The following is a 144,179-nucleotide window of genomic DNA, read 5'->3' as shown; positions in this document are numbered from 1 at the left end:
TTGTTGGTTTACCTTAAAACAGATTAGCAGAAATACACAAATTACAGATAATTTGAGGGGCCTGCGTGAAAATTAAACAGAAAAATCTAGCTCACCTTGCATTTTTGTGTTTAATTTAAAAGGCATACTGCTGCTATTAACTTCCTGTGCAACCTCAAATAGAGACTGAAGAGGAACCAGCTCAACAATTAGATGCTAATGAGCACAAGTGAATAGCACATCTGTCTTTCTTTTTATATCCTTCATGTTCATGGCCAGAGGTTTGATGCTGTTTGTGCAGTCATTCATGCAAATAACAAATCAAATTTCTATGCTAAGGAACCTTTTGCTTTGTTTACAGCTTTACAAATCATGCAGGAACTTTTATTTTGATAAAATAATCATCAGATGCTGATGTTTACCAAATATTCTGTCTTCAGATTATTTTGCTGAAAATAGCAAAGAGAGAGAAAATCTGTCACTGGTAGTGATTAGTCTGACAGCCCCCCCCCCCCCCAGTTTGGCTATAGCAGATGATGCTGCCTCAGAAAGCCCAGGTGTTCCTTTTAGAACCTGCAGACCTCTCTGCAGCACCACTGTTATTACTAACTGTACCTGCGACCGAGGTGCTACTGAATTAGGTGTTATACTTAGACAGCTAATGATGGTCATGCTGCCCTTTGATTGATTTGTGAAGGAGGGTTTTGCCCTCCTGGCACCACTGGGGGGAAACCAACCAACATTTTCAACTTGTTCAATCTGCTTTGCAGTAACGACCTCAAAATGCTTAAGTTATACTGAAGTGCTAAATATACCCATGACCTGAAAATTAATCAAAAATGTCACTGGAATCCCTGTGCCCTAATCTAATTTTTTAGCAGTTTGTTTACATTTTTTCTGAGAAGTACTATGAAGCCAGAAAGAAAAGGCATTAATTCACTGTCTCGTGCCTGAAGGAAGAGCCACCTATGACTTTAGGGACTTGCAAACTGCTTATCTACAATTCACGGATGTTCCTTCAGTCTGACTCGGGTAAACAACTCACACCCGAGCTTCCATTAGTTAGTGAATAAATTACCGGCTGGGCTCTTCTGCACTGGAGGCATTGCTGCTTCCCTTGTTGCTCACTACCCAGTAATGTGGCCAATAAACATCACTGAGCAAAAGCACTGAAACGGCAGGGACTGCCACAACACCATAGTACAACCCTTCTTTTTTCCCCACTTCTCTCTCAAAAAGAGAGCAGGGGTGACATGCAAGGGTATTCCTTGATATATGGATATATGCATCTACAAAATTAAGAACTCCAAGTGTCTGCTCTAACAGTTGGTTTCTATTTATTCCCAGTAAAAAAAAACCAGAACCAACAATAATCAAAACCTCACAAAACATTCAATGCTGTTTCAGTAGCCTATTCTGCTCTTTCAGAGTTCTTGATATTCCCATCCAAAATAATATACACAATGTTGTTATTGGCTGCAGGTAAATAGCTGTAAAGAGAAGTCTAGTTAAAACACTGCTCAGTTTTCTGCAGATGCATTTTTGCCTTTCAGATGAAACATATTTCTCAAGGCTCTTACTGTAAAAGTCACAATCCTTTTAAGACGCACTTAACCAAAAACCCACCCACCACATGCAAAACATATAACCCAGACAATCTAATTAAGGATGTGTACCTGGCATGCCTTTAAGAGTTTCTGCTATTGTCGAACACAGTTTTCTCAGGCAACAGCAGAAGAAATCCCTGGATACAATCTTGGCTAACTGGCTGTTTGTGGATCTGATGGAGGGTAGGGAGGCTCTGCAAAGGGATCTGAACAGGCTGGACTGCTGGCATGAGGTTTAACAAGGCTGAATGCCAGGTCATGCACTTAGGGCACAACAACCCTATGCAGTGCTACAGACTGGGGGAAGTCTGGCTAGAAAGCTACCTGGAGGAGAAGGACCTGGGGGTAATGGTTGACAGCCGACTGAATATGAGCCAGAAGTGTGCCCAGGTGGCCAAGAAGGCCAATGGCATCTTGGCTTGTATCAGAAATGACGTGACCAGCAGGTCCAGGGAGGTTACTCTCCCTCTGTACTTGGCACTGGTGAGACCGCACCTTGAATACTGGGCCCCTCACCACAAGAAGGATGTTGAGGCTCTGGAGTGTGTCCAGAGAAGAGCAACAAAGCTGGTGAGAGTGCTGGAGAACAAGTCTTACGAGGAGCGGCTGAGGGAACTGGGGTTGTTTAGCCTGGAGAAGAGGAGGCTGAGGGGAGACCTTATTGCTCTCTACAACTACCTGAAAGGAGGTTGTGAAGAGGAGGGAGCTGGCCTCTTCTCCCAAGTGACAGGGAGCAGGACAAGGGGGAATGGCCTGAAGCTCCACCAGGGGAGGTTCAGGCTGGACATTGGGAAAAAATTTTTCACGGAAGGGGTCATTGGGCACTGGCAGAGGCTGCCCAGGGAGGTGGTTGAGTCATCTTCCCTGGAGGTGTTTAAAGGACGGGTGGATGAGGTGCTGAGGGGCATGGTTTAGGGATTGTTAGGAATGGTTGGACTCAATGATCCAGTGGGTCCTTTCCAACCTAGTGATTCTATGATTCTAAGACTGTTACTCCACCAGAAAGGAAAAGAAACAGCAAGTGAGAGTGTGTGTGTGTGTGTATTTCTCAACAGATCCAAGGAGTCGGCACTTCAGCTTTTTTACTCTCTCATTTTTTCTTATCTTCCAAATCTGTTTTCTTTAACAAACAGACTCGTAGTGGACCTTCTTTTGAAAAACTCTGCAGGTAGCCTCATCCAGGTTACTGCAAGTGAGTCATTAGTCTGTCACAACTACACAAAAATTGATGATGCAGGATATTCCTTTGGAATCCATGAACTATTTGTCTCTGGGTGCTCTGTGGCTTCTATCACATTCCTATCTTAGTGCCTACAACATGACATGATCTGGCAGAAGCAAGTCAGCTTCTGGATTTTCTCAGCTAACACGGAATACATCATCATTCTCTGTAGATTCCTCAGCTTCGCATAACTAACAAGCTTTCACTCTGAAACTTACTCCTATCACGTGTGTAATGTCTTCCACCTCACAGAGAATGGAGGTGGAAAATATTGCATCTGTCAAGGGATAAAGACTGATGAGAATTCCTGAAAGAAAGAAGAAGAAAAAAAATAAGAGAAATTAGTAACACAGATCTACTCCCACTGTTCTGTTCCTGCCTGAAGAATTTGCTGCCCAAAGTAGAATGTTTAAACAGTGGCAAGAGGATCGTCCTGCCCTGACTTGTTAATGATGCAAAGAGCAACTCTCACATTAACTTTCTGAAGCGTGCAGTAAACCATAAAATACATATGCATCCTAGAGGAACTGTTTTTCAAGAGCCATTTGCTTACTGAGGCTAACATTATGGTAATAAACTATCATCTATTTACTCCTTAAATCTTAAAAAAAATAACTTTTTTTTCTAAAATGCTGAAGCAAAGCATATGATAAACATTTTCAAGTCACATCATAGAAATAAAAGCATGCATAATATTACTTATATGCAGATACAGCACCATGGTGATCTATGATTGTAAGAAAGGCTTGTTGAGAGAGGCCATATCTTTTACTGGAACAATAACTGGAAAAAACCCTGAAGCTCTGCTTCAGGTTTGAAATGTATAAAAACCTTTACAGTCCTGACTAGAGCTGGCAAGCTTCTACCAGCAAATAATTTATTTGTCGAGAAATATAGTTTTAGGGCAGAAAAAACTGCCAAATCTGAAGCATTCAATGAGAGTTACAGCCAAGAAGAGAAAGAGCTGGAATGTCAAAAGGATTTATCTTGTTTCTTCTGAAATGGAAATAGTGATCAAGCTCATAAACAAAAGTCCTGACACAGACACAGAGACAAATGCACACAGTTCATGTTCCATTCGCAACGTAGCAGGCAATCCACCATAACCTAAAGCAGAACAGTGGGGAAGTTTGGGCTCAAATGTCCTCACATTTAGTACATCTGAGTTTTCCATATTCTAGAGAGCACCTGTCTGTCTTATGACTGTTCTGAGGTACAGCTTTCTTACTTGCACAGGTAATCTGTGTTATATTTTAACCTCACTAGATTGGTGAAGGGAACTAAGACAAAGTCAGATTTTGTGTGTGCACACGCAAGAGTGGAGGGGAATAAAAGGAAGAGGAAAAAAATCGAGGTCCCTTGCATTTCCATGCCGCAGCTTTTAAAAAGAAAATTTGGCTTTAAAAGTAATAATTAAAAAAGGCGAAAGATTTTTTAGACTTCAACTCTTAACTCATGTTCAAAATATCTGTTTCATCATAGGTGTGTGACCAAACACCCATACACAGCAGTACTTCTTGTTAGACTCAGCAATCAAGATTTCTTTTTGAAAAACATCCCTGTTTCAACCCACTATATGATTTTGAGTGTTTTCATATGATTGGAATCAAAAGGGACCCAAGGTGAGTAAAGAAACAGCATAAACGAAGTAGATACTTATATGACAGATTTATTAAGTCAGACTAAGTGGTTTGAATTTTGCAATTTATGAAAAGGAAAACAATCACAACAGCATTACAAATCTTAATTTCTGTTGTATTTTTAATCTGAAGAGATAAATGCTGTACAAAATGCATTGAAATAAAAGCACACAGCTCATTCAGTAGTGAAATACAGCTGCCCTTACGATGGGAAGCAGTAAATGCTGGTCAAGACAGTAAGAACAAACGTCAGAGAACAATAGCAGTGGGGGAAAAGCAACTGCTGTTATGGGGCAACATCTGTTTCCATGGTACAGAGGATGACTGTTAATCCTAACGCTAACCTGAATCACTGGCACTGCAGAGGCAGAGGCAAACTTCATTCTTCTTGAATTGCTAACTCTTCTTCCTCATCTAAGCGCTGACATTGGTGAGGTCTAGAAGGGATTAAATGCTCAGGAACACCAATACAAAACTGCCTCATATTTTTCCCTGGGAAAACAGCAGAAGAAACCACCAGGCATTATTTCCCCACAGCTCAGAGGGTGAAACTGTGAGCACCTTTCATGATAATAAGAGTGCCAGACCCTCTAAGCACAAATCTTACGACCTGAAAAGTGTTTCTGAGACACACGCTAGCTGCATCTGAGCCTCTATCACTTTCCTGTCATCCCAGCCCCCACCTGGGCCTATTTAACGCTCCTATATGTTGGTGGATATCCCTTTGGATACATGAATTTGTGATGTGTGTTCTCTTCCTTCAGGTTAAACACATGACAGCAGGAGCATAGGAAAATACCAGTTGTTAATATGAGTTTCTTGCCTGCCCAGCAGTTTTCTTTTTGGCCTTCATACAGCTCATTATCAGAAGGGAGAACAACGACTGAGCAGCTGTGCAGCAGCGTCTTGCTCTCAACACCTCCAGTATACATCAGATGGGGAATTCAGCTTGCAATAAGCAGAGATATTTCCTGACCCAGATTCAGGCATTTTATAAACTTCAAACCTCTTTCCAGCTGTAGAGGTAAAACACTGCACTGAAGCAAGAAGCAGTGATAGCTGTCAGAAAGAGACGTCTTTGTCCTTCACTGTGTGTGGGACAACTGTTAAGGGAATTTACATGGCATTTCACAACAGAAATTAATGTGTGTTTCAGTTCTGAAAGCCTCTCTACTTGATTTATTTCATTGTTTCTGGCGAGCAAGGCAGTGGTGACTGCAAAGCAATGCAAAACGTTGCACAAGTTATTTGCTCCGACAAAAAGACACCTAGAATAGAGAAATGGCATCCTCCCAACTTACATGTCCTTCTGCAAGAACTGACTGGCACTTCCATGCTTACTGAAAGACTCCCACACTAGCTCAGCCTGTACAGCACCCGTTTTCTCCCTGCATAGATAGGAGCTCTCAGGGAGCTAGGCAGGGACCTCACACCTGGCGGCACGATGCACCTCAGCAACGTCCCCTGTGGCTGCCCAAAGCACTGAAATAGGGAAGACTGAGAAGTCTTTGGAAGATGAATTTAAGAGTTTCATTTAAAAAATGCTTTTTAAATAATCCCCATTTAAACCCAGATAACAGCATTCTGCAGGTAGCAAAAATTCAGATTGCACAGGTCTATATTATACTTTATTTTGAAGCTGGGGAGCACACTTAATTCTACTGCATTTGAAAAAATTCCTAATGTCTTTGAAGAACAGATGTCCACTTTTCTGAAAAAGGCAACATGGCTCATTATTGTCCTCGTTCACTACACATAACAAGAGGATCTTTATACATGGCTACAACACAAACACTAATTGGCACTTGAGAGTAACATTGCTAGAGGGGGAAATTGTATGCAAGTGCTTGACAGTTGGGTTTTTTTTTTTAATTACTAAAGTCTTGTATTTTTATTCCCTTTCAACTAAAATGATTCCTTATGAAATTCTGATGACAGTTATAAAGGTATGATCTCCTAGATAGCAAGGGAGCAGACTTGCCAGCATGGAGTCGCTGCTTGCAGGACTTGTTTCATGGAATCTGTGATGCTGAGGTTTCTGCACTGACACTGTGCCCTCAACTGAAAAATGATGCAAAGGTGATCAAAGTTGTCAACATCAACTCCAAATTGCTTTTGCTGATTTAAAGTTTTAGATGTTGGGGTAGTAGCTATGTTACTGGGGCATCCAGCATGCCTGATTTTTCCTCCTGTTGCTAACCTAAAACGTATCCCATTATCTAAAGTAACAAGACTTATAAAGTTGAAGTGTTTCCCCACTTCTATATCCTCCATCCTTTTTCTTTGTCCTGTTGCAATTCCTCCCGCATCTGTTCGGTCAGGTCTTTCCAGCTGTTATTGCTATGCAGAGCACGGTCTGGGCTCAGGTGCAGCCAGAGTCGTGGGCAGTGAAGCTAGTAATTCAGGGTCATCCCTGCCTCTCTGCAGCCCTGAAAGCAGCCCAGTGGGTTGTGCAGCCAAGTGCCATGAACCCAGCTTGGGGTGAGGGATTTCCTGGGCAGTACCTCTCCCCTCCATTCCTGGGTGGCCGAGGTTTGCACAGCTCATTCTTCATCATGCATGGGCTGAGCCAGACGGGCCTTGGCTGGCTGAGTGGAGCTGGCACCATGTCGCGGCCCCTGCGGGGCTGCCTCTGTCTCTGCTGCCAGTGATTTCCAAGGGGAACCCACTGGTGTTCCCAAGCCACAAGGGTCGCTGGAGCAGAGCTGTGAGCTAGTGCAGTGAAACCAGCCCCCGCTTTCCCCATGGTAGGACCACATTTTTTAATAAATTCAGTAAAAAACCCAAAAATGCGGCAGGGGCTGAAAATGACCCAGCTGAAATAGTATAATTGGATTTGGAGAGGGGAAGACTGTTTCAAAAGAAAATTCCTGGGATGCTTGTTTTTAAAGTGGTAGCAGCAACCTCAAGAAAACAATAAAGCGTCTGCTAGAAAATGAAGGGTAATGTAAGGTCTGACCTCAGGACCTACCCTAGTGGGGCTCTGTTGCCTTGCAAATATCTCTCATCCTCGACAGTAAAATCATCTTCAGCACAACAAAATCAGGTAAATCACTCCAGACATTTCTGAATGCAATTCGTCCCAGAGTGCATTTCCCACTGAGATAAAAAGGACATATGTAAAACTTGACAGGAAGATAGCTTTCAGCCAACTAAAGCGAGCAATATTTTTGTGCAACCTTTCAATATGATTTTTGAGATGCTATTAACTTAAACCAAATTCCAATGCTGCTTAAAGCAGACTGGTTGTAATTGAACTGTGCAGATGAAGGGGCAGGACTCCGTTTATACAACAGTGCTGTATGATGGCTACAACTGAGCCTGGAGATCTACTGTGCTAAACACACAACAAAATTAAACCTAGAATAAATTGTAAATCTGAACGAACCAGACAGGCAAAAGAAGTATTACTAATAATGCTTCATCTTCAGAGAAGGAGACTGCAACAGAGCCTGTCTTGCATGTAAATCAAAAAGCTTCCAGGAGACTGCATAGCTTTGTTCACAGAAATAGGCTGAGCCAAAATTAGAGACAAATTAAGAGATGGCAAAAAGTGCTGAATATCTCTATTACCCAAGTGATTTCTTCAGAAAGCCAAATTATTTCTATCCTCTGGGGGGATTTGGTCTGCTATACAGTATCCATGCTCTATATGAGAAAGCCACAGCTAAAAGCTGCCTCACTGAGGGATTCAATGAATGCTTCTGCAGATCAGTGACTTTTCTTTTTTTCAGTTGAAATAGTTGTTTTTGTATCAGTTGATTTGCTTTCAAATCCTCAGATCACACATGTTAATTTTAGAGCTTTTTTTACTCTAGGAATGTATATGAAACGTATGTGGAGAAAACATTTTGTTGTTACTTCCCTGAATAAATGTAGAGAAAGACTGAGTTTTCCTAATGATATTTATTCTCCTGAATGCATCCCTTGCAAGTCAACTGTGTCTGACACAAACTGTTCAGACTCATAAAGCACATGCAAATGAAAATATTGCTGCATAACAATTTTCGGTCTGGACATGGAGATAACCTGTGTTATACAATATTTACTAGAGCCAAGAGACAGCCACGAAAGGAAAAACAATAGATAGGTATATTGCAAATACAGACTTAATATAAAAGAAAAGGCTGGTAATATCTGTGGATGCCAGCAGTTCCAGTGTATGGTTTATGTTCACGTTTCACTACACCCTCTTCCCGTCTGCCTGAGAGCTTCTCTTTGATGAAAAACACAAGCATTGTCTAAGATCTGACTAATACCCTCAAAAACAAGGATAGCCAGAGAAGGACACAAGAACTTCCATTGCTGTACATTCTCTAATGTCCTATGGATTGGGCAACATTGCTGGATGAAGTGTTACACTTACATGTGAATAAGTAATGATCTGCAATTGCTCAAGTTACACTTTTTGCCTAGAATAGGATCACTTTATACATATATAGGTAAAATTTATCACCAATTATACACACGCAAACAATTCTTAGTAGGTTACTTGCAATGACTGATCATGAGTGTTTGGTATCCCTAGCCCTCTTTGGTCTGTATTTAGACTGACGTATATATAAAGCAGGCTTTTTCTTTCCTTTTAAGAGCTGAGTGACATTTAAAACCAAGCATCTCAGCAAGCTCTTGTACTGAGGATTTCAATATTTATTTTCCCTAAATGACCTCTTTACAATTTTCTGTTTCCTTGCAGTTCTCTGCAGGAAAAACAATTTGCTGATATCAAGCCTTAAGGAAAACTTTCACAGGGGCAGGCAAAGCAGATTTCTGTTTTGTTTAAACAAGGCACTCCCTTCCTCAGTATTTCACCTCTTCTCTGTGAAGACCTGTAAACTATTGAATTTGCTTTACATCTTTCAAGTTGAATGAAACCTTCCTCACTTACCACCACCACCACCGTGTATCCAACTTCAGGAGTAACCACAGTTAAAAACTCAGTCTGGGTGTTTTGAGGTCTAAGTTGCCACTAAGTTCACAACAATATTTCTTTCCTTCTCTGAAATTCTTTCCTGGTACACTGAATGTGTCTGAGCAGGCATTTTTCTCCATCATCAAACACTGTACTGCAAAATAATACTGCAATGTGACTTTTCTTTTTGCAGTCCCTTTGACAGGTTTGTTATAGGACACATTGTGAAAGCACCAGGATACTTCACCAAGAGTGAAAAAGGGTTTTAAAGGAGTTCTGCAGTCTGGTTAATTGGATCATTCATCACTGAAATCTGTCTTCGGAGCATAGTTAGTATTCGCTTAGGAGGTGATCATTGGTTATTTCATGGGGATGAATACAATTATTAAAAAAGGTTATTGGTCTATAATTTTACAGGTTACTGCATGCAACCCATTATGTAACTGGCAAGTTACTATTAATAAAACTCCCTTCTATAAGTCAACCGGCTTGAAAAAATATTTCAGTCTAGCTTCTGCATTTTAACATTTCTAATTTTTTTTTTTTTTTACTTTGCATTTTTGCAACCTCTGTTTTTGATGAGGAAGGAAAAGCAGGACTCTCGCCATCTAAAACGCATTGCAAAGTTCTGATAACTAATCCCTTTAAAGAATAAGTTAGCTGGCCAAGGCACTCCTAGAGCAAAGCAAAGACTGAGTACGACAACTTTATGTTGCATCTAGCCCCATCAGTTCAAGGGGCAAGGGACCAGAGGTCATTGCTGAACCTTAACCTCTCTCACAATGGCATGCAGAACTGCCTGGCCAATTTCCTCTGGGTTTTATTTAGCAGGCATGTGGCCAGCATGGGAAGCAGCCTTTCCCACAGATGTTTAGTATAAAAGAAGCTATTTATCAGTGTGAGTTATACAGTCAGGCTGTGATCAGAATAGATCAGGTCTCTATGTAACACAGCAGTTCCCATGTTCTCTGAAACAATGGGTTACAACAGCTAAATTAAAACTAATTTGTGCCTGAAGCCTGTTTTATTGCGTTATTTTCTTTTAGAGGACACTGATTTACACCCATTTCTTACCAAGACTGTTGTTTCCTGGGAGAATGGGAAGGGTCAGAGATTTCAATAGTGGCACTAGCCAAGGTGACCAGCTGAACAGACCTCGGTCAAACACCAGGATTTTCTGACAGCCCAAGTCCTATCTCTGCTAACCATTCCAGCAGTTCCCTTTAACACAAGTATTTTTCTCCCCCAGAAGCCTTCTAACATGGTGGTCTTCTTGCTTTTCTTTTTTAAAATACCCAACAAAACAGATATTATGTCAGTCTAAATTCCTTTCCCCAAATAACTGGACTCTATCCTCTAACATATTTGCCATTTCTTTAGAGAAGTACCACTGCATTTGTTTCACATGCAAAAAATACTTGAGAAAAAAATCATTAGATTCTTCTGTGACCACAAGATCGATGGGTATTAATCTATGGTAAATTGTTGCATTGGACAAATTCTCCATCAGGCCTATGAATGTGGTCCCCTACAATATCCTTCTCTCTGAATTGGAGAGATATAGGTTTGATGAGTGGGCTTTTGGTGGATAAGGAATTGGTTGGATGGTCACACCCAGAGATCAGTGTTCAACTGCTCAATGTCCAGATGGAGATTCATGACAAGTGGTTACCCTCAGGGGTTCATACTGGGACCAGTGCTGTTTAATATGTTCATCAATGATATAGACAGTGTGATCTAGTGCACTCTCAGCAAATCTGCAGATGACACCAAGCTGAGTGGTGCAAGCTGAGTGGCGCAGTTATCATGCCAGAAGGATGGGGTGTCATCCAAAGGGACCTGGACAAGCTGGAGAGATGGCCCTGTGTGAACCTCATGAGGTTCAACGAGGTCAGTTACAAGGTCCTACACCTGGGTGGGGGCAATCCACGGTTTCAATACAGGCTGGGGGATGACATGATTGTGAGCAGCCATGGGGAAAAGGACTTGGGGGTGCTGATTGATGAGAAGCCTGACATGAGCCGGCAACATGCGTTCACAGCCCAGAAGGCCAACCATATCCCGGGATGCATCAAAAGAAGCATGGTCAGCAGGTTGAGAGGGGGAATTCTCCCTCTCTACTCCACTCTTGAGAGATCTCATCTGTAGTATTGTGTCCAGTTCTAGACTCCCCAACATAAGAAGGATATGGAAGTGTTGGAACAGATCCAGAAGAGATTGATTTTTACCTCAAACACAAAATTTTATCCCCTTGCATACCTGTGTGAGGGCAGTGGTCTTCAACAACTCTATGAAAACTTATTACTATCTTTGTAGATTTGAACCACTGCCTTGAGTATTCTTCTGTCCTTCATCCTAAAGTCTTGGAGTCAAAGAGCAAGGGAGTGTTTCTTGTAAAATTTGTCTCACAACCATGATAAATATACCCAAATTTACTGATTTACTGAACTCATTAAGCTGAAAACACCGTAAAACAATCCTTGCAGCACTTGCAATTAGAAAAAAAATATATAAAGTTTCTGGGGCAGGCGAAGGGGAAATGACCTAAGTTTAGGCAGCACATTTCATTCCTGGGACTTTAACTGAGCCATCCTAAACCTGGGCGTTTTCAGAGCCCAGGTATTAAATCTGCTTCTTTGCTGAATGGTTAGAGAAATTGATCTTTTAATCCCCATTTTCTTACATTCTAGAGCTTTTTTTCGAATTCCAGAGCTTTTCAAAAGCCTCCAGGGTTTTGAGTCAGGAAAAGTAGAATTGCCTGTATGACAGCTACAGAAAGCTCAGTCTCCACTCCCAGTCAAACCAGCTACATCCTTTTTCTTACCCAGGACTCCTTGACCCAGCTCATGCCTGGGTTCCCCATGCTGAGACTAGATGGTCCCAGGGCTGACAAAGGGATTGGGAGAACCAGGACAGCCACTGGCTGCTCCAGCTCTGGCTCTGTTGCTGCATCACCCCTGAAAACTGCTGGATGCAATGTTGCACTCAGCTCTAAACCTCTGAGCCCATGGAGATGGAGCATCAGAGCTTTTGCCAAGAAACCCCAGCGAGTTTCAAATTAGCATAGTAGAAGAGAGGTGCTTCAAAGGCTTATGCATTCAACCACATTTGGGCAAAATTTCATGAGCAAAGCAGTTTTTCCATGCACATGGCTCTCCCTGCCCAGAAATCAAGTTGCTACTACAAAGCGTGAAGATCTTGTCCTGTCCCAGTAGAACACTAGTAAGAACGCAGGGACATGGGAAAACACATCATGGCACAATTATCTTGACAACAGATGACTTTTTTTTTTTGGCAGAAATGTTAAAAAAATACATCAGTAACTGTAAAATAAAACTGTAGCTGTTCACCCTGAGGCAGAGGCCTGGCATAAGAAATTTCAGAGCACTGAAAAATAATTTACCCCAGCAGAAGCAGGATTTTACAAGGGAAATTGTTGGCCAAATGTAAGTATTGGCAGCATTGCCAGCTCTGCTTATAAGGAATAACGTGCCTATGCAAATCAGCCAGTTCTTGAAAATTTACAAACCCTAAATGCTTTACCTCCGTCATATAGCCAAAAGGAAAGTTTATTACTTCAGGAGATGTTAGCTATATTTTGAGTAATGTCTTTTCAGAAAAGGCTTATAAAAGATTAAGGAAAAAGAACTCAGCTGGCACGGTATTACTAGAAGACACTTGGCAATGCCTCCAGCTGCTCTGCTGCCACTCTTTTCTATTCCCCCAGACACAACTGGAGTTAGATCTTTCCTAGAGAGAATGAGGCGCTTTTGGGTCAGAACTGTTACCACATGTAGTCTGTCTCCTCAGTTCCGGCATAGCTCTTTCAGCAGACCTCTAACACAGTCATATGGGTTTCCATTGTGCTTGAGCCCCTCCTCGGCACATGCATACTGACGTCACTTCACAAGGGACTGTGGAGAATGAGGGTTAGGCTGTGCTTTGAGCCTCTTTGGCTGTGGTTTGAGCCTCTTTGCATGCAGACTCCTGTCGTGCTCATGTCCTTCATGGGTGAGGGCTGATGTTTCGCTCAGAGAGAACATGATGAATGTTTTAATGCAATCCCTTTGGCATTTTGAGAAGAGAGATATATATGCCTCTTCTTTGCTTTGACTGTCTTGTAATATGCATAATATACAGAAAAACACTGAATTTCTAGTTGTCTTTATCAAATATCAGAGGCTACACAGGAGCTAGCCTTCGAGACACAAATCTATATGAAAACAGACTTTGGGACTTTTACTATGCATTGCTATAACTTGCTTGTTAATTGGGAGATGTGATCAGTGGTGCTATAGGTGTTTACAGGACTGCAACCTAGCCTGGATGTGAAAAAAATTGCATCACAGACCAAAAACCAAGAACCACAAGAAGTAATTTACAGTGCAAGACGTAACGTTCCCACTTCTTTGGCAGCTTTCATTGTGGCCCCTATTTCTTTCATCTTGTAGTAATGACGAGTCACTAAAATCAAATTTATTGCATTGACCTAGCTTAAAATGCACTCTTGCTTCTAGTACACTCAGTGTAGCAGGCATCCTGTCTGTAATCTCCGCAGTCTGGACTCCTCTCCATTTGTGCATGCTGGAATAGTAGATCTCTGTCTTTTGACATTCATCCAAGTATTTACGTATGTGTCCACTTCTCTGTCCTGCTTAAAAGAGTAATCATAGAGAAAAAAAAGTGAAATAACAGGGGGGAAAATTTAATAAACAGAGAAAGTAAAAAGAAAAAGAGGAATTAGCTCATTTTTGACAGATAGAAAAATGTAGCAAACCTAAAAATCTACTCAGATCCTGAAAGCAAAGTGAATAATTTGACAAAGATATAGCTATACATTGTAAGGGTAAAATAGGATACATTTTAATATTTTTAAACTAGCTCATGTTTCACATTTAGTTTTCTTCCAATAGACAAGTATTCTAGTATTAAATACATTTTCCCCAATGTTTCTCTTTTATATTTTACACACAATTTGAAACATCTGGTGAACGACTTGTTTTCCTGCAGCACAGCAGAGAGCATGCTTGGATGATCCACTGCTGTTTGTAAAATGTTTCTCTCTGTGGAACGCTTCCCTTCTTCCATTTCCTTTCCACTTTTGCTATTTGCTTATTCTCAAATAATAACACTAATCTGAAAGCAACATAACTGATTAGAATATTGATTTTGTTGTAAGAATGAAACAAAAAAATACAACAGATGCCATGTTTTATTACTGGAAGATCACAACATGAATAAGATGGGGTCTTTAGAAATAAAACCAGTTCTCTTGAGAGTGATGAATCGAGATGCCACGCTATTGTAGTACAGACCATTTTGCCATAGCTTATTTGGAATTTGCCACTTATTTTAAGAGCGGTTATTTTTTGACAGGTATTTTTTTGGTATAGAGCTGTTCTCTGACTCTTATAATTTTGGAAATATAGTTAAATGCCATTTATCTTTTAATATATGCACTAGTCATCTTTCTCATTCACTTCCTAGGCAATACATGAGATTTTTCAGTTTTCAGCTATAGTTATATGTAGCCTCTGTAATTGGGTTGACTTTTGGTTGCCGTAGAACATTTAGCCTGTTATGGTACCGTATAGTCTTCTAATGGATACTGTTTTGAGGATGCCATTGCCAGCCTTGCAATAATTAAGAAAGAACATAATCAGAAACAATATAGGACTCTTTTTCTTGCTATCTCAGATGAAATACATTAGGCAGACATTACAGGAATTGCTATTTTCTGCTCTCTGACTAGAAACAGCATAAGAGATACTAGAATAAACATATCTCTGCAATACATTTATATATCTAGCAAAGTATTACGTTGAGTTCTCATTCAAATTCCTAAGCTTTACAAAACCCACGTCTGCTTTTTTTTTTAACTATTTTAGTCCTGAAATTGGTTACATTCTTTGCAACAGAAATATAGCGGTTAGCGTGCTCAAAGAAGTTGCATTCAAGTACACCAAAATAACACTGACCGTATAGAAGCCTGTATTCCATTGAGCTAAATGCATTTGGTCACTTTAGTGCCATCTGGATGCTAGCATACACATTTTTTTTGTCTACAAGAAATAATGAGTGAGATGAGCAGAAAGTATCTGCCCCTGCAATCGAAGTCGTGCACTCTGTCCAAGAATGGTGCTTTCGTGAGATGAATAATTTATAGAAGTGGGGGTTGCAAATATGAGTCCAGTGCATGCATAATTTGAGCATGTAGATTTCTGGATTGGAGATTGTTTCTTTTTCTTGTATGCATGTTAGATTATTTCCAGAGTTAACTAACATTGAAGGCTTTTACTCTTGCAGTCTTTTGAAAAGATATTTTAATTATTTATTTTGCGCACGACACCCTTAGCTGGCTCAGGAGCTAAACACAAAAATGTAGAAATATAATACTTTCCCCCTAAATCAGATGGCTACTACATCAAAAGCAAGGCATTTTTTTCATGTGATAATCATTTTAGGAAGTCTGGGGTGGGGGAGAGCTTATAAATAGAAATGGCCCTTATGCAACTTATCTTTTAAAACAAAAAACCCAAACATTAACTGCCATGAAATTCACCCAGGCTGAGTAATCACCATAACTATTCTCACATTATATCACAAAGTATAAACATATGTTCAGAAGCAGAACTGGACATAAAAAGTGATGAGGATATGGAAAGATAATGGGGAAAGGTTCAAGGAACCTCTCCCTCCAGGGATCACAAAAATCAAAGAAAAACGCAGTCATGGAACTGGAGTGTGTTTCCCTTAGTAAAAAAAGAAATGCAATCTGTGGAAACCCATTAGATTTTCTGACTCGCAATTATTATCTTCATAAACATAATGAAAATAGCATTTCAGACAATAGGCAATTACTATGAATTTTATTTTGTAAATGATAAGTTATTTTCTCACTGAAGTCTATAATAGGCCTATCTTCTAAATGGAAAGTTAAGAGTCTAGAGGAATTTAATTTACTCCAAATCTCTTCAGATGTTTTGCAAAAGCAAAGAAGTAATATAACAACTCTAGTTCATTGATGGAGGAATGGGCAAAGAGAGGAAAGGGAGTGATGACATCCACAAGGACATCCGACCTGCAGACTCCAGCTTCTGCCGTCCCTTTTTTTTATTAGTTGGCAGTCCGTGGGCAGCAAGAAATAAACAAACAGAAACTAAAAGAAGGAAGCCTAAAATAACATTTGCAAACTGTAAGAGATGTGAAGTGAGAATGCCATATTTGGCACATTTCTCATCAGTAACTGGAAATGACACTGTCTGTTGACTCTTGTGCCTCAGAGACTGCCCGTACTCTTTAGGAAAAAGCAGATTACAAATGAATAAACACCCTTACTTTATCTGACTTCAACCATTATTGAATTTCTCTGCTGTGATGACAGTTTTCCTCTTCTAAGAGGCCTTTATTAGTATTCTTATTCTAACAAGTCAAGATGACAGTTTATTACTTCATTTCTGTTAGAAATAATGTCTAGCAGTCTGTAGTCATCTAAAACTTATAAAACTTACTATAAGTTAGTAGCATGTGGACTACATGATAGATAGAAAACTATATGCTGGAATCTTCCACATACAAAAGACCCCATTCTGAAACATAAAACCCAAAATCACTTTGGTGAGGGGAGCAGATAAATTTAAAAATCAAACTCTAGATACTTCAAATGTCACAGTAATCTCCAAAACTATGAACCCTATTTATGCTAAACCAAGATGAGAATTTATCCTCTTACTGAACACTACCAAGCCATATCAATAAAATCTTCACTCAGTTGCAGTATAAATGAAAACTGTTTTCCCTGATGTTGAGGGCACCTGACATGAAGCTGACCAGTCATAGTTCCCTGAAATTGTTGGCATAAATAAAACATCTACCAGCTCATTATCTCATTTGTTTTATTTTGCTGTGGAGGATAGGATTGAAAGGAATTGCATTCCAATCTGTAGTTGAATGAGACCAACTCTATCTGTCTTCATGTCCAAAAGCATGCAAGTGCAAGACACAAGTGAATTTTCTGTAGGTGTGGTTAAATGAAATCCTAGATATGTATTTGTGAAGGATTGAAGTCCCTAGGTGGCAGCTGCATTCAGTGACTAAAACAAGGTTTGGTCATTGGAAACGTACTGTGATGACTTGTAAGCAGAAAACCTCGGTTCATATGTTCTTCCCTTCTTAACACACGGATGTGGAAACTCTGAAACAAATTTTCATTAAAATATCGGATAATACATTGAATTGGTTCATAACACTTAAGCCCTGTGGGAGGAGTCACTGGTCACTTATCTCCGAAGAATCCAGAAAGGAAAATGGAAATTGTTATCTGAAACACAGAGTAAAACCAAATGTCTGGAGTAATTGGTCAGTCACTCTGGAACCCAGAGAAGTACAAGAAAGAGAATGCTCAGAAACTGTCAATCAAATGGCAGGAAGGAAAATGTATGGGACTTCACAATATTCAGGACTTGCAGAGGGGCGCCACCATGGCCAGAGTTGACAAAACTTTGTTTACCTCCTCACAGACATCTGAGTGGGAGAAGGGATTTAGGCAAGGAATAAGTTATAGGCTCTCTCTGCTACATGTGTGTACAAGCCAAACACTCTGCCCCAAGAGCAAGAGGACTGTGAAATAAGTACTCAATTACCTAAAATTAGAACCAGTGACATGGTTAACTTATTATTCTGCAAGCTGCTGCCTTAGGACATGCTTGATATTGAGAAGATTCATTTCTATTCATGTATTTTAGCCTACCAAGCAAAATTTTAATAAATAAATGTTGTGGCCCTGAACTTTCTTGTGCTTTTATGCAGATTCAAAAAAATCAGTTTGCATACTGCATGGATAGAAGCTTATTTAAAACTGAATGCACTTAAAAATTGTGCAAGTCCAAGTGATGAAGAAAATAACCAGAATTTCATATAAGCAGTAGTAAGGGGTGAATAATTACTTAACTAAATTTTCTGCATGCCCTTCACAAACCTTTGTAACTGGAAATACTGATGTGTTTTAAGGAAAAAAAACCACAACGACTGCAAGTTGAAAGATTTTATGAGAAACATTAAAGGGTCTTTCTTCTCTTCACATCTGGCTTGTTGTAGATTTCATGCTGTTTAGCTAAACCTAAAAATATGGAGACAGAATTGCTTAAAATGAAGGAAATATATCCCTAAAGAAGTCTAGGACAATAACTGATGGATCTTTAAGATTAACTCAGAGGTTGCTTATTCATGCCTATATCTCTTTTGGGTTCTACTTCCTTTACTTGGCTAAAAAAGGTCAGATTTAAGAGTTTTTTTACTGTAAAAAAACTAGGCATTGTCTTACGACTACTTAGTAAGCTGATGTGACATAATGTTACATGGCACATCAAAATGTACAAAGTCTGAAGGATTATTTTCATTTCTCTTTCACAAGTCTCATTTATTTTGTAGACTCACATATAATTTAAAGGTTTCTTTTCACTACTATTATTAATTTGTAGTATTTACTGGACAAAGAAAACAATACTGAAAAAAACCCAAACTGTATCTAACCATACATGTGGTGTAATTCCCACTGCTTGCCCACAGTCTTTCCATGGGCTTGCATATTTTTAGACAACTCTTAACCAGAAAGAGAACTGGGGCTAATAATTGACGGAGTTGCAGTATTTTGCATGAAGTTTTGGGACGACAATTTTAAAAGCTGGCTTTCATATGTCGATGCAAAATAATTCTTTTTGCAGTTGTTTCCAAGGGGATACATTTTGCAAAACTTTTACCTCTTTGAAGGTAATCTGAAGGCATTCTGGCCTAATTCTGCTTTCAGACTTTAGTGTCATAGTTCTCTCTTCCTTGTTTCTGAGACCATACCTTTAATACCAGTATACAGGGAGATGGGGTCCAATGTCATGGAGACACTGGGATTTGGCCCTTCTTGGTGAAAGGAGGCAGAGATTTGCATGTCTGAACTTGACAGAAGGCATCTACCTGTCTCACAAAGCCTATGAGTTGTGATTCCAGGAAAAGGAAACATAAGTGAGGGAAGGCAGAAGTCTTGACGGTTTGGTTTACTACACCTCCTCAGCCACCTCCATCTTCTCCCCACATGCCCATCTTTATCCATTGAGCATACTGGGAACTGAAGATCTCCACGATGCACCTAAATGTGTTGCTGAGAAGGTGTTCATAGTGTCTTCTTAACAGGAAGGACTATCCAGAGGATGTTTGGAAATCTGTGTTTTCTAAGAAGCACTAGAGTATTCTTTTATACATACTTTAAAGTGTCCTGAAGTCCTCATCACCAGTCTGGGCACACAGCCTTGTCTTTCCAGAGTAATTAAACCCTTATATGTGACCTATCAAGTTTGATCTGCTCCTACAGCAATGAGCTTTGAGCTCAATTCATCTTAGCTGTACATGGCCTGGGGCAGCCACAACGGGTGCTCAGCACCAACAACCATTTTACTTTCATTTTTACCAAAATTTAAATTGTTTCTGGGTGCTCGCACTGTGCTAAGGTGTGAGCATCCCAGACATGGGCTCAGGCATCTCGGTGTTACATGCCATACCGTCACAGGAAGGGACTTGCCCTGTCCCCAAGACCTGTCCTTGTTGTTTTTTTCTAAGGGCAATGAGAATGCCAGCACTGCTTAGGCTGGGATTGATGAACTGGAGCATTGATTTTATGACGGTCATGTAAGTTGTCAGTGTGCTCAGCATGTTGCGCAGAGCCATGGTGAGTATGTCACTAATACAATACACAAGTTGGCAGAGGGAACCTGAGACATGGCAATATCATATAAGAAGTTCAAATGAACTTACTGTACATGCCGTATAGCAGATGACTGGAGTTATAAAGACATATCTGCAAAAGGTCTGAGATGTGACGATCACTAGCCATCTGGAAAGTGCAAAATGCAGACTGAAAAAGCAAAATATATTCATTATCAACAAAGCTTTTCTCCTCATAGAAAATTCTGTTAGTAGGAAACTAAAATAACATCAACAATAACGGACAGAAAAGCAGCACATTAAGGCCTGGTCTGTCCTGTAGTCCTGAATGTATAGATAAGATTCCCCAAAAGCATCTTCTATTCCACTCTTCCCAAGGAGCCATTTGATTAGATCTTCCCTTCTGTGTTTGTATAAGGAAAGTGAGCCTCCTCACCACAGTTGGTTTAACTCTTTGTTCACAGGCCTCATGCTCTGCTCTAAAGCATTTGTGGAAATTTCTGTCCACAGGTATGTTTAAATTTTTTAAATAGCCTTAACACTTTTCTCCAGAAAAAAAAAAGTCTTCCAGTCCTCTATGTCCATCCATCTGCCCCAAATCCTTCTCTTCCATGCCCCCAAAAGACAGATGTATATATGCTCTTGGTGTTTCTAAGTGGAGCTGTTTCCCTAGGAAATTTAGGGGTGGGTAGGTGGTAAGTTACCTACAGCTCTGAATTAAAACTTTCATCTGGAAAGCAAACTGACTGCTGGTTTTCATTAATTTGTGTTATGTAAATGTCTCTTCTGTTTAGGAACAGAAGTGTTAGATAACATCTGTGCATTCCCCCCTTTCTGAAGTACAATTTACCCGTTGCCTTGCTCTCCACCCAGAAACAGCAGGAATATGCTTGTTTCAGTGCTTCCTCTATCTGAACGGCTTGATCTCTGTGAATAAGGACTTGGATGTTGTGTTTACTGCTTCACATGAACCCTTTGCAGAAGATAAATACGGGGTGCAATAAATATGTCTCACAGGCCTGCAGCTGAGTCCCTCTGCTCTGTTTCTGCGGCCAAGAGCCCTCTCCCTGAGAAGACATAGCCTCCTGAGCCAGCCTTTGCCCTGCTGCCACAAGCTACCAAACACATCACCTGCAGCCAACAGCCCTCAAACATTTCTGCACAGGCTCTGTTTTATGCTCACTGCTTTCTCTGGGGCTGCTTAAATGTAAGATAAAGCGCATATACTTGTGGTTTCAAAAGGGGACACACTCTGGCTTGGCTGATGTAGAGAGTGTCCAGGAATGGGTTTTGCCTGCCTGGGTTCTCTTTGCGTCATCCACATCTCTCTTTACCTGGCTGGCGTTGACCTTCCTGACTCGACAGAGTTACAGCAAACCAGGTGGTCCACCCTCTTTGGTTAGAGAAAGCCAGAGAGACATGATGACAGGAGAGATAAATTACTCTGTAGCAGACGCAAAGGGAAAGCAGAAGGCACTCTTATGTGAGGAAGAGGTGACTGGACTGGCTCCAGGACTCTAGACAGGTTACTGTCTCCCAGCCTTCACCTTGGATCAAAGGGACTGCAAAGCACCAGAGGCCCTGGGCGGCAGGGAAAAGGAAATCAGTAGAGAGAAGGCACCAGCGCTGCATCAGCACAGTGTCTGTTCCTCCCTGGGCTGGAGGTGAAGGGGGCACAAAAACTAGCGGTGCCCTACCTGAGTGTCCTGCCAGCCACATCTCTGAGTCTCTGCATCATCCCATGAGCATGAGAGAGGGTTGGGAACCAAGGCAGTAAAGCCTGTCCAACAATTTATTGCAGATGGTAGAGGAGGAGGGCGGTTACAGAGAGCAGAACTATGTGATGAATATATATCTTCTCCTTTCAGGAATGGGAGAAAGTCAAGGGTATGAGGTGGTATTGGTTAGGATGCAATGAAAAAAAATGAAAGCTTAATTCTTCTAGACGCTGCAGGGATTAACGGTATCTCATTGATTTTGAAGTGAAACTCATCCTTGATTTCAACAGGGAATTTAGATTTTGATACAAAACAGGTATCACGTTGTCTCACCCTATAAATTAACGTGCTCTCTCTCCTTTTATGTTAACACTCTCCCTGCCCAGGAAAAGTGCAGATTTCGTGGGGCGTGGGGAGATAAAAAGAAAGCAAGCTTTTCAAAGCAGTGAGAGAATGGAGAAGAGAAGACCATATGGCCCAGATACTACAGCTGCTTTTTGTACAACATACAGAGACAGGATTTTATGCTCTGCTGTTGTGCTTGGATAACAAAGACATTTGTTAATGTAGAGCCCATCAGATTTGAAAGACCTACTCAGCCCTTGCAAATAAAAAAAAAAATCATCTTTGTAATTTTAAACTAGAAAATCACAATAAAAATAAAATGTTTGCTTATTTGTGCAACCACTGAGACAAAAATTTCATAGTTAAAGATAAAAAATAAGGGATAAATTATCTTTACTCTCTTCCAGCCAGTACAAATAGGCTACTCGGTATTTCTTCTAGGACCTGCTTACAGGTTTTCAGATTCCCTTTCTAACATTTGCAACACATACACCATCACCATTGCACAATATTTACACTTAAAAAAGGAAAGCTTCCTACTCTCAAAAAATAGTTGTTTCTGATAAAGTTACTAAAAATAATACTCTACCTCTCAATCTTAAACTTGCCAATAGCATCATTTCATCACTTATTACACACATAAAAGAACACACAGTCTGTAAAGATAAGTGCCCAAAAGGAAGGAAATTTAGTAATTAAAGACTGCATCACAATACATCTTAACCTCCATCACTCACAGAAAACATTGGCCTGTAATTAGCTTTATTATTGTAGCACTACAGTACAAAGCATTGAACAAGGAGAGGAAGAAAAAGTCGCTGCCTCAAATTCAACCAGCTGCAGCTAATTTAAGAGCTGCAGCCAATGTATCCCACTCAGTCTTTTCTTCCAAGGCATATTTCTCGCATCTGCTACCTGGGTCACATTAAAGTGATCAGCATGGGCAGAGTAGGGAAGGTGCAGGCAACCTCCTGGCCCGGCATGCCTGACCTTTGCTAGCATTCATGGCTTTCCTGGCACACTGCTGGCTGGGAAGGAGGACATAATCATTCCCCTAAAGTGGTGGAGTTATCTTGGGAACGGCCCTTGGATTTGTGAAACAGGAGAAAAAAGGCTCTGACCCATACATACTGCAAATAAAATGTCAGTGCTGAGAGCTGCTTCTTTGGAGAACAGCCCTCTCACCTGTGTGTCTCTCCTGTCATAGGTGCCCACAATAAGATTTTTTCCAAGTCAAAAGCCTTATCTGAATCTGCAGTCTTGCTCAGCAGGGATAGCCCATAATCAAATACTAGCAAACTATTTAAGTTAACAAATGGGCCAAACGCTGACCCTTGCTGCCATTGCTTCCCCTTCTTCAGCAGGATAAGGAGTCTGTGAAGCTGCTCCATCTTCTTCCCCCTCCAAGGACTGGCCCCCCTTTGGGAGACGTGGGACACTTTCCCAGCAAAGCTGCTCCATGTACCTAGCATGGAGGAAGCCCACCCAAACAGCCCTTGGGTCCCTTGTGATGTTCTTCGAGTGAAGGCTGCCTGGCCACTTCCTCCATTTGCCTGTGATGGAGGAAAGTGCTATAGCTAACATTTTCCTCATTTCCCCTCTCTCCTCCCTTCTGGTGGCTGTGCCATCCTTGCTCTGCATTTAAATTTGATAAACTGGAGAATGTGGATTATTTAAAATTCTACTTCATAAGTGTTTCCAGTCATAATTGTGACTTTAAAAGTTCTGGGCCCAAACCTTCCTGCTGTGACTTTTCTAAGAGCAATGGACTGATTTAACTCTCCTTATAAAGGGAATTGCATTGACCTCACGTGGCTTTACTGTTATAAGTATATCCATTGGGCTGTAGTCCTTAATCAGGACACTGAGGTTTGCATTTATCATTACTATGTAGTACTACCAAATGCATTTCATTCCCCAGTCTCTCTTCATCTGCCAATATGCTATAAGAGCAAAGTGGTGTGGAAAATCACTTCATCAGAAAGGAATCAAATGCCATTGCGAAATTTTCCTTAAAGTAATCCCATAATCTGGCAGTTCTTTGAAGAAGTCGTGCATCTGTAATGTGCAGACATCTTATTGCTAGGGAACAAAGCTCGCCTATGACTTGTAATGACTATTTGATGTTAAATTTAAGCTTAAACAAGACTGCTGTAACTGTTGCTTCTGCATGACACTGCCTTCACATTTGGATTTCAAAGGACTGTAATATTAAATTGTTTAAAAATAGCATTTATTGTTTCCAAAAATAATGCTGCCATTCTCAGATTTTAAAATGTGGCTGACTGTGCTTTGCCTACTGAGAGTTTGTCAGCTTTTCCACCACAGACCCTGCTGAGAAGCATATGGGGTGGGTTTTGTTATCTTCAGCCAGCTGACATGGCAAGTGAGGTGAAATTTTGACTCTCCTGGGCTTTGAATGCTTATTTATAAAGGTATGCCCATTAAGATGGTTTTGGTGGAGTTGTCAACAAACCTTGTATGTCATCGAGTTCCTGAAACATTCTGAAATCTGCACCATGTTTCTGATGGCCCAGATATTTAAAGGTAGTGGACAACAAGCAGGGACACAAGGACATGTAAGAGAAGATGTGTGACAGCCAAACTCCTTCACAGTCTCCTCATATTGTAGGTTGAAATGAGGGAGAAAAGCAGGAGCACTGGCCTTGTGATCTGCACCTCTGAGCAGCAAGGAGAAGCAGTAGAGAGAACAGAGTTATTGCCTCCTTTTTTCCTCCTACTCAACATGAAAACCAAGGGAGAGAGGGAGACTGATTTCCTGAATCATGCAAAAGAGAGAAAGCTATTTAATACTTGTCTGTATGTAACTGGGTTTGCTAACGTGGCTTTAACCAGTGGAGCTATTTCTGTACATGTGAAAGTGCAAACCTAATTTAGATCAGCAAATTAAATTTCCTTGTTGGTATAGCTTAGATCAGTTCTCAGAATAGAATAACGGGCTTAGGCCAGTATAAATGCATCTTCATTGGGTTTTTTTGCTGTTACAGCTATAACAAACTGGGCTGTGTTTTTCTTTTCCGTGTTCTTCAATGACATTACTATGCCAGAAATGCTCTTAAGAGCCAGTCTTACTTAGGCAGGTCTTGTGTGAGTTTGTCAAACAGCCCCTAGCAAAAGCAAACAAGCTCTCACTAGTCAGATGCGTAGGCAGACCCAAAGCAGGGAGAGAACTGGCTGGCTACAATATACATCAGGCTCCACTGCAGGATAACATGAAGTAGATTTAGACTACTTGACATTCAGGATGTCAGATACTCAGGTAGATGGAAAAACCCATGGCTATGTGAATTGTGGTGAAAAGCAGCTAAGCAGCATGCCTGTAAATAAAAAAATTCTCCTCTAGAGTCACAAAAATGTATGTGCCAAACACTCACCTTTTAGCAGTTCAGGTCTTAAGTAGGAAATTATTTCCATTCTTTGAAGTATTTTCCTAGTACTCAATTGAAATCAAATGCCAATTGTAGAATACATGGGGTTTTGTGCTGAAAAAACCCACCATGTGTTTGGTTTTTGCTACATAGCTCCCAGAACCACTACATGACAGAGCAGGTCTTTATGGGTGCAGAGCTGTCTGGATAACACCATGTCAAACATCACTCTTCCACCCAGTTCTGTCAAAGGACCCTCCATTGTCACTGACATTTAAAAAAAAAAAAAAAAAGTGATACTCTCCCAGAACTGGCAGCTGAAAACACCTGGACAGTAGGTGACTTTATGAAATTGTATTTTTTGTTCTCTGACACAGTGTTCCTCTTCAGGTCGAATCACTAGACCAAGTCTCTGCTGGAGACAATAAATTAGATTTCATGCCCTCCTGGTTTAACAAGGTCCTTTGTAGTGTTGCCACTGCAAAACTGTTTGAGCTGAATGACTGGGACCCACTATCTCTGTTCTTGGAAGTTATGCCCTATTCATCCTTACAGGCAGCTTTGTTGCTCCACATCATTAGATAGTCTGCAAACAGTCATCAGATCAACCATTTCCAATGGGAAGCTCTTTAAAGAATGTAATGTGCAAACTTTGGCTTTATTTTTCATTCTTAGAACAAATAATTTGCATGCTACCAGTGAGGACGTGTCTTGAAAGAAACCAGTGAGGAGTAGAACCAATGATGCCAAACATGCAAGTTATTTTGGTAGCTCTGAGCTCAGATTAGGTTCACCCTGGCTACGGACAGCGTACAGTTGTGTTTGGGCCCATTGTGGAGTGGGTTTTGATTGGTCTTCAGCTCAGCAGAGGCTGGGGAAGGGGAACCTGGTGAGAGAGGCTGCTTTGCAAAACCCCACAGCACCACTGGTACCAAGATGATGTAACTAACTTGCTTTAAACTAGCTGATGTTGCCAATATCTTCATCTTCACCTTCAAGTCTTTGCCTGTCCCTCTCAATACTAGAAAGTGAAATTTCCATACTGCTGTGAGCAACCCAGAGACTTTCAAGTGCTCACATACCTGTCAAATTCCCAACAAATATTCTGTCAGTGTTGTCAGTGAACTTCGACCCAGAAACTCTCAAGGACCCATCTGCCTGTAGGAGAATCCATCTGCAAAGCCCTCTCCTGCCCTCACAGCACTGGAGGTGTCTTTAGCAGGACGGTGTCAGTTTCTGCCTCCTCCTCCTCTGCACTACACCTCAAAGGCAGGAGCTCTCTCATTCATTCCTTGCAGTTAAAGCAATGCTGGGAACATCTGTGGCACAGACTTAAATAATAATAATCTACTGATTTTTAAAGTCAAACCAACAGGAATCTAATTTAAAACCTGGAATAAAGTTGTAAGTGTATGATTTAGCCTCACCAAAGTCAGTGCCCTTATGTGGGTAATATCCATTATTTCAGACTGAGCTTTGGAAACAGGCTTATACAATTTTTTTCCCCTGTGCAAATGGAAGCATTAGCTCTGAATTGCCTGGCTTTTACAAGCTTATATCAGATTCAAAATTATTTTATGCAGGATTTTTACATTTATATTCTTTAATGCCTCTGACCTTCTTGTCTGCCAGGCAGCTGTTTAGTGTCCCCTTGGATCCATTCCAGCTGGAGCTGAATTCAAATGTTACTCTGGGGGCTGTCCAATCTGACATCAACTATTATTCCTTTAAAAGTGAAATAAATAAAACTATAAATTAAAGGAATCAAGAGGAAACACGTGCAAAGGTATTTTTAATCTTTTTTTTTTTTTAATTCATCAAAGGCAGCTGAGTCCCTCTAGTGCTTCTGTGTTGTGCTCTGCACTTGTTCCAGCAGGAGGATAATGAGAAATGGAAAACATCAGTCTTCATTATTTTAGCATACTCCAAATGTTTGTGTTTGTATACTGTGAGAGAGAAAGGAGGTGGAGATTACATTGCATTTAATTCACATCTAAATCTGCCCAGACCTGATTCTGAAATCTAATTTCTGACATATGTTTCAAAAGTTTTCATAATTAACAATTCCACAGTCCTCTCCCTTCCCTTCCCTTCCCTTCCCTTCCCTTCCCTTCCCTTCCCTTCCCTTCCCTTCCCTTCCCTTCCCTTCCCTTCCCTTCCCTTCCCTTCCCTTCCCTTCCCTTCCCTTCCCTTCCCTTCCCTTCCCTTCCCTTCCCTTCCCTTCCCTTCCCTTCCCTTCCCTTCCCTTCCCTTCCCTTCCCTTCCCTTCCCTTCCCTTCCCTTCTCTTCTCCTCCCTTCTCTTCTCCTCCCTTCTCTTCTCCTCCCTTCCCTTCCTCCCACAGTTTTATCTCTACAAAAAGCTTCTTATCAAAGTTTGGCCTCTGGAGTTATTTCAACATGTAACTAAGACTCAGATTTGGCAAAAGAAGGTAAGCCTTCCTTTCGGTTCTCTCAGCTTTTACCAGTGCTTGTCCTAAACCATGATGGGTATGAGCATGTACTTAAGTGTCCTGTTGAATCAGAGCTGTACCCACAAGACATGTTTCTTTTATTAAAGTAGCTACAGACAAGGCCATTTTAACTTACAAGGCTATTTAAACTTAAATAGCAAAAAAAAGTTTAAAGAGTATTTCATGGTTTTGCTATTTAAGTTAATTATTCAAAGCTCTTGGTAGGCAAAAGTGGATCATAGGTGTGAGAAACATGAGAAGTACAGACTTTAGTAGGATGTGGTCGATATCTGTGCAGCTTTGAGGATATTTCTAGTATAAATGCCCTGGTGATTGGCCACTGCCCATCTGCCAGACATTGCAGAATGACCCACGTTTTTGTGTTTAACTGTGCCTTCAGTGTTCTCCCTTGAGCCTCCCTCTCTCTTGATATTGCACCATCCATTATTTTTGCCGGTCTGGCTGTCAGAAAATTGAATCAAACAGAATAAGAAAAGCAGAAGTGAATTGCTTTAGAGCTTCATAATTTTTTCACGGCATTCCTTTTCAGTTAGAATAAAAAATTAAAAAAGATTTCTCATTAACATGTGTTGCGTTAATCCAAATATTTGAATTTGTTTTCATATCCCTAATTTCATCTCCAGTGTTATACATAAAAATCTTACCAAGTAGCAGTATATATTTAAATTGCTTGGGAGAAGACAGGCATATTGTTTCAGTTACACTGAAAAATGTATTGGTGCACAATTAAAATGACCACTGCTTTCAGTTCCCTGATTATAATCTCTACCATATGACTTCCCTCTGTCCTTAGCTCCAATTATTCCCACTACATTGGAACAACCAGCTCCTTTCTGCGCTTGTAGGAAAATATATTATAGTTGAGTGCAACTCATATTGGAGAAATTCTTATTTTCTAACGGAATATCTGGGAAGAATCTTGGCCTGGTAGAAACTCAAATTAGTTTTGTAGCATTCTTACATAAAAGTACAGTATATTAAGGATGAGAGATTTTGCAGTGATTTGCCTGAGATTTGGGATGCTTAAATTTTAATATTGTCCAGGCATCTGGGAACTCATTAGGTTATGGTCACAGGCTGCAATAAAACAAAGGACTATACTTCATCTCACTGAAGCTATCAAGCACATGTAGCCAGCTTACAGGCAAGGATCTTGTATGAAACTGTACTTCTATTGTCCAACATTAAATCTCTTTTGCACAAGACCCTCTTACACTGTTGGGTACTGTAAAATAGATCTGCGAGTCCAAACAATGCTACTTTGATCTCTAGCAGTAATCAGTCTGCCCCAGGCTTCGGGAGCACAAACATTTATTAAAACACCATGTTCATATCACCACTTGTTGTGAACCCGATAACTGTGTTTTGACTTCCCCTCTCGCCGATGCAGGCTGGTTTGCATTTTGAAGTGGAATATCCAGCATGAATGCATGTTTGTGGCTGCTATTTTACTAGGACAGCATCATGATTTGGCGCTGCCATGGAAGAAATATCAAGTATGCACTGCTAGGAGAGGTGGCAATACCCTGATCTGTTCTCCTTCTACCTCCAGACATGATAACATCGTACTCTTTTTATGCAAAATGGGGCAAAATGAAAAAGTTTATGCAAAATAGGAGGTACTGCTGAATGTTAATTTACACTCCTGTTGTAGCCTAGACATGCCCTAGGGATTTGCCTCTGTTTTTGAAGGTTGTGGGTGATCAGTTCACAGTATTTAAGTGACCTTTGCTAGGAAAATTTTTCACCTAAACATACCCTCTTTGCCTTGAAGACTAAGCAGTCATGACCATATCACACGGGATTTGGTCTTTGCTCCCAGTGGTGGCTGGTAGGCCTGTTTGCAATCGCATGAGATGGAAAGCTTTCCCAGGTGTGTGAGACCCAGAATAATGTTGGGCTGTTGAAACAAAGCTGTGTGAGCGATTTCATAGACAGCTGATGAGCAGAAGCCAGACATTATGGAGGGAGTGTTTGCTGAAGAGTCTGGGCCATTCTTCTGAAGCTGCCTTTCTGAATTTCTTCAGGAGTATTGTCTTCTCCATTCCCTCACCTAGTTAGTGGCTTAAGATGTTTTGTGTAAAATTTTCTCCCTATCGAGACCGTATCACCAATTTGTTCTACAACATTGAACAAATCACCTTACTTCACATCTGCTCACTCCCTTGTGCTGTGGCAATGATAAAATAAAAGGTCTCAGTCATTTTTCTGTGTAAGTTGTGACAGACTTCTACCAAAACATTAACGGTGCTCGGAGACGTTGGTCTGCATGAAACCTGCTATGGAACTGCAAATGAAGGAATCCAGCTGTCACATTACATGCTATATGGAGCTGCATTTCAGAAGGTGAAACGCCAGCTTTCCTCCTATCTGACAATTCAGTGTTGTTCAAATACGTAACTCTGGGTCTTTTATTCTGTAAATCAATGCCCTGACACTAAAATTACAACTCCAAATATACTCAGGAAACTGATGGCTCTGAAATGTAGGTATCAGCTGCTAAAGTATATAGCAGCTGTAGACAATTTCAGGATTTTTCCATACCAGATATATAGAACTATTTCTTTACTCTGAACGCTCACACAGAACCAATTTCTCTAATAGCAACCAACCTTCCTCTGCTCTGAAACCACATATATTACAATCAGTGTCAAGGTGGTTATTTGGGCAACACCAACATCTCTTGTTTTTACAGCAATTGGACTAAAGAGAGGGGAACGCAGCAGCCTAAGAACTCTGTCACATGCTGTATTTTTTCCCTATTTATTGTTAATACAATTTCAAGCAGTAAATCATGTTCTTCATGATTTTAACAGTGCCACAGGAAAACATCTACTCCAAATTTTCTAGTAGCACCATTTACAGAGCTTATTCAGCACAGATACAACAATTTTGCATCTGACCAGGTAGTTCTCCAGTACAACTATTTTCCTCTTTGAACTCCCACTTATTTTCTACCTTAGTTGGTGAAGTGTGAAGACTGGGTTCTGGAGATCTAGCGCTCAGACTGGACCTCTGTCCCAATGTCAAGGTCTTTAATGCCACTGAAAGGCTGGAAAGAGTTTTTCCTCTCATGCTGCCTGAAATGGCAAAGAACTACTCATTACATTGCCTTAATTTTGTTCTACTCTGCCAACAGAGAGAATTTAGCCTTGCCAAGAACTGGAAGATCACTCAGCCTTGAAAGCAATGAAATCAAGGCCAATTAAGGAAGATGCATTTCATTTCTTTAGACATTGGGCTCTCCTCACACTTCTGAAAATACTTGAAGACACAAATTTCATCTACCGAGCCCACACTACTCTTCTAAACCTATTTATCTTACAACATCAAAATGTTAAAAAACAAAAGGCTATAGCGTCTGGATTTGAACACTGGAAACCTCCCAACCAACCTGTCAAGCTGGACAACTGAGGCAAACTGGTTGAAAACCAACAATTTTTGAGTAGAGTCTGAAACCCATTTGGGCGTCAGTGGAACCAGCAGCCCTGACCCAAGGGCTGGCAGAGAGCATGAGCTCTTATACTCACCCTCCCACAAGCTTCAGTGCCACTTCTGCTCCTGAGAGTGTCTCTTATGAGTCATTAATAAAGTGTTCCAATTCCTGCTCACAGTAACAAATGTGCACACGAAACAAACTTAACTATCCAGCACTTTGTAATAAAAGCTATAAATTGCCAGACTCTTGGTTCAGGGGATGTGTTTAATTGTGGCCTTGATTTCTACACTGCTAAACTGTGCTTCATTTTTTTTGTTTGTTTCCTCTTGTTGGATCACCCAGAGCAGTAGACTTTCTTGTAACTAAAGGGTACTTAGAGAGGTAGCAGTTCTTTGAGTGCATTGCGTAATTAATACGTTATTTGGAGCATGCTTTTTATCACTCAACCCTATTAAAAATAGGATATAATTTCATGAACCATATTCTGTATAATAGATGCAACTGCTGAGAAGACATGATCTAGTCAAAGAAGATTATGCAGCCAGTAAACTGTGACTTGAAAATTCAGTCTTGGTCAACTGTGCTACAACTATCGGTAATATGTTGACCTCCTGCTAATTATGCTCTAAAGAAATTAATGCTGCCATAGAAGATAGGCTGCCTTTGTATCATAACTTTTTATTAGCTCATTACTCATTTTATTATGCAGTCATCTACCAGAATCTAAAAAAAAAAAATAAATAACAAAATGTTGTTATTGCCATTTCTTATTGCCAAATATTGAATGTGTTTGATTTCCCTCACCGGCTCTGACTCCTCACTTAGCTCTAGTTCACCATAGGGCTGACTGATCTAATCTGGGTAATATGAGGTGAAGCATTTTGGAAATGCAGAACACCTCATCATCTTTTGTTAAAAAAGGGGGAATTTGCTGCATTTGATTGGAGCCAAATTCCCTTCAGTGTGAAAGGCGGTGCCTGTAAAACAGCAGTTTTCTCTCCCAAGAGTCTCCTTAAGCGCTACTGCAAAAAGCAAGAGCATATCAGCGCCTTGGGCTTGCTTTAATTGATACAGTTAGGTCTTGGAGAAGCTGTTTCCTTCACAAGGCTTTCTTAGCCCTGCCTTGAATGTTTCTTCCAGGTTGATGAGAGCAAATTTGTGCAATCAAAGTCATCCAGCAGTCACGGGACCTCACCAATTCTGTAGATATGGTAGTCATGCAGTTTCAGGACTGTAGGTCCTCTGGCTCTTAATGGAGAGTGTATCAGGCAACGTCAACCAACAGCTATGTGTTAGGATATGAAGTCTGCAAGGAATAAGACCACCACCAGAAAACAAAAATAAAAATGGGGGGGGGGTTGTCTTGAAAATGTGTATATTCCTAATTTTAATCCGTTGTAGTAAAATATACATGTGCATTTATACGTATGTACAATTAAATAAAGCATTATGTCGCATTTATAAATACTTTGATGTATTTATAAAACAGAAGGCAATTGGCTTCCTCTTAAATAATGTGAGAAGTAAAATGTTCCCCAGTATTTGTGCATGTCAAAGACAAAGCAATGTTCAATGAAGCGTGAAGTGATATTTTTTTCTGTGTGCTTATAGAGAGGCCAGGATTTTATCCGTGGAATAAAGTGGGAACTATTTCTGCAAGACAGAGTCCAAACATTGGCAAAGGAAGTCTTAGTAGATTTTTACATGACACAAAGCCAAAAGTATTCATAAATGACTGATGTCTCAAATTCCATGGCAAAAATCCTACTGAGTTGAACAGAAGATTTTCCCTCAACTGCAGTGGTCATGAGATCAGAAATGAGGGAGCAAAAACCAGTTTCTTCATGATTAGTATGTATTTTAACATTATAAAACGTGTTACCAACAGCATCAGAACAGCTCATTCATACTGTACTTCTAATCAGAAAAGCATGATCAGGAGGCCCTCCAGAAATTTGCGAGGGAAACCTCTGACTGCTAGTTAATGGTTTTGAATTTTCACTGCTTCTTTCCCAGTAGGGATAAGGTTAAGTGGAGCAGGTAAAACTGCTACTTTTCTACATACTTTGTTGGTTATGAACACCACTGACAGCAATATTCCCTCTGTAAGCAGTTATTAAAACCAGTGGCATCAGTCTAGTTACACTCCATTTTTTTCAAAAGATGAAATAACAGTGCTGAGCACCCTGGTAGTGGTTAAGTAATAAAACACAAAATTACCCCTTTTAACATGGTATATGGCATTATGGGCAGAGTTTTCCAACCCCCTTCACTAACACAGTCAATTAGTAGCCTAAGCTACCAGTCATTCTGAAAAATGTGGTTTAGATTTTTTTGTAACATTACTTTAGATTTCAGGCTCTTTCCACTTGATAGACTGGTTTTACTCCAGTGAAATAAAGACGCTCCATTTCCAAAATTTATAGGGTTCATTTATTACCTCTAGTAACATATTATACTGTATAAATACTCTATCCTTGTTATATGTCCTTTTAAAAAAGCGATAACTTAGAAGATCACATTAGACAAGAAGTATAAAAATAAATACGCTCATTATATGCATTTATTACAAATTATAACCCTTCCCAGAAGGCAAAGAAATATAAAATACTTATGAAGTATATAAAATCTATAGTAATATATTTTACTATATACATATGGAAAGCCATATTCTCTCATTGTCTATGGACTGGCACAAACTTTAATTATATGAATGTTGGCGTATTGCTGTGGATGGACCTGCTATCCTTCAGCTTTGTCTTCTGGCCTTATCAGTGACTTGAGCACTACAAACCCATGCGAGGCCACATAGGAGAAGTTCCTATTCATAGCTGGATTTCTTTGATCTTTTTTAACCCAAATGCAAATAATTTCCATTAGCTGGGGTAAGGTAAAAGACTTGAAGGTGAAAGCATGACTCAAATGCTCACAAATGCCATCAGTCTGTTTGAGAGGATGGTAGGACCAAACTCCAAACAGAAAAGCCAGTGGAAGCAGAAGGCATAAAGAGCCACTACTATTCACAGAGGCCACCTGCTCCATGAAGACTTCCACTTTTTCTAGCCTCTGGATTACATGTCACCACAATGGCATGGGAGTGGATGAGAGAACTAGACAGATACATTGGGATGACATAAAGATACTTAAAAAAAAAAAAAAAAAAGAAATTCTAGTTATTTGTGGAGTTGACTGACTGTTCTTGATATTTCTCACTCTTTACAGGTAGAGAATATGGCTTTATTTTTATATAAAACTATTCTCTGAAATAATAGCAGCCATGAATGATATAGTTAAAGCTCCTTTTCAATCCTGTTTTTTGCTCTTTGTGAGGTAGGTAAGCCCTGACCAATTATTTTAAGCTATCTTTTCCACTCCCCTTTCCTTCCCCTTCCTACACACGGGGACTTAATCGGTACCACAATATAAATCCAAAAGAAGGGAGAAATAACCGAATCCAAAAATGTTTGCTTAAACTGATTTTGGCCACTGCTCACATTTTGTTTAATTTGTATCAGACTTTAAAAAAAGGCAATTATAATGCCTCGGGCCTTATCTGCTGAAGACGAGTGAGTGACATGGGTCTGCTATCCTATCAAATTTTCAGTTGGCAGGGTATACTTTTATGCAACGCCAACTCAAGCTAGTTGCGCTTTCCCACCTCAATGGATCCTCACCATGAATTTTGTATGCAAAAACATATGCGCTGCCTCTAGCCCTCTTTTTTTCAGTGCATTGTTTGGAAGGAAAAAAATAAAATAATAAAAAAATTTAGCTTTCCCAACTTATACTATTTAACTGCAGTCCGTAACGTTGCAGAAGTCTATCAGGTGTTTTGGTTTCTTTGAAGGCTCACAGCTTTCTTGAGGCAGCACGCTGCCATCATAAGAAATACATTTCAACAATCTCTTCTTGAAACCTTTCCCGCATGTCTTTGAGCAAGGTGACCAGTCCCCCAGCTGCCATTGCGGGCAGGGCACATCAGCGCAGGGCCGGACGTCACTGGGCTTCAGCTCCCGGGCGCAGTCATCAGCTGGACGCCCTCGGGGGTCCCGGCATTCCACTGCCCGTCGCTGCCAGCCTGAGCCACATGACTTGGAGCACTCTCCCCACTCCTCAATGACCCACTCAGAGGAGATGATCTCCCTGATAGCATTGAAGGACTCTTTCTTTCTACTCGGCACTTTCTCTGACCCAGGCTGAGTGGGCTTCTTCACGAAATAGGTGAACTTGATCTTGGGTTGTGGGAGGTCCCCCACCGTTAGGACCTGGATGGTCAGAGGCTCCTTCAGAGGACTGAAGCTGCGTATCCTCTCCAGGGCAGCAGAGGAACCACTATACCTCAGCACACTGCCCTTGTAGGTGATGTCCTGCTCTAGCGTTGACAGGGTGTAATCGCCATTGAGGATGTAGGTGCCATCAACGGCTTTGATGGCAAGGAAGCTGCCATCGTGTCTCGCACCCCTGTGGTTTCGCTGCTTCACCTCGATATTCGTCGCCCCGGCTGGAATGGTGACAACATCATGGTAGCCAGGCCTGACCAAGAAAAAAATATAAAGACTTGAGTCCTCTGCTCTTTCCTGCAAAAAGGAAGAAGCTGCCTGGCACAAGACTGAATTTCATTTGAAGCCAAATCGTTAAGCTCGTGAGCTGCCAACCTAATTGAATTAATGGATTAAGAAATTTGCAAAGTCACATCCCACATTACTGCTACGGCAGAGGCGTGACCACGTGGAAGGAGCCTCATTTGCTGGGATCTCACTGTAAGTTATCTTCAGTCAGAGGGCTCTGACAGATGAAATCCCAGTTCCAACAATACACTGGGACAACACCGCACTGACCTGGAAACCCAAAGCTTACACCCACAAAACATTCACCAGAACAAATTAATAGTAGCAGTTATACACTCACTTTGCTCTAACAAGCGTGCCAGACACTTTCTTGCAAGTAGATCCATTGCCACCACAGATACCACATTTGTCAAATTTCTTATTGGAGCCTATCATACGGTCGCAGCCAGCCTTTACGCACTGTCCCTGGACGCAGACGGAGGTGGAATCAGGACTACATGGGGTACCGTCCACAACCTTTGCAGGAAGGAAGCAGTAGGGCATTTGATTAGAAGATGCACATTGCTTTGAAATTGCATAACATAGACACATAGAAAATAGGGACAGGTGGAAGACCTGCAAAACCTGTATTTTCAAGGCTTTTGAAACCAAAACCAAAAGCAGCTCATAGACAAAAGGAGGTATGTAGTGCTACTTCATCTTACTTGCAAAAATGATGCCATGGTGACAGGAGGAAACAATCAATTTAGTTTTCTATTAATCCCCTCCTCAACTTCCTCCACCCACAACTGTTTTATTCATTTCACATAAAGAAAGAATGTGATTTCTAATGTCAGTAGAAGGTATTCATGTCCTCAAAGCACGGGACCAAAATTGCTTTTAATGGTGTTCAGCGTATCTTTTATTTCTAGGAGTGCTGCTCCTCAAAAAACATCTGTGTCATTGCCCTGGTAGTTATTGGTTCCCAACATCTTCTGACAGTGAGTTCAAGTAGCTATTGAAGATGAACATTTTTCCTTCTGTTTATTTTAAGCTGTCAGCATATTAGTAACTGGGATGAGAAAGCACCGATGTTTTGGCAAAGAACCCTCACAGTTTTCCAAACATATCTCAGTGTAATGATATTGGTGGAAGGAGAGGAAACGGAACTAGGGTGGAGTGGGTAGAAGAGGCGGTATGTGTGAAGTAATGGGAAGAACTGTGCCAGAATATTCAAAGCATGCTTGTACTGATCACATGTAGGAAGAACTTAATATGATGAAGACGTAATTTCAGATTTCCACTCCTTGACTCTAAACTTCACAGAAAGAAGAAACAGAAATCTTATTCATGATTAGATGGAAGAGGTATAGTTTTGAAATACCTTTGGCTGTAAAACAAAGAAGTATCCTGTTCCTTTTGCTCGGCAGATGAGCTTGCATCTATCCTTTGGAGAGACACCGGCAAACTTGGGTGTCCACTCCACTGCGGGTCCACTTCCAAAGGGAGACTTGGAAAACTCATTGTGCTTTTCACATTGTTCCTCCCTAAAGGTTTTGCCTGCAGGCAGAGGAAAGACAGGAGGATATTAGATCATCTTCTGTGCATGGTCTTCCTCTCCAAGATACCCTTCCTCCACCTCAAGAATGGGAAAAAAGATTACCATCGTTGTCCGGACAGTCCTCGATGTTACATGATCTGTATTGCACCCGCTTTCCTTCACAGTACTTCCCCCCATTCCTTGGGATGGGGTTGTCACACTCCCTGAAGGAGTACTGCACTCCACCACCACAGGTTCGGGAGCACTCTCCCCACGCACCCCAGGATCCCCAGCTTCCATGCACTGGTGTCTGGAATGACAAAGAAAAGCAGAAAAAAATATCAATACCCTGGAAGCAAAACCAAACCGCAAAACCCACAACTATGCTCATTTTTACCTAAGCCACCTGTAAAAAAAAAACCTCTCCAAGCTTGTTTTATCAGCTATCTGCCTCCAGTTACTCAAGCACTTAACTGATTCACTCCCACTGATGCATTATCTGTGCTACTCTGCAAGCCAGAATATATTCTGCTTTCTTTTTTTAATACTTACATCATAATGCTTCTTTTCAGTTTTATTCACACACTTGCCATTCATGCACCACTTCCCTTCCCCACAACTGGTGCCGTCTGCCCAAGGGAAATGTTTGGTTTGGCACACAAGCAGTCCTCCAGAAGTGCCAGTACACCACAGCGTCGTACACGTACTGGCTGCATCGGGGCAGTGCTTGGACTCATCTCCAAATGTAAACTGGCACTGTCTGTTGGCATCGTACAACGTGCCAGGCAAGTCAGAAGGAAGTTGGATTGGTTTGTGCGGCTTGTCCAACAAACACTCACCTGAAAAGGAAGAAAAAGAAAAAAAAGGAGTCAGTGAATGTGGTTTCAAAAGGGAACTGCATTTGCTTTGTAACATGTCTTTGAGGAAATTTGCGCTACCATTTCTGTAAAACTAAGGGTCTTCTAAATTCATTGGGAGCATGTAAAAAGTTAACTATACGCTGTAGCAGAAAGCACTGCATTAAGAAAAAAGAACAAACAAACAAATAAATAAAAAAGAACAAAGCAGTAAAGCACAGGAGCTTAAATGCCACATGAATGGAAAGTTTAATAAACTTACCATGACCGTTATCCAAAAATGTTGTAATCATGTAGGCACTGCATGGAGACCAAGGCTGGCTGCGATCCAGATTGGAAAGCATAGATGCCATCATGTGGAAATCCCGGCTTATTCCATTAATACCAGCACATTGCTTTGCATCGTCATGAGGCATGTTAAACACGTGACCTTAAAAACGAAAAAAAAAAAGTCTGTGACTTTCAGAAATCTGTCATATGCATTACCAATAAATACTACTCTAGAGCTGCTCATAGCCCGATCTTTAAATAGTAACCTGAATCTGAATGCTGCCAAATTTTAAGCAGATGACACTGTATCTTCACCCCCTCACAGGCTTCTCACATGCTTTTTTTCTGTTGTCAGTCAAATACACAGCTCTTGCAGACAATGTAATGCAGACCGGATTTGCTTTCCACAGTTCAGCTCTGCTACTTGGCAAAGCTTTGCCTCCTCCCAACTGCACCCAGGCAGCACGGGGGGCTCCGTGCCCTGCAAGGCAAGCCCATGGTGTGGGCTGCGCAGGTCTTGGCTTTATGGCATCGAGGTAGCTTAAATTAATCATATGAAATCGCCTTTCAAAGTTTCAAGTACCTAGCTCGTGGGCTGTTGTAAAGGCAGCCTGTAAACCATCGTCTTCTATGATAGAGCAACTGCGGTTTAGGTCACAAACTGTTCCCACATCAGCCATCCCAAGAGTATCACATGTCTTGGCACCGCAAAGGTCCTGTAAAAAAAGGCAGTTTCATTATTAATCAGATCAGAGACTTAACCTTGGCAAGAAATATCCAGCCCTGGCAGTTTGCCTTTACTTATGGAAAGAGCATAAATATTCAGCACTTCAGTGGGTATGATGGCAAAAATCTGTCTTTGGAACATACACAAGGGTTACACGTAGAAATAAAATGCATAATTTCCAAACTAAATCTGCTAAAAATAAAAGAAGCAGAAATACGTTGCATATACTGTGAATTTCACCTGAGATGGCGCAAACAGCAGAATAAACGACTACCTAAAAGCAGTTAATTTCATTTTTAGCCTACTTTGCTGAAGCTGTGGTGGCACAAAACTGCCTCTCAACACTTTCTCAGAGGCAGAGGCGACCTTCAGAGGTAGGGAGCAATGGGCATGTGGATGGATTTGACCTCCGTGTCCCTCACCTGCCTGGTGAAGAGGATTGCTGTGTCGTAGTGCTCTGCGTGCCGGTCACTGGGCGGGTTGTGCTGCTTCTGCCAGCTGCAGAAGTTTCTTAAAGTCAGGGCTGCATTGGAAGAGATATCGGGTCCCTTCCGCTCTTCGTAAATGACCATGATTTTCACTACTACGAGGCTGATGGAGTTACGGATGCTGGGGTGCTTGTACAGCTTGGCTGCCACGGAAAGCAGTGTCAGTAGATAGTGCTTCAGCCCGCTGCCATGGAACTCAGCCATGGACTGGTCAGCTACCAGCATGGTCTCCACGTAGCGGGGGCTGGACACGAACCTTTTCTTCCTCCTGCTTCTTGTTTCTGCATTAAAGAACAGAGAAAGACAGGGAGGAAAGTGCAGGTGAGCGAAACAGAGAAACATCGGTGCAAAAGACCACTGTAAAGACTCCCCCAAACTTGCAGATACTCAAGATTTGCACCTAAGGCATATACCCCATCGCTCCACGCCCAGCTCCAGCCCCCCAAAACTTGGTCAGCCTCTGTTGAATAGAGCTGCCCACAGGCAGAGGGGTGATACCTGGACCCACATGCAGGTGAGCAAAAGAGAGAATCACTAGTGCAAGAGACACCGGCAAAGAATCCCAAACCCATTGATACTCGAGACCTACACCCAAGGGACGCACCCCATGGCCTCACATTTGGCTCCAGCCCCCTAAACTTGGTCACCCTCTGTTGAAGTCTATTGAATCGAGCCGCCCACAGGTGGAGCGGTGATACTTGGACCCACACGCAGGTGAGCAAAACAGAGAATCACTTGTGCAAGAGACCACTGTAAAGACCCCCAAACTTGTCAACACTCAAGATCTGCACCGAAGGGATGCATCCCACCGCTGCATGCCCGGCTCCAGCTCCCCAAAACTTGGGCATCCCCTGTTGAACTGAGCTGCCCACAGGCAGAGGGGCGATACCTGGACAGGCATGCAGGTGAGCAAAACAGAGAATCGCTGGTGCAAGAGACCACCACAACGAATCCCAAACTTGCCGAAACTCAAGAGTTGCAGCTAAGCGATGCACCCCACCGCCCCACGCCCCCAAACCGGGGCATCCTCTGTTGAATCAAGCCGCCCACGGGCGGAGGAGCGATACGTGGACCCGCACCCTCCCCACTCCGCCCCTCGGGATGGCGATGCCGGGGGTGCGCGGGCGAGCGCGGGGCGAGGCAAACTCTCCCCCCTCCCCATCGAGGGGTAACTCCCCCCTCATCTCTCCCCCTCCCTCCCCGCGGGGGGCAGCGCGGCGGTACCTGCGCGCCCGGCGGACTCCGGTCCCGCGGTCTCCCCCGGTTCGGCCACGGCGCAGCGGGCGGCGGGTCGGTCCCGGGGGGCCCCGCGGAGGCGGAGCAGGTGGGGGCCGTATCGGTGCGGGGTGCCGGAGGCCGGCTGGATGAGGTACCGCCGTCCCCGCAGGGAGAAGGCGCCGCGCATCCCCGCGCAGAGGCTGAGGGCGGCGGCCGAGCTCGGGTCCCCGTTGACGGTGCCGGAGTAGAAGCATGGGGAGAGGTCGCGCTGCGGCGGCGGCGGCGGCCCGCCCAGGTGCTGCAGGGTGAGACCCGGGGCCAGGAAGCTGCTGTCGGGCCGCAGCTCCAGCGTCAGCCGCTCCCCGAAGGCGTCCAGGCGGATCCGCTGGGCGCCCAAGCGGCGCGGCTGCACCAGCGCCCGCCGCTCCGCCAGGCACAGCCCCAGCAGCGCCGCCAGCAGCGCCAGCCGCGCCCCGCTCCGCATCGCTCAGCCCCGCGGGGGCGCCTGGGTTTGCTTAGGTCGAGAGAGAGACCGTGGAGCTTTTTTTGCTTTTTTTCAGGTTTTTTTTTTTTTTTGGGAGGGGGGTCTCTGCGGGCGGTCACTGCCGAGGCGGCGCCGGCTTCCCCATGGCCGGGGAGCGAGAGGGTCTGCGACGGCACCAGCAGTCTCTCCGTCTATCAGTCTGTCAGTCCTCTTTTAGTTGGGTTTTTTTTTTTTGTTTCTGTTCTTTTTTGTTTGGTTGTTTTGTTTTCTTTTCTTTTCTCGTTTCTCCTTCTTCGCTCCTCCTCAACTCTCTCCAGCAGCACCAGCAGCTCCGGGCGAGGGACGGTCTTCTGCGCTCCCACAGCGCCGCGGAGCCGCCCGAGCAGCCTCCCCCAGTCCTTTGCCGAGCCGAGACCCAGAGCGCCCCGCGCTGCCCTTTTTCGCTGCGCTCCGGGCGCCTCCTGCTCCTTCTCCTCCGCCGCCGCCGCGCGGGGCTGAATGCGGCGAGCGGAGCTGCTGCCGCCGCCCTTTATGTCCCCGGGCCGCCCCCCGCCGCGCCGCTGAGCTCACTGCGTGCGTAACGCGGCCGCGGGCGGCCCCCGCCTCCCCCCGCCGGGGCGGGATGCGGGGGGAGAGGGAGGGATGAGCCCTGCACACGCCTCCCCGCAGCCCCCGCCCCTCCGGGGGCCCCCGGGGAGAGCCGCGGGCCCCCCGCTCCATCCCGGGTGGGTCGGCAGGTGGGCGCCGCGGAGCTCCCGGGAAACCGGGATCCCTGGTCACGCTAGTGGCTTTCCCTTTCCTTTTTTTTTTTTTTTTTCCCTTAATAAATTCTTGCCCTTTGCTGTCCCGAATAGCTCCGGCCAGCGGTGCACCTGTACTTCTGGGAAATGGGGACTTTTAAATCACTTAAACATTGACGTAGGTGCAGCCGATGTTTTCCTTTGAAGCCATAACCAACCGGAGCGGTACAGCTAATCCGCTTAATTCTTCATGGGCGATGCGTTCAGCCCCAGAAAAGCTGCGCTCCCTCTTTTTGAGGCCTTTCTGGAGGATCAGGGCAAAGAAATGGTGTGCAAATGTGGGAACGCAAAGGGAAGCGGGGTATCTGTTGTCGGGGCTCCCCAGCCTCCAAATCACCCAAAGGTGTCTTGATGTCAGCCCAGGCTGTGTTTAACACAAGTGTAAAACTGGGGGAGTGATAACAGAGTAGCAAAATATATCCATCTTGTGAAGTTACCATTGTGACAAAGGAAACACTTCTGAAATTTTGTGTGTCCGCTGTTCTCTTCAGATGGAGCGTCTGTCCCATTTATGCCACTAAATCTAAACCAAAGGGGTTTCTTCCTAACTTAAACCAGGTCAGATAAACTTGGAGTCAGGCTGCTGTGTCAATTACACAGCTTGATTGCCTGCTAAATTCCAATAATACATTTATTTCCCACGGTCTCCTTTAAATCATACAAGTTTAGAACAGCACGTTTCTTTGAAGCGATGCAAAAGACCTATGAAAAGATGAACCTGAGTTTCTGGTTATTTATTCCACAAAAGTGCTGTTGTCTCACAGAGTGATGAACAAAACCAGAACTGGGCCTCAAATGAGGGATTTTCCTTGGTTTACAGCAGGAAATGCTGGGCCTTTTGAGCAGAATCTTGTCTTTGCAATTGCTGCCTGTCAGGAGTGAAACTATCCTTTCAAAAGAAGCCTAATTTTTTTGTTCAATAGTCAGAGGTGTGTGCCAATCTCTATCCTTACCTTAGTTTTTTGGTACCTAACTCTGTTGTGCTTTTCTTAGAATAAAAAACTTGCAGCAAAGGTACGGTTCATTCATGCTGTTAAGTTTTGTACAATACGGTACGTATCTAGCAGCTGTATGTGCTTTGAATATTGAGGGCATTAGAAATTTAAAAGTCTAGAAGTATGGTATATAAAACATAGAACCGAAAGGAAGGCTTTTATATAGTTTATTTTTGAACTTTAACATTAGAGTCAAAACTGCTTGCAAAGTCATTAATTAAAAATACAACCCCCTCTTAGTCCGTGTCTTGGTCTTAGTCTTAGAAATTGGTGTAACGCGTAGATCAGCAGGGGCTAAAGGTAGGTCACTTGGGTGTCCACCCAGGATGTGTCCACACAGCTGCTATAGTCACATTTTGCCGTGGCTTTTTGGGATAAAATGTGTATTTTGAAAAGGTCCTGACCACCTTAAAACGGCTGGTTTTGCTGTGACAAGTCTTCCCTATGTTCCACCAGGTGGCACTCGCCTACAAAAAATTTTCCTCGAAGACTTCCACGGATCATCTCCCACGTTTCAAACTGTGCTCTTGTGGAAAGGTTTAAGTTTTAGTTCTGTTCTCAACAGCTCTGTGATTAAGACAAAAATCTTCCTGGCCTTTATATAATATCCAAGGAAGTGTTTTAGTAAAGAACTCGGCAATTGCTTTGTTTCTCCCCCTATTGCTAGCTGTGCTGCTGTGAGCATGCAGGGAGGCACACAAATGTTTTGCAATATGTGAACGTGAAACCTGTTGTGAGGGGACATTTCCAAAAGGCTTGATTCCTAACAAATGTGTAGTGTTGTCACACACCACCCGTATAGTCCTGCAAGGGCATAAATCTGTTTCTGTGAATAACCCCAGGGAGTTTAGCTGGGTTGTTGGAGACTGGAAAGCGCATGTGTGCATATTTGCAATCCGTATCGTATCTAATCCATATCAACTCTAATCATATTTTGTGCAAATCAAGATTTTGAAAGCAAAACGTACTGATTTGTTGCAGAATTTCAGTTAGTGGGATAAAAACCTAGAAAATGCATAAACCTTGTCGCTTTAATGAATTTCTAGTACTACTTGAAAAAAAATCAAGGCTTTAAATAAAATTGTAATGCAATGTAAGCCACCAGATGGAGCTAATAGATCATCGTATTTTATTCTACAGTGCAAGAATAGTTTTTTTTAATGGATTAGACATAAATAGAGTTAGCATCTGAGCAGTATTAACAACGGTTAGGTTTTAATTTCTTTACTAGTGTTTGTATAAATTGCTGTTTCCCTCCCTGCCCTCGCTTTTACAGCTTTTTCATTGTTAAATGCTGCAGAATGATAGCTTCTTTCATAAACTGCTATAATTTAGAATTAAAACAGCAGGTGGCACATGAGGCCCACTGAATAACAGGTGAAAGTCCTGATGTTGTTAAAAAAAATCCTCAAAAGAGGACCAATAACCTTACTCCTTCTTTTCTTTTTTTTTTTTTTTTTTTGTTTTGTTTTGTTTTGTTTTGTTTTGGAAATTCATTTGATTTTGCAGAACTGTTTTCCCATCACTGTTTGTGACTACTGAAAGGTTTGCCCATAATTAACATTTCTATTCTATACACTCTTTTATTGGTTGCTGAGCAATGTGAGTGGTTTGGCTCTTGTGCAGGGCAAGGGAATGCACTGTCGTTCAGGGCAAACGACTGTACTGAACAAGAGTATTTATGGAAATTGTTTCTCTATATCTTTAGCTATGTTTCTCTAGGATTTCTATGTTATCTTTGTGATATGCATGATTACCTTTTTTTCTTCCCTGTTTCCTCATAATTTCTGCTTTTACATGAGCTAATTATCAAACTTGCAGAAAAAAAATAGGTGCAGGAATTTTAGGAGCCCCCAAATTTTATTCCTAAGTTTTATTCCTAAATAACCTATATAGGCCTGTATGCCCTCAAAATGAAGCATTACCAATTCTTCCTGCTTTCCATTAGTAAACTTTTATCAAATTTGGATTCAATGGGAACTGGTTGCATAAGTCAAAAGTTTTATTATTCAACAAATAAAATGCACTGGACTTTGGGGTTCAGGATTTGTTAGTTCAGTTTATAAAAATAAGGGCATTCAGGAATCTTGATTTAATTTAAATACAACAACATTTGTAGAAATAAGAATATACTTATTTCATACTGGTCCTTATTTAGGTTACAAACACATTTTCTGTAGGTATTTTGCACTGACTAATGTAATATCACTCCTATAATTGTAATACTATTACAGGCATCATTGTAATTGATGGCCAAATTTCTTCTTGAACAATTTTTTATTGGGCACAGCTAGGAGCATATGCAATCCAGGTCACCTTACGTATCTCCTAAAGACTGCCAAACTATGTTTCAGCTGAATATTTCTTGTGGCCTCTTCATACAACTTTTAATGTCTGGTTTATCTGTTTGCTCCTGAAATAAGCGTGGTGAAAGATTTATTCAGTTTTGCCCACAATAAAATGTTTTCAAACATTTTATCACTGGGCAGAGGTAGTGGGAAATGAAAAGCAGGGAGGGCAAAAGTCAGTTGCAGAGTGTAAAGACTGCAGCCATGGGTCTTAACATTTCCTTACTGTTTATCGGGTAGCTGTAGAATTTCTCTGTTCACTTGTGGCTCTCAGTGTCCTCCTCATGTTATAGTCATAAGTCACAGTCTTCTCCTGACGCTAAGAGTAGGTCAAATCCAGTGATAAACATGGTGATCTGGGTCATGCTGGAACTGATGTGGAGCGCCTTTCCTTCCTCAGCTGCCTGCACTCGAAAGAGATTGGCAGTGAATTGCTAATAGTCTACGGGTTGATGCACTTGAGCTGAGTTTGGTCTGTGGGGAAGGGCAGGTCTCAGTCTTGACCAGGACTTGGCCACATTCATAACCATGTGTGTAATTGTCTACTGTAGTATTCCTATCTGATTTGAGACATCAAAGGCTGTTAGCACCTCCCAGCTCTTTGTTCATTGATGTGCTTGTTAGAACCTGTGAGATAATGCATTTTAAGTGATATGTTTTAAGAGTATAAAGGCAAAGCTGTGCATATATTTAATACTAATTTTCTGGCTAGAGCAGCACATAAAGGATGGCCTAGCATTTATTTTCAAGCTAACCTCTCCCCTCAGCTATTCTTAGTCACATACTATAGCAAAAGTCTTTATCGCATCACGGTAAGTCTGAAGAGGGAGGTTTGCATAAGAATGTGAATTTGGACATGACTCTATCACACCTCAGTCTACAGGCAAGTGATTTAAAAGACTATTGAGGTCTGACGCATGTATCTCGCTTTCTGGTGGTAGGAGTATTCCTACTGAAGAATTGGCGTCACCATATAAATTGCTTGTGAACAGCTGACCTAAATCCAAATTTTCATGGTCAAAACAACTGCTAGTGTCAAATATACCAAAAATCTCCCTGGAAAGAAGGGATCAAATAAAAAGAATCAGGCGAAACAAAACGTTGCATTATAATATGTCTGCAAAACTGTTTCAGAAGTTAAATATAACTGAAGCGTTGGCTGCAAAGTCCCTTAGCAACTGGCAAGGAACACATCCGTGCATACCCTGAGCTACATGACATTTTGATATTTTTATCACAATGCGATTTCAACAGATACCACACTTTCTCCATGTACTTTGGACAGAGAATTTCACAAGTACTGCAAGAAGTGTAACAGTTTCCATGGAAGTCTTCATAATGAAAAGTCATCACTATACCTATTAATATTTTTTTACCTTTGAAGTGTCTGTGTGGTATAGGAGACAATTACAATCCCTTAGTGGATGTGGGCATTGGCCATGCTGATTGCAGGGCAATTTCCATCTTGCTAGATAGTGCTCTGCTTATTGCTGTTCTGGTCTACCCAGACATGTGCTGATCATTCTTTGGAACCAGAGCCTGTATAATGCTGTTACTCTGTATAAAAAGTATTGAGAAATTTGAACATAAACAACAAATATTTTTGGTAGCGTTACCTTTCAAGCTGAGCAGTTCCCTCACCCTAGTTCTAACACACCCATGTGAACAATGCTATTGGCTTCACAGGGGGTGTGATGCATTGCAGAAAGTGGTGGAAACAGTCAGTTCAGCCTGGCAGGCAGGGGAGGGCAGGAGACCCCATAAGCTAGTTTTCCTGTCCTGTCGTTACTGGGTCTATTAGCTCATTGTGATACTGCTTCCAGATCTGAACTGCCACACACATGTTATATTGTACTGAATTTAATGTGCAGGAGGATGCATTAATATGAGAATTTGTTTTACTATCCTTCCTTTTCTGCTTCACATTCTCACTGTATAATTTTAATAGCCTCATTTACATGTTTACCTTATTCATATTTTTGTTTCACCCCCTCCTATCCCACCTTTGCTCCCTGTTATGCTGGGTAATCAAAAATTGGCAGTAAGTATATTCAAGAAAGGGCAAAAAACATTAAGGAAAGTGATTAACCACTTTCCCTCCTCAAACAATTTGTACATGTGTTTAGACTCATCTAATCCATGCTTTGCTAAAAGCTGGATTAGATGGTGTTTCCTCCTGCTTCACAGGGATGGGGCTGGCACTCTCGAACTGCAGTTCTTGGGGCTCCTCTTAGTCTCAGATTGTTTAGCTGTTCTGAGAAGATTCCCTCTCTTCCTCCGTCTCTCTATCCAACGAACCTCACCTTTCCTATGGGTGTCTGAAGATGGCCATTGCTGGATAAACAGCCTTTGTAGCAGTCATGTGAGAACTTTCCTTTTGCTTGGCACAGCTTTTTTCCCCTTCTTGAATAACCATCTAGGGAAAAAAGTTAGACTGTTTCTAACTGTGGTTATAAATTCATGTGTGTGGGAACAGTGTATTGTCTGCTCTCTGTTACAGTCCAACGCGCTGCTTGAGATAATGTTAAACCACAGTTTAAAGTACAGACTTGTATTCATTATCAGATTCTCCATCACCTATGACAGAGATATTACATTAATCACAATAATCAAGGTAGTTCAAAGCATTAGATTGAGTTCCCCTCTCCCCTTTTTTTTTAGGCATGGGTCTTGCCTTTCTACACCTTGTGAAATGTTTTTCTGCATTTACTATAATGAAAGGGAATTCCCCAGACATCAGTACCGGAGGTATTTGGTATCCTTTATAAATAACTTGCATTTTAACATCCTAATATCTTAGATCACTCTGTTGTCTTTGCTAATACTAAATAATGCCCAACTTGCGCTATGTTGGTGTCTGACATGTAGTTAAAGCCATGCTCAGTACAGCCAAGGGTAGATTTTTCTACATGAGCAGTTCAGAAGCCTTCTGCCACCTTGTAGAAAAAGTAAATAGGAAGAATTTCAGTTGTTTCAAATAGGTGAGCCACTTCAGTATGCTGAGGACATGGTCCTTGAATGTATAGAGGCACTGACCTTTCTTCGTTTGTCTTTTGGTAAAATGCAATGTCTTCCTGTATTTGTGGTCTTACACCTATATCACTAAAACCAGAATATCTATGGACTGTATAGAACCCGAAGATGCTACTCTTTCTGTCAGTGCTGACACAGAGGTGGCCGTTACGAGCAGTCTCAACCTTTTTTTACATGTATTTTAGTACCTACTTTTACATATTAGGTCATGGTTGGTGTTTTCTTTCTAAAGTCCCTCTTTGGTTTTAATTGACTGAGAAGCCACTGACTTCCATGACACTTTCATCACAAATGGGAAACAGCATTTATAGTCTTCTCAGTTTACTGTTGGGGTTCTTTCTCTGAAGTCTGTGGCTTCAAACCAGCATGTGACAGTAGCCATTTTAGAAGTAAATGGGGAAAAGTCTTTTTTTACTCACAAAGCAGAGTGAAACTTTGGGAGAAAAAGGGTACAAAATTGAGAAATAGTTATATATTTCTGCATCCAGCAATTGAATAATAAGCCTCAATAGTTCTGATGGCTTCTATTCTAAAATGAGGGGTTTTGATACATCAGTGCGACTTCTTTAAGGCCAAAAGAGTTGCTAGCCCCAGTGCTTTCATGAATCTGGCCACTACCTGCAAGAAATTGTAATGGAGACTATCTTGCTGCCAAGCTGGACTTGTATAACCTGTGGAGAAAATGCTAGCCAGCCAAGCATGAAATACTCTTGCCTGCATCTCTTTTATTCAGAACTGACAGAAAAAACACGTGAGTGACTAAAGATCTCAGCAATACATACCTCAAGAGGGAGAACCTTAAAAGGCAGCTTCACTTAGCAGCAAATTTGAGGATTTGCATCAGGATCTTTATTTAGATGCTTTAATCGGGGCATTCGTCAATTTATCCTGTGAGCTATGCAAATATTTCAGAAATGCTACAAGAGATTATAATGCAAAGACGTGGTTTTAAGTACAGTTCTATGTGTCTGTCTTTAATATTTGCCATATACCAAAATAGGGTAAGATGTCTCTGTAGGTTTTGAGAGACCTGTAGCTGTGTGACAGGCTCACTTTGAGATGAGGGGCAAATCATCTAAGCTTAAGTCCAACAAAAGCCATAAATACATAAACATCAGTTACAGAATGCAGTAGCTGGGTCAACTCTATTTCTCAAAAGCGTTCAGGAGCTGTCATTACTTGCCTCCTTAGCACTAAATTTTTTACTCCCTCCTCATATCTATATGGCTCTCAAATGAGCAACTCACAATCACTAAGAAGTATCTCCTCAAAATCTCCTAGCAAGTGTTATCTTTATTTAACAGGTAGAAAACTGAGGTAAAAAGATATTCAGAAATTTGTTTGCAATGAGACAAAATACCTTTTTTTTCATCGGTGCAATTCATAGGCAGTTGCAAGAGCCATTAGCTCTGACATGTTTTGGGTTTTTTTCCCAGCTATTTTGGTACAGGGCTCATGATGTTGCTAAGCTGTTTTTTTTTTGACAATTTTATCCCCGTTTTGAACAGGTCATGGGATGACTACCTCTTAATCTTTTTCTGCTTTCAATCCTCTGTGTTTTCTTATGTTAGTCTGGAACTTCAGATTGCTTCTTTGTATTTATTTAATGTTAGGTAAAAAGTAAGTGAGAAGTCTTTGTTTGCTTTCAGATTCAAGGGCACGTAAGTCAGTAAGTCTTGTTTAGGTGTCTTGGGATAGAACAGGCGACTAAAAGGTCGCCCTCAGTTCTGAGTACACCTTTACATCAATGCCGATATGGGGTCAGCTGAGCTGGAGGCAAAGCTTCATCACAGACTTTTGCCTGACACACTGGGTTGCTTAATGTCTCAATTTTATTGATGAAATGAGTAAAATAAAAAGTTGCAACACTACTCTTGGGCAAAGGACTATAGGGTATTGTAGTGGGTTGATATTGACTGGCTGCCAGATGCCTACCGAGCTGCTCCTTCATTCCTCCTCAGCAGGATGGGGAAAATTATAAAAGCTCGTGGATCGAGATAAAGGCAGGGAGATTGCATACCAGACAGACATGAGCAAACCAGATGTGATGTGGGAACAATTAATTTAATTTATTGTCAATTAAAGTGAACTAGGATCATGAGAAACAAAGACAAACTCTAATCCCGTCTTCTCTCAACCTTTTTTCCTAGGCCAAACATCACTCTTTAATTCCTGATTCCTCTGCCTCCCTCAAAAGTGGTACAGGAGGATGGGAAATGGAGGGTTGTGGTAAGTCCTTTCCCCTTCTAGCCCAGGGCACCAGGTAAAGGGGAGGAGGGGCAGGGAGAAGGGCCACTGCAATGGTGTCATGTTTTTGTTAATGTCACAGAAACTAACATCCTTGGCTCTCCTCATCTGCCTATGCACACTGTAAGATTTCCCCAAGTGATTAAAAAATCTAATAGTAAGCTTTTTGTTCAGGAATTAAATGCTTAAGGAAATCAAATATTTTTTACTATATTTGGATTAATTATCCTATTTTTGGCTGTCCTTAGCTGATACTTTCTCTGCTCCTCTCTGAGGAGGGCAGGTAAGGCAAGGAGGCCTCTTGCTGTCCTCTGCTTCCCTCTGTGCTTATGCACCCTCTGCATTGCACCATCAAGGGTCCGGAGAGACTGGCAGCTGGCAGCAGGAAGAGTGTGAGCACAGGCACAGCCTGGGCCTCCCTTTGCTGCTCCCTCTAGTTTTTGGGACATTTTAAATCACTGTCATAGTTCACTGCAGAATCACGCTTGCTATCTCCCTGGCTGATCTGGAGCAGCTCATGTGAGCCACTCGTCTGGCATATGAACTCGCTTGCACAACTCCATATTAAGGCTATTAATACGCTTTCCCTATGTGAGCAACCCTTGTTGCAGCAATGTAACACGTAGCTCGATCACATAATGTTAACAAAGAGAATTTGAGCAGACACATAGGCTTCAATCCTAGAAATATTTATAGCTAGGCTTGACTTCTAGTGTCTTGCTAACCCCTTGAGTGTCTGCAGGATTGCAAACTTAGTAAAAAGTTGGCTAAAATTTTCTGTTTACGAATGATATCAGAAGGAAGCACGTACACTGGCTTATACGAGAAATGAAGTTTTTAAAAGAAATTGTCCTTCCATCCATCCATCCTCTGTGTCAGTTTATACCATAGATACTCACTATGATAAAGTGCAGCAAGAAATGAACAGTCACTAGTAAACCAATACTCAGATTTGTATTTTCAGTCCTGTTGCTGGTAGGTCTTCTGGAAAACATCATTCCTGCTTAAGACCAGACACCAAAAAGCCAGTCAAAAAACCTTTTTTTTGTAACTTCCATTCATCATTGCTAAATTCTGTCCTCTTGGCTTTAATAGGCAAACCTTATGCAAAGCCTTCACAGTTATGCTGTAGACAGGCTCTTTCACTTCCAGTGGATAAAAAGCTAAGCATGCGAACACATTTTTGCGAGGGATACTTGGGACTCCTGTTGATCTGTTGCCTTAACTGTGCCACCAACTCTTTTTTTTTATAGTGTGGCATAAGACATGTTATTGTTTTGGATGATAAAGGACGAAGATCAGGGATCATAGGATGTTCATGAAACCTTTTCATTCAGTCTTATTTCCATGACTGTCATGGGGAAGTCACGGCATATTTGACTGAAGGTTCAGATTACCAAACGCATGCTTTAAAGTTAAAGGCTACAGTTAAAGCAAAAGTAGAGGTTTGGGTATATGATTAAGGTTGATCAAAGAAAAAGTTCACAGGTTTTGAAATGTCTCAAGTCCCTAGGAATATGTAGGCCTTAGAATTCTGAGAGGGAAGGGGTAAAGGAGACACGGGGGAAGCTTTTCCTAATACTATTATAACTGCCAGTTAATCTTAGTATTTTGACTCATTCTCTTACTGTTGAGTTCCAGCTTTTATTTATTTAGAGGATTATAAGTTTAAATTAAAAATATATTTAAATACATGATTAAGATTACAGACAGAAAAAATGCATCATAGTTACACATGGAATAATTTTTTTAGCAGAATTATGAATTTTATTGCCTGGAGGAACTCAGCCGTCATTTCTGATTGTAAGCCAGACATAACTGGAATGCCAGCATCATATACCCTTATGTGCTGGCAATGCAGTCTCCTGTTGTGAAAGAGGCCGAGTCTGCTGCCTGCTTGGGTTGCTGGCTCCCTAGGATCCATGGGGAGCATGGCTGAGGCAACCCCAGATTCTTTAGGTTGCAGTCACCTCTGCCTGCCTCAGCTGCATGCTGAAGCCTGGGCGGAGGAGTGTCTGCGTGCCTCTTGGAAAATGCAAGTGGATGAAGAGGTGCAAGTGTCTTCCATCTGCTTGTGGCTGATACAGGCTGTTTTAGGCTCAGTAGAGCTGCTGGCTGAAGTCATGTGGCTGCTGATGTCCTGCTCTTCAGTGCTGCATTGGCAAGGGCAGGGTGGTGCTGGGCTGGTCCTAGGGCAGCCTGGGATAATCCCGTGGGAATTACTGAGGGACATGGGCTGGAAGAGACTTCCTGGGCTTCTCAGGCTGACATCCCAAGGAGAAGCATGGTCTGGTTATATATTATGTGCCTTCACAGGAATAAACAAAAGCACCTAGGGAAGCCCCTTCCCTCAGGCCTCCAAGGTCCCATAGGAGGGGTCCTTCTGAGCCTGGGCTTGTCCTTAAGCTTACAAAGTAGAACAGCTAAACTCCTAATCAACTGGGAAAAACAAAATCGGTATTATTCTGCGCTGCTTCTCTCAGCAACCTTTTCTTTCTTGATTATTTAAAAGTCTTACAGGTTGTAGCTCCATAGCTCAATATGAACTGGGTGTAGTATAAAAATCAGGGCTACAGCACAAATATGCACAGTCATCACATGTGACACACCTTTCAAAACCAAAGCATCATCAAATATTTTACCAAACAGAGAGGTAAAACAATTCCCCTTTATAAAATCATAAATTTACATAATTCTAGTGATGCCGACTGTGCTGTCACTGCTTTATATGGTAAACAGAAGAGTTAAAATAGGTTCTGTAAAGAAATTGCTAATAAGACAAAAAAAAGTGAAACTGAATTTAACTGAGAGGGCCCTGCCAGCTTTAATAATGTGGATTTCAAAGCTGTCCAAGAAAAATGTTCCCTTTTTACCTTTTCAAAAGAATCCAAACTCAAACATAGTTCAGAAACAAGCTGAAAAACTATAAACACTCTAACTATGACATAAGACACTAAAAGCTAAGAAGCTGTAAGAAGTGACAACATTAACTTGTGCTGTTTGCTTCAGAGAGGGCAGAAAAGCAAAAGTCAACTAAGGTGAGGGCATCCGCTGCTAAAGCTGCCAGCATTTGTTGCTTTATGTTAATATCTGTGGCCCTAATCCCACAGTATTTTTCACCTATGGAGGACAGCTGCTCTTGAACAGAGGCCCATTGACTTCATGTAATTTGAGTGTCTCTTTTGCATTCGAGGGCTTTGATCTGTGTGGCTGTAAGTCGTTTCTTAGCTTTGGTTTACCACAGCATCCCAGCACACACCTGCCACTTTCTTAGCACAGTGCAGTTCTTCTTTTCTTAGAATCATAGAATCACTAGGCTGGAAAGGACCCACTGGGTCATCAAGTCCAACCATTCCTAACAATCCCTAAACCATGCCTCTCAGCACCTCATGCACCAGTCCTTTAAAAACCTCCAGGGAATATGACTCAACCACCTCCCTGGGCAGCCTGTTCAGGTGCCCAATGACCCTTTCCATGAATTTTTTTTCCTGATGTCCAGCCTGAACCTCCCCTGGTGGAGCTTGAGGCCATTCCCTCCTGTCCTGTCCCCTGTCACTTGGGAGAAGAGACCAGCTCCCTCCTCTCCACAACCTCCTTTCAGGTAGTTGTAGAGAGCAATAAGGTCTCCCCTCAGCCTCCTCTTCTCCAGGCTAAACAACTCCAGCTCTCTCAGACACTCCTCGTAAGACTTATTCTCCAGCCCCTTCACCAGCTTCATTGCTCTTCTCTGGACACGTTTCAGAGCCTCAATGTCCTTTTTGTGGTGAGGGGCCCAGAACTGAACACAGTACTCAAGGTGTGGTCTCACCAGTGATAAGTACAGAGGGAGAATAACCTCCCTGGACCTGCTGGTCATGTAGTTTCTGATACAGGCCAAGATGCCATTGGTCTTCTTGGCCACCTGGGCACACTACTGGCTCATGTTCAGTCGGCTGTCAACCAACATCCCAGGTCCTTCTCCTCCAGGCAGCTTTCTAGCCTCTCTTCCCTAGTCTGTAGCGCTGCATAGGGTTGTTGTGCCCCAAGTGCAGGACCCGGCATGTGGCCTCGTTAAACCTCATGCCATTGGCCTCAGCCCAGTGGTCCAGCCTGTTCAGATCCCTTTGCAGAGCCTCCCTACCCTCCATCAGATCCCTGCTTCCACCCAGTTTAGTGTCATCAAGTGTCTTCTTGACTACTGTGACTCTGCTAAGAGTTGTGGAAATACATTGTGCGTTATTTTAAATCCCATTAGACCATCTAATTGTGTAGTTCTGATGTGAGAAGTACCAAAAGCTCCAGATGTGAGCAATATAAATGATGGCTGTCCACAAGCCAGACATGTAATTATTAGTGCCAATGAAAAGAGACCAGATCATTCATGTTGGAGACCGCTGCATCTATAGCCTATATGGGCTCCCATGAGTGCAGTTTCATGATAAAGCCTGCTGTAGGTGCACATAGGTAGACCTGCTTTCCAACAAAAGGGATGGAGTCGAAGGGCACAAGGGCTTTAAAATTGAACTCAATGAATTTCTGAGCTGAACTACATGCATCTATCTCCTACCACAGCAAAGGAAGGTATACACCAATGAAGGAAGTACCTTCACCCATGCTCAGTGGATGAGAATTGGCGGCAAGGGTGGCAAATTTTGCAGCTGGGCATTAGATTGAGGCACAAAGATGGTCCCTGGAGTGAAGGAAGCCCTAGAGGGAGCTAGAGGTGTGTGGCTCCTGACTCCTAGAAGCAGCAGGTCACACGTGGGCAGCTGACATGGAGGGGGGATTCCTGGGAGCATCCATGGGAGATTTAAATGCCCCCTAAGGAGTGCCAGCGATAGTAGTGCTGCAAGAAGCTGCATGCCATGTCAGAAGGGCATGGTGAGGCAGTTCACAAGGCAGTTCACACAGGCAGGGCGAGCAGGCAAGGGTGTGGGCAAAGTGCTGGACCTTGACTAGAAGTACCAGGGATCCATGGTGTCCACTCAGCAGAAAATTAAGGCCTTTCCAAGCTCTGCACTGGCTGTTAACTGATGCAGCCTCCCAGACAGAGCCTCAGCGGGTGCACATTGCCACCCAGATGTTGGGCTGCAAGGCATGCCCCTTTCTTGCATTGGTATCAGACACCACTGGGGAATTCACTTGTGGGAGTTGTGCTCGGGTGGAGGAACTCGTCTGCTTGGTGACAGAACTCAGGGAGGAAGTGAGCAGGCTGAGGGTCATCAGGGAGGCTGACCACTGGACAACACCCTATGCTCCCTGTCTCGTCCAACAGGCAGGCATACCTCGTGTGACAGAGGACTCTCCATCCTCTCTCCATTCCGCCAAAGAGAGAAATTTAGGAGATGGAGGGAAATGGCAGCAGGCTTCTGCCCAGTGCAGCAGGTGTGTCTCCCCTGTGTCAACCTCAGCCTCCCAGGTTCCCTTGCACAGTAGAGATGAAGCTCTGCAAGTGGAACCAAGCTTTAATGAGGATGATAGGTCTCACAGTCCAGAAACGTTCCCTAGGTTAAGACGCCCTAAGCCACCCATCAAAATGGCTTCTGTAAAGAAGAAAAGATGGGTCATTGTAATAGGGGACTCCCTTCTTAAGGGAACAGAAAGCCCACTATGCAGACCAGACCCATTACATAGGGAAGTCTGTTGCCTACGTGGGGCCTTGACTAGAGATGTGGAAAGAAAACTTCCAACTATGGTCAGGTCCATGGATTATTATCCACTATTGATTTTCCAAGGAAACAGTAATTAAAACCCAACAAGAAATCTAAGGACAATTAAAAGCAACTTCAAGGCCTTGGAACAAATGGTGAAGGGATTGGGTGCGCAGGTAGTGTTCTCATCTGTAATTCCTATTACAGGGAATGATGAGGGAAGGAGTAGGAAGAGCCAGGAAATAAATACCTGTCTCTGAACCTGGTGTGAGGAGCAAAACTTTGGGTTCTTTGACCATTGGTTGGCCTGCACACCACTAGGCTTGCTGACAAAGGATGGGGTACACTTGCCCCTAGGGGGCAAAAGGATGCTTACCGAGAAGCAGGGCTCATCAATAGAGTTTTAGACTAGATATGAAAGGGGAGGGGGTCAAAACCAAGCTTGATAGAAAAAAGCCTGGGAATGGCACTCCAGTGTCTGAGGGATGGTGTGCCAGTGAAGTCCTTTGGTCTGCCACCTCAGAGGAAGTGTGAGGTAGTACTTGAAGAGGCAGCAAAGATGCAAAGTTTATTGGTGGGTTAGAACCTAGAGTGATTATTCACTTATGAATTAAAACTATTCCCCTCAGGAGTGTAGTGGGATCAATAGCCCAACTGAAGTGCATCTACACCAATGCATGCAGCATGGGTAACAAACAGGAGGAAGTAGAAGTCATTGTATGGCAAGAAAACTATAATTGCAATCACAGAAATGTGGTGGGATGACTCGCATAACTGGAGTGCTGCCATGGTTGGCTATAAACTCTTTAGGTAGAGTAGGCAAGGAAGGAGAGGTGGTGGCATAACCCTCTTTGTTAGAGAGTGTTTTGACTGTCTTGAGCTCACTGCTGGTGAGGATAGGGTTGAGTGTCTATTGGTAAAAATCAGTGGAACACTCAATAAGATATCTTGTGGGAGTCTGCTATAGGCCACCCAGCCAGGAAGAAGAGGCTGATGAGATATTCTACAAGCAACTGGGAGAAATCTCGCGATCGCTAGCCCTTGTCCTTGTGGGATACTTCAATTTACCAGATGTCTGCTGAAAGTATAATACAGCCAAAAGGAAACAGTGTAGGAGGTTCCTGGAGTACGTGAAAGACAACTTTCTGACACAATTGGTGAGTAAGCTGACTAGGGAAAGTGCCCGGCTGGACCTGTTTTATTGTGAGCAGAGGCGGCCTTGCGGGAGATGTGATGGCTGAAAGATGCCTGGGGAACAGTGATCATGAGATGATAAAATTCTCAGTTCTAGGAGAAGTATGGAGGGGGTCAGCAGAACAGCTGTCTTGGACTTCAGGAGGGCAGACTTTGAACTGTTCAGAAAGCTGGTTGATAAAGTTTCTTGGGAGGCAATCCTAAAGAGCAAGGGAGCCCAAGAGGGCTGGATGTTCTTTAAGAAGAAAATCCTGACGATGCAAGAGCAGGCCATCCCTGTGTGCCAAAATATGAACTGGCGAGGAAGAAAACCAGCTTGGCTGAGCAGAGAGCTTTGGGTGGATATTTGAAAAAAGAGGGAAGTATGAGCTTTGAAAGAAGGGGAAGGCATCTCAGGAGGACTACAAGGATGAAGTGAGATCATGTAGAAAGAAAATCAGATGGGCTGAAGCCCACCTAGAACTTAAAATGTCAAATTTTGTGAAAGATAAAAAAAATGCTTCTACAAATATATTAACAACAAAAAGAGGTTCAAGGAGAATCAACATCCTTTACTGGTTGTGGGGGGAACAATAGTGACAAAGAATTATGGTGAGACTGAGGTACTTAATGCCTTCTTTGCCTCAGTCTTTAATAGTAAGGTCTGATATTCTCTGAGTACTCAGCCTCCTCAGCCAGAAGACAGGGAGGTAGAGCAGAACAAAACTCCAATGATCCAAGAGGAGGTGGTTAGAGACCTGTTTGGCTAATTAGACATTTGCAAGTCTATGGGGCCAGATGGGATCCACCCAAGGGTATTAAGGAAGCTGGCAGAGTTGCTCACTAAACCGCTTTCCATCATCTACCAGCAGTCCTGGCTGACTGAGGAAGTTCCACTTGACTGGAGATTGGCAAATGTCATGCCTATATGCAAGACAGGTTGGAGGGAGGATGCATAGAACTACAGGCCTGTGAGTCTGACCTCGGTGCTAGGAAGGTCACAGAACAGGTCATCTTGAACACTATCACAGAGCACACACACGACAACTATCAGGCCCTCTCAGTGCGCGTTTATGAAAAGCAGGTCCTGCCAAACTAATCTGATCTTCTATGACAAGGTTACCCCCTTAACAGATGAGGGAATATAGTGGACGAGCACACTGTGGATATAGTGTACTTGGATTTCAGTAAGGCCTTTGACACTGTTTATCACAATATTCAGCTTGAGAAACTGGCCACCACTGGCCTGGACAGGCGTACCCTCTGCTGGGTGAAAAACCATCTGGATAGCTGGGCCCAAAGAGTTGGGATACATGAAGTCAAATCCAGTTGGAGACCAGTCAAGTGGTGTTCCCCAGGGCTCAGTGCTGGGTCCAGGTCTGTTTATGTATGACACTGAGCTGGGAGGAATTGTCGATGTGCTTGAGGGTAGGAAGGCTCTACAGAGGGATCTGAATAGACTGGATCAATGGGCTGAGACCAATGGGATGAACTTTAACAAGACCAAGTGCAGAGTCCTGCACTGGGGCCACAACAACCCCATGCAGCGCTACAGGCTTGGGGAAGAGTGGCTAGAAAACTGACTGGCAGAGAGGGTCCAGAGAAGGAGCTGAGGGTGTTGGTTGACAGCTGGCTGAATATGAGTCAGCAGTGTTCTCAGGAGGCCAAGGAGGCAAATAGCATCTTGGCTTGTAACACAAACAGTGTGGCCAGCAGGACCAGGGAAGTGATTGTGCCCTTGTACTTGGCATCGGTGAGGCCACACCTCAAATATTGTGTTCAGTTTTGGGCCCCTCACTACAGGAAAGACATTGAGGTCCTGGAACATGTCAAGAGAAAAGCAATGAAGTTGGTGAAGGGACTGGAGAACAAGTCTTATGAGGAGCAGCTGAGGGAACCAGGGTTGTTTAGCCTCGAGAAAAGGAGGCTGCGGGGAGGCCTTATTGCTCTCTACAACTACCTGAAAAGAGGGTGTGATAGGTGCCAAGAGATAAGTAATAGGATGAGAGTGAATAGCCTCAAGTTGTGCCAGGGGAGGTTCAGATTAGACATTAGGAAAAATTTTTCACAGAAAGGGTTATTGGGCACTGGCAGAGGCTGCCCAGGGTGGTGGTTGAGTCACCATCCCTGGAGGTATTTAAAAGACTGGTAGATGAAGTGCTTAGGGATATGATTTAGTAGTGGACAGGTATGTCTGGAGTCAATGATCTCAAATGTCTTTTCCAACCTAGCAATTCCCTGATTCCATGATTCCAGACTCATGTCCCTAAAATGCTACAAACCATACGTGCATAAACTCCCTGCTTGGGCTTGTTTCAACATCCAAACAAGCCTGAAAGCAGTGTTTGATTATCCAAGAGTAGGGGAATGCAAACCTTCTGACACCTCCATAAAGCCTCCAACAAGTATTTGGCCTAGGAAGCAGTGCCTGGGGAACATTTCCACACAGAGATAAGTTTAATTGCAGACATCAGCATTTTGTTGGGGAGGCTGCCTTGTCCAAAAATTTGCAGTGTTTGCATATGTTATTTCAAGCATAACAGCTAGCAAAAAAGGATCAGCTGGTGCTCTAGACTTCAAGGCCAAGTGCTGTAAATATCTACAATAAATGCTGTTCCATACATGAGTAATTCCTTTGGCTTTGTCTGTTCTGTCTCTGGGACCTTAAGCTAGGGAGCACAGTACAAAGCTTGACCTGCTCTTTGTGGGCCTATATTGCTGCCAAGGGGATATCCAAAGCCCAGCCATCTCCAGGCCCTGCACTCTCCTTAGCGCACGTGAAATTAGGCTTTGCTATAGGAAGGAAATAGTTTGTCCTGGGGTAGAATGGGATAAGGGGTAGAAAGGCCTCTTAACTCACTGAGGGAAAAGGAAACCCTGCTGAAAGCATTACCTACTTTACGACACTGAATTTGCTCTTGCCTAAGATGAAACCAACCTTTTCAAAGGGATATTGTTATCTAATTTTGGTTTAGACCATCAGTGGGAAAGGCAAGGTTTTATGGCTAGATTTGGTTGTTAGTTACCACACACCAGGTACCATGGGCATAATATTACATGTATGCTTTCAATTCTATTGCATCTCTCACACATAACTAACTAATACATCAGGTGTTAAGTTGGATTTTTGGATGCTTTTGGTTTTTTTTTTTTGTTTTTAGCATATGATCTGTTTTTAGAACTAGCAGGGAACACGGAATAAAGACAGACTGTAAACATAATTTAATGATTTGCTATTGGTCTTAATGTTAGGAGTCAGAAGAAAGAAATTTGTTGATATAGGGTGTGACTGGGATACATATATAATTATTTTATAAAATAGCACGAACATTGGCCAAAATTGGAAAAAAACCAGTGTTTCTAAACAGGAAAATATTTTGCTGCTGGGGATTTGTGTGCGAGGAAAGAGCTGGGGGATTTCTTTATGCAGCATAGAAATACTCCCAACAATTCATCCAACACTGAGTTTCTTTGTCATCTGTGTAAGGTTTCATGTAACTGAGGCTGTGAGAAAGGCTGAAAGCATTTTGATGCTGGAAGAAGAATTCTCATAATTAAAGGCACACACCTTTTAAAATAAATTCTCCTGCAAAATTAAAAAAAAAAATAATGCAGAAGGCTTGAGCTATTACTCAGGTGTCTGTTACCTATCAAAGTAATTTGCAGTTATCATGAACCAAACGGTATAAACAGAGGGTGAAATGTGATTGATTTTATGAACATGCATGTATATACCCGCACTATAGGACCCTGGCATATCTGTCCTGTTTCACAGAGCTACTGTGGACAAGGGTCCTTCAACACATTTTCCCTTCAGTTCTGGAAGTTGGTATGAGATTGATACAGGTACTTCGCATCCCCAGCAGCTCCACAACAGCCTCGTCCCAAGCGAGAGGGGCCTAAGCCTGTAATTTATCATCCAGCTAGTGAGCATCAGTCTGCCTCTATGGTGTATTTACACCTGCTGTCACCAGTTGTACTCATTGTCTTCGTTTCACTGATTCTGGCAGGTTGGTCTGACTGGCAAATAACGTCCCTGCTCCTGCAGTCTTGACTAGCATAGCCTGAAACCACTGCAGCCCCCTTCATCTCTTCCTCTTTGTTCTTTAGAGAGCTCGTACACTTTAGAAAGCAAAATCTTATGGAAAGATGTAATCTAGGATAAAATCCCCAAACTCTCTGGAAACAAGTTTGTGGAACTAGTAACACATGGTGTCTTAGCTATGTGAATGACAGCAAATGTGTAATTCATTTAAGCTGTTCTGTAGTGTTAGGACCACCCAAAAGATGGCACTAAACAACCTTTAGTCACACACACATAGACACACACGAAATTTGCTAATAATATGCGAAGAAATAGTTCACTAGCTTAATTCTGTAATTTTGTGTGCAAAAGTAGAAGTCATCTTAGATAATTCTATGTTAGACCAGCAGGAATATTGAGGACAAACACTCAGATAAACTTTGTACTGTAAATATTACTTTTTTAGACCCACATGAAAGCACTGGTATTTTTGTGAACATGGTGCTGTGACATTTGCTGAGCAGTGCAAACATGTTAAAATTACTTCGAAGTTAGGCACTGCAGTTAAAATATTTGTTTCTCTAGGAGCTACTGGTGCTATTGCTGTATATTGACCTTTGTAAATCTGTGGTTATTGAGCCAGAAGTGCTTTTATTTATGTGGAGTCATTCTACCAGTGCCCACAGACCTGCATGGAATAACAAGGGTTAGCAAGGGGAAGATCTGGCCTATTGTACCTTTTTTCGATTTTTAAATTAGCTTAGATGGCTTGTGATGGGAAGAACAAGACATGTTTCTACTAGTCACCTTCCATAAAATCCCTTTCATATTTATAACCTCTGAAAACACAGTCGTGGGTCTAATTTTAATAAACCCTAAAGATGAGACTGTTCAGAAGAAGTGCTGGAGGAGGAATCCTCACATCCTGTATGAGTATTTTTTTAACATAGTTTCATGATTTTAATCGAATACCGCATGTAAATAATGAACAATGCAAATGGAAAAACATCACCTTTGCTTAGAGCAGAAATCATTTAGGCCCCAGAAGGAGTTGAGAAACCTCGTGCCTTCTACAAATGTTTGATCCCCTTGTATTATGAGGTTTCTATTTTGAATGCAGTTGCCTGTTAGCCTACAGCCAGAGAAGGATGAGAAGAAACTTCCCAGGATCTAGGAGAGATGTACTGGGAATCCAGCAGTGTAAAGTCTGCTGGGATACAAAATCTTTCAACATGTTCTCCAAAGCTTGTCCACTTGATAAGTCTTTAGTATTTTGCTCAGATTTGCCTTTCTTACTGCCACAGCCAGAATGGATGCATAGGAAATGTTGAGCTCTCCATAAATCTGAATACTCATGAAATTAAAGGAATTTAAATTAACTTTTCAGCTCAGAAAAGGGAATCAAGGTTTTATGTTTGAGGAGAGTTTTTTTCCTTTCTTCTTTTATCTTTTGTTTTTACATCTTAGGTAAGGAATTTAGCTCACAGTAATTTGTCTATAAGATGGTTGTATTGTAACCACTATTTGGTTATAATCACAAAAAGAAACTTGAATGTCAGAGTTTTCTTTGGGGAATGAGCTGGAGCGTATAAGAGAATTTGGTGGCACCTGTGGAAAAACTGTGCACAGACTTGGAAGCACCAGCTAGCTTGATTACATTTACTCACCATGAGATAAAGAAGCCAAAAAAGGAGAGACAACGGAACTATACACACAATGGGTGGACGAGGAGCTGGCTTCTCTTTGTACTTGTAGCACAGGAATGAGACCTGCTCATTGCTAAGTAGGAGATTCTGCACAACACACAGTGTTCCAAGCCACCATAGGGGTTTCATAGATTTCACAGTTCTATTTGGATGTTATTGTCACAGCCTGTTGAAACAGAAGGCTTACCAAGATTACACGTGTAATAGGAAAACTCAGTTGTAACAGCCAGTACTAACATATAATTCAATAATTAATTTTAAAAGGTCTGTAGTATCATACAAGGCTAATATTGTAAATTAAGGCTAAGTGAAACAAATAACTTCATGCCTCTCCAAGGCCTTCATAATTTGATTTTTAACAACTTTATTAGTGAAAAATAAGTCATAGTAAAAAAATGAAATTACTCCACAGGAATATAATTGGGGGTTAGAGGGATGTAAAGCATTTTTCTGACAATCATTGCAATATGTATAAACTTCATATTCTGAGGGGTTTTGAATTCACTGCAGATATTTTCTGTACCAAAGAGGATGTAAAGTTTCTTACATAAGCTTAAAGATAACTTTGCAATGAAGTAAGAGTTGGAGGATGCAAGGGGGAGGGGTGATAGGGAGAAAGAGAATCTGAACTGGAACATTACTAATTCTCACAATGGAAGCTCAGTGAAAAAATATGCTGCAGAACAAACCTGCCTTCATCAAGTCAATTCTTGGAAAGAATTATAGCCATTTGGAACTGCATTTTTACTTGAAAACTCTTTGGAAACAGGATACTGCTCCCAAGAACTTTCAGTCCTTTTGAGACCTGGAATGAGATTCATCTCATTCAGCTTCAGACATCTGCACTGTAGTTGTCTGTATCTGAACCCTATGTCCCTTTGTCACTGGAAAGAAATACATGTATGATTTGTAATGTGCAGTTCACCTAACCTATTATGGACATTTACTGTAGGGTGAAATGAATAGCATGCGTGAGATGCCCATTTTCTCTCTATTGAATCTAAAAGGCACCTATATAAAGACTGTTCCAGAGGCAGATTCAAATGTCCATGAGAGGAAACTCGTCCCCAGTTAAAAATTTTATTTTTTTTTAAATTTTGGAAAGACTATGAAACAGTTGCTATGGTTTTATGCATTTAAACTCAAAGAAAAAATAGTAAGAGGAACAGTGTAATACACTTGGCAGACAAGATGCCATTGGAATGATTTGTGACAGCAGTGTTTGTCTTTGTAGACCAACTTGCATAGAAGTCAACCATTGTACCATAAAGCAGTCTGTAGAGCATTTTGAGGCCAGAGATAGATTTATCTGGTCAAAAGTGGAAGCCTTCTCCACATCTATTAACCTAGACGCTCTTCTCCCCCATTTATAGACGATGGAGTGAAACAAGAGCCTGTGGGGCACAGTTCATATCTGAAGGTCAATGGCAAAAGCCGCAAGTCTGGTACCTCTCAAGTGCCTGGTTTTCTCTGTCAGTTAGCAAAGATGCCTGGGTTGGCTAATTAAATGCACTTCAAGAACTGCTGCAGGCAAGACCAGTGCTTCTGTCTGCAGTGAGGCACAGCTTCTGTGAATGCAGCTTCAAGAGGGGACTTGAATTAAAAAAAGCAAAACACACACCCGAGAATGTCAACCTGATGCCGAAAGCAGCTGTAAAAAATCCCAGTAAGAAGAGGAACAGTTGTTTTATGTCATAATGTTGGAGTCTAGAAGCCCACAGTACGTTCCTGGCTGTGCTTCTGCTCACTGTGTGACTTAAAAAAGGATAATTATGACTTTGATATCTTCCAGTTGCTTCAGCTGGGAAACGGGTAAAGAAATCTTCTGGTCCCTCTTTGTCACCACTTCATTTGACAAGAACAGGCAAATTCAGAAATCTTGCAGCTCGACTTCACAGTTAAGGGAAACTTGAGGATATTTGATTAGGATTGTGCTTCAAATGGTGACTTTTTTAGTTAGCTTAGTCCTGGATCAACCCAGAGTAATTTGTTTGGAAGAAAATCCAAGCAACAAATTAATCAATGAATCCTTGGAGATACAAACTTCGTTTTATTTTGTGGCGTCATATATGCATTGCCTTTCTCATTTCTTTTCATTCTCCTGTTGCTACAATGCAGGCTGGCTCAAGTTTGGGACCTGTAGACAAAAGCAGGGGGCAGACATCCCAGCCTTCTCTTGTTTTGGCACTACTCTGCGGAGAGGGCCTGTAACTCTACCATTAGACACACAACTCACTTGCACACTAAGAACATGTGTGAGGGGACCACTTGAAGACTCCTTCCATTGAGCTAACCGGTGAGAAGGGAGTTTTAAACACTCTGAAGTGCTGTTGTAACAGCTTTCCATGTTTATTGTATAATAGAAGCTAAAATGTCTAACAGCTGTATAATACATCACTTGCATGGAGGCAGTGAAAATTCTGAAGGCAAAAATCTCAGTAAGGTAGGTATTTTGTGGGGAGAAAAAGGTTTTTAAGCAGAGAGAACTGCATTAACACAGAATACTAGGCAATTTGGTCCTGTTGCTGAGCTTAGAAGCAAATTTGTCATAATATTGGCCTCAGTTTTGAACTGGACTTTTCTGCCGTTGCTTTTCCTTCCCCTCTAATTTTCATAATTTCAGGCTTATGTACTGTATGTGCTTCTGGGTGCTAATACTGTCTCTACCATGTTTCTGCAATTTGTTTGCAAAATATCCTTTAGTCTGAAGCTGCTGTTGTGGAAATTATTAGTGATCACAATGTGTGCAATGCCTAATTAGTACTGGAACTCGAGCCTTATCTTCTTCTCATATGCAGCCAGAAATCTCAAAGTGACTTGTATTGTGATGGTTGTGTTGCATTTTAATAAAACTTCCAAATTCAGTCTAGAAGACTTTATAAGTCGATGTTCATGCCATTGTTATAGTGATTCTTGGTTCATTACATTTTCTTGTATTATTGTTCATTTGTATTCAGGGGCTTGAATGAACAGCACATTAAACTATTTGCTCAAGTGGGCTGTTACAAAGTTTTTTCGTAATAAGAGAGCATGAAATCATCCAACTATCTGCTGGAAAATGTACTAATTATTTTCTGAGTGGGTAAAAGGTCATAGCCAACAGGGCAAGGGAAAGACAAACAAGACCCATGCAACTGTGCATTGGAATTAAGCCTAGGGAGGGAAATCAGTGTTTATAAATACAGTCCATAAAAATAGTAGTAAAGCCTTTCTAAAGGCTTTCTAAAGGCTTTACCATGTTGTCAGACGGGAAATTTAAGAATTATTTTGTGTCAAGACCAGAAAGGCCTGCTCATACAAGCAGAGTTTTGGTACTAGCAAAGAATAGGAACATTTTATTTTCAAATTCAGAAAGCAAACTTTGGTCATCATGCAGGAAATACACTAGACTTAAGAAATCCTGCCACTGACCTCTATGGTAGAATAAAGCTAAGAGGGAAGGGGAAATAATTCTCCAATTTTTTAATTACTGTTATGCCAAGACTTTTAGGAGGGTTTGAATCCCAAATGTGCATTCTAAGAAATGAAAGCATTTTCTTTCATTGAACAGCCCTGGAGGGTGGCTGGCTTTTTTTTTTCCCCTCTCCCCCCACCCACAGGAGGTTTTCTTTTTTTTCTTTGTTCTTGCATATCGTGTAAAAATACCAAGCCATTTGTAAGAAGTTCACTTAATTCCTCACTCTTTCTCAGTCCACATTTGTAACCGATTTTGTTTGGCTTCCAGTTTGCCAGAAGGGAAGAGTGTGCTTTAGCCAGGGAATGCTGCTGTCCACTGAAAAATGTGTTTGGACGGAGCAGCTTTTTCATGGATGGATTGTGGCTTTTGGCAGCATAGGTGGCAGGAAGAAGTTACCATAACTACTTATAACATTGAAAAAAAGAGACTTTAAGTAAAGAGACATTTTTGAAATAATGCTTTTATTAACAATCCTCATAGAATCAATCAGTTCAATATGATGGGTGACAGGATACTGAATGTGGTCTCTTGGGTGTATGCTAAGGATACACTTCTACACTATATTCAGGCATTGGCTTGTAAGGTACATAGGGGAGGAAAATATGTAGACAGCCAGAGAACTGAACATAATCTGCCTTGCGTGGGATTTCAGGGCTTGGCTAGAATCACACTACAGTGTTAAATAGCAGACTGAAAAAAAAAATAAAATATGTTTTTCAAAAGCTTTAAGGATGTGATTTACAAATTCACTGAAATGATTTAGAAATGTGAGCTACATTTTAAGTCAACACTAAGGCTATGTCCTAAGTGTAGACATAATTTAATATTTATCTATATTCAAATGATGGATACTATTCAGATTTAAAGCCCAGATACAGTTGGCTAACACTCAACATTACTGGAGCAAACTCAGGGATGGTTTATACTGGGTCAAACCCAGCCGAAAGTTTTTCATCCTCAACATTACACCACACATTATTGTCACTGGCAAATTGCTTTGGTACTTTTTTGTGTGCTGTTGGAATCAGAAAACATTTCACACTGCTAAAATAACCTCCGTCTATTGCCATATGGATACTGCTGTAGTTTCTGTGGTCCTCTAGTGTAGTGATTTAGCTACAGCCAGCAACTAAGTACTTCACTTACTCCTTCCCTCCGGTGGAATGGAGAGGAGAATTGGAAAAACAAAGGTAAAACTTGTGGGGTGGGATACAGGCAGTTTAATAGAACAGAAAAGGAAGAGAAAAATAATAATAATAGTAACCAAAGAATATACAAGGTGAGTAATGCACAGTGCAATCAGTCACCACTCACAAACCAATGCACAGCCTGTTCCTGAATAGCAATCCCCTCACCCCCCGGCTAACTCCCCTAGTTATATACTGAACACGGTGAGACACATTATCAAAGATCCCCTTGGCCAGCCTGTGTCATCTGTTGCAGCTGTGTCCTCTGCCAGCTTCCTATACACTCTCTGCCCTCTTCTTGGCAGACCAGTATGACAAACTGAAGAAAATTAACTCTATGCCAGACAAACCCAGGGCATTCAGCTACTTTCCTTCAGTTGTAAGTGAGAAGTAACTGTGTCTCCTATTTTTTTCATTTTTTGGCCACTTGTGGTTTTTTTTCCTAACCTAGGTCTTTAGCATCCTCATTTATGTATTTCTAGAAACCTGACTAGCTCTGAAAACAACCCAGGTGATGATTTAAATAAGTATTATGAATGTGGCCAAAGGAAGTGGAAGGTGCAGGCTCTTAGGAAAAGGAACTCGAGACTGGAGCCACACTGGAAGGGCCTTCAGCAGGCTGAGGCAGGCAGAGGCCCTTTAGAGGTAAAGCGTTTGACAGTAACCTCACAACTTGTCTTACGTTCTGCCTCTGCTGGGCCTTAAGAAACTGTTTTTGGGGAAAAAAAAAAGTTACTACACAACTAACTCATCCCTGAATGATAATTATTCTGATGGAGAGGGAAACAAAATATCCTTTGTTTCTTCCTCTTCTCCTCTGAAGTTCTTCATATATAATACTACAGTTCACAGTTTCATTTTAACCTGATGAAGGGCTAGCACTTTGATGGCGATTTCCTGCATACATGAAGAGGCTGAGGTTTTCAGAAAAGTCTTGCAACTTCCTTTCTCCCTTTGAATTGAAGCTGAAGAGCATTACAGTGTGGCTTATGCAGCCAAGAATCTGACTGTGTATTTTGGCATTTGAATGCCAGACTGGTTGGTAATTTCCCCCTAAATCCTTTCATAGCTCAAATTCCTGTCAAAAGAACCTATACCTCTTTAGCCGCCGGTTTACCATACAGAGTCTGTGTCCGCTCTCTGTGGCTGCCCTGCCGTTTGGGTTACCCCTCAGAAGCACTGCTATTTCACGTGCTTTTATTTGGTTGTGTGCAGCATATATTTAAAATGAAATATTGGCCGAAACCCCTCTGGATGGCTGTCAGATCCTAGCATGCCACATAAATATCTGTGTGAAAACATTCCTTACAGCCCACACAGAATGCATCTAACACTGTTTTTTCTGGACAAAACCAGCCCTAGCACAGCAAGGCCTTCAGCAAAGGACCACTTCCAGTGGGCAGAGCCCTGTCTTAAATTGACCACTTTAAAGTGCTCTGAAAGTTTCCAGTATAATTTTCATTACCCTTTAGTTACAGACCACCTTTACTAGGTAACTAAGCTCGTTTGCCAACCTGTTGGCTAGCTGCCATCTAAGCAATTGCCTAGGTGGCCAGCTGCCAGCTTTCAACTATTTCAAGATGTTATAGTTACCTGATGCTCTCAGGCACTATGGGACTGTAGTGGTGTTCACTGCCCCAGTGCCTTCCTGCCTACCAAGCAGATGTTTCCCTGGGGTACCTTCATGACTTTATGGCTGCATGGGGTTTGCTTCTAATGGGCTTCTGCTGGATTGCCGATTGAAGGCAATTTGCACGTTTTTTTTTGCAAGGATGTACACTTTATGTGCGCTAACACATGCGTATGGCCCTTCTGTGGTCACTGGCATGGCTAGGGCAGAATTTACATCTGCAAATCTCACTAGGGCATACAGATCGTAACAGGGAAATTATCAGTGGGCATGAGAACGCCCAGCTCCCATCAATAGAGGGCCCAGGCACACCATCTGCTACCGCAGCAACTCAGACTCTAAAGGAGTGAGGACTTCAGTGCCTCCAGAGCGAAAAATATAAAATCCATCTTGACTGCACTCTCTTGAAGTAACACCATAAAGGTATAAGGAGAAAAAAAGATGACTAGCAGAACTGGTGCTATGAAAAGAATTCATTTCTGATGCACAACTCTGTGATGCACTCATGTGAGCTAGAGGTAGGCATGTCCTTGCACACATGCAGGATCTGAAAGTTCAATCTGCTTCACCCCTCAAGACAATGTGAGAGTTGATGCCAGCAGGGCTCTCGTGTGGCTGCTAGGCTCACCCCCTGACTCGCCTCTTCTCCTGGAGCTACAAGGGCAGGGAACACTGTTCCTTTAACACCCAACTGACAGCAGTCACAATTTACTGGGAAGCATTGCTACTAACGTGAGTTTGGTTAGCAGCAACTCAGGCTTATGCAGTTAGAGATGTGTGGGAGAGTTTGGCTTTAGTTCTGCAGATTCAGGTCCTTTAGGTAAAGTCTTAGTGAGGTAGAAGAATAGATGTAAGAAATAACATAAATACACACAGTGGAACCAAATGATAGCTAGACAGAAATACATGCTTACAAGTTTCCTGTGACAAAATGCATTCATGCTAGTAAGGATTACAGAATACAACACTTCTTATCCCTTATGCCTTCTGAGGCATCTTTTTCTTTCCTACAGGTAAATGCATGTGCACTCTCTGGAATTACATCCAACTGTCCTGTCTAATGGTATTTGTTTAGCAACACTTGTAGAAGTGAGGCTGTGGTGGCAATGGCCACAATGGCCTCTTTGAGAAGCTCATCCTTAGGTTGCACATGATGTTCATCTACTTTCACTTAGACAAACATTTCCCAGAATAATAGAGGGAAGGCAAAGAGATTGCCTCCCCAGTCCTCCAAGTATGGAAAATAAGAATTTTTCCTTGACTTTTGTTAAATTATTTTTCCACACACAGTTCCTCTCCAGCCCTGTCCTTGGGTCAGCTTAGAATGCCAAATGGTGTAAGTATGATGAAGGTATTACGTTAAACTTCACAAAGAACAGCATAAGGAGGAGGTAACAGTATAAGCAATGTGGAAAGACTTGAAAATTTTCTAGTTCAATTATTGATATATACTGAGGTTTCAAAAAAATGTGTTTTTTTTTTTTTTTAAAAGTTTAGCTAGGGACTGAAATTGGATCAAATCCAACTTGCATACCCACCTAAAAATGAGAGGTGGGTCTACAAGTTCAGAGTCTTAGGAATAGAAGTCTCCCTCCTCATACATAACTACATGTAGTTTCTGAAGAGGTGAAATGTCACATTATGAAGAGATGGAAAATACATTAAGAGAGAATGAGTTTATCTCTCTGATACAGAACAGTCCCTGCACAGTAATGGGATTATGACAGTGTTGGACATTTAACAAAGTCTATCTCTGCTCTATTTGTTTTTTCATGTGAACAGGCTTCCATTCCCAGTAATCGCTTACTCTGAGCTACTGCAAACTCTAAAATGAGAAATAAAAATGGAATTTTGGGAAGATAGGACCTGCTATAATCACTCAGTGACACTGCAGCTTGTTATGCAGACAAACATACAGAGGAGGTACTGAAGTATCTCTGAGGTGATAACACCTGTGGAGTTCTCTAAGAGGGAAAATATATCTAGAAGTAGAGGATTAAGCTGTTGCAAGTTCTCATGTCTGCTATTTCTAGCTGCAGGTGGGCAGAAGCAGACAAGGAGTTGGTAGAGGTTTTGCTCTGCCACAGCATCCTGGCTGTGGGAAGATGCAGAGGGTGATGAACACCTGTTAGACAATTTTTACTGAAGAGTGTAGCAGATTAATCGTCTCCCTAAAGGGTAAGGGTAAATGGTAAAATTGCCTTTTAGTACAAGTTTTTAACTGTGCCCTTCACTGCTCTTGACCACTTTATTCTTTCTGATGGGCAGTGGCCAGTCATAGAAGACATCCAGTGTAAACGTATAAACAAGATTTTCTGAAACACTTTTACATATGTATAGAGTATGTAACAGTAATATCACAAATATGTAATATTGTGCATATATATAGACATATACTGTACCAAGCACTTAGCAGGACAGCTCTCTTGTAATGTGGTTCAAGCAGATCTATATGTAATATAATAGATTATTAGACAAATTTTTCTGAAGACTTTGGATCTCTCTACAGTGACTGGCAGCTCTGTAAAGCTTCACTGCTGTTGTTTGAACCTAGAAAGTAAAGTTATTCCTAGGTATATATAAGTTGTTTCTGTAAGTAAGAACAAATTTCATTTACAATTTGTAAAACAAAATAAAGGGAAAACAATTTAAAAAAAAAGGCAAAATCCAAAATTCTTAAATCACCATCAATATATTAGACACACACTCAGGGTAAGATTTAAACAGGACAAGTTTGCTCTCACTTTTGGAAAGAAAGCATCATTTTCAGGGAACAAGAAAAACTCCAACGTAGTGTTGTGGAATGAGAAAGGATAAGGAAGAAATCAGCATGAAAGGTAAATTATAAGGCATAACAATACAGTTCGATTAGAAAAGTAAATCTTGGTCATAACCCATCTTAAGAGCCACACTTCACTGGGGTGAAGTGTGTATATAACTCTGTCTCACTAGCCCAATCCCCTAGTTACTGTTCTTGTTCCTTAGACACATATGCTGTACCAGCACATCTGCACACATTGCACTCTGCCATTATCCATTCTGGCAGGTTCTTACTATTCTTAGATCATTTTACACAGTATTTACCATCTTTCTGCACTGCAGCAAACAGGAACTTTTTCTAAGGCTCTGGAGAGGGGCCAAATACCGCTCTCTGCTCTTTCCCATTATATTTCATCACTCAGAAAAACACTTTGACACAACTCCACCCCACCACAGCTGAAGTGCACTGTTTACATATTGAAAGAACATTGATGACTTACTTAGCATAGGGATGAGCTCAATCTCTTTATGCTCATCTGTGTCTAGCGGGGCACAAGTGGCCAACAATATACCATACAGGACAAATATTTTAGACCTATGATACAGTTTATATTTATTACTTTTACTGAAATCACAGAACCAAATGTTTTAAGATTACAACTGGTAAATTATACATATGTTATAGTTTACAAAACAAAATATTGGCCTTCAATGTGTCATAGTACAGTGTAGACCTTGTACAGTTCAGTTCAAATGAATTTATATTTGCATAACATATTTATGATGTAAACTGGCTGACATAGTAGTGCTCTAAAAATGTTAACTCTCTCTGATTAGACACATACTAGGATGAAAAGAAGTTCTGTGACTCCTCTTGTTTTTTCATAGGGTACTGGTATTTCAGCCAAGAGTTCTGTAATGCACAAAGTGACACTTTACAGAATATGCTGACACCAGCAAAGTCTATGAAGAGGCACATAATATTTATGAAATAAACTAAGCAAACCCAAACCTTGTGCTTTCCCTTTAGTCTTCCCTACAATATCTCTCTTGTTTCATCTTATGTTAGACAGATGACCTGGCAACAGTAATTGAATGATTTATTGCTCTACGGGAGTATTATACTGTCTCCAACTTACTTGAATTCAGTACATTATTTCCTCTATCTGATGGGATTTTAACAAAGCATTTATGCTTGACTGTCAATGAGTATGTTTCATAGGATAAACTATCTAAAAATTTCACAGTCCATATGATAAATTGTGTAAACAAGTTCCTATAAATTAAACGACAAAATTATGCTGTCACTTAAAGTGGTATTTCTGAAGCAGCTCCTGCAAAGCCAAATGATGTAATGAAGTTACTTTGAATTTACATAGGTACAACTAAACTCTATGTGAGTGGGAGTAATGCAGACCCAAATATTTGTTTTTGTCTATACATACGCATGTGTTTATATATACACAAGCATACACATGAACACACAGAAAATATGCATTTGCAGTTAAATTCTACATGTGTTCATGCGTTTCAACATGGACTATGAAATGCTGGTGTATGTGGAAGTGATTTTAGTGTCCTTACAGTGACCGTGAGCCTTTACAGACAACTTTCAAGGTAAATGACATTATAAGTTTTGTTTTCGACTTGCAACTCCACAACGTGCAGAATAATGGGACAGTATCAAGATGTTTGGTATGGTGTGTCAGGAGAGAAGTTCCTACACCACTCACCTGGAAGACTATGAATATGTTTGAGGCATTTCACATCTTGTACACCATCACTGACACTTGCATTTGTAGTGAAATCTAAACCCTAGAGCTACATTTGGTGGTGCCAGCAGAGGACCTAATAATTTCTTTAAGAGTCATTACTGATACACATGATAAATGAGAAATATCTGCATTTGCAACATTATTTGAAACAAGAACGTTGCACTAGCTTTACTATACAAGCTAATATGAGTGTACCCACAGCAAAAAACCCTCTTGAAAATGCTGCCAATAAGAAGTATGAATGAGGTGATGCACTATGGCAACTCTGTAAAACTAATCACTTATTCAGAAAAACTAACAAAGCCCTCCGAACCAGCATATTTTTTTTTCCGGAAACTGCAGCCTATGCTCAGAGACTCTATTTTTGTCGCTTGCCATAGGCTCCATCTTCCTCAGTGACAAACCCCACAACTGTTGACATTTCATTCTTACAAATCCTGTTTAAAGCCAGCCCTAGAGATCATCAAAGTCAAGGCTCATAGTAATTTCTTGGGTTTTTGGAGTACATTTTCAGTGAGGAAGCATCACCCACTGGCTGTCACAATTTTATGTAAAACCTTGTAGCTGACTCTCAGTCTTCAGAAGTGCGTGGATGGCAGCAGACAGTGGGGAGAGAGGCTGAGATGGCATTTATTTTGTTGTGAATGGGGACACTGATAAGGAGGATCTGTTTCAAACTATTGAAAGTTATTATTTGCAGTCTGTATTACTGCCCTTACGTTGAAGTGGCTACATAAGTCACTTGTATTGTGACAAATAAACTGACTGTAGGAAAGCTGTAGGTTTGTTTATATTGCATTCTTTTTTGTTTACAGTGGGTCCAATACAAGTTCCCTTGAGTTTAGCAGTAGTTGGACTGGAAAAGAAGTGGAAGCAAACAGATACTGTTATTTTCAAAGAAACACTGGGAATACATGCTTGGCTGGCTACGCCTGATGTGGTGCAAAGAACCAATGCAATGAAGTAAAACATTGCAAAGCTTTCCAAACTGGACTCTTGACTTTTTATAGCCATATATTTATATTTATGTATGTATATAAATGGAGGAAAGACTGAAAAAGTAGCTTTTTTTAAAGGTTCAGTCTTCATAAACCAAATCATATGTTGTTTCAGCTGTATTTTTAAAGAGGCACACAAGAGTTTATCTTCAGTATTTTCACTTAAACATAAGAAGCTGCATGATGGAAGACTCACTTGACAGCCTGGCAAATCACAGATCCTTGACTCACATATAGAGGACTTACGTACTGCAAGCATTAACCTGTTCCCATTGAAGCAAAGAGTAAGACTCCTGCTAGCTTTGGTGGTAAATCACTGAGGCACACATTGCACGCACTTGTGCGAAGCAAGACTGCTGTCTGACTTCTTTAGGAGCTGGTATGGGTGGGTTTGGGTCCACAGAGCATTGTGACTTGTTAGTTGAGAGATTTTGGAAGTGAAGTGTAACAAGGAGCTTTGAGCATGAGGTGTCACAAAATTAAAAATCGCTAAGGAAAAGATGGCAGCAGAAAAAGAATATACGTCTGTACAGTGTGCACACATGTATACACATATATTCCTGTTTCATGCAGAAAGCTTTCTAAATAAAAACATAAAAAAATAACCAGTGCCATACATTATGTAAACTCACAAGGCGTACTTTCAACACAAATTTGAAGCATAAATTAAAAGACAGAAAGAGAGACAGAGACGATAGCAAAACATTTTAAATATAGAATTTGCACAATTGGTATTTCTGTTAAATAAGAATAAATAAATTCATTACATCCGTTCACATACCAGTTGTAAAAACAATAAATTATTTTATTTTTTTCAGTGCTGTGTTGCCTTTTTTTTTTTTTTCTTTTTACAGTTGTTATTAATCCACAAGACTATTCCCTCTCCCCCTCACGATAAAACTGTTTCCACAGGAGGGCAGGTAAATTCAATTCCTTGTGTACAGTCAAACCAAAGATGATAGGATTTTTTTCCTAGTGAGAATGTCTTATCTGCAAAGCAGATGCCCTAACTGCACCGATGCTTCGGGATCCACCAAAGGACACTAGTGATGTGTCCTGAAAAGTCAGCAGTGAGTTTAACACTGAGCATTGCTGATTTCTATGCAAAGAGCAATACTCCAGGTTTCGATCCCCTAGATGCATTTTAGGAATCTTATTTGGCAACACTTGGTAGTAATGTAAACAATGACATAGCAGTGTGAGAGACAAGGAATTTAGTCGAGAAGCTGACATGACAAAAGTCATATACCTGGCACCAACTTTTCATTCATCAGCTACATGAGATAGCTGTGACTAACAAAAGCAAGGTTTGGATTTGGAGTCTGATTACAAAGAACAGCTAAAAAGCAAGTGTTAACTAGAGCAGGATGACCTAGTTTATCTTACACTTTCAGGGTTGCTCCCTTGGCCCTCTTACCATATAAAGGCCACTGCTTTTTTTGCATCTTAATTTTCTTCATTACTACACTAGTGAAAAGGGGAAAAATCACTATAGTGGTTCTTTCTCACACTTTTTTATTTTTTATAAATAAACTCTTCCTACGAAAAAGATACTCTTGATTTGAGGAAGCTTTAAATTTATACCCGCATGTGGTATTGCTCTTCTGGAGCCTGAACAGCATCCAAAAACTTTACTCATCTTGTTGAATATATAATAAATTACTACTAAGATGCAAACACAAATACTTGTGCATTGTGTCTCTATTATGATAAAATACAGGAAAAACAAACGCCACTTAATACAACAGCTGTATGCAGAGACAAATGTTAAGTCTATGCTGTGACATATTATCTCCTTATTTTTCCTCTCATGATGTTTTCTAATTGTTATGAACTTTTATAAGAGGTTCTAGAACATGTTAATACATTTATGAGTGTAAAAATTAGATTGTTTGAAGGAAAAATAAGACACTTAAGTGATCTTATGTTAACAGGTAGAGAAGACATAAACCTTAACTTTCCAGATCTCTGCAAATATTCAGAGCCTTGATTGCTGTTCTTAGGGTGGGATCACAGATTGAGTGGGGAATTTTCCTCAAGATTCACCATTTTGCATAAGAATACTCCTAACAGGAAGGCCACATCACTTTTGAAAGCTGAAGATGACTAGTAACATTCATTGGTAATTCACTTGGACAGAGAAGGAGGCCCTGTCCCTGTTACTGTTTATTTAGAACAGGGTACAAAAATAGATACTTCTCCAGGTTTCATACTACTAGATGTACCAATTCTGTGCTGTTTTGAAATCATCACATGCTTTCTTAGAGTTCACACAAACATGCCTCAGTTGCAAAAACATGTTTGTGTCAGCCTAGAGTGAGACCTGCCCTTCGTAATACATATGCCAACAAGTCTTCTCTACTGATTTCATAACTGAGATTTTCAGGAGAGCCTGGATTATTTTACTGCCTGAGTACCACTGACTTACAGCTCAGAGGCTTGTCTGAAAATCCTCCCACTGTCTCACACTGTCCTGTGTGGATGAATGAGTGAATAAAAGACAGATGGGATTCTGTTTTCATTGGCGTATGACGACTACTTCTTTCGGTAACTGTTATCCTAGGGCTTAATTCAAAGCCTGCTGATGTAAAAGGAAACGGTTTTAACAGGATTGCTATCAGGCATCCACCTGTTACCTGCATAAGATGAAATGCCCATCTTCAGTCGTAGAACTTCTACCAGACAATAATGGGAATCAGAAGCTGTTGCCAAAGAGAACTATTAACAGCTACTGCCTGTACTGTGGAAACAGTCTTATTGATATTGGGCAAGCCCTCCACATCCTGATGTGGTTTGACTTCCTAGTGATCCCTCCTTCTCCCAGACATGGTAGATACACTAAATATGAATGACTTCTGTAGTTTTTAAAAAAAAACCCAAAACACACAGAAAACAATTTAAAAAAAAGTCAAATAGTTACAAACTTTTCCTGGTAAGACGAATACCAGAGTTAGACATGATGGACGAAACAAAAATATTAACTTCTTGCTGTGTTTTTCTGACCTTTATAGCCTCTTCAAAAGATGTAGGTACATTACACATTGTTAGATTCAAAGTGGAAGCCATACAGAAAGTAACAGAGAAAGCAGTTGAACACAGCCTCAGAATATCTGAGTCAGAAGACACTTGATTATCTTACCTGTAATTTTTGGTTCTCTAACTAGTTTCTATAAAATACAGTATGTCTTTGTTTTATGAAAAAAGAAGCCAGCAGCTATTGTTCATTGAGAACAAGGACCCCAAGCTGTGACACAGCTGGAACTAGTGGAAAGTTTACAAGCAAAGAGTACACAAATTCCTCCTAGCAGCCAAATCCTCACTCTGACATACACATGGTGAGGAGTCACTAATGGTGCTAGTATTTGAGCAATAGACACATGGGGATCCCTGGTCTGCAAGCTGCTGCAATGCTCCTCTGAGAATTTCTTGGCCGAAACAGAGTATTTGTCATAGAATGATACTCTGTCAGGAAACTTCTAGCACAATAACGTGTTTCCTTTTTCAAACCCAAAAGGTATTACTTTTTCAAACCAGCAGCAAGCTCTTCATTTTCCAGTAAAACATCTGCAGCCGCTTCTGAAGAATGGACCAAGTCTAGAAGGGCTGCCAATATACTTTGGTCAATCACTTTGCTTATGTAGTTTGTCTTTTGATTTTTTAATAGAATCAGGTAATATAAAGTGACAGACCAAATGAAAGATATTTACAGAACAGTATAAAATAAGCTACTGTGGTATCATGGATACATGCGATGTTTTCTAAGGACATACTGTATTAGAGGTAGGTGAAAAGGGGGAGATGATTCTGTGACCTTCAAATATCCCAGGATCCTCCATTCATTAGGTTTTCTTCTTTTGCATTATTTTATTTTATATTTTTGCAGACACTGAGGGCTTATAACAACTTTAATGCTTAGTTTTTTGATGTATTAAGATCACCCTACTATTATTTAAAGCAGTGCACGTCTTCATTTGGTCCAAATAGGCAGATTCTGCCCATAATTTGAGACTGTATGTAAGTACATTGAAGCTTTTGCTTCTCTCTGTCTGGGCAGACCTAATATCAGTATGTCAACAATGCTTAACCAAACGTCTTTTAAAGAAGATCACAACCACAGGTTAACACTTTTTCAACAAGCACTGTTTAAACGCTGATGGTCTTTGAGACAGAAGACATCCCTTGGCCAATTTTCCATGCCCATCTTTGCACTGGACAGTCCTGGTGTGCCATCCTGTGTCGCATGTTCGAGAACAAGAAAGCCAAGGCCCCGTAACCCAGCGGGGTTGCATGAGCTCTGAAGTTACTTTGCTGCTGCTGCTGCCACTGCTGGTGACAGAGTTAGTCATTTGCCCTTGCTTCTTTGGCACGAAGAAACTATAGCGGACATCCACTGGTTGAGTTGGATCAGTCGCAAGTATCTGCACAATCAGAACCTCTTTTGTGGCAGAGTGTCCCATTGCGTGCAAGAAATCATCTTTGTGACTCCAGCCACTGTAGTTCATGACAGTCCCATTGATGTCAATGATTGTTTCTGAAGTGGAGATCATATATTTTCCATTGACAAGGTACTCACCGCTCTTCTTTTTCAGGGCCAGGTAGGCAGTGAACCTGCTCTGGTCCTTAGTCTTGAACTGCCGAACTTTGATGTGGGTTGCCCCTTCAGGGATTTTCACCACATCTGTGTAGCCCTTGCTGAATGAAGGAAAAATAGAAGAGGATTCAGTAGTTGAAATAAACATCAAGTTTACTGAAGCACCTAATGAAGTCACTGGCATCACAGATCTTGCTTCGTTTTAGTTCAGGCCCTGAATCCATCTGGCTTGAGGGTCATCTAAGATTGATTTAACCAGATTCCAGGAAATTTCTATTGCATTTATTTCAAATTGCCTAATCTTTAACTGTAGTAACGATTTTATGTGAGTCAGATACAAGAGGAATGAAAAATAACAAATAGCTCATATATTTCAGCAAAGGGTGGGAGATATGAAATACAATGCACGCTTTGCTTGCCAAGGAAAAGATAATGAGATATGCATTGGTTACAGCTGTTCCTTGCTGTCTTTGCTATAAAGATGATTAAGGAAAGCATAAGCAGAGTAACAGCTGGGTAGAGGTACCTTGGGAACACTTAAAAGTAATCTTGATCACTGAGAAAAAACTTGTTTACTTTGAAGATTAATTGTCAAGTGTCTAATAAGAGGTGTACCCAAATCTTTAATTTGTTCCATCACAGAGTTCTTTCTGTTGCTACTTATGAAGTGTCTTAACTTAGATTTAGAAAAAGATATTTAACTCTTCCACTGAAAGTGAAAAGCATTCAAAATCTGCAGGTGTGCTGGAACTTACCACCATCTCAAGTATGTTATTTATTTTAACTTTACTGATATATGGAAAAAATCTAAAGACTATACATAGCCATAAGCTACCAGCTGGACTTCGTAGACATGTATTTTCATTTCTAAACCTGTGAAAAAACCATTCTGCGAATATCTCATATCTTAAAAGTTTAGTGCTGAAATGTCTGGAAAAAATGTATAGAGAAAATATACTAAAAATATGTAAAAGTGAAGGAGTCTCCTTTGGGATTGTTCAAAGAACAGATTGCTGATTTTGAGACTTTTTGGCTACATAAGTAGAGACTGCACGGACAACAGATAAAACGCTTGGGCTACTCCCCTGCTATTTCCAGCAGTTATAGGACAACAACTAAAATTCTATTGATTTAGCACCTCCACAAAGTTGAAGGAACATGGTGTGAAAAACAGGGTGTGTGTGTGACTCTGCTTTACAGCATAGCACAAATAGTTTTACATAACAGTTACCAAAATAACTCTGTTAGGACATGTCATTGAAGTTACAAACCCATTTATTCAAAACCTAAAAGCAATGCTGAAGAATTCAAGTCATCTGCACAATGAACTGTAACACTCCATTTACGCAAAAAAGAATGCGCAGCCTTTATTCTTCTCTTTCCGAACTTTTGACAATTTGGCTTTACAACCTTTAAAAAAGTTCTTAAGAAGCAAATTCTCCAGAAGATTATTCTTTGACTGTTTTAAAAGAAAAAAGTACAAAAAAATGTTGTTATGGCAATGGTTTGCACTGGGAAATACTAGTTTCCCCTTGTACATTTAATAGTTTCCCTGTACACTTAATGTACAAATTGCTACAATTTGGTTTATAATGCACAGCAACGAAGGAACTGCTATTTGTCAGCAGAAGAAAGATAATTTTACTACAGCCATTGCCCTTTCATATTTAAAAACAGGTTACAGACAACTAAGATTTCAGTATTTTAATTAGGGGTTTATTTTGAAGTCAATTACTTGAATAAGGGAATGGTCTCAAACCATACTGCTGGTAAAAAAAAAATCATTGTCACTCCAAAATTCAATCAGTATCAAGTCAGAACATAGTTGGTACTCACAGGTTGACTGTTGGGGTAACTTACAGGTCTAAATGGGGCAACTTTTTCAATGCATTGGCCTTGAATTGATATTTTATACTAACCAGTCTCATTTCAATTAAAGGTATGGTTTGAAGACTAAATTGGTAACTTCATAGGAATAACTACAATAGAATCTCTCAATTTCCGTGTATATCTATGCCATAAAACCGGCCACACTGAAACTCATGCAGTCCCTTCAGCATTTTTGCTGATGTCTGGATTCCAGCATAAGGATCTTTACTGAATCACATGAATTATATCTCTTAACTGTTGTCTTCACTTAGACACCACAGACATTTCAGTATTTACAAATTGGAAAAGATTTGGTTTATATAATTACTAATTTGGATGGAAAGTCATACTTTTTGGCAGAGATGTTTTTGGCATCCTTAGGTGAGAAATCATTGGTTTACCAGGAAGATTAGTCATGTTTATTTTTAGCATAAATTCACTCTCAAAATCATTTTTGACTGCTATTAATCAGTATGTTGAAATGTATAGAAATAAAAGGTCATTGCAGGAGTCAGATTTCAACTTCTGGTAGCTTTCAATATGCTATGTAAGAATTTGGAAGATATAAGACAAAATCCAGTTTATGTACATTTTAAAAGAGGATATGCTAATGCAGTCACAGATACTGAGTAGACATCGTCAATTAAAAATCCTCATTTTTTAATGAATCTTAAGACTTGAAGTGGGAGGGAAATGAGTTCAGACAGAAACCAGACTCATTTGACATTGATATCCCAGTACAAAGCTTACTGCTGCCCTCAAACGTGGTCAGGGAAAACCTTGAAGGTGGTTCCTTTTATTTTACTTGTATTAAGTTTTATTATAGCAAAAAGCAGAACTTTGACAGAAAGATGTCTTATGCATAACTGCTATAAATATTTTGACCTAAGAAAATCCATCTGGAGATTCATATGCTAATAGATGAAGGGATATAGCAAATGCCATGCTTAAGCATACGTTTACTTCTCAGAGCTCATCTAGTCATCTAAGCTCCATATATACTCAGCAGTTTGAAAAAGCATTTTTAGGGTATAATCCCTTTCAGCTATTAAGGAAGACTTCTACAGCTGTGCTCTAATGCTGTCTGATTCTCACCACTAACTACACAAATATTACATGTCACTAAATCAGGTGGGATGTCCTCATTGTCATTCAGTTAGCTGTGATTAAACACATTCTCAGCGTGTAACTTGCTAATGCAGCATTATCTGGGCAACAGAGAGTTCCAGGGCTATCTAGATTATTCTGACTCCCAAAAACTTTCTGATTCACTTCTATCTTCCCTCTTCTTTCTCCTCTAGAAACCACAAGTCACCTGACACAGCAAGGTCAGCAAGTAGCACAAGATGCTATGCTTTATTCTAGGCAGACATACTATTTTTGGAGGGCTTACCTGTATCACTGGCACTTTGTGTCAGAAATGAACTGGGTACAGTGTTTTGCCAGTTGATTATTTGCCACTTTTGGGGTAATGCTAAGAGGCCAGATGTAAACAACTGGAAAGTGCCATAAAGTACAGGCAATGTACGTTTTTGGTCTATCTTCATATGAAAGTAAATTGCATTTAGAGACAGAAAGCAAGCAAGCACGTTGCAGTGTTATTAGTTGCACAACAAGATACATTTACTAATACTTAAGATTATTACCTCTTTTTGGTAAAGGTTCCCATGACTTTCGTGCAGCTGGAGTTGTCTCCTCCACACACCCCGCATTTGTCATACTGGAGCTTTGAACCGATGATGCCATCACAACCAGTTCGGATGCATTTTCCCCGGATGCAGACTGAATTACTGTAGGGTCGACATTCTGTACCATCAGTTACCTAGGCAATAAAATGACTGTCAGTTCAAACTTCCATGGAAAAGATTTGCTTTTGTACATCTGACTGGCAAACCCCAGTTACTTATTTTTGTCACCTACTCAGAACAGAGTGCCTACCCTGACAGACCAGACTGAGTTTCTCTGAGTCCCAGCACAAAAGCAGACGAAAGTTTGCGAAGGGATGAAAGCAATGGCAGATAATTACTCCACTGTAAGACACTAAAATGACCTTGGCTTTAATGATGGTCTCACAGCTTATTAATAATAACAATAACAGTACTTGCAGATAGCCTTGCATTTGAGCTATGTACATCTAAATGTTACCTTCATAACATAAAGAGGCAGAAAACTGCAAGGATAAGCGTGGAAGACATTTCAGTTCAAATTGCACCTGATGAAATAAACTGATGACAAGTCACAGCTATACTAATTGGCTAATTATTCTATATTAATTTGCTCTGTAAGAGTTACTCTGGATTCCCTTAACATAATTCAGGGTAAAACTCATTATTTTAGTCACGGTACTCCTTCTCCTCCAGTAAACCAGATGATTGTCTGGGTAGAAACCCGATTATTCACTACTGAAAACAAACTAGTGCAGAACACTCAAAAGGGCCTATAAATCCACATAATGATATGTGGAATTTTTTTTCTCATTTTATAGGCCAATTCTGCTTATAATGTATAAGTGGATCAAATCATTAAATCTAATCACACAGTTAAATCTTTGAGTCATACGATTAACTTCTTTCCCCTTGTCATAGCAAAAGATTTCACAAGATATAGGACGCTTATAAACTGGAACATGGAATCATGATTGAAGATGCCACTACCTTCTGAGAAAATACCACATAATAGCCAGTTCCTTTGGCTCGGCAGGTGAGCTTGCAAACGTCTCCGGGAAGTACTCCAGCATACTTGGGGACCCATTCAACAAATGTCTTGACACCCTTTGAGTCAGACTGATAGCCATTCCTTGCTTCACACTGCTCTTGTCGAAAAGATTTAGCTGTAGAATTATTCACATCATTAGTGACAATTTCAGACCACACTGCAAATATCATTATGGCCATCTATTATTCCAATTTCTTTTTCACATAGTTTCTAAGTTACATCACCTCTTTACTTAGAACTGGCCTTCAAATCCTTCAACTGCTTTAGCTTGGAAATCTTCCCATGACATAGTAAGAATGAAAGGACTAAAGTCTGCATTATGGTTCATTTTCCAGGACTGGATTTTCTTTTAATTTGAGTACCCTTTCTGTATATTTTCAGGGTAGGCATGGGGGAAGAATTATGGCATTGTATTCATGATGACTGTCTTGCCTTGGTAAACACATTTTTGAGAAACTAGAATGGACCTTTGTTTCTTTATAGATGTTCAGTATTTACTACCTATGAACACACAGGCTAGAGCACAAAGGCACTTACCATTTGCTGGGCAGGGCGTGATGTTGCAGGAGCGATAGATGGCCCTCTTGCCAGTGCAGTACCGGCCATTATTTCTAGGAGCTGGGTTATTGCAGTGACGATAAGCAAACTGAACTCCTCCGCCACAGGTACGGGAGCACTGTCCCCAAGGTCCCCAGGACCCCCAGTTACCATGGCTTGAAGCCTGAAATATATAGAACAGTGGGAGGTAAGGACATCATCCAAGTGTGAATGAAAGTGCTACATTTCGAAGACACTGCTAATGTCTTCTTCAATTGAAGGTGATTCCTTGGTCATTTTCATCAGGAACAACAGGTCTTAGGAACCTTCTTTCTTCCAGCAGAGTTAATGTCTGTCTTTTATCTGCACATTGGTGACAACTCATTTGGCATTGTACATGCAAAGGCAATATGAGGCCTTGCTCTGCAGAGCTGCCTTCAGCCTGTTTCATGGAAGACAACCGTGCACCAGAAATGGCACTCATAGTCTTATGTGCCTCATGTTTTGCTACTTCTGCCAACAGGGCCCCTTAAAGTAGATCCAGGGGATTCAGTTCACAGAATATGTTCATAAGGCTAATTTATAAATGCATTTAATTTAACTAAATGCAATTATTGTGATGTGTAGGTATTGCTTTGAGTAACTGGCAAGTGGTGGAGTTGTCAGATATAGCTTGCAACTAAATTGGCTACCTAAGAAAAGCACAAAAAAACAGTGTTATAAGGGCTGTAGTTTGAATTCAATAACTCTTATAGTTTGAAAATATTTTCACAAAGCTCTTCAAGTCCATATGTCTTCTGTGGGTATAACAGAAGGTCTAGTGCTACTCAGTAAATTTAGATGTATCTGAACTGTGCAGCTGACAGTTCTCAAGGGCCTGGGGACTCCTCAGATGTATGAAACTGACAGTGAGAAACTGTCACTGGAGGTACAACCTTTTCTGCTCCAGAAATTATATTCTGGATGAACTTAATTTATCTTTCTCTTCATCAACGTTAGGGCTCTGGAACCTTTTGGACAAGGGCTGTAAATTAAATTTACAGATTTAGTTTATTTTGCAGTCCATCAACTAGAAGTCAAGAAGTTATGAATAGGTCCTTGACAATCTTTCCGTATGTCCTGAGACCTGACTTACTGAATGGGCAAATCCTCCACTCTGAAGGGATGCTTGTAGTTTTCAGGAACTAAGTTTTCATGCTTCAAGAAGAAAACATGCTTCCTGAAATTCAGCAGCATTTTACCTATATCCCTCACCAGTAACACTCCAGTTATATGCTAGAAAATTAGGCAGCTTCCAACCTGACTTCCATAAAGTCCCTTTCACTCCCACAAAAATCAGTGCATTTGAGGATCACGCCTTCTAGAAATCCCTAGGGTCACAGCTGGTAACTTACTGAGTAGTATTTCTTCTTGGTTTTGTCAACACATTTTCCCTGGAGGCAGATCCTCCCTTTTCCACATGGTGTTCCCTCCACAGCAGGCAGCTTCTTAGTCAGACATACCATCTGACCTTGGCGAACAACTGCACACCAGAGGCGAGAGCACACATCCATGCCGGGACACACTGTGTATTCAGGTCCAAATGCCAGTTTGCATTGACGAATGGCATCATAGGTTTGTCCTGGAAGCTCCTCAGGGCCCATGATCTGCTTTCTCGGTTGGTCCAGCAAACAGTTACCTAAAAGAGCAAACCAAATTATTATTACTCATTTCCTAGTTTTCTTGCAGTGCCGCGAATCTGGCATTTAAGTTAGACAGAACAATAATGACAGTGAACCCCACTTGAAGGATGCCGATATGAACAGAGGGGCTCTCTGAGGTATCATCAGGTATTGGACAAGGTCATACTATTGCAACTGCATTCTCACTGAATAGCAGTCCAGGTGTCAAGTTGTCTATTTTCAAACCAAAGGTGTCAATGAATTTTACTCAGGTACCTTTGGACTTTCATCTTGGTTCCCTTTATATGAATTGACTCTGAAAACATTCCACTCTATTTATCAACTTGTGATTTAAGGAATGATCAAGACTCATGGCAAACTACGCAAAGCTGTCATTTCCATGTTGAGACAGGATCTCAGAAATGCTATAGTTTACTAAGGGATGCCAGAAAATCACAAACCCCAGACATGTAGCCAAGGAGGTAATTGAAAAAAAGAAGAAGAAACCCCCAACGGATCAAAGGAAAAATCTAAGCTGCAGATCAAAACTACTGTTAGCAGTAAATCTGGGCTGGGTTTTTCTTGTAAGGAATGATACTTTGCTGCTTCTGCAATTATTTTTAAGAGGGATATCAAATTTACACAAAAATACATCAATAACAGGAAAAGAAGAAAAAAATAACATCGACATAGAGAACTGAATACATGTTTTAAGATATATTGCAAAGGTCAAGATTTGCCTGGCACACTAAAAATAAGAAATCACATTTAGTTTCTAGAAGATCTACTGATAGATTTTTTTTTAATATTGAAAAACTTACTTGTTGACATGCAGAATTATTTATTCAGTGTGGCCTTTTTTACACTTCATGAAAGGGATATGTGGTCTGGGAAAGCTTCACTTATCCTTGGCCAAAATAACTTACCATAATTTACCTCATTTTTGGAACCTATACCAGTGTTCTTCAGTTGGCTCGTGGGTGAAAAAAGGCTATCTATAAAATTCTCACTATTTACACAAAAATAGGACAGAATTTCAAGCGATGGCAATGAATTTAAACAAACCAAATACCTCATCTCTCAGTGGCTCGTGTTTTCCCTCTCAAACACACACTGCAACTGTTCTTTTCTGCCTTGAAAGACTAAGGCCAATTAGTGAAATCAGCCAAGTATTCTTCCTGCATCATCACTTACTACCAAAACCCACTCTGCCTTGTTAAACTTGTTCCATTTATCCTTTGCTTAACCTGACTTACCCTAGCCTTATCTTTAATCTGGATTATGCCGACTTTTTTAATGACAATAAGGTGTGCCAATGCTAACTGATGAGCTGAGCACCATGAGATAAAGATAACGGAAAGTACCTGAGCATTCAAAGCCTGTTGTAGGGTAAAATTAATTAAAGTCATTGTGAAGACTATGGAAGTACAGCTTTTCTTCCTGGGGTTTCTGAAATGGGCATAATTGGCAAAAGCTGCTGTCAAGAATACAGTCTGTAAAAGTTAAGAGCCACGGAAGTCCTACTTCATGTACCTTATGATAACAGAGGAAGCTAGTACAGTATTAGGGCTGTGATAGGAAGGCACTAGAGTGTCAGCATTTAGTGGTATACACTACTATTATATATATACTGCAGGGTTTATCAGACTTCCAAGTGCAACCATTATTCAATACTTTAAATAAGACAGAATTGTACTTGTAATAAGACAGAATTTTGCCATGACAGACACTGCTGCCCATCACTGAGATCTACCATGACTGACATAGGTGGAAATATAAATTTAGAGAAAAAAAGGAAAAAAAAAAAAAGTTTCATCCTTGCATATACTTGATTTGTCAATCATTTTAGTTAACACCTGCTTGAGTATCTTTCACATGTGAACAACAGTTTTCACAAGCTTTTATAGCAAGTATAACATTTTTTCCCCTTCAGAATACAGAGGAAAGAGATCTGAAATTCTCCAAAATTAGCCGATACTGCTGTGAGGAAACAAGTATAATGTCTATAATGCCAGGTGTTCCAGTTGATCTCACACAACAGATTCAAAACTGAACATAGGAAAAGGCCCTATGGCTCCTCCACAGGGAAAAAAAAATCTTTACATCTATAGATAGCAGGAATAGTAATCTATGTTTACATAAGTTGCAATGAAGTGCAGGTGTTTTCAGCACCAGTCGCTTTGACCTACTACTTGTAATGGACAGAAAAGATGTAGTTAAGAAGTTGGAGAAGTTGGGGGCCCGGTTTGCCCTGGGCCCCCGGTTGAGAGAGCAAAGGACTTCAATTCACTACATTAATTCACTACATTACATTGCAACATACAGAGCATGTAAATACTGCTATTCCCAGTTTTTGTCCTGAGTACCATAAAATATCTGCGTGCCCTGGCATAGAGCACACAGACATCGCTAACACAGTGTTAAACCATCTCGTTATCTCTCCTCAATATGATGTGCAAAATATCTTGGGAAAAAAAAGGCAGAATAAGGTCTGTGCAGAAAGCAGATAACCAGGATATAAATTAATTAAAATAGAAATAGTCCTTCTTTCAGGCTGCACAGAGCAATGAGCACTCTGACTAAATACTATGATTTGCAAGCAACCATACCGCAGCCTAGTTGCTGGCATGAGAATAAAGTAATTAGTACCTTAGGAGAGGGATTGCTAAAAGCAGAGAGAAATAAATGTCACTGTCTTCTGGACACTAACTCAGCCTTTTCTTCCTAAATGTCACCCTGCCGTTTGAGGTCATCTTTTGAATGTAAAACAAATGGTGACATCATGATGATTATGTTTAGAGATCTCAGAGTGGGCCTCAGGAGACAGGGGATCAGCACCTTGATCCTCTCCAGACTTCCTGGTTCACCTTAGACAGGACATTTTTATCGGTACTTATGTAGCTGTTTGTAAATGTATGTAATGCTAGCGCCTGCAATTCAGTCATCTGTCAGATATTTCACAGGCAAATGAGTTTATGGTATAATTCAGCACCGTTAATGCAATTCATGAGACCAAACAATTGATGCCACTGATTAGAGCCCTCTGCACTACAATGGGAACTTAAATACCCAGTTTAGGAGGAGCTACCTACATAGTAAATAACCAAATTTTATAAGATGAATCTGCTTGCCAACACTGCTTTCCAAATTTAGAAAACAGGAACGTCAGTACTTGACAAAGTGATGGTAAGGAATTAAGAGATTCAAAACTGTGCTGTTTGCGGTTACAGCAGTATGAGTTGAACACCTAAACGTACATGGGAAAATTACTTAAAGCTTTTATAAAATGTTGACTGTTCTTCTGTAGTAGAATGCTGTTCACAGATCCAGCCTTCTGGACTTCATTCACATTTCATTATGCTTAGCCATAAGAAGCAGCAGATGAAGCACTTTATTTATTTATACAGTGCCATGCCCTGTTATGGAGCTATCAATTCATTCACTGTCTGGAAGAAGAAAATAAAACCAGAAGTTCCCTTCCTAAAATAATGCGTGTCCTTTCAGCACAATAATTTGAAGAAACTGCAATTTAAATCATTGACTTCCATTTTTACTTCACAGATAGCGTTTATGGTCTTTTATGATAAATCTTTGCTTTAAAATATAACTGAAAAATGATAAACTTAAAAAGAAAATGACTTGGAAAAAGGCTCTGAAGGCCTGATCTACCAAGAAAAGAGATTCCCTAAACACTGTATATTTGAAATCATACCAATAACATCATTAATAAAATTAACTCCCAGAGGACTATGGACCTCTATGATAAGAAATTAATTTTTTCTGTGAATTATTTCATCACATTGGTAACTCTTTGAGACAACATGCTTAAGTGATAACTTCTCCTGAGTATCAGAAAGCGCAATGTACCCTAACCCACATGTTAACAGACTGAAAGATACTAAGCCCTTTACATGCAACAAAGAATACATGACTTTGTGAAGAGTGTCATCAGGGTAGGACTGCTAAACATTGTGTACAGCAAAGCAGCACTTAAGCTGAACAAGGAGACCATAATGCAGCCCTGAAGGCTGTGAAGACTACCTACTTTTTCTGAAACAAATTGGCAGAGTTACATTCTTAGACCCATAGAACCGATTGGTACAACCCCTCTTTACTTCCACATTGAGACTGAGTCCAGCTCATGGGCAATGGTCCAAATGTCAAGCATCCCCCCCAGACACAAAGGTGGGAGAAATGCTCTCTTTGCTTTTTTTATTATTGGAGAAAGTAGTTAGTTGTATACATACTAAAAAGAAGAAGTCAGGTCACAAAAAAAGGCAAAAAAATGAGAACAACCTTTCTACTAGCCTACAGCAGGAGAGGAACAGAAGAGGCAAAGTAGTTCAGAGTTCCTTGTGCTCTTGAACAGGTCATTCATGGATGGTGAGGGACATCCCTTTTTTTCACCTCAGTGAACTATACTGTGCCTACTGTACCTCAGTAACATAACTCAAAAAGGAAAGTTCTCTTCACATATGGAAACTAACTTGGTAATATTAAGTCAATGTCAGGGCAATATGGACCTTTAAACAGGACAGTGCAGATTAATGGACCTAATCAAATTAAGAGAAATTATGAAGTCATAGTCCAATAGAGGAAAACAGGAGAAAATATTTCACAGAGCATTGAAATTAGCCAACAAGATATTTAAAAGCAAAAAAACTCTTTACATTCGGCAGACACACCATACTTTTTATCCATAAGCATTTTGGTTACCATAACAACTTGATCCATGCACTCAATTATGTCATTTTTATCTCAACATTTTGGAATTTGAATGGTTTGTTTAAGAACTGCAGTTGCTTTGGGAGCACAAGGAAGACTTTAAAATTCATTAAAGAGTGAAGACTATGCTTTTTATTACTACTTTTGGAAAATGAAAGTTTTGCACTTAGTCTCCAAAGGTTAAATGACATATTTAACCAATATTAGTTACGTGACTTGGAAGGTAAGCTCCTAGGGCAGAAGTAATCTTTTATAATGTACAGCACAGAGGTGTCTTAATTCTTCTTACAGCCTCTGTACATAAACGTAATAAATACAATGACACTAGAAACTTAATAAATGGCACTGTAAACATAAATATCATTGATGGTAAGAAGAACACATACACTCTGCTCTGTATTCTAAAACTAAATAGACCATGTCACCCACTGTAGTTTCTGTGAGGAAAAAGCCATTTCCTTGTGTCCTCTGTTTAAAGTTCTCTCTGAGCTCATATCTGTGGCATTTGGGAAGACAAGATTAATTTCATGCTTTTCGTGCTTTTAAAAAACACCTTTCCATATTCCAAACCAAATCATTGCTAACATACACTCCATCGACTCTTTCTTTCTCTTTCATTTGAAACCTGCAAAGGCAGTCATTTAGACCTTTGCTTTGTTTTGCAAGTACTTCCAAGATAGTCCTGAAGATAAGCAAGGAATGAACAAGCCAGTATAAAGTGTTCTTATTGCAAAAAAGAGATCACAGTAAAAACTAAGTAACTGACACAAGATGTGACAATACATACCATGACCATCATCGAAAAATTCTGTTATAGTTGCTGAAGTGCATTTGGACCAGGGTTTTGAAGCATCAATGCTAGTCAGAATGGAGGACATCAGGCGTTTGTCTTCCATGGAGCCAAAGTTCTCCTCACAAAATTTGGAGTCATCATGGGAAAGTCCAAGCAAGTGCCCTATATAAATGAAACAAATAATTAAAATTATATTACTAACCATAGCAGAGTTTACCAGATGGAGTTCACAGTCAAGGTAAAATGAATTGTACAATTCATGCTCAAATTTTAAACAGTAGCCCAAAGTAGGCCACTTGAAACATGGTATCTCTGCTTAAAGTCAAAAAACCTGTGACAGTTTACATCATTATACGGATATAGAGAGGAAGCAAGGCCATCAGCTGACATGTCATTGAATTGAGCTACCTGAAACCTGATGAAGACTAAAGTGAGCTCTACTCGTTTTAGTTTACAGCTTACTACTTCCTGTTTTTCCAAATCACCTTCAGCAAGAAAGACTAATATTTCACTTTGTAAAGACAGGCTGCAACTATCTAGAAGGTGTTACAATCTCTTTATAAATGGATATAAATGCTAGTATTTATGAAGCAACTAAACAGAATGCATGTAAATTCTTGAAGTGCGCTCCTTACTGAAGTGTGAGTACCCTCTGCAATACATCAGACAATCTGAATAATATCTTCAAATAGTTTCTTCTATGTAGACAGTCTTGTTTTGTGGGAGGTAGGTTTTTTTTTAGTATTACATGGTTAGGGCTTTAGTTTTGTTGGTTTTATTTTTAAATATATATACACCAGAACACAAAATAATGTGCACACAAAGCAGCACATGATGGAGCCAGCAAAAACCCTCAATGTCCAGTGGAGTTCGGTTCAGTGCTAGATGAGTTCTTGTAAGAGCGACAGGAACATCTTCCTTAGACCAATGATTCTCATCTTCTATAGTTTCTGGGCAGCAATAACAGATTGCAGGCAACACACTTTGTCCCCTCCATAAAGAGGGCATTTCTCCTTTTCTCTCTCTTCCCCTGATGCGCACACATTTACTGATATCATTAAAATACAGCTACTGTTTGAATAAAAGGCCTGGTAGTATTACAAACGCTACTAAGAAGTTATTCAAGGGACTTGGGTTAACATTGATGAGAGTTCATACTCCTTTCCCTGTTATTACTGTTGCTAATAACTATTGCAACGCTATATCACAAGTACATTGCTGCAAAAATGTAATGAATCAAACTTTCATATCGGAGGCACATGTTTTATATGCAAGATTTATGTTTAATTTTTTTCTGACAGGTAAAACCACTTTCCTTTGACAATACTTATTATATATGGGACACATTATGCTATTTTTATTCTGCACTGAGACACAGCTGAATATCAGTAGGTACATGTCAAGTTTCAATCCGACATAGCATTATATAAATACTCGCTCTGAAGAGATGACATCTTTGTTTTATTTAAGCCAAATGCTAGCGTTGAGCAAAATAATTCACCAGTAAAATTATTACTACAAACAGAAGCATTTCTCTGACAAAGTAACTAAATAATCAGTGCATCACTTCCAACCGGTAAAGCAAATTCTCCAGTAGTATGGCAGGCTAGGCGCTTAATGCATCAGCAGCTAGTGTGTGTTCAATGAGGATTACCTTTGACTTTGCCAAAGTCCTAGACATCAACAACATGTGTCTTCAGGAAACACAAAGATGATGTTATTTTTGGCTGCCATTCTATACAGTGTTATTGCTAAGCTTGTATTCATGCTAATGCACTGAATGGCACCAAGACACATCTCATGTCTGAGAAATATGAGCAGAGCTGACAGGTTAATGAACCTCAACACATGCCTAGTAGCAATATAACTAGAACCATTTTCTGCTGACATTAATAACTCCTTGTAACATGTTTCACCAGTGTTCTCCTAACTTAAGCAAACATTTACTAGAGAGGGCTGTGGGCCTATCCTCTAGCTTTTGTTGACAGACCCCTCAATACGCTGCACAGCTTCCCATTTAAATTGGGACTGCACACACTATGCTCTTCAGAGCTGTTCAGGAGTTTCAGACAGTTTCTTATCATTTACTTGAGTCTGTGTACTTGCATATGCAGACACTAACAATCAATTAAATCGAAATATTTGCAAAACACTAGCCCAGCAAGCAAGAAAAAACCGTGCTGGTTAGACCTAAATCTTACTACAGCAATCTTCTCTGAGACAACACATATGCTTAAAGGTTGCAGGAAGAATGCTCTTGTATTAATGTCTCAAGACTGCTCATAGTTGTTAAACTGCAAGAAATTACACCAGTGCAGCATGAGGTAACAAGGTAATGAGGTTCTGTTAGTGTAAAAGGAGTTTAATTTCTAAGTCTTTGGACTTATTACTAGACAACTCTGGGTGAATAGCAAGAGCTGGAGAGTTGTTCTGAGAAGTTCATCACACAGCACACGAATTTTCAGTGTAGGTTATGAACACTAGTTAGGTGCACACCAGTCCTTGTAGTAGTAATTAGCAAATAATTTCCAAAATACATAATCCTAATTGTTAGTATTTAAGCCTCTAAATTAGCCATCAATGATGTTAGTGAGAATAATAGCTGTTTATAGCATTAAATATATGGATTCTGGCTCTCCACACTGATTTCCTAGTTACAGCAATTTGCCATTTAACTTTGTATGAACTCTTACAAACACTGCAAATGCAACTTTTGAAGAATTTTATGGAATTAAAATTCCTAATTCTTATCACAACCTAAATCTCTTTCTGTCCTAACATTGCCTTTAAGGCATTCTGACCAGACTTAACACAGATTAAAGCAAAGGACAAACTTCCAATGATTCCTAAAACTGGTTTTGCATTTTATTAAAAAAAAAATCAAAATCCAAATTATCACAGTGATCTTTGATCTCTAGATACTGACTAGCTAAGGTAGGCTCTTTTTAGCACAGAAGTGAGAACAATGAAGTACTTCTAGAATTCACCCTTCATCCTTTTGCAATCAAGAATTAAAGAAAGGACACTTCCCTTCCTACTGGAAAAGTTTACTTCCCTCCTCCCCTCACATGCATGAATGTGCTGGTACTGTCACATATTGCTCAGGACATTAGGGCGGTTTCGGGCATTTACTGGTGAGGTGCTTACTTTCGTAACAACCAAAGTGAAAAAGTTACAGGTGATCCTTCAAGTAATCCTGTACGTAAGCATAATTCCAGAGAAAGCTTTGGGCAAAAGTGAAGACTTATGGAATATAAATGTTATAAAGAAGGCTTTTAAAAGCAATGCCAGTTTTAGCACCACACCATTTTGTACTACTACAAACTTCAAACCACGCTATTGAAAAAAAGAAAAAAAAAGGCTCCCGGCAGCTGTGTAAAATGATGACTGATTGAGAATGGGTTAGTAGATCATCTGATGTTTTCTACTTAATGAAGCATCTTACTAGTGTTGACATTTCCCACTGAGTGAAAATGACATAATGTAATTTTACCAGCAGGATGGTGTTTAGTTAAGTTATGCTGTAGGAATGCACAAAATGGTAAAAGAAACAGATGGTGAGGAGGCTGGGTTTACCCTTATGCAAGTGAAGAGGAGCTGGCCTTCCTTTAAATTGGTTCCTTCCCAAGCAGCAAAAAGACCAGCCACCTAAGTGGACTGACAGCCTTTCCTCACAGCCTTCCTTCTTCCCTTGAAGTGAGACAAAGCGTGACTGCATCAGAAAACTGTTGAAAGCAGTATGAAAGCAACCTTCAGACTTTGGACCCTAGTACATTTTTGGAACATCATCTACAAGGGTCTCTTGTAATAGCCCAGTCTATTTAGACCCTGGAGCAAGAAATGAAGGAGTCAATAGCAGTCATCAGCCCCTGGATCCCAGTTCACCTGCACTGTCTGCATTCCTGGTAGTGGATCTTGCACTGCACAAGCTTCCCTATCCCAACAGGAAATAGCACCCCTAGTGGGTTCAAAAAGAATTCCTACACCTCGTAAGAATGGGGTATATATTCCTAATATAAGGTGGGAATACTCCAAAGCAGTTATGGTAAGTCAGCTAAAACTTACAACCTCTCTAAATATCAGGACACATAGAGGTCCGCAGGTAAATCAGGAGTGCAACAGAGCCATGTTGGATGTGTGGTGAAGCACATCGAACTGTAGCTATTTTTTTCCCCAGGAGTGTTGGGAAGCAAAACAGAAGTTGGAATAGTTGTGATTTTTTAAAAAAATTACTTTGCAAGACTATCTGTAGAGGTTCTCTGAGTGAAAAGCATACAAAAAATATTCTAATCTCATTTATTTTCCACTGGTATCTCAAGTGTAGGAATAAAAAAGCCAAAAAAGTGTCCCCAATGTATAGCAAGTAAATTCCAGCTCTTGCTAGAACACAAAGCATGGTGGCTCTTGTCAAAAAAAACCCTAACCTTGTTTAAGGACGTACACAGATCTCTAGTGCTTGAACTGAACAGCACGTCAAAAATACAGCTCTTGCACTGAATTTGACCACAGGGCACATGCAAAATGACACAGCACGCTAAAAATGCTGCAGGCATTGTAATTTGTTTTCTTAGAAAAGCTCAGCTCTGATGAAGCACGTGTTTTTCAGTGAGGTCATGCCTTTCACCTAATTTCCAGTGGGGATGTCTAGGGTACAAAAGAAGGTCAAGTGATTTGCCCAAGGTTACCTAGTGAGTCACTGGCTCTCATGGGATCACGATTCAGGAAACTCCTGGCTCAACATTCCTTGGTCTAATCACCAGCCCATGTCTTCTGCATGAGCCTGTTGCTCTCTCCTTTGCTAAATAAAGATTGTATGTGGCAACTCCCTTAAAATAAAACCATTTCTTTCTGGATGTAATGCTTTTATACTTTGGGTGATTACTTGGCCACTTGCTATGAACTGCATACTGATAACCCTCAGAAATCTTCTTGAAGTCATGGGAATTCTGCATAAAAATGATGGACCTAAGCAATAATGATTAATAAAGTTTTATAAACCAGAAGTGTTTTGAATTACACAAGCCTACAAAAATCATGCATAGAATGTAAAACTGGCTATTCCTCTTTCTTCATACTTGATCTTTTCTTCCAATTTTCTTCTCTTTGACTGTTATCCATCACTTATGAAAGAAAGAAAAAAAAATCCCTCTTTCTTTTAAATCTCCAGCCCAGAGGCAGTTTTTAATATCTCTGGCTTAAAAGAGTTCATCAGACTGAGTGTAACAATAGTCTGAAGTGCAGCTCCTTTTCAGGAGCAGACATAAAGCCACAATCAGACATTCAAACACCAGCCCCGCAGACTTTACACAAAACAAACTTCTGCTAAAACAGCTTGTTATAACAGACTTCTGTGGGAGATCACAAATACATCGCCTCTGTCAGACAGACAATTTGCAGGCAAGATTCTGTTCAAGCAATGTGGACTAGGCAATCAGAACAACTATGTCTAAATAGACTCAAATAATCATTGAAAAGATGCGGTCCTCGAGGTCCACACTACTTCTGCTATCCTAATTAATGGGGCATGTTGAAGATAAATATTAATTTTAATGATGAAGTGGGGCATGGTGACACTCATTTCACATTAGTCCAAATCAGAATAAATCACAAAGAATATGATTCATGGTAGGTCATGGTTAATGAATGAACTCTGGGAGAGTAGATAGCAGGAGAATGTGAAAATTGCATTGCATGCTGCCTGTTTCTTGGGTAGTTCTCCCTTCCTCTCTGAACTTGAAGTACTTTTTGCACAAAAAACTACCCAATCACATTGATAGTATTTACCTGCCAAGGAGAAAAGTAATCTCTACTTCCTCCTGCAATCTGGAAGACTGGGAATTCAGGACACACAGCTTAAGTAGACTTTTTTAATATCACAGAATCATTTAGGTTGGAAAAGACCGTTAAAATCCATCTGTAAACCTAGCCCTGCTAAGTCCACTAAACCATGTCCCTAAAAATAATTTTAAAATGATTTTTTCTGAACCTTTAGGCAAATCGCAGTTTCATTCTCAATTCCCTTATGGTTGCAGAGATACTGGTATTTCACTTTATATAACTAGCATTAAGTTATGATGCTTCAGAACCTGTAGCAGCTTTTCAAAACATAGTGGTTGTTTAATCTAATTCTTCGAGATCTTACACATAAACAAAGATCAGCACAAATCCAGAAAATCTCTGAAAACTCAGGTAATGTTAGTTCTGTGTCTTAGTCACTTTCTGAAGTCTCTGGTTGATAACACGCCCCTCCACCTCCTGACTTCTCTGTCAGAATCGACTCACAGATGACAAGAAGGCAAAGATCCTTGATCTACTTAGACTTCAAAATGTGTGATCAGAACCCCAGGACTGAATTTTTCTACATCAATTTCCCCTTTCAATCTCTCCACTCTTCCAGACAACTGGTTGAGCTTCACTAAAAAAGGCTTCTTTTAAACTCTGTATGTGCTGTAGGTGGAACAATTATATATTACACAAAATTTATAAGTTAATAACTATATTGTTGGGCAAGTAAAAAATTTTTACACCAAATTTTGACCAGCAACCTTTTGAACAGCTGATGTTTGTGTTTTGAACCATCAGTTACATTTTCTGCACCATTCTTCACCTCTTGTGAATGCTTAGTTTCTTGTAACCCAAAGGGGATACGTTCATGAGGTCTTAATTGAAGAGCTTTTACAGCCAGAAGTTTAGATAGAACCTTGAAAAAGCTTCAAAGAGAAGGATCAAGCAATTCTCCTGCTCTATGTCATTACAGAATACTTGGATGAGTGTACTCTCTCTCCCTTTTGTTATTTTAAGAAACCAAATCTGCCTAATTATGATTACCTGGATATTTGCCTAAACTTAATCTGTCATGAAGGAAACATAATACGAAAGTCAGACAACCTTCACCATTTTTTGATGTGCTATGAGATTCTGTGCCCTTGGCAACATATCCTCCTTGAAATGAAAGGCAACAAAAGATTTGTACCTGTCAAGCCTGTAGCTTGACTCGATCTGCTTTACCTTGACAGTCTTGAAAACAAAGGGCTGCATGTTCAGCAGTGGAGAACAAAAAATGACTGTGTATTTAGTTACTTTGAGTGTACGCAAAATGAGCACATGCAGTAAAACGTGAAATGAGAGTATTTTTTGACTCTTCTATGCACATCAAAAGCAAGACTACCATTTAAATAGCATACTCATTGTTCTGGGTTTCGTTTTTTTCCCGAATAAGGGTCAAAATCATACAGTTTTCTCTAAAGGTGACATAGGGTAGACATGGTAGGCTTGTCCCTCTTTCTAAAAAGGTCTACAACTCAAATACGGGGTTATACTCTGATTAAATACTTTCAATCCACTCAGAATTCAGCAAAATGATATTTTGGTGTATTTCAGTGAACTGCCAGAATAGGGACTCCAGGAATCATACCTCAGGTCTAAAATGTCTTCTTCACCTAAAACTATGCTCCTTAATAAAGCACTGCACTTTGCTGACAATGCTTGCTACATTTTTGCCCTCAGTGATGGCAGATGCCACAGAATGACGGCATGCTGAAAAAGATTTGGTATTAAACATGTTATTCTCTAATTTTAGTTTCTGTACAGTGTCTTGATTTTAGGTGTCCAGCTAGCCAGCATAGCTCTGGAGGAAGTTGTGATAACTTGGACACCTTGAAAAGAAATCTTGTGCATCCCTCCACCCTAGGGTAAGATCAGTGTCCCCTAAGCTGCAGCTGTTTTAGCCAGCTGGCCCCTGTGAACCTCCAGTAATGGAGATTTCACAGCCTCCCCAAGGAATTTGTTCCTGCCCTTAACTGTCCTTCTGGTTAGATGATTTTGGCTAATGCTTAAAGTAAATCTCCCTTGCTGTAATTTAAGGGCATTACTCCTTATGCTGTCCCAGGTGGACATGGAGAATGATATATTACATGAATTTTCGCAATGATTTTTTTAATATATTTGAAGACTGCTTTTATGCCCCCCTTTGGCCTTGCTTTCTCTAAAGTCACATGCAAAAGATAAAAGAAAACTAATGAACAGAGGTTTAATTAGTTCCATGTAGCAATTTTTAAGCTATATTCTAAAAATAAAATACTTGGAAAGAACATCAGTAAACCATATTACTCAGGAGGATAGAAGGAGTAATAGCATACCAGTCTGGTTGCACAACAAATAGGAACTTTGTGAAAGGTCAAATGAACGTTACTACTGAGCAAAAAGGCAATGTTTTCTTCTCTTAAAAATAAAAAAAAAAAAAAAAAAAAAGTACTTCAACAGTGATGGAAAGCATAAAGATACTTAGAAGTTGTTAGACCCATGTAACTCCCTCTGAAGTAAACTGGAACTTTGTCAGCACAAAGACCGCAGGAAGGATGCTTTTGTACTTAAGGACTAGATTGAAACTCAAGAGGTAAGTTTAATCCTTGGCTTTCCTTGTGACTTCCTTTGTGATTTGGGGAAGCTACTTATTGATAAAGTGAGCAGTAGCTCCCCTTATTTTCTTTTGAAGTCTTCTCTTTTGTTTTTGTAGATGACAAATCCTTTAGGATGGTGGCATGTCTGCACTGAAGTAGGTGGGCCTCCAGTGCAAGAGAAGCCAAAGACAGCAGAAACTTCTGTCCATGACTGCATCACAAAATGTAACATGAGGCTACTAAACAATGAATTGCCATGTACTGCATATATCCTATCACAAGAGATGTTAAATGTTAACTTCAAATTGATTGTGCCTGCTGCTGATGTTGGATCATGCTTATCTTTATGGGATGCACAGGTTGGCTTATAATTCAACACTGTAAAAATAACATCTCCAACCCAAAAGTCCAGAGTATTAGATTGAGAATCTAGTTATTTTTGTTGTCTGATGGTTACTTTAACAAGGGATTCAGGGAAAAGCAATATGCTAGTGCTGACCTACGAAAAACATTAAATAAATGTTGAGATTATAAGCAATCATAGGTTCTTTTATGCTTTTCTCCCGATGACTCTGTGAAGCAGGGAACTGCATGAAATAAAGGAACATTCTTTTTTTTCAGTAAATAGGCTGATTATAACAAAGACTTGGAGTTAGTCTACATACTGTGCTTAAGCTAGCTTAGATATCCCTGCAAAGCTGTGGAAGCACAGCTGAAGGAGCTGCCTAAAGTCAAAAAAGACATCCATATGCCACAACATGGAGCTTAACTGATGATTGAAGGCAAGAATCCAGAAGACTATTTTTGTGACAGCAAAGCTACTGCTATCCAAACTGATAGCAGTATGGGTCCTGCTAAAAAATAATTCTATATGAATATACCATTAGTGGCTGGATGTCTTGACAGGCTATGATTTAAAACCAACATTTAGACTACTAGCACTGCTTTCTTTTATTCTGAACAGAAACTGGATTATCATGTTCGAAGTTACATAGTTTTCCAGCTGTTCTTTTGTTGCATTATCCTCATTTTCTGCATTTAACATTGGAGACAAATTATTCCTGATCTTCCTGCTACAAGTAGGACAAGATCTAGGTTCCGCCTCATCAATTTTCATATATGGATCTCCATTTCCTATTGTCAAGTAATCAGTCGTAATAAGAAACTGGTGCATCTATTTCTTTCTGTGCTCTCATTTACAGCTCTTCGGAGATTTTGCCTGTTATTCATACCCTCCCCCTGAAATAACAGTGGTCAAAGTCCATCTATTTTATCAGAAAGAAAGAAAATAAACACCTAAAACATAATTTGGTAGAAACGCTGCATCAGAGGTGGCAGGCTGTCTGTAGCAGGCTGCCTTTTGGCTTCCCATGTATGTATCCAACCTGAGCCCCTGGGTTCTGCATCGTCCTGTTTGGTTGAACTGTAGTTCCATTTACTTTGGTTGCTTTCCAGAGAAAAAATCTGATCCTTAGAAATGCTCTTGGTTTCTCCAGAGAGGAAACAAGAGCATTCAGAGCCCTTTGAAGCCAAAGTGAGCACACACAGCTATTCTCTGGATCAAGTCCATGTTAATGATGCTGCATTTGCTACGCATGCACATGCAGCAAGTTTATTTAAAAAACTGCAGACAGTGACTCTGATTCACCTAGTGTCTCACCTCACTCTTCCTACTGACAGAAAGGAGCATCTTAGGCTTAGAGCCCTTAGCATCTCCTTTATCTTGCAGGGCAACTCCTATGCTGCCATGTGAACTCCACTGAAGAACTAAGCCACCGTAAAATGAAAGCTATATCCTACCCACAGGACAGGAAGAACTTCTAAGACTTCTGAATTGTAGGAGGAAACCTGGTCTCCAAATAAAATAAAGTAAGGTTTTCCCCAAAGTGCTTAACTAAAGGGTAACTATGCCATACTTTTATTTTTCATCCTTTTTTGACCCTTAATTTAATGTAAGTACTCAAACAATTTTAACTGTGTTTTTTTCTCAACTTCTCCCACTTTAGGGAACACACACAAAGATCATTCTGTGACTTGACACCCCTCCTTTCTTAAAATCTTATGGTGAGGAGAAAAAAAAAAAAGATGTTATTTTAAACAACCTCAAACTAGAGTTTTTTTGTCCATTAGGGTACTTATTTATTCATTTCAATTCATGCCGTTTTTACGTTGAAAATTATAGCTTTTACAGATTCCCGTAAATGTCTAGGTATGAAAATGGCTCTTTTTCAAAAATGTGTTTCTAGATCACTAAAAATAATTCCTTGTGCTTACATTTTCTTTGTGTGGGATTCAAGGTAATAATATGTATATTTACGGCTCTTTCCAATCTTTATTGATCTATATTTTTCCATTTTTGATCTATCTAAGCATGTATTTATTGCTAATAAAAGGGTAGTCGAGACACAATACTCATCTCTTCACACACCAGGTATATCAAAACTGGCACCACAAGAAGCTCCCTCATTCAACCTCACCGATCACTTCTGGATGCAAGATACAAGCAGTCCCTCTAGCAGCCTGGCATTTGAGTGACAGGCTGTTCGCCAACCTATCTACTTGTCCCAGATCTAGACCAGGCTTGTGATGGGTCATTAGCTTTACAGCACCCAGGTTTGATGCCAGTAAACTCATGTGATGTGAAGCTGTATTTAATGTATTGCTGTACTTATCTCCAAATGCTCTGAATTAGTGATCTCAGAGGGCTTTTTCTTTTATAATGATATTCTTGTATATTAAAAAATTTCTCATTTGGGGACTTATTCTGCCACAACATTTAATGTTTTCACTCAACACATGATCTCCAGCCCCTACTGATTCCATTTCTTTGTGGCACTGTAAGAGCAGCAGGGTCAGGTTCACTAATTGTTGAAGGGTCAGGTCATTGATATGCCGGCTGCTTTTTCATACTTGGTGACCTCTGGTTGCTGAGCCAGGTATATATACAGGCTACACAACTCTTTGGCTCTACCTGCTAGCTACTTGAAAATTGAACTACTGCAATGATACTCCCAAAGCAAACTTTACTTTGGTTTGGCATGAAGTACAAGGCTACTCAGGAATTGGCTCTCTCTGAAAGTTCTCCTTTCTTTGTTATTTCCTTCCAAGAATCTAAAAAAAAAGAAAAAAATGTTTTCCACTTTTAAATTGCTGTTCGCTCACCATGGTGAATAGCCCTCATATCAAATCTATTTCCAGTGAACACAGCTCACAAAGAATTAGTAAAGTAAAAATAAAGATGGCAGTAGTCTTTCTGAAGGAATGTATCATGACAGAAGTAATAACCCAGACTATGAACTTTCTTCTGTCACTAATTCTACCTTAAATCCTTCTGAAGGCTACATGAAGGGCTCCTACATTAAACTGCTGTCCACTGAGGTGGAAACTGAAACAGAGTTAAACAGGTTTTTGTCCAAACATTTATCACCTAAATACTATTTGACTAATTTCAGGATTCACATTAGTACAATATTTTACTGTAAAGATGGAATTTCCATTCACTTAGGAAAAGATTACAGCTCTGATTTTTTTCCTGCAAAAGCCTTCCTCCGCAGGTAATATACTGTCCCAAGAAAAAGTTTCAGTAGAGCATGCAGTTAGTTCAAAAAGGTGAGTTATTTTCCACTGTGTATGCACTAAATGCATGTGAATTACAATAGATGGGCCAAATGCTTTCTTAGGAAGGACACGTATTGACATTATCTGGACAGTAGCAGCAGCCTTTGAATTTTCACTTCAACTACTGCTTAGAAACAACACTGTCAGAAAGGAAACACCTACTGTGCGCCTTCACTTGCCTTCTGATCCCTTATTAGTTAACCGTGAAGTGCATATGTATACAGCCTTAATCCCCAAGTGAATATCTGGACCAGGGGAAATCTGGAATTAATTGCCAAGTATTTTGGTTACTAATGCAGCTGTTACAAGTGTTTGATTTGGCAAGCGAACAGAAAAGGCATTGCATACCAATTTCGTGAGCCACTGTAAAAGCTGCATGGAGGCCGTCATCTTCAATCACTGCACAGCTGCGCTCAGGAGAGCATATGGTCCCAACATCTGCCATTCCCAGAGTATCACATGAATGATGCCCACATAAATCCTGCCCAGGAAGGAAAAAAAAATATCATTAAAATAAATGTTTATACCCACAGGTAACAACAGGTTAAAGTCACCAGTCCTTTGCAAACAGCAGAACCTGGATAAAAGCATTGATATCTTCTTCTACCTGAAGATGTCAATGCATTTTAAAAGCATGATGACCCAATCCCATCCCAGGTAAAGGCAGTGGGAAAATCTTCACTGCCTTTGGATACATTCTGTAGTTAATTACTGTTACGTTGTATTTCTGCATTGCATATAGAAGATTGAACCTTCCTTAAGTTAGATAATCAAAATATATGCTCTAGAAGTGTTTCTTAATTGACAATAAAAATAGAATATGCTCTTTATTCATGCAAGGTGAACCAAGGCACAGAGAGAAAGCTTCAGACTCCTGGTCAGTCCTTGAACCAGAGATCACCTTTTCAAGAGGAAATTCTTACATTTGCAATTAAACCCCAAGATTGTTATATTAAACTTCATGTCACACCTGTCAAGTAGTACAATGATTAATAATGTATTACTCAATATACCAAGTATTTAAGCAAAGGTTGCTTAATGAGTCAGTTATACGACAGGACGTAAAATCCCTCGATTCCTTACTAGCGCAACTTCTTGATCACGTGCTTCCTACTCGTAGTTATGCAGTATCTCCAAAAACCATGCAGGCAGCATTAGGTTTCCCTTTTCATTTCAAGATGATCATGACAATGATCATGATCATGATGAAGGCAGCTTTGGTCAGGCAGTGCTTTAATTATCAGTAGTAACTTTTCAGTGCTTCTACTCAAGCAGAGGGAAGAGTACTAGTCTGAATGTACGTATGTGTGCTTTTTTTTTGCTTGAGAAGGAAAAATGAGTACCATGCCATTTGGAATGCTCCTCGACATTTCAGTGTGGTTGAATGAAAATGGAATTTTTAAGGCATGACAGTATTATCAAATGTTAGTCCCAAAATGGTCTGAGAGTACCCTTTTTTCCTTCATTTTTAAGACTCCTTCCCTTGAGATCTCCCATTATAATTACTTTCTTTCATGAAGCCTTTCATAATTAATCCATCTGAATAACAGGTATCCTGTATGAGGCTCCTGTTCACTGATTATGACAGGTTTACATGTAGTCTTACTTAAAAATCCTGAAGATTCAAATCCCACTGAGGTCAATGAAAAACATGCTGAGTTCACAGATACTGTGAAAGAGCACCTCTTCACAAAAAAAAAAAAAAAAAAGAAGTGTAATTTTTTTTCCCACCAAGATGAAATACAGAAATATTCAAGCTAAAACTACATCGTAATATTACATATATAGAGAAAGAATTTCAGGATCAGTTCTTCTGGCTTCCAGGTGTCTGGGAACTCTTTTTGGTAAGTGCACTCCTGGCGCTACTTAATGTCAAGATTTAAATGCTGCAGTACCCATGAACAAAATAGTCTCACAACAAGAGAAGGAATGAAGTTCAAAAGTATTTTAGAATTTCACAGGTATAATCCATGGTTTGAGAAAAACTTCTATTCTCCAGCAATGCAGTCAACATGCAGGGAACTTTCTCTCTAACACCACTAGCTCCCACCCTTGACATCCAATTAGCTCTCCAGACTTTGAATCTGTCTCTACAAGGGTTACTGGAGGGTACATAATAAGGACACTCATTTTCAAGTACTTTTTTCCAGTTTTATTTACGCAAATAAGACTGACACAATTTTCAGCGTCTCTGGACTAATGCTGGAAAAGGCCATAAGTGAGGTCGTTTCATTGTAGCGACAAACATCTGTGGCATATTCAACAAGGAAGATGCAATCCTTAAACTCCCATTACTTTTGCTTGGGTTCATATCCATTTAGCCCTTTATGCATCACTTCTGAATCTGGGCTCTTTGTTCTAAGGGCACATGTTACACAGAGTAAATGCTATGTAAATGTATCTTTAAGTGGTTTACCTACAGCAGTGTAACAGAACTCAGAGAAAACGCATGTGCATAATACCAATAAAAATACCTTTTCATGGTGATACAATTGGTCTAAATAAATGAGTGTAAGCTGTACAGGAAGTGAGATACCTTTATATTAGTGCAATTTGAACTGAATCCCTACAAGCGCTTGAACTGAAATTCTTACACAAGTGCCAAAAAGCGTATAAATCAGACAGAAAGCAGCTTAGTGAAAGAGGTCTAATCCAACTTTCAGGTTGGTAGTGCCATGGATAGTATAAAATACATTAATCCAGGCCCTTTCTCTGCATGCAGATACTGTGTCATTTGGTCTTTTCTTGTATTTGAGTGCCATTATTGTGCACTCCACACCAGTACTACTCCCAGTATGGGCACAATTGTATCAGTATACAGGTGTCTTATACCAGTACATGATTTATTTCTGTTTGCATACAAGAAGAAGCTATGCCAGTGTATGAAGCTATACCAGCAGCCAAAACCAGACCTCACAATTATTCTCTGGATTTAATGACACAAGTATAATTAAAAGAACACTATCTTTCTAAACAGGCAAGCTCATAAACTTCCTTAGAGTTACTTCTGAAGGGATGTGAGGAGTATGGAAAATTACAACAGGGATATCAACAGTAAGCAATCGTTCTGACTCCTTGCTGCCTGGTAATTTTAACCTCAAAATTTCCAAAGCTATGCACAGGATTGCATTATGCCACCTTCATCAGACATCTAAAAAATATTTGTGCACGTGTACAAGCACTAAAGGACATAGAAATGTTTGGTTACTTTTCATATGCTACTGACATTTTACCACACCGCATGCCTAGGTTTTCCTAGAACTCATTGCTTCATTAAACCACCGTTCCTCTGTTTTCATCATTTCCCAGAGTATGACACATATCCACACATCTCAACATCCCACTAGCAGCTCTCAAGGCAGTGCTCATCTGCTTAACAGTTGCCTAGACAAAACAAAGCAAGCTTTACACTTTCCTTACGCAACACTTTAATTTTTGGTCAGATAAAATGAAGGGCTGTATTAGTTCAAGGTTGCTCCTAGAAAATCCCACAGCAGAAGACAGGAGATTCTGAAAATCACTTATCTGTAAAATTACCTATCTCTTCCAACATGCCACAGACAGCTGGAAAACAGCTGTCCTCATATGGTGTGGGATCAATGAACTCCGTAAAAGAGAAGAGCTGAGAGTGACGACACTGTGGTCAGAAAGCAGTGGACAGTGGAACAGTAAAGCCCCATTCCCTTCAGTCAGCTCCATGACCACATCCGTACTGCCTCTCCAGTGGTTTGAACAAGGTGATGTGGGGACTCCTGCAGCTGCCTGCAGCTGCCTGCTGAATCCTAACTGAGTAAGGACCTTGGAAACAAGGACAAGAAACATTTTCTGGTGTTAGCTCCTTTGTACAAAGCTGTTATTGGAAGAATGTCTATGGGTTACCCATCTGCTGGTAGAGTAGGGCGTGCATCAGCTCTGCTTTGAACAGAAAGCACGCGCTGAGCCTTCTGTTTTCTGTTGTGGACTTCAGCCTTCACCAACTGCACAAGAATGCATCTTTTAAGCTAATGCTGGAATTATCAATAATCACTTAGGCAGATTACTGAAGACTCAGATCCATTATGTTCTCAACTCATATTCTCATTTAGTCTTTTTATTTCTCTTGCCTCTTCACGATTTGAACTTTAATATCTTTCTCTTCATAGCATCATATAGTATATAATATACACATAACCAAGACCTATCAAGCGGCATCTCTAAGACAAATATCATGCAAATTTTACTATCAAGCTAACTCCTCATTCCCTAGCTACATGATCTTCCCAACAGCATGATTTGAGTGACGTTTTTGAAAATCACACCTGTATACACTTCCCCTGATTTAAATCTTTATTACAAAATTTCTTTTGACTTAAACCTCCTGTAGCTTTAATGGCCATGAATTATTTATTACCAGCATCAATAGCCATATTTTTAGTTTTCCTGGGCAGTCTTCAAAAGTAGTCTCAGACTTTCATGCCGTAAAGTTTCTGGGAGTACATTAAAAGTTTTTACACCTTTTGAAACTCCCTTATTTTGGTTGTTAGAAACAGGCTCTTATGTAATGATGCAGTCTAAACAATCTGTGTGGGTCTCCTCAACTTTTCATACACCACCTAAAGCACTAAGAAAGTGGGGACTCACAGGATACTTAAAAATCAATTTCTAATGATTAGTTTGCTCCAGTTTGGTGGCTTCTATTTAAAAATCTAATCACTTACTCAAATGTATACACTCATTTAACTGCCTCCAAATAGAAGCAGAAGCTTCAAAGAATAAGTGTTTCTTGATAATTCTGAAGAAGGGATGCAGAGTCTGGCCCTTGATCTGCATTACAGTAGTTTCAAACTAGAAGAATGACTAGGAAAAGCATTTGCTACAGAGGAGGCAATAGATGTTTGGTCTTGATGTTTGGCAAAGGACTGACATAGGAAAACTGAGCTATACATCATAAGACTAGTAGTTAATTAGACAGCTTATTAAAGGCCAAATTTCCCTGGCATTTCTAAGTACATGAAGAGCAGCTGGCTGTTTGCCATGTATACGTGGCATTGCTGTGAATGAAGATAACTGCTGTGGCTCCCTGCTGGAGGAGTTAATTTATTTTACCTGAAACTCTTTGATTTGAGCAGTAGGCTTAAAAACAAGAATAAACTGTTTCATGAAACCTGATATTACTCCAGAGCCCATGGACTAGATCCAAAACAGGATTTAAGCACTAATGCAGATAGTTTGGTGGATTGTAAGGGCAGAAGAATGAAACTGACTCAAATGTCCTCTAGTCTTTGAGTTATCTGCTCTTCATGGAGCTCACAGTTTGTGACCTTACAGGCCCCAAAGTGTCACAGTTTTACAGCCCTGAGCAGTTTAGCATTTAGCTTATACTAAGGTTTATTGGGGTTGAGACACTTAATGTTCCTCTGCCTTTGTCCCTGAGGGAACCCAAGCCTACAAATGTTCTCAGATCAGATGTATGAGAAACCAGCAGAGCTAGTCTTTCTATTTGGCACAGCTGCACATCATCTTCTTTTAAAGCACAGCTAGCAGCTTTTACATCTGTGGGTTCACTTGCTTTTCTTGCGTCTTTACAATGGCTTATCAGCCAAAGCCTTTGCCCAATAAGAAGGTGATGCAGCTTCAAATGCTTTTGTCAGAAGAAGCTACTTAGAAGCAAGTTCCATAGCAGAGCGCCTTATGGGCTACACCAGACTACTGTCTACAATGAAGGTCTGCACCTGTCCATGTGTGCAGGGAGCTGCCCCTCCTCCTGTTGCCAAAGGTTTCCCTAGCCCCGACTGCAGCTAGTGCTTATGACGCTTGCTGAAGGGACCTAATTTTTGGTCTCTGTTCCTCAGCCTGCTTCTGTATTTTACACTGAACAGCCCTTTGATAAATTACAGAAACGGTCTTCTCTCTGTGTTTTGGGAACCCAGGCCACCTTGATATAAACAGTGCACTCCAGGCAGCAGCTTCAGGTCACGATTTCTCTCCTTCTCACCATATGAATCTTAAATTACTTGCTAAACAGTGACATAGCTTTGGTCAGAGGGGTGGAAAGTTTCCTTAACACCTGGAACAGCTTACAACCTACCAGTTAAGGACCTCTCCTGGGAGGTGGGCGATACAGACCTAAAATCCCTCAAGCAGAGGAAGGAATTAAATACGATTTTCTGACTTCCTGTAACAGCATTCCCACTGCAGCCCTGTGAAGGGAGGGTGGGGTTAGGTGGTATTCAGGACCCACCCTCCTGCACCCTGCTCTGCAAAGTTTATTAACATCACAGCAATGCAGAACAGCACATGTAAAGAAAAGTCAAGTTCACCCAACCAGAGTGTATTATGGGTATCACTCAAAGAGCACACCATGTCTGGATGTCAAAAGGAGCACAAGATTTAAGACAAAAGACCACAAAACGTTTTGAAAATAAGGGCTAACCGGTGAACAAAGTAATTATGGAATCATCTATTTTATACTATAACACTTTAGAGAGACTTTATGAGCAAAAATGAGGGGAAGGCTGCCCTGGAGGAAGCCTGCTGTGAAAAGTCCTCTTCCTGAGACACTGGTGGGCCTTGCTTATGGGGATGTCCATGTTACAGCACCAGGGAGAGGGCCTGGCCATTGTTCTGAAGCAGGGAAGGACTCCCATCAGACTCTCTGAGTTACTGCTTTGTCCTCTTGTGGCCATATTTTGAAAGAAAAGACCGAAGCCTGGTTGCTCTTCTAGGAAACAGGAGTGGTGGTACCTGCCATACTGCCCAAAACAGTCACATATTTTCCTCCAGTAGTGTAACTTAAAAATTGAGGTCATCTTCCTTTCAGGTTAATATGCTAAATTCAGGACTGAGTTGTGGGCATTGAAATCTCGAATGTACAGAGCTGCCTGTCTGAATTCTAAGTAAGGTGAAATTCAAGAAAACCTAGTGTATGGGTGATGCATACACGTGACATTTGCTGGCTTCAGAAACTACCTCCTCATCAGACTGGGTATTTAGTCATGTTCTCACTCCTCTCTTATACGGTCCAGGAACCATAAGCACTCATTCATCATTCCAGGATACACTGCAACAAACTATTAGTGCCTAAACTAAATTAAGCTTTTATACCCCGAATATACACATTAAGAAATGTTGTTTTCCTGCACATAAAAGAAATGTAGCATTATGCAAATGACAGATTATTTTAAAATAGTGATAAAAAAGACATAAAGCTTTTGGACTTTGCATGGGGAGGGGAAGGGCAAACAAAGATTCAGTCGTGGAACTGGTGATCAGTGAACAAGGGAAAACGTGCATTTTAACTTGCCTACCCCATAGTTCCTTCATTGGGAAAGTCCAGGTCATCTCTGTAGATTAGCATGAATCAGGCTACTTCTGCACAAATTATACCCCATTTCATTTTCCCCAGGAACATTATCTAAATATATTAGATTTACAGGAGAATTGGTGAAAATACTATAAAACTGGGAGACATACCACATTGTAACTTCTTCAGAGTAATAATAAAAAACTAGTGAAATATATTATGACCATTGCTACAGTGATCTGTTTTACTAATACAATACTTGTGCAAAGACGATAATATAGAAAAGAAAAAAAGAAGGAACTAGAGCCAAAGAAAGCATGTACTTCATGAAGTGAAATTATCATCCATAGAGCTAAGATAATCCAAAGCTTGCTGTTAAATTTCAACAGCACTGTCAGATTGACAGTTAAACTAAATCACACACACAAGACCCATATAATCACTGTGTGGAAAAAGGGAAGACAGTGGCCTTTGGTTCTAATATGAACTTTTTGTTAGAGCCAGGCATGATGGTACTATCACAGATGATGCTAACAAGCACTTGGAAAACTACTTCTTCTTTCTCTTCTTGCCTGTATCTACTGTGAGAATTATCTATTTTAGTTTTCACATTATTCAGAACTGGGGGGGAAAGGAGGCGAACTGGATTTTGTCCAAATGCATTCAATAGTTCACTTGAAATTTAACTAAGGGTCGCTAATGAAATAGATTGCATGAATACTAGAAGATAATTGCAGAGCAGGCTAGACCCTGGAAAAGAACAGCCCGAGTTCAAGTGCAGTGTGCAAGTCTCGTCTGATGTTTTTTTTCTACTGTGACAAATAATCTGGCAAGTATTTTGTGGCACCCACAAAAACTTGAAGACTGAAGATAACCTGTCTCCAGCTTCGAAGAACTATTCACAATAAAAAAGTCTGAAACAGACTAATTCTAAATTTGCTGTTGACTTCACTGCCATTGAGAACAAAGTGAGCTCATGTCCAGGGGAGGAGGGCTTTCTTTATGAGCCCTTCCTCCTTTCCACCGTATAGCCACTTCTCTACTGCCACACATGGCAGAGGACTCACTTAACCACCAGATGACGGAACCCTTGCATCACCATATTCCATAGAGGATGTTCTATGGATGCATGTGGCCCAAAAATTTACAGCTGCTGTCAAGGACTCAACCACAAAGTAGTCGAACAGCAGGGGACTCATGTATTCTCTAAGGCTGTTAAGGCCAAACTGCCTTAATGAGAACACTCACAAGACTTATAAGAAAATTATCACCTTTTGGTACTGACAAGTGAAACCTCTCTCAGGTGTGATACCTGCCATCATGGGTCAAAATGAGAGATTGAGAACACTGGTACGGTATATTTCTCCTTGTTAGATTTAGGGAATTTAAATAATCACTGTGGAACCCAACTATGTTTCTGTAATGTTTAGTGATGGAAAATTTCTGTGTCCACTGAAGGCTTTTACAATCTCCTGCACTGGTGAGAGTATCATCAGACACATTACTGTAGTTTTCCTTGCAGTTACAGATTATAAGTGGGATTCACTGCAGTGAATGGATAGTTACATGGTCCTTGCCATCACTAAGAAGCAATATAGAGCCTCAAAATAGCTTTAATGTGTTGTCTGTATCACCCCAAACTGAAACATGTCCATATTTATTTACTATATTTACTATGCTCTGCAGCATGATTACTTTAAAGCTCTTGTAAAATGAATTACAGTTTATGACCAAAAGTGAGTGGATGCTTTAATCCACCAAATCTCCTTCTAAAGATCTTTCTGCATGGGAAGTAGTTCCCAGTATGAACGATGATGATGATCATAATTTGAACTGCCAGTACTAATTTTGGAACCAGGGAGAGCTGCCAGCACACTCTTGGTCTATCAATGGTTATTAATATATCTTTAAACAAGTAATGACAACAGAAAAGGGGGACGCAATGGTGCTGAATTCTGATAATATTCTTCCTTTATAAGGAACTCAAGTAAAGCTATCTTTTCAGAGAGCCTCTTTTGGTGTCAAAAATAACATCCAAGTAAATATCACTCTAGAATGAGGATAATTATTATATTAGAGACTTGTACGCCACCAAGCATGCATAATTTAGATTCTAACTATACATAAACAGTTAGATACAGCTGAGGACATGCAAAAGGCTGACAAATGCTTTGCAAATATTATTCTGTTGACGCAGAAACATGAAGTTCAAGGTGGCCTCAGTTGGTAAACAAAGACGGAAAATGTACCTCATACATTTACCGCATGCCTAAAACCCAAGCCATTTAGAAGAAGACATCTGGATGTTCAAAAATTAGCATGACGGTATTCACAGCCCATCAAAACACGCAGCCATGGCTTGGCGTCTAGTAGCTAAGCAACGTACTTCATACATTCAAAACATAGTTGTAAAAGTTAGATCTTCCTGCCAATTGCTGCCACTCTCATTGAAAAGCTAAACTGGAAAAAATCTCTCTTTAGTTCAAAGTGGGGCTGTTTTCTCTGGGAAACATCTCTACTGCTTTTTCATCCTTTAACCCTTTTCATGTTTACATTCCAAGACAAGCAAATAGATTCATGTTGACATTTAAAGTGTAAGTATATAAAAAACGCGTGGACTCTAATACATTCCCTCCAAAGAACATCACGAACACATGTAGCAAGCAACTACAGTCTTGTTCTTACTGAATCAAAAACTGAAATGTAATGTCAAACAATGTGCCTGTGCACACAGAAAATCATTAAAACAGATTAAGTTATACCCCTGAACTGCACTGGGGAGCTAATCCCATAGTTAAATGCGTTCAAATGTAAACCAAGAAAATGGAAGCTTTGCTTGCAAAGTGTTTACATCCCTACGTAAAAGTGCAAGCAATATTTGCATCTTAAGAGTGGAAGGAGGACACAGGATCTGTGTCATTTTGTTTAGGTTAGGTACTACTTACATGCAAAAGAAGTAACTCTACACATGGAAGATGCATTGCTCAGGAGTCTTTGAAAGTAGATTACTGATTAGCTACGCACTCTCATTCTGGCAGGAGGGGATCCACACAAAGAATTACAGATAAGCATCTGTAAAGCAAGTGCAGTTTAAATCCTCATCTTATCTCAATCCAAATTAACTTAATAACTGATGTTAAGATTCAAAGTCTGCCACCCTAAGAGTTTCTGAACTGTAATAAATCCCAGGGAAATAAATGGGAATCTGGCAGAAGAAAACACTCTTTAGTGGAAAGTGATGGATTTTTGCCCAGGCTTAATTAATAAACCATTGGAAAGGAAGTTTACAGCAAAAATCAAGTGTCTCCTGAACCAACCTAGGTAGCCTACTTTCATTCAAATCACTAATGGTAAAAACCCGAAAGCCTGCAGACTGCATGGATGGGCTTTAAACTGCTAAAAAAGGCTCCTGCTGTACAAGTGATGCCTGACTGACACAGAACCTAATGTGTCAACTATTTACAGCTATAAAAGCAAGCCAGGCGCTTTTTTCCCCCCTTTCTGGAGCAACTCCTTCCACAAACCATCCAAAGCATCCTTTTTGGCAGGCTCCTACGATGTAGAAAAGCAGGAGAACTCAAATGAACGGAAAGTCATGCAGTTATTTTTTTCATACTTGAGGAAAGGAAAAAAAAGAAAACATCAAACCCAAACCGCTGAAGGGATACTCTTACAGAACTTCATTGCATAAAGTCAGCCACATGTCTACTAGAGCAATGTCCCTTAACGACCTCTGGCAATGCAATTAATTAGCAACCGGGCAGCGAGCAAGGCACAGTTCTGCATGGGTAATACCAGCTGGATCCAACCCACAGTTGACCAGGACACCCATTTTTCGCCTGGGGAACGAGAAAGAGACTGCATCTCCTCACCACCAGCCCAACTCACTCAACTGCTCCAGCTTTGTTTACCTGCGGTTTGCATTTACGTCCTACCCTTCAACCACAAGTGCTGTCAGCTTCCAGTGTGGCAGAGCTATTCTTGCTGGAAATAGCACCTCAACACACTCAAGAAGGAAGCTGCATGTACTTTTAAGGTGTTTTTCACCATTTTCACAGGCAGGCTTTTTTGGGAACTAATTTAGGCTAGGGAGCACTATCAGCCCTTTTTGCCTGGACCACTTTCCTGGAGACGGAGGGGCTGTGTGGGAAACCTCTCACTGGGAAAGACAGAACAACATCATCTCTCGAGCAGGTAAGTTAGGTGGTCTCAGCCAAGTCTCCCAGTCAGGCAAATTACCACCTCTCCACCCTGCCAGGAGTCCCAGCACTGCACCAGCAGGAATGACCCTGCAGAGGAGGGGGCACACACAAAGCATACACAGTTTGCTGGGTGTTCAACCCCTCTTCCGTCCTTCACGGATGTGCATGTGGGTGCCAGTCCCCAAGATACGATGCGCCCCAAACTTCGGGGAGGAAACCACCGCGCAAACCAAGCGACGTGGGTGCAGGGTGGCCTCATCGCAGCCCAGTCAACCCGCGACACATGGTTTGAGGGACACTGAGCTGCCAGACTGGGGCGATGCCTACCTCACGGGTGAAGAGGATGGCGGCGTCGTAGTGCTCGTCGTGGTCATCGTCGAGGCGGTTGTGCTGGTGCTGCCACTTGCAGAAGTTCTTGAGGGTGGTAGCGGCGTTCCTGTTGACCTCCAACCCTTTCTCCTTCTCGCCCAAGGCCACCACCTTCACCACGGCCAACCTGACGTGGTTCTCCAGGCTGGCGTGGGCGTAGAGCCGGGAGGCGATGGAGGATAAGGTGAGCAGGTAGTGCTGCAGCCCCTTCCCGTACTTGCGCACCATGGACGCGTCGGCCACCAACAGCAGCTCCACCTGCCGGGCTCGGGACACGGAGCGCCTCCTCCTCCTCCTCTTCCTCCTCCTCCTCTCGTCCCCGTCTGCCGCCGCGGCGGCGGGGTCGCCGGTTTCACAGCTGGTGCGGGCGGGCAGCGCTCGGAAGCTGAAGCTCTCCCTGCGGAACAGATGCGGGGCGCGGGGTGCGCCCTCCCCGTAGATGCGCGTCCCCCCGCCGCGCCGCGCCGGCCGCACCGTGTAGCGGGCGCTTCCCACGGCGAAGAACCCGTCCAGCCCGCCGCACAGGTTGAAGACGGCGAGGGAGCGCGGGTTGCCGTCCACCGTGCCCCGGTAATAGCAGCTCGACGGGGCTCCCGGCCGCTCCCCGGCCGCCCCGTCGCTCTGCTCCAGGTCGAGGAGAAAGCGCCTGCCCGCGGCGTACAGCACGTAGCCGGCCCGGCCGCCCCCGGCGTAGGTTCGGTCGAGGCGCCGCACCGCGCCGCTGGCCGCGGGGGGAGGGAGGCGGCGCGGCGGCGGGGCGGCAGGTGCGGGCGGCAGCCGGGCGGCCAGCAGCACCCACAGCAGCCCCAGCAGCATCGCCCTCGCTGCGAGCGCTGATAACACCAGGAAGGAGAATAATAATAGGAGTTGGGGAAGGGGGTGTGCGGAGAGCAGCGATGGAAAGGGAGAGGAAAGGGGAAAAAAAGGGAAAGGGGGAAAAAAAAAAAAAAAGGAGAAAGAAGGGGTTAAGGGGAGTGAAAAAAAAAAAAAGAGAAAGTTCTTCCTCCCAACCTCAAGTGTAAGAGAAAAAAATGTCAACAAAAGCCGCTCGCGTGTGAACTTTGTGTTTCTCTGCAGGGAAGAGCCGGGAGCACATGGAAAGGGAGAGAGAGAGGCGAAAAAATTATATCCCAAATCACTGCTGTTTGGGAGGCAACGGGGGGTGGGGAGAGCAAAAAAAAAAGAGAGAGGAGTCTCGGACCCGGCAAGTAGAGAAGTTTGAGGACTTCCCACTCCTGTGCTGTAGTCACCGGATCATCACCAGCAGCAGCAGCGGCAGGGGCAGGGGGCAGGTCTGCTGCGACTCGGCACTTTCTCGGGCTCCGGTGGGCTCCCTTGCCTTCTTTTGCCCCCTTTTGTTTTGAAGAGAAGGAGGAGAAGGGGAGAGAAGAAATTCAGGCATCAAAAACTGCCTCGATCATCTGCGGTGAGATGGTTAAAAAGGAAAAAAAAAAAAAGACAAAAAAAAGAAAAAAAAAAAGAAGCGGAAAACGTCCTGGATTTTTGTAAAAGCCCCCTCCCTGTGTCTTTGTTGTTGTTGTTGTTATCCCCAGTCTGTCGATGTGAACAAGAGGAGAAGGGAGAGAAATGTGAAGATGAGAGGAGGTGGAACAATGAATTTATAGCGGAATGCCATCCTGCAATGGCAATTTCAACAATTCGTCACTGCAGGCTGCCTCTTAAAGGGAGAGCTTCAAAACCACCACTCCCACACTTCCTTCTCATTTAATCAGACAGAGGGAGAAACTTGAGGGGAGGGGGAAAGAGAGGGGGGAGGAGAGAAGGAGGGAGAGGGAGGCAGGAGAGAGGGAGGCAGGAGAGGGGAAGAGAGGGAGGAAGCCGGGGAGGGGAGAGAGAGACCGGGAGGAAAAAAAAAAATTGTTTGTGTAGGAAAAAAGGATCGCTTAAAGCCACAGAGTGGCCGGAGGTGTGAGGTGTCACCGGGGCAGTGGAGCTGCGCTTACCTCGCGTCCTGCCCGCGCCCCTTTGCCCCTGGCTGCCGCCGCCGCTCCTTTTGCAGCGCTCCGCGTAGGAGGCAGGTTTAGTCCTGGCTCTCGGAGGGGAAAGGAAGCAGCCGGGGCTTTTCCCGAGAGCGGCGGGGATGGCAGCGGGAGAGCGGAGAGGAGAGGGGGCGCCCCGCCGAGCCCCTCACCCCCGTCCCGGCTGCCCCCTGCGCCCTTCGGGGGTCGGCGGCAGCGTCGAGCTGCCTCCCTTTGTCTGGCCTCGCTGCGCCCAGCCTGTCATTAAGTCCCGGCAAGCTGTCATCTAGTTTGGGAGGACTGTGATTTCCCCCGAGGAGGAGGGAGGGCGGGGGAAGAGTTAATGCTTGCTTTGACCTTTAGAATGACTTCAGATACTTAGATCATCCCCCCCCCTCGCGACTGACACACACATCCACTCACACTGTCCCCTCGTCTTCCTCCCCCGCTTCGTGCTCCGAAGGGCAGATGTCTGCATTTACTTTTTCATCTGCCCTTACTACTTTAACGCTGTCCAGGGAGCGAGAGGAGATTGGCAAACAAGCTCACTTTCTGCCGAGATCAAGGGCTGGGAGGCAACCTGGGCTCCGGGAAGGTGAGAGGAGGGGGATCCTGGAGGAGTCTGATGGTGCTGGCTTCCCACCTGCAGAGAGCTACGTGACCCAGCATCACCAGGTGCCTTGCCCTTCACCGAGTCAGGCACGGATGCGTGGGAAAGAAAAGTGCTTATTATCTCGTCTTTCCTCTTTGCGTCCCATGACGGGTGCCAGGAGCAGGTGCTCTCTAGCTGCAGGACTCCAAAAGGGATGTGGCTTTCCAGTCTCATCCTAGTCTGTGAACAGCATCTCAGCCTGGACACTGTGTCTGCAAGGGAGTGATGTGTGCATCTCTAATACTTCACAAGATCAGGACTGTGGTCCAAGGCTGTGCAGAGGATGACAGACCGTCATCTGAGTCACTACCTTCCAGAGGTTGCTTTGAGACTGTTTAACACTTATGTAAAGAACAGGTTAACTAATGCCACAAGCATTTCAAAATTAATATGCCCATGCAAATGATTGCATTAACATAACCCTGAGGTTATGCTTATGGAATATTTAATTCACCAAAGTTTTGCAGGTGTTCTGTTTTCCTTTTTCCATTTTTGCATAAGTGGTGATACCTGCAACCAAAAGTTTGCTTCTGCACCTCCTTGTATTTAGTTTTCTACATTTTAGTATTTTATCATCATTGAAAATTCCTTGTCTGGGGTCAGTAAATTCCAAAATTAAGAGTTATATATCAGGAAAGATCACAAGACATTTTTGGGGCATTGGTCCAGCACTATTCAACAGTTTAAAATTGAAACATTTTCTTAGTTCCTTTAGACTAGATGTAAATTTAAGACAGTAGAAAAAAAATAAAGGGAGAGACAGAGAAGGAAGTATATTTTGATTAAAAAAAGAACCTGTATTTTGTCTCCCACTTTTTTTTTGGAGGGCTTTTTACTGTTCCTCTGAGCCTAGTGCTTCTCTGTTCAGGACGAACAATATTTTTGTTGATTTCACTGGGACCTGATCAAGCTCTGGATTCACGTATACGTCTGGGTTCAAACTCCCAGATATCCCTGGGAGAGTTGCTAAAGATGAGATTTGGGATAAGGAATGTTGTTTAGATAACAGCCTCTGAAGCTCTCATTAAAAAGTGTTAGTTTGTCAATGAAAGGGCATATGGTATCCAAGAGGCCAGTATAATGTTCTCCCATGCTACAGCATAATGCCAACTGTCCAGTCACATAGCCTAGAAAAGACAGGAATGCTTAGGAGGCTTAGCAGTAGTTGAATGGTGCATCTCACTGCTTGTCTCTTGTGTCATCTTTGATTTCCCAAATGACAAGAAAAGTTGTCGAAGCTTCCACAATGCCCTGTTTCACCAAGCAAGGATCTAAGCGTTCCAGGAAGGTACAAATTAGCCCATGAGAATTACCCCGTAGGTTATTGTGAAGTCTTTCCTATTTACATTTCAAAATTGTAGTTATTCAGTAGTGCAATAACGGAAAGATAGGTCAGTCATGCCTCATACAACAAGAGGAACCCTATTCTAGTCTGAGAGTCTTGAAGCATACGGATAAATCACTTAATCAAGTTGTCCTATTTTTCCTCCCAGTTTTGCCCTTTTGGCCTCTTTTTACAGTTACAGCATTGCCTTTGAACAAGAAAGCTTGTTAGCATGCCCAAAGCTGTGGATGACACTAAATCCTTGTCAAACAGTTTTGACCTGGAAATCTCAAAGCTGAACTTTCCAATCTCAGAGACAGAGAGCTACAAATCCTGAATTCGCTTTAAGGCACAACACAAGTTTTGTACACGTTTGACTAAATTCAATCCTGATGTGAAAAGACACGGTCCTCTTGGGACTTTGGGACCTGCAAGCTACTTTCATTAAGGTTGTATTTCATCCCCTGGGTTTGTCCATGAAATCCTTCAAGTAGCAGCCTGGGTACCTGGCAATTCCTAATTATGTGGTATTTTAGCCACATAAGAAATAGTGATTTAAGCGTTATAAAGGCTTGTGTGAAGGAATAGTTTGAGAGACGTGGAGATACCAACAAAGTTGCTAATAATTTTATCCACTTGCCCTTCAAACTGTCTTACAGAAGGGTCCTGTTTTACATCACCTGTTTTTCAATTCTCAGTAGAAGTGCTAGGGAATAGAAAACCATGAATCCTACGTGCCAACGAATTAGTCCCTTGTCTGCCTAAACCCTCCTGATAGTCAAGGGGTAGCTGCGATTTCTTACCCAATACAGTGGGTCTTTCACTGTTAGCTTAACTCTTCCTCCTTAGGAATTAAAGAAAATCCTGTTTAGTTTTTACTGTTCTGGTGCTAAGAGTGTCTGCCATTTCTATGTAATTGCACGAGGGAGATAAAAATTACTATTGGAGATTTTTTTTTCAATAAAATTAGAGTGAGATCCAACCAAAACAATTTCCTGCTCAGCATGTTCTAGGGTGGTATCAACCACACAGCATTTAATAGGCTTGTGATCACCACAGGCCTGTGGCTGGGTATTGGACCCAGGTTTGTGTCAGTTCCTATCCAGGAAGCTACCTGTAGCACACACTTCTTAGCGTGGGACAGCTTTGTCTCTCTTGGGAATGAAAAGCCTCTGCTAACTTGATGGGACATTTTCAATATGCATATCAGCAAGATCAAGTTTGTCTGCAGCAGGAGGCTGTTTGAGTCTTCATCCCCCAGAAAATTATCAGTGATACTTTGCTGCCTCTCAATCCACCACGGTTTATTGGTCTGGTCAGCAGTTTTAACAATCCAAACATTATGATTATAATGTTCAAGTCTATTAGTTTTAAAGCTTTCCTGTGTTGATGCATTAAAACCACTGAAGACATTTCTTTCTAAAGTGTTCATTATTAAATAAAATACTTGTTATATGTCATTTTGCAAAGAACTCTTGGAGATGAATACTTTTGGTTAGTGTTCTGGAAAGGACTAGATGTAATGGCATTTGTAATAAGTTATACAGGTTTCAACCTCAGCCCTAGGACAGTGGCATAGTCAACATTGTCCCTTATTTGGTATATGTGTCTTTACGTGGCTTGAATGCTATGAAAATCCATTCAGATGAAGGCCTCTTGGCTGTTGTTTTGACTGATTCTAACTTGCTAGTTGGTATTGAAATGGGTTTGTGGTTGATAAATAAGCCAATATCACCATTACTGGTGTATCTTTCTTGCCAGTCTTACCAGATGTGTTGGGAACTGACTGCTTCTAGAGACTGAGCTAACTTCTTCATCCTTCTCATATTGCATGTGGCAAAGGCAGTAGTGGGAAGCTTGCTGTGGGCTGCACGTTCTCTCATTTCCATGGCTGGCATTTCCTTCACACACAGCTGGCATTTCTAAGGAGTCCAGTCCAAAGTTTTTGTAGGCCCTAAAATATTTATTTAAAGTTCAAATAACATCTACTGCAGAAAACCCAAACAATTAAAAAGTATTTTCACGGTGAAAGCACAGGCTGGTGTTTCTTAGTGTGTGAGTTCCAGGACGGCGTGAGTCAGGTTGTACCTTTATATGTGGACAAGCCACCGCTGCATGTGACCACCACCTGCTGCAGTCAGCCAGTTTTAGAAAAAAATGTCTTTGGTTACAATAAAATCATGAAGTTAAAGTAGTCATATTTGCTAAGAAATGTAAGTCCTTTTTGGTGTGAAGCACTGTAGCTTTAAGGCAAAATGTTTTACTTGCTTCTTTATGGTCAATGACATCTTCTTCAACTACAGCCATGTGGGAATGAAGGAGACGCCTTTGGCTTGAGGTTTATGTTTTTATAAGTGGCATGTGTAAGTAATGTATCAAGTATATAACAGTTCCAGCAGTCTGAAAATTTTACATTTGACATCAGCTTCATTTTTCTGTAAGAGCTAAGGAGGCAGCCATAAGGGGTGTAGTGTTAAAGCTGGGTTGGTCACTGTTTAAATAGCTGTATTGTTTTAGTGTAACAACACAAGAATATTGTGAATTTGTGGGTACCGTATCAAATTAAAATAGGGAGCTGTCTGAGGCCTGGCTAGAAGTCAAATTGTTAGGATATCCACTTAAGGAGGAGGAAAAGAGATTTCTGCAAGATTAATCATATGTAAAAATATGTCACATAGTAAAAGTATACCTCTTGCCTGCATACCAAGATCCTGAGGAGGTTTACTGATCAAAAGAAGCTATGACATTGTCCAGTCAGGAGGAAAAGGAGGCACAAATGGCAAATTATATTTCCTAGGTATTGGCCTAGAGAATAGACTAGAACGGGGTCCTCAGTTTCCTACAACTGTTGCAGGAAATGAACTTGCATAATCCATAATATAAGTGAGTAATTGTGACCATTTAACCTACCATGAATTTTGTTTAAAAACACATGTTGGGTGGAGGCAGCGTTCTGCAGGAAGTATTAGATGTTAGTGTAGTAAGTATCAGACCCTTATCCTTTTATTTCTGAACAGAAGCAAGATAATCAGAGGAAGGGTAAGTTGTTAAACTTTCCTTTTAAAAAAAACTACACTGGTTATAAAAATACATTTTCAGAGTGCAAGATATGCACATGATGTATTCTACAGCTGTTCTTTCTGAAGACTAGAAGGCCTGAAAAACTCTGGAGTCTAGTTTGTATGAGGAGCAGCAGACATTTAATTAATCTCAGTCCTAGAATTTTACAGCCAATATGTGGTCTCTGAACATCTCTGCTCTAGTTAGCAGAACATCTGTAGTAGAAAAACAGAACTTGAATAAATTCAACTATTCTTGTGCCTCTCCAAACTGTACTGCTTTTTATCATTATGTCTTTAAATATTTTTCCAAAGATTTGTGTGTTCAGCTTCTCCCTGTCCTCCCAGCTCCATTTGTGAACCTACCCTTTCAGGCTATGTGCCTTGAAATTTTTAACAAGCCACATCAAAAAAAAAATCCCTAATTCAATACTGATTTAGCAGGCAAATAGCCTCCCCGCACTTCTACCCATATCTTGTTTGTTCTTTTTTACACATAGGTCTGTGCCTAATTACTGCATATATTCTCAGATACGTGGATCTGAAATATTGGGGCAATTATAATAAAATAAATGCCTCAAACGTTCTTTTATTTTTTTTTTCAGTCAGGTTCTCAGTTGATGCAGATTGGGATAGTTCCATATGCGCAAACTGTTAGAGGCATAGCTTTATGAATTTACACATCTATAAATGATATTCCAGTACTGTAGGTGGAATATCTTTTTCCATGTCATCTGAGGCATAAACCAGAAAATGTACTTCTCTAGACTTCAAAGTTAAAACTGTAAGAGTGATTAAAGAGAAATTTAAAAGAAACGTTCACTTGCCAGATCTCACCTGGCATTAATACACACACTACACCACTTAAGGTATCAAGTTCTGATTGCCGTGTGCACAGGTTTTTCCATTTGAATCCTGGTTGCCCTGAAACTAGGGGAGAGAGAAATTTGCAGGTCCTCTGAGGCAGGAGCTGGGGCAAATGCTGTCAGGTGGCACCACTGCTGGGCACAAAGCTTCATCTGGCTTGTCCTCACTTGAAATAGAAATCTCTGACATGAAAGGGAAACGTGGAGACCCTTCCACTTTCTCTCCCCACAGATAATTCTGTAACATTAATATGCAAGCATGAGTATTTTGTGAGCACTTCTTTATCTTGCATGTTGTCTAAGAAGGCATGCAGGTGCGCACAGGGTGCATGTAGGGTAAGACTGTGAATGTGCTTTTGGAGCGACTCTCCCTGTCATCTCTACTTACTGTGCTTCGGTTTGCACCAGGCAGGGGTTATGGACCACACAAATGGAATTCCTTTGGAATGAAACTAAACCAGAAGATATGCCCCCGTGGGTATTTAAGACACAGGACTAGACTAGAGCTAGACCACTTAAATCAACCTAAAGGTGTCCTGAGTCGATGTCACATCCTTAGCATCAACTGTTCTGCTGTCTAGATCTCCTCTTATCCAGCTACACTACTTGCTAGACTGGACAGTCCTACTACTACTGTTAAGGAACCTCAGGACACAAACAGGCTGTAATGTCAGCTGAAGGCTATGCAATATTCCTTTTCAGATGCAAATGTTTTACACACTTTTGCAGGCTAGGATGCTGTCTGAAGAAATGATAAGGGAATGCGTGTAATCCCGGGAGGTAGTTTTCTAAATGTATTTTACTGTCTTTAACAGTGGAAAGCATGCATTTTAATGTTAGCGCATATCTTGTAACACATGCACTTCCGTCAAAAGGGCCAGGAGGTCCATGTAACATTTAAATGCTATGTTAGTCTTATTTTAAGGGCTTAAATGGATTTCAAATGATGCGTAAGGCTTATGCTGGCCTTGGGCATAAGGGCACAATTCACCCTGAAAGAAGAGACCAAACATAAGTCTCATCACAGCTGCAATATTCATTTCTGGAATGCACCCAGCAGGTCTTATTCAAGCCACTACAGTCAGGCAGTTTGAGTTTTTCCAGTTCCTAATGATTACACAGTATCCTGGAGTCGGTTGGACAATTTCCACCAAGAGTGAAACTCTTTGTATTTAATATCCCCCTAAAATAAAAGTGGTATAAGAGAGGGGCCTCAGACTTTTTCTTCTTTTATTGCTCTTGTTGAAAAGGTTTAGCCCACAGGGATTGGAGCACTGGGCAAGACTACAAAATATGCAGTACATCCTGTTACACCAACATAGGCAGATCCTCTCCTGTAACAACCAGACTGGTACAATGCAAGACTTTGTCTAGTTTTCCTGACCGTACGGTACTATAGCGTGCATGGCATTTCATTATGGTTTCCATTTCAGGAAGTTAAATGGTAGAAATGTCTAAGTATCATGACTCTATTTTCACTATTGTTCTGGGAGGGGGGTGTGTATGGGAGGGGGGAGGAACGGGTAAGTCTCACTGGAGCTCTATTACATGATACTGCAGTGTACCACAGGAAATTAATTCCCTCTTTCTTGGACACCCAGAATATTGTCAAATGAATCTTGAAAATCTTCAGCATCCATGTAGCAAAGAAATTTTCAAAGACATAAACAAATGAAGTGCCTAGCAAATACAACATATGGACAGAGCAGAGAATAGCTTGATCTTAAGTTGTTCTGAACAATTGGTCCTTTCAAAATCTGTCCGTTTTGGTCTTCAGCAGGAGAAAAAACAGACCAGGTCCACTAGACAGCAACATTACCTCTACTATGTATCATGCTACAAATTGCCATTCCTATCTCATGTGACCCAGAATAGGTTTACAAAGCAATACACAAAACCCACACACCCATGGAGGCAGCCTAATTTTCAAGGTGTTAGGAGAACAGGGCAAGAAACCTCTAAAGGAACCCAAACTTTAGCTCTTCTATGTATTCTCAATGACAGAGATTTCATCATAGCCTCAAGGCTGTTTCCCAATTTGCATACCCTCTCTCAGTACCCTTGCATTTCTCTGCTTCTTTGCCTGTAATATTTTCATTCTTTTTTCTCCCAAGAGGACATTTTGAAATGTGCATGTCGTGGTGCAGATCATAACCACACCAGGCAACCTCCCTGATGTTTGTTGGGTTTTATGTTCTCCAATATGAACTGAAATATGTGTGTACTCAAGCCCTTGCCAGTGAACAGCGTGACTTTCCATGGTTCATAAAAACTCACCCATCCCTTGTGTAGAAAAACCATTCTCCTTTGCCTAGAGCAGGAGTTCACTACTTCAAAACACAGAAAACATGTGGTGATATGTTTTAAAAGAAAACATAAAACAATGTCCCATCCATGACCCTTCCCAGCAAAACCCCACCGTTTTCATCCTGAAAAACTGGCCAGTGCAATCACCTGGTCTACCACAAGGTTCCAGCTACCCTTGTGTGAGGAAGAATGAGTATTAGCATCGTGTTTACGACTGGCAGCTGTAAGTCAGCCTGTTACCAGCCTTGCCACCTTCTTCTTTGGTCACTGACTTACGCCCAAGGCAGGGGGAAGGCAGAAGGGTAGTAATTAAAGGGTAGTTTGTGCTTGAGCCTTTTCCCTTGCTGTGGCTGGGAAGCTATTGAACCTGAGCCTCTAGGTGTATGTGCAGGAGTGTGCACATAAAGTTTGGAGTCAACATACATTTGGGCTCAAGAAGGAACTTGTGTTCACATACGAAATACTCAGCTTAACCCACTTGAGTCATTAAAACCAAGCTTTTGATATTTTGAGGAAAGAAATAGCAGTGTTTATTAAGGTGTTCAATGCTTATTAACCTTAAGTGTTAAAAAGTTGCCTCTTACTTTTGATCTGAATTTATTTAGCTGCAGTGCCCAGCCATCACACCTTGTTAAACTTTTGCTTCCTAGCCTGAAGAATCTATTGCTTCTTTTCCCTAGTTAGTAAAACTATAGATAAGAGCACTGTCACTCTAACGTTTTCTTTGAGAGGCTAAAATACAGTAAGGACTTGTGCCTATGCATATATTGCATGTATATGCATATATAAATATTTTTCAGTATTTCAGTCAATCTTGGAGTCTTTGTCTTAGCCTCCTTCAATTTATCAAAATTCTCTCTAAGCTGTGGATATTGCAGCTGGCCAAAGCAATACCGCTGATGCCAGTGCAAAATACGTGTACAACTTGACTTGCCGTAACACTGTTGGGCAGAGCACCACACCAGAAGCTCACATTAGCTGATTAACAGCAGCAGCTTCTCCCTTTGCTTTTGCAGACTCCCTGCTTCTCTGGAGAGAATGTTGCTCTTCTAAGGCCATGGTTTAAAATCTTTATTTGCAGATGTCCTTCTCTGTTCAATATTTACTTTTCAGGATCCTAAATTCTTCGTGTAAGTGTCCAGCCTATTTTAAAGCTTAGGCTGTCCCCCAAAATTTTTTGGTTTATGATTTTATGATTTTTATGGCTACTTCCAGGTAATGATAAAAATGATAAAATGTATTGTGCCAAGAATTGTGTTTTTTGCCATGCAGCAGCAAAGTCTTGCTTGGTAATGAGTGCTTCTTTTCAGTCACGTGTTAAGGTCTACCCATTTCCAATAAAGTCAACGTTTGCTGCATATTTTCTACGCCTAGGCAAATCCACATCAACCACACTGAGCAACTACACTGTAATAAGGCTGAATAATAGCTCTCTGTAATATAGTCACTTCCTTCTTCTTATCCGCTGTCTGCTGGAGTGTTTGTCATTCAGGCCCAGGGATGCCATCTAGAACATCAGTTGGGGTCTCACAGAGTGAAGTCAGGCTTCCTGAGTGGCACTAACAAAGACATGACCTCATTCCAGCTCTGTTTTGTCTGCTTGTACACATTTCTACTTACAGGGCTCAGACAGCACCTCCCTCTCACACTTCAAAGAGGCAGAAAACCTTGTCTTTTCCTGTTAGCATTTTCTGAAGAACTCTTCTTGGTAAATTCTCATTGCAAATTGTTTTTCCTCTTACTTAAAACATCTGTCTACAGTTTTTTGTGATCTTTAACTCATCACTCCACTCATTCATCCAGTTCAGACCAATTTCTAGTGATGAGCAATGTAGCAATCTCACTTACTGTTGGTTTTAAGTATTGAGGAGGAAACATTTAGTGGGTGAGGAAAATCTGCATATCCTTGACAAAAAGGCTTAAAGTATATCATTGTACACAAGCTGTACATTTCCTTGGGAGTTAGAGTCTGAGTGAGGCCCTATATTCTGCTAGGTTTTTTTTTTTAATCTGTATGTTCAATTACAGTGTTATGAAGTAGTCCTCATTGTAACTGGCCAAGGAAATATGATGCAACAAAGTCTTGCTCCCAGTTTGCACATGAGGAAATTAATGACTGCACGAAATGCAAGGCAAAGGCATATCAGACTGTCGGTTCTCGGCAGTATAACCTTCATGGACCTTTCTCCTCTCTTATTTAGCTAAACCTGTTTTAACAAGCACCTGGAATGGTTTGGCTCAGATGTTCCTGCTGTTGCTGTTCTGTAAACCCGGAGTGACTCCTTTACATATTTCTTTTTAAGCAGTGACTCGCATGGAGCAGAGGCAAAATTCCAAAACAAAACAAGCAGACGCTGTGGGTCTGTGAAAGCCACATGAAGTTGGAGCTCTGATGTCTTTCATTATGTTGTGGTGTGGGTACCCTCCGTTCACATGACCTGATGAATTTTAGTAAGCTCTGCTGTTATTTTGAATCTGACTCTTTCTGCAGGTTTGAAGGCACTGTGTGTGCGCATATATTTGCCTACACATGGTGGGGATTTTATTTTATTTTATTTTCTAATGACAGACAGCAAAACACTTTCATGTTCCAGCATCTTCACTTACAATTTGCTAGGCTACTAGGGAAACAGTAGGAGAGTTATTGGTCAATAGCTCTTAGAGTAAAAGTTAGTAATGTTTCCCAGTAGTAAATGTTGTGGGAAAGACATGGATTGCTTTCAAGTTCTTAATCAGATTCTTTTTTTCCTTAAACCCATTCCTCAGATCTGGGGAATTCCAAAAAGAAGGGTTTTCATACTGAAACCAAACCCATCTATATTGTTCATGGAACTGTCAAACTGCTGTTTTTACAATGTGTGATTCAGAGAACTCAGCCACCCACACGCTAACTGTAACCACAAGAGGCAACACTTCAGAGCATCCTATCTTAGAATCCATCTATATGGACATTTCAGACAGACCTGAGGCTTCTTTGCTTATGTTTCGAACTGCCTGGACATGAGCCAGCTCTAATTTAGAAGTCCTGCAGACATGTTAGCTCAGTTCTGTGTTTGAGCTAATATCAAAGCCCTTGCAATCATCTGGATTGAGATGATGCCTTGTAGGTAAACCTCAGTCCTCAGGTGATTCAGAGGTTGCATCCATGGATGTCAGAAGAAAACCATGTAAGGGAGTATGTGTTTTTCTGCTTTCTGTTATGCATGTGGTATAACAATTGCTCTTGCCCAACAGATTTTTCTGCAAAATTGATGTTTAATCTACCGTCAGTTTCAGGGAGCCTGCTCTCACCCAGCATCCTTGTCTATGAACACGAAGCAGTTCACTATTAACCCCTGCCTCTAGTTCATCTTTCTCTTTCTTCGTTTGTACCCACTCTGGCCAAAATCCAGTCCTCAGCCAAAGCCTGTAGGACTCCTTTCCTACTGCACATACTTCACAGATAAAAAAAGTAAGACTTGCATCAGAAGAAAAACAATCAGAAACCCCCTGCCTGCAGTCACGTGTCACACCCAGAAGCAATATCAAGGGCTCTGGCTCTCAGTCTGGGCAGACAACAAGTTTGCACCTGATTCATTTGGAAGCAAAATCTTTACAGGAAAAAGGCATCCAGTCCAAAATATAGCGTCAATACATTGTTTAGTTTAGCTGAATCCCATAGTTTTGCATTCTCATCCCTCAATCCACCCTACCAGAGAAACAAATCTCCAGTAATTTGAACACATGTATGCTCTTCACTAACTCCCAACACTGGTAACTTGTTCCATATTCTCAGTACCATTTGCATTAAACAGTTCTATCATGTTTCTTCCTTGCTCCAAATGCAGAGAAACAGATGGGTAAACAAAGCAAAGAAACTGCACTTCATTTTTTGCTTTAAATCTATGCAAACTTTGGAACTAATTAAATGATTTTAAAATAAGGGAAATTCCTGTAAAACCTTTTTTACTTCTTCAAACAAAATGAAACATGGAAGCATTCTGGATTACAGCATGTAAACTGATGTGGAGATAAGAGAGGCTTTGTTTTGTTTGAGACTCAGAGAGATACTTTAAGTAAAGTTCCTTGTTGTTGGCATCCTACTTACCTTACTGAAATGCAATTTAAAGTTATAATCTACCAACTTTTTTTCACAACACTTTTACAGAAAGTAGGAGGAAAGCGGTGGTGGGAAGTCTTTCTATGGGAGGTTTGCTGAATGATTATGAAAATTTTGTTACACTTCAAAAGCAGTGCAGAATTACTGTTCTGTTGGTTTTTTTCTAAAAAGTCAGAACGTCAATGACTGTCTTTCACATTATTTTGATATTCTGTCTATATACTCTAGAAAAATCCACCCAAATATGAAAAAAATTAAAAATGAAAAGATATACTCCAAAAGGTCATTGGGTAATGTTTTAATCTGAGGCTGAGACAAGTGGTATTTTACTGACGAAGGCAACAGTGCTTAATAATTGTTAACAGTATCTTGTGGCTGTGAATGTTCAACCTATGTTTGCTTTGCTTTCTGTTTTCCCTCCGACTACCTCCACTAAAGAAGGCAAGAAAAACCTTCCAAAAGGCTGGGAGATCTTTGTGACCTTTCAATGCATTCGTTACACTCTGCCCTTTCCAGCTCTCCAGCCTCCAGCTGACAGCTGTTTTCTTAAGATTTCACTGACAGGTGCTGGCTCTGGATTCCTGTTTCTTTCCATCAGAGGTGTATAGCAGCCTCTGCTCAGGCTGCACAGGTAGCATGGCCTCCTGCACCTCTGTCTGCGTGGGTCGGCTGGTTCTTTCCATCTCTCTCTGATCTTAGTCTCCAGCAGTGTCCCTCAGGGAGGCACATGTTTGACTTGTTGCAGTAGCTGGAAGGCCTTCACTGCTATGGAGGGAACAGAGATGAGATGGGACCTACTTGTTCTTGGAAAGCAGATCAGCTTCTGAAAAATAACTTCATAAAATAAAGAAGTTGCCTTCAGCTTGATGGCTGGGACATTTTCTTGTTGTTTAGCTTGACAACTGTAAAACTTCCTCAATTAAAAATAGATTGGGTACCTGGAAAGGCTAATTTATGCTTCCAAAGATTGAAGAGACTGCAGCTCTTGATCACAGGGGTTCTGGAAACCAGACAACTTTCCAAGCTGAAGGCCCACAGAAAAGTTGTCTTGAAATATCCAGTGCCTCTTATATATACATAAAAATCTGTAGACATTCTGGTTTTAGCACTGTGCTCTGTAAATAAGCATTTTCAAAAGCTAGCTTTTTATACCCTACCACTGCTGTGCTTTTTTATTGCCAAATTCTCCACTCCTTCTCGGGCTACCAAGCAGTCACAGCAGGAAGCTACACGAATTCACTAGATGAATATGAAATCAAGCTAATAACAGGTGAAATTCTTCATAAAGGGACTTAACCAGGCAAGGAGCCTGGACGGCTTCTATTTCTGCAATGTGCTCTTTGTCACAGGACTGGGGTCTCTTGAAGTTATTAGTTACGTGGCACAGCAGCACAGGGAAGTTCATTTTACTCTTCTTTCCAAGCCAAGCAGCTGAGAAAAGCTGATATTGTAACATCAGGTGTCATGGCTGGAGTCACCTGGAGAGCCTGGGCTGGAGGAACAAACCCCTAGAGCCTAGGTGAGCCCAGTAAGGAAGCTGTTTTCATTTCAACAGGGACAAAAAGTCACCTCCGTGAATAGCCAAGGACAAATATATCAGATGACCTGGGAACACAGTGACCCCCAATATAATAAATTGTTTCCTCTGAGACTTACTGATGGCCTGTAAAATGACAGAAGACTGGGCTGCAGTCCCAGACATGGCAGGTGTGAGAGCTGGGAGAGCTGTCCTTGAGGCTGGGGCTGATGAGGAGCTGCCTTGGCCTCTCCACCTCCTCCAGCCACCCTGCTTGCTGCACAGACCTTGCCACATCCCAGGTGCAGATGCAGGGCAGCTGCCTATCAGTAGGAAGGGGGTGATGTATGATGCCTCTAAGGATCTTCTGCCCCCCTCCTTAACCACTGACTGAATCTCTCAGTTGCTTCATATAGCTCAGGAGTTTGTTCTCCTCTCTTTTTTTTTGCCATGTTTGGAGTCAGGATTTTGCCCTTTGGCTTGCAGCTTCATCGATGATCGAAGCATACATGAAGAAGTGAGAAGACAGGCATGTGTCATGGCAGCTGGACATCCTGTCTGAACAATCATAGAATCGTAGAATAGTTTGGGTTGGAAGGGACCTTAAAGATCATCTAGTTCCAATCCCCCTGCCATGGGCAGGGTCATCCCATTAGATCAGGCTGTCCAAGGCCCCATCTAACCTGGCCTTAAATACCTCCAGGGATGGGGCATCCACAACCTCCCTTGGCAACCTGTGCCAGTGCCTCACCACTCTCATGGTGAAGAAATTCTTCCTAATGTCTAGTCTAAATTAGCTCCTTTCCAGTTTGTACCTGTTCCCCCTCGTCCTATCCCCACAAGCTTTTATGGATAGTCCCTCCCCAGCTTTCCTGTAGGCCCCCTTCAGGTTCTGGAAGGTTGCTATAAGATCTCCTCTGAGCCTTCTCTTCTCCAGGCTGAACAAGCCTAACTTTCTCAGCCTATCCTCGTATGGAAGGTGCTCCAGCCCTCCGATCATCTTTGTAGCCCTTCTTTGGACCCATTCCAACAGCTCCATATCCTTCTTACGTTGAGGATTCCAGAACAGTATTCCAGATGAGGTCTCACAAGAGAGGAATAGAGGGTCAGAATCACTTGCCTCGACCTACAGACCATGCTTCTTTTGATGCAGCCCAGGATACAGTTGGCCTTCTGGGCTGCAATGGTACCCTGAGAGGCCTCAAAACTGACAGAAATGAGGACTCTTTCAGAACTCAGACATTCTTTTCTGTTTTAGTTCTTGTGTTTATTCAGGATGTGTTGAATGTGGTAGACCCTTATCCAAACTCCATAAGCATCCAAACTTTCAATGAGCTGGATTTGGAGTACCTGCAAAATACCCGTCTGAAAGGATTTGGGAAATGGCAGCAAAACCTCCTCAAGTTCTCACACTCACGTTCCAGACAAGTGCCTCAGGCCTTTCTGCAAATCCTGAATGCCATTGAAAGTCACTGAGAAATGGCTATGGCATTTTATAAAATCTCAAATGATTTAGAATAGGTTTATTAATCCCTAGGAGTGGTATGCTTTGGAAAATCCCAGCAATGTGTATATATCTTTCCAAATCAGGGATGATTGTGGAAAACCTGTGAAAAGGCAAGTCTTTTTAGTTGTCCTGGAAGACCTCAGCTACCATATTTTTTCTTCTCCTGCATCTCTACCTCAAGTTGTTCTCAAATCTATGAACAACAGAACTCATTGATACCCAATCAATTCAACAACTGTATTCTTACATATGAAATTAGATGTCTGAAAGCATGTGCCTCTTGAATCTGTTAATATTATTGCTATGGTATTGAGAAAGTTCTATTTCATGAATTGATGTTAGGATGCTGACAAGATCTACAGCTTTGCCTAGTAATAATACTTGAAAAAGTGAGATTTCACTAAGCCTTACTTTTACGGGACACAATTTTATTTTTATCATTCTGTTTGCCTAAACAAAAGCAAACTTGCCTTGCATAATTTTTCCTTTACTGATGTTAGTTGTACAAATATTTACTGACTCACCTAAGCCAGGATTTCAACTAAAATAGTTTTTATCCAGCTGAATAAGGTGATTTAAAAGGTCATATACCATTAAAAATAAGAATTTTCACAGACTTCAAAATATAAGATTTACTTTTCATGACAAGGAGAGTAATTTGCTGCATTGAGACTTGAAATATGCTTAATCTTATAATGCAGTAAATAAATTTGTTTTGCTACCTATCAATTCAAACTCAGTTGAAATCGCATCGATACATGATCAGCCTGTTCAGAGTCTCATTCTGCTGTTTTTGTTCAGAGTAAAATGATGAATAAAATGTCTCTAAAAGGTGTTTTGTCTAGGCTGACATTATAAAATGAATGTTGCGGGTTTTTGTTCATTTGTTTGTTTGTTTTGCTAGAGGTGTGGTTTTGTATCCAGGTTCCCAAAGAATTCAAAAAATACAATCTCATCAGCGAAAAGATGCACAGCATACAGCAGTCTTTGATTTAAAAGCAACCAGGGAGGCTGGAGGAGATCCAGCATACAGGAGGAAGGGGTAAGGGAGGTGCTCGTTGTGCAGACTGCTTGAGAGATCACAAGCATACTGTAAGGTCTATTTGTAAGGCCACGAGCTCTACTTGAAAGGACTTTTTTTGCTCCTGTTCTCTCTTTTTAGCTTTGGTTTAAAAAATGAAATGAAAAGGTATAATGCCATCACTCACAACATTGTAAGAAGGAAGCCAGCACTAAATCTTTCTGCTAGGTCCTGCTTTATATTTTGATTATGTAAAAAATGAAATCTGAATATAGGTTGTTCCATTGCTTATTCTGACCTTCTTTAAATTTTTCTTGAAACTTTTAATTTAAACATAGCCATTAGTGTCTGTTTTTAAGGCTATGATTAATGAGAGCAGTGCATGTCCCTAGCAAAACAGGGAATGCCTCCTTGACATTTTCCAAGTCTGCACCGGATACAATATTCCCTAAACTCAGAGGAGTCATCCAGCTGATCTCAGTAGTTTTGAGCTCAGACCAAAGGTGTGTGGTGGAATGTGCAGAAGAGAGGATCTGGATCAAATTCCCCTTTATTGTCTGTTTTATAGAGGAAAGAACTGGTTGCTGGGCCTTCCCACCTCAGGTCTCAGTGCTCAACCATTTCATCATCCAAGAAAAGGAAGAGAGTTATGAAGAGTCTCTTAACTGCTGCTTTCAAAAGAAATTCCTTTCTCATGCCTCTACGCTACAAGCATCTGTTCTTATTTATGAAGTTTTCCATCTATGAGAGGATATCACACATTTTCATTCTGGAGAGGTAATTCCCGATATAAAAAAAAAAAAAATATAAGGCAAACCAAAGCAACACACGACAGGAAATAATCTTACATAATGGAAATGTCTCAAGTGGAAGGGAGACTGGTTGCTGGGCTCCTTGGTAAGGCAGTGTCACCCAAGCTGGCCCCTGTTCAGTAAATTGCACAAGGGCATCCATAAGCCTAGTTCACACCAGTGGGCCATTAAGTCTGGACTTCGATTAGACTTTACGTAGCAGCTGGTGAACAAACTCACAGTACTGCTTCCCTCACAATGACACAGTGAGAAACCTGATTTAAGCTGATGTAAGAGACTGCTTGCAAAAGCCAAATGCTCTGTGCAACAACAAGTTTTATTGATCTCGTAAAACTCAGGAACTCTTCTGTTAAGCAGCCACCTATTTTTGACTGCAATATACAAACAACTCATCTACTATTCACGTATCTGAAGACATAGAGTACTCTTGCAATAAGTCCCAGCATTTAAAATACTCCATGACCGAAACAGTCCTGCACAAGGAATCTCTCCACTTGTGCAGCTACATAAATCTTGTCTCTCATTTGGATGTATCTGAGAGCATTTAGGCTGCCAAAGGTTACTGTGCCTGCTGATTGCCTGGTGCTGTTGCGCAGTGTAGCAGTAGTAGCAAGGTTGGAGAGCCTCCACAAGTGGTTACAGTGCTCACTGCAACTTTGAATCACTATGATAAATTCTACTCTCTCCATCGCCACTGGCCATTCTTACATAGCTCCCGAATAATTGAACAGGGAATGAACCACTGGAAGTTTTAAATTTGAGCTGCTCTTTGAAGAGTTTTCAGGCATATGAGATTTCCAAGGTGGCAGTATGGAGAAAAACAAGGCTGTAGCGCAAAGTAACCTGGGACAGTGGAGTGAAAAAGGTTGAAGTAGGGAAGTCCCATTCTGGTATGTCACTCATTTAATCCACTATTATTACCTATATATTTATTTTTTATTCATTTACAAAGTAACTCAAGTTTGCTTCATTGCTGTTGCCCTGGATGTGCAGAGGGCGAGCTAGTTTCCTGCACTGACAGGTTTCAACTTCAGCTGAAATCAGATACTAGAGGAAATGAATTGGTTTTATATGTGTGTAGAAGGGTTGCTAAGGTAGGACCTATGTTTATTAAAGCACTGTCTGGCAATTCTCATAGGGTGTCTTTATAATTTTTAAACCTTTGATAGAAAAGGAAATTCAAAATACAATTAAGAATGCAACAGAGTTTGCAGGGTCATGCAGTTAACTATCTCAAATCCTGTAATCCATCCTTATGTGGTGACTTGCATGGTCCTGGCCTTGATTCTACAACCCTATTCATATGGAAATGTGTATGTTCATATGAATAACTGTTTAAAATCAATGCTATTTTATTACATGATTTATACATTGCAGAATCAGACCTCCTGAAACAGTTTGCAGACAAAATAGTCAAGACAGTAAAGTATTACTTAGCTCAAATGATTAAATGTGAGACTGTATGATTTTCTCTCATATGGGGAACACAGCGCAAATATATATTTCTAAGGTGAGAGTAGAATACTTTAAAAAAATTGTTCATTTCAATTTAGAGGCATCAAAATAAACCTAGGAGAGGTGTGAAGTGGTCATCTCGTCCATGCCTGTTGAGGACTACCTTGTAATGGGAAAGAATGAAAGAAAAATGTTGTTGTTAATTAATATCTGTTTTTAATTAGTTTATTAACATAGAATGCGCTTTTACTAGTTTGTCATTAGTTTTTGCCTTCTTAGTAGAAAAAGACAAACGTGCTACTTTTTTTTATTTGTGTTTGATTTCTGTTAGTTATTCTATTAAAGAAGATATTCTTTGAGTATTTTAGACTCCCTTGCTCAACAATATTATCAGTTGTTCAGAGCAGATAATTTATAAGCAAACACAGATGACATTTGGGATGAAAGAACTATAAATCTGTAGTATATAATAACAAGACTTTGTTGAAGAAAAAGTAATTTGGAGTTAGTAACCTTAAATACAACTTTCATTCTGATACCAATAAAACTGCTTTCCCTAGGAAGATCTTATTATATGGCAATCAGCTTCTCTTCTGAGCCTGGAAAGAAAAATAATTTTTCACTCCCACTAAACTGAATCCCAAAACAGAATTTTCACCTTCCCACTGTTGCTTATACAGTCTCTGGAATAAATTAAACCATAGAGGCTTTAACTAGGAAGGGCTCACAGTGCCTGAGCCTGCTTAGCGAATTGCTTGAAACAACAGATTCTTGGCACCAAAAATTATTTGAGACACTCTTTCCATTGCAAAAGGATTAATAATAACTAAATATCACTAGTTAATTTCTCCAGAGTCCTTAAAGCGTGGAAACTGTGTAGATGAGGTAGAATCCTTCACTACTCTCTGTATTCACCACCCTGCTGGGTACTCCTAGACTTTGAAATATCTGCTTTTAATTATGCACATTGCCTTTCTGCCAGATAACGGGTGAAATAAGTCTCAATTGAAATGAAAGTTATATAAACTCCTCTCAGGAAAGTCTCTTCAAGAAGATTCTCTTTCAAGGCTATCTATATCAAGCTGAGGGTCTAGGTGTTCACAAGAGAATATTCTCCTTTCAGTTAATTGCACAAGACACAATTTTTTCTCCTATTTATAAAATTCAGTAAAACCTGAACTTCCCTGGCTCCTCTGTTATCTGTCTACTAGCCAGCTCTGTGGCTGCACCATACTTCGGTGAAATAACACTATCTCTTTGTATCCAGCCTAGCATAACTAATGTAGACCTGCCATTTGTTCTCATTCAATCGCGTCTTCAATTGAGTCTGTTAGGGAAACTTTTTTCCCTTTTATGGCAATTTTTTCCAGGTTTTCCCTGCATTGTCTATGGACAGAACGGACACAGCTGCATATGCAAGTGTGACTGGAAGTCAGGCTTTCAAGCTCCTTGTTTCCTTACAAGTTTGCATGTGCCAAAGGGCTTTTGTGCACAGGGTACTTGTTGACAGACATAAGGAGGTAGAGGTCTGAAAATTCTCGGAGATATTATTACACTATGCCAAGAATATTTGTCAACTATTGGGAGAAATCCTAAAGACCCAGGGTCTGATCCTCCAAAATGTCTCACAGCAGTTTGGTAAAGTTTGGTTAAAGAGGACACAGCTTATTACAGACAAAAAGAACGTTCCGTTTTTAAAGTCCTGATTCAAGAAAGGCAGGCCTTAAGTACATGTCTAATTGCTTTTCTGAATAAGTGTAAATTGAAATAAAAACCCAGCTGAATGAAAATAGCTTAATAGCCACAAACTCCTGTATGCCTGTCATCTGCTTGGTTTCATCTGCAACTACTTTGTCTGGTGTGGATGGGAGAGGGAAGCTTGTGAGAAGACAGCATGTGCCTAGCTCAGCTACAACTCTAAGAAGTGTTAATATTTGTCTTGAAAATTAATAAATAGGATACTGTCACTCAGCAATTGGATTTTACTATGAAAGCTATAATCAGCAATTATACTTGTGTCACATTGACTCCATTGTCAAGTACAGCACAGTTCTTCCAGTTCCAGATTGTGGTTTTACAAGCAAAGCAGGAGCAACTCTGAAGGACAGGTCTATAAAAGCAATAGATGCTCCTCACTTCAGACTCATTTTTCGTTCAAGAAGAAGCATTCCCCAGAAAAGATGAGTCTTCTGGTGTTATGAGGTGGTAATTAAGAATAATGCAGTCAAGAACTTACTCTCTCTGGGAAGGATCTGTAACGTAAGTAGGAGAACAGCAAATGTTAAGTGGAGGTATGACTAGCAAAAGTAAGAGAGAAGGAGACTATATGCATTTTGTTCAACAAGGCTGCTTTGAAAAAATTGCGATAACAGTTCTTAACTTCGGTGTCTCAGAGGTTACTACATTTTTTCCCCAAATTCTTAAAAAGTCAGTTTCTTATACAGGTATTAGCATTTCTCAGGTCAAGTGACCATCTCCCCAGCAATTGTATAGAAACGTCACTGTTAATTTTTGTTAGTTGGAGATATAGGCAAAAAAATCAAAGTAGGGCTTAAGTGGGCTTAAAGATGGGTATAAGCTCTTTGCAAAGCCTGAGGAACAGCTGGTGCGCAATATAAGCATTGTTCAACAATCCTATGTCTGCTTCGCTTACACAAACACCCTCCTGAAGAGACTCTTAATCCCTGCTGTGGCACTGAGCACCATCAACAGCATAAGCATTATAAACAGGGTAACCGAAACACACACAGAACTGTGAAAATACTTATATATGATAGTGAAACCTAGCAAACTGTAAAAAAAAACCCACCCCAGTGGGTGAAGTAGAATTGTAGGAGTGACCCCACTGGTATTAAAGGTCCTCTCTGCCTTCAGCACTGTGATGAAATATGGTATGATGCTAAGACTCTCTCAAAGGCAGGCTTGACTCTTTAATGCATTTTGTGCACAAGACACTTCAGATGATAGCTTGTGTTCGTTCAGGTAGTTATTAAAGACAATGTATAACTGTTGAAGAAAAATATCAGTTAAATGTCTGAAAAGAATATCAGACCAGATTATGATGGCAGGCAATATTTCTGGAGCACAGTGGTTTACTACCATCTCAGAAGTCATCTATTAGTGAGGTACATGATCATTTAATATAGGATACTGATGTAAACAATTAAGAAAGACTACAATATACTTAGACAGTTCCAAAGCATATTCCAGTGCAGAGGTTTTTCTCATATATCCATCTCATACATTAATAATAAGAGGAAAGAAGTTATTTGATGTGCAAAACTCAGTTGAAAGTAATTCACAAATTTAAAGGAACTATTTATGCTTGAAACAACTTTCAGCCAACCCCACGAATTACTTCCATCTCTCATGCTCATGTACTGGATTTGTGTTAAGAGCCATCCCATGGCCTAAGAAAAAATCAGGCACCATATACTGGTAAAAATATCTGCTGCTTGCCTTAAATACTCTTCTAGTAACTGAAGCAGAGATAAAGTTTTAATGTAATAAGATTAAAATATATATATATTTTTCTCTCTTAGTTTAAGTCAGAAGTTTAACGACATTTGAGCTTTTTTTCAAAGACATGTAATTGCCTGGATGATAGAGCTGGACACTGAGACAAAAGGCATAATGGAAGGAATGTGCTTCACTTCTCACCTGTCTTTCCCAAAATGTGCTGGCAGCCAAGTATGATATTTGAGACAGTTTCAAAAGAATGCTTTTCTTCTCAAATAAAAGGAAGCTTTATTCAGATACTCTTTTGAATTCCGAAGTCCAAAAGAGGCCACACACTTCACAGCCTCAGAAGCTGGGCTGGATTGAAATTGAGATAATGGAGCCAGCACACATGTTGCTCCTTCTTTTGGATCTATATTGTTTTGTTTTTTTTTTTAGATATCATTATTAAATCCTCTAAAAGATTCAGTTTTGCATGGTCCTCAGTGACTTAAAACTCCAGAAAAGCAATAAAGTTAAGAGTGCTCAGCCTTGTCTGGGAATCTCCATATGGTATAGAACAAGCATACGGCTTCCTGACATCTGCTGAAGCAGCAGTACCTATGAAGCCATGACACTACTTGAAGTACTGGGAGAGTGCTGGAATCCAACTCCTTAAAGATGAATATCACAAATATCCCAATATATCAAGTAACTCTTGACATCTGTAGACAGGAGAAAAGCTTAGTGTTGCAATGCTGGGTAAGAACAAGCACAGAAACACATCTTCAAATTTAAATAGAAACAGGCATGAGCATATATCTGTCTCAAATTTACCTTCCAAATTTCTACTCATTGCAGTGGGTTGCAAACAGATCTGTTGCCCTTGCAAGAAACCATTCAAGACCAAAGAATATGTCCTGATGTAATATTTAATCTGAATCAGAAATTACTTCCCTAAGCTTTTTTTAGGGGAAAAATTGTAGCAAATGCATCTAATGTAGTCACAAAAGTGTATAAGATAACATTTACATACGTCACTGAGAAATTTCTCAAAATTTACCAGCACATCCTTTGGGTTTTGGTTTCCCACACATCCATCCTTTCAGAAAGTTGGGAGTTTTCACCAAACACCCCCAGACCCTGTGAACATGTGCTTTCCTTTTAAAAGGATAACAAAAGTTTCTTTGAAAAAAACATAGACTTTCTGCTGAGAACTAATTTTTTCTTCCATCGTTTTAACAGACTTCAACTCTTAGTGTTTTCTTTATGTCTGCCAGCATCTTGTTTTTACTTAGTTTTTGAAGCTTAAGTTTGATTTTATAATGAAAACCTAACATTTTAAATTTAATGTTTTCTTGTGAACATCAGTAGCTTTCAGTAGAAAGTGAAAGTTTTTTTGCCCTGCTTATATCTGTTTCATATTTATTGTCCTTTCTCCTAGTGGAAAGAAGAAGGGAGAATCAAGGATAAATGCATGAGAACCAGAATCAATCCAGCAAGAATTGCTTTGCCACATCCCAGCTTCTCACCCAGTCCCTCTAATGAAGGGCATGTCACCTCATGGCTTTCCCCACTGTCAAGTTATCATCATGCCTTTAATTCCACAGCAGGTTCCATGGCTTGTTTGTACCCATAACCAGTAGAAGACCAGAGCTTCAAGTGGTCCTGTCCATCTCACAAGGTATCAAGACACAGCATTATCCTGAGTGTCTTACGCTATTGTGATCAGGTTGCATGTCTCTTTCCCCAGATCATTCATAATATAAACTGGATCACACTCAAACTTTACAATAATTGGCAAAGAAAAGGAACAAAGTATTTTCTACAGCTCTGTTTTGGTTCAGAGCAGCAGTATATCTTCAAAGCAAACCCTACTGCTTGTCCCCACTTGCTGTGCTTCATTTCTGTTCTCAAGGTGGTTTCAGTACTGTGAACAAGTTTCATTTCAGAGGCACCTAAGGCAGATGATCTGTTTCAGCTGTGCACCAAATGTATTCCAGCTCCTAAGGGAGACAACAACCCAGAGAAACAATGTGTCTTTTTGGCAGATTCATATTTGATGGGGTGGTCTATTCAGCAGCTCAGCCCAAATTTAGTCCAAGGTAAAACAATTATGTTGCATAAAATGTACACGTAGGGGACTGAGTACCATCTTCCCTTACAGTGTCAGACTAGTGTAGAGTAGCCAGAAAGTGTTGAACACATATTTGCAGAATTGGCCAAATAGTTTGTTTTCTGCTGGGAAGTGAAAGATTTCAATTTAAAACATGCTAAAACCTTTAATAACAATGACATGATTACTATTATTAGATCTCCATTATTTTTTTTTTAAGTTTGCTACTGAACAGTTATTACCCTATAAAGCACTTTCATATTCATAACTAAAGTACTTTTTAACAAGTGCATTTTGCTATGTATTGACCTTGTCGCCTTTTACTGCATTAATTTCAGTAGCACATTTTGCACATTTTCTTGAGGCAATTGTTTGGCACCGGGCTTCTAACAACTGAGAAAGAAGCTTTACTCTGCTTTATACCTTCCAGAGCAGCCTAAGGATTGAGTAATTTCTCCGGCATTACCTCTCTTTTGAAGCCTTTCCTCTCACTACCCCTTCCAGCTCCCACTGTTCTTCTTTTGTTATTCTTTGTCTTTTCCTTCTTTTTTTTTTTCTTCTTTTTTTTTTTTTTCTTTTTTTCCTGTGGGTTTCTAAACAGTGGCACTCTCCACCAGTGAAGTCAGAAATCTACAATGTCATTGTAGACCTCCTTGCAATGGACAATGACCAAAACTAGTCACTGTCCCAGCGAGGTTTGCTGGCTCAGTGAAACAAGGCCGTACCAGAACTACTCCTTCCAAGATACTTTTCCCTCAAAAGTCCCCAGAAGAATAATGTAAACCTGGACAATAAAACATCTGGAAGCTGTATGTACGTTGCTGTTTCAATTCACACACCAATTAATAACACTCAAAATTTAAAAAGCCTTTAGGAGTACCTGCCTCAATTCCTGAGTACGTGCAGTCACTGAGCAAAGCTTGTGTTCCTGCACATTCTAGAGAAGTTCATGAAAAGCTTTCTGAAATGTCAATAAAATAGACTGATTTTTCTTTTTTAAGTCAGATCAGCTGTGTTTTTCTGACTTTTATTTAAGGGTGGGGAGTCAAATCTCCTAAATTGCTTCCTTTTTCACCAATAAAATATTTGCATGTTTTTTCCTTATGTGGACCTTTGTAAATATGGATTTTTGTAGCTTATATCACACCTTAAAAATCGTTTGTTTTCTGCACATTTCTTTATCCTAAAGATCTTCTATTAATTCTTTTAACCATTCAAGGTCACCGAGAGCTTTGTACTTGTGTCTAAACAGGCAGGTGAGCTACATAAAGAAAACCTCAAGATTCAAAAACTAGAAGAGCTAAAAGCAACCCTAGTCTTACTTGCTGATTACCACCAGAAGGCCTGATGCTGTGCAGAGGCAGTCAAAACCAGCAGGATTCAAATGACTAAGCACAAGCACGCTGTGTCATTAGAAATGCCTTAGAGTAGCTATAACATCCATGCAGAATTGGCAGCACTGGAAAAGGTCCTATGGGAAACTTGTGTCTTTCTGGATCAGCAGTCAGGGGCCAGGTGGGTTCCCTAGGGTATCTCATATGTTCCTAAACACCTGTGTCTTGGCAACTGAATCAGTACTGAAATGCAGCATTCCCATTCCAGGAGGCATGATTCTGATTAAACTTAAACTGATGCCACTTGCGATAGAGTTAATGAGATAAGGACCATTTTTTTGACTTCACAGGCTGAAAAGAATTACTCTGAAAAGTGAATAGGCAAACCATGTTGATGTCTCAGCAGATTTTTAAACATATAAATCAACTTCCTTTCTTCTTTGAAATCATTATACTTTATAGTGATTCCCAATCTTGTTCTATTTTCTCATTTTTGTTTCTAATGTATTATGACAGTCCTACTGTTTGTCAGCTTTCCTCTATAGTCATAAAGTTTGGAAAGTTTTCTTTTTTTGCTGTTGATGTTCCAGGAAACACGTGTCTTTC

The 144,179-nt window shown here is 40.8% G+C and overlaps 2 protein-coding genes and 1 long non-coding RNA gene across 3 annotated transcripts; 1 reads left to right on the top strand and 2 right to left on the bottom strand.

Annotated features, from left to right (window-relative positions):
• Window positions 1-33,294: 33,294 nt before the first annotated feature.
• ADAMTS1 (ADAM metallopeptidase with thrombospondin type 1 motif 1) lies at window positions 33,295-42,071 on the bottom strand. The gene is made up of 9 exons (XM_054087276.1): window positions 41,087-42,071; window positions 39,797-40,143; window positions 39,231-39,363; window positions 38,640-38,807; window positions 38,073-38,359; window positions 37,644-37,830; window positions 37,365-37,540; window positions 36,342-36,517; window positions 33,295-35,966 (listed from the first exon to the last, which is right to left on the bottom strand). The coding sequence occupies exons 1-9, from the start codon at window positions 41,562-41,564 to the stop codon at window positions 35,225-35,227; spliced, it is 2,694 nt and encodes an 897-aa protein (XP_053943251.1). The 5' UTR covers window positions 41,565-42,071; the 3' UTR covers window positions 33,295-35,224.
• A 6,309-nt stretch (window positions 42,072-48,380) lies between these two features.
• Window positions 48,381-66,327, top strand: LOC128852320 (uncharacterized). Its single transcript, XR_008450072.1, has 3 exons — window positions 48,381-48,455; window positions 50,891-50,969; window positions 64,894-66,327. It is a non-coding gene; the product is annotated as an uncharacterized LOC128852320 (long non-coding RNA).
• A 1,092-nt stretch (window positions 66,328-67,419) lies between these two features.
• Window positions 67,420-117,026, bottom strand: ADAMTS5 (ADAM metallopeptidase with thrombospondin type 1 motif 5). The gene is made up of 8 exons (XM_054068217.1): window positions 116,047-117,026; window positions 104,584-104,716; window positions 92,213-92,380; window positions 86,434-86,717; window positions 85,040-85,223; window positions 84,442-84,617; window positions 83,434-83,609; window positions 67,420-80,019 (listed from the first exon to the last, which is right to left on the bottom strand). The coding sequence occupies exons 1-8, from the start codon at window positions 116,902-116,904 to the stop codon at window positions 79,446-79,448; spliced, it is 2,553 nt and encodes an 850-aa protein (XP_053924192.1). The 5' UTR covers window positions 116,905-117,026; the 3' UTR covers window positions 67,420-79,445.
• Window positions 117,027-144,179: the final 27,153 nt, after the last annotated feature.

This window comes from Cuculus canorus, chromosome 1 (assembly GCF_017976375.1).
Source record: "Cuculus canorus isolate bCucCan1 chromosome 1, bCucCan1.pri, whole genome shotgun sequence".
Classification (NCBI taxonomy): domain Eukaryota; kingdom Metazoa; phylum Chordata; class Aves; order Cuculiformes; family Cuculidae; genus Cuculus; species Cuculus canorus.
The sequence above is the reverse complement of the archived record's forward strand: the minus strand, read 5'-3'. Positions and strand labels throughout refer to the sequence as shown.

Bases quoted from the DNA above. Each gene is read 5' to 3' on its own strand.
- ADAMTS5 (XM_054068217.1), bottom strand. From the start codon at position 116,904: ATGCTGCTGGGGCTGCTGTGGGTGCTGCTGGCCGCCCGGCTGCCGCCC. The intron at 84,618-85,039 runs GTAAGTGCCTTT...ATAATTCTACAG, and splicing joins CACGCCCTGCCCAGCAAATG to CTAAATCTTTTCGACAAGAG. The intron at 80,020-83,433 runs GTAATAATCTTA...TCCTTCATTCAG, and splicing joins GGAACCTTTACCAAAAAGAG to CAAGGGCTACACAGATGTGG.
- ADAMTS1 (XM_054087276.1), bottom strand. From the start codon at position 41,564: ATGCGGAGCGGGGCGCGGCTGGCGCTGCTGGCGGCGCTGCTGGGGCTG. The intron at 37,541-37,643 runs GTAATCTTTTTT...CTCTGCCTGCAG, and splicing joins GGACTGTCCGGACAACGATG to GCAAAACCTTTAGGGAGGAA. The intron at 35,967-36,341 runs GTGAGTGTATAA...TTTCTTGGTCAG, and splicing joins GGCACGCTTGTTAGAGCAAA to GCCTGGCTACCATGATGTTG.